The sequence below is a fragment of the Brachyhypopomus gauderio genome, unplaced genomic scaffold (genome assembly GCF_052324685.1).
Source record: "Brachyhypopomus gauderio isolate BG-103 unplaced genomic scaffold, BGAUD_0.2 sc117, whole genome shotgun sequence".
NCBI classification, from domain to species: Eukaryota; Metazoa; Chordata; class Actinopteri; order Gymnotiformes; family Hypopomidae; genus Brachyhypopomus; species Brachyhypopomus gauderio.
The window spans coordinates 349592-480038 of record NW_027506938.1 but is presented as its reverse complement, the minus strand read 5'-3'; the positions used below and the strand labels follow the sequence as shown (position 1 = coordinate 480038).

The 130447-nt window shown below is 45.3% G+C and overlaps 3 protein-coding genes, 1 long non-coding RNA gene and 2 pseudogenes across 4 annotated transcripts; 5 read left to right on the top strand and 1 right to left on the bottom strand.

The window, feature by feature from the left end:
- The first annotated feature begins 9004 nt into the window (after positions 1–9004).
- LOC143497945 (E3 ubiquitin-protein ligase TRIM39-like) lies at positions 9005–17922 on the top strand (annotated as a pseudogene).
- Positions 17923–25198: 7276 nt separating this feature from the next.
- Positions 25199–31000, top strand: LOC143497946 (E3 ubiquitin-protein ligase TRIM35-like). Its single transcript, XM_076993604.1, has 6 exons — positions 25199–25839; positions 26167–26262; positions 26373–26603; positions 26872–26894; positions 27217–27335; positions 30253–31000. Exons 1-6 carry the CDS (start codon positions 25435–25437, stop codon positions 30795–30797), a joined length of 1419 nt encoding a protein of 472 aa, XP_076849719.1. The 5' UTR covers positions 25199–25434; the 3' UTR covers positions 30798–31000.
- An 11571-nt stretch (positions 31001–42571) lies between these two features.
- LOC143497969 (uncharacterized) lies at positions 42572–55483 on the bottom strand. Its single transcript, XR_013125931.1, has 3 exons — positions 55405–55483; positions 43180–43326; positions 42572–42607 (listed from the first exon to the last, which is right to left on the bottom strand). It is a non-coding gene; the product is annotated as an uncharacterized LOC143497969 (long non-coding RNA).
- Positions 55484–74463: 18980 nt separating this feature from the next.
- On the top strand, positions 74464–81840 carry LOC143497963 (E3 ubiquitin-protein ligase TRIM35-like). Its single transcript, XM_076993616.1, has 5 exons — positions 74464–74868; positions 75371–75466; positions 75577–75821; positions 76844–76962; positions 81308–81840. The coding sequence occupies exons 1-5, from the start codon at positions 74464–74466 to the stop codon at positions 81838–81840; spliced, it is 1398 nt and encodes a 465-aa protein (XP_076849731.1).
- A 16244-nt stretch (positions 81841–98084) lies between these two features.
- On the top strand, positions 98085–107002 carry LOC143497950 (E3 ubiquitin-protein ligase TRIM39-like; annotated as a pseudogene).
- A 7276-nt stretch (positions 107003–114278) lies between these two features.
- On the top strand, positions 114279–128839 carry LOC143497951 (E3 ubiquitin-protein ligase TRIM35-like). Its single transcript, XM_076993607.1, has 6 exons — positions 114279–114919; positions 115248–115343; positions 115454–115684; positions 115951–115973; positions 116294–116412; positions 127249–128839. Exons 1-6 carry the CDS (start codon positions 114515–114517, stop codon positions 127785–127787), a joined length of 1413 nt encoding a protein of 470 aa, XP_076849722.1. The 5' UTR covers positions 114279–114514; the 3' UTR covers positions 127788–128839.
- The last annotated feature ends 1608 nt before the right edge of the window (positions 128840–130447 follow it).

The following is a 130447-nucleotide window of genomic DNA, read 5'->3' as shown; positions in this document are numbered from 1 at the left end:
AAAAGTAGGTTTTAAGATGTGTCAGTTAAAAGTCTGGCAGCAGCATTTTGAACTAACTGTAGACGTCTGAGGGAGGACTGGCTGACTCCAAAATAAAGTGCTGCTTCGAGACCACTGATTGGAGCGTGCTGCTGCATCCACACGGTGAGGACATTGAGGGAGTGACACACTGCATTACAGACAGTGATGGCTAAGTTACCTTGAAAAAGTAATCCGATTACTGATTACTGATTACTCCTTTTAAAAGTAACTTAGTTACGTTACTGATTACTTGATTTTAAAAGTAACTACGTTAGATTACAAGTTACTTTTGTAGTTACATTCAGCAGCAAAATAAATTTTTCCAATACTCACTTTATTGGAAGTGCATTTTTAACAGCAACAATGTATTGAAGCAGGTTCGGTAACCGAGGCAGAAACTGCTTAATCCAAAAATCCGAGGAGGGAAACTTAATTGATAACGCAACCCTGGCGCGCGTAGGCCCCGCCCCCAGTGTCACTTAAAGGGCAAGACTCGCCGTGAGGAGTAGTAGTCGCTACAGTATCTCCTGACATTACGTTTGTGTAGCTGCGCGGTATTATTTGTAAATTTATTTGTTAACGTAATACAAGCGAACTGTTCAGTCAGACAGCTATTTGGTGTGAAACAAAATACCATTACAATTTCAAGCAAACGTAGCCCTTAAAGTAGGCTACGTTATTCAAAATTCCAGCACTTTTCAAACGTGGAACACAATGCAACATTAAAATTCATCAGGTAAATGTTCCTTCCCCTGTTTTTGAGGGGTGTTTCTTTATACTACCACATATCATTATGGGAGGACGCTGCACAGAATGACGTGTAAAACGTGCTCGCGCTCTCACAGGGTCGCGCGCAGCGTGCGGAGTCGAGCGCTACGGTCAGACGCAAAAGTAGAACTGAGCCAAGAAGAAAATCAACCATATATATTTTTACTAGGGAAAATAAAAATAGTAACGCACAGTTATTTGGATAAGTAATTTTAATCTGATTACTGGCTGGAAATAGTAGCGCGTTATATTACTCGTTACCGCAAAAAGTGGTAAGATTAGAGTAACGCGTTACTGACATCACTGATTACGGACTACTTGAACTTCTGTATGGACGTAGCTGTTCCCACAAGGACTGGACGCTGCTTCCCAAATAACAAACCCTGGATCACCAGCAACATCAAGGACCTCCTCAATCAGAAGAAGAGGGCATTCAAAGATGGAAACTTGGTGGAGCTGAAGTACGTACAGGGGGAACTCAAGGTTCATCTTAAAGAGTCCTAGAGGATAAAGGCGGAGAGAAAGCTGCAGGACAACAACATGAAGGAGGTCTGGGGTGTGATGAGAACCATCACAGGGTGCAAGAACAATAGCAGCAACTCAGTAGATGGAGGTGTGGACAGAGCAAACCAGTTTAACAACTTCTACAACAGGTTTGACTGTCCTGCTCAAGGCATGTGCTGTCCAACTGGGGGAGCCGCTTCAACATGTTTTCAACCTTAGTCTACGCCTAGGGAAGGTTCCTGACACGTGGAAGACAACTTGCCTCATTCCAGTTCCCAAGAAGGCACACCCGAAGGAGCTGAATGACTACAGGCCAGTTGCTCTGACATCCCACGTGATGAAGACCATGGAGCGACTGCTGCTGCGTCACCTCAGACCTCAGGTCCACCATGATGAGGACCCACTGCAGTTTGGCTACCGGGAGAAGGTGGGGGTGGAGGACGCCATCCTCCATCTCCTGCACAGAGCTCACTCTCACCTGGACAAGGAGAGCGGTGCTGTGAGGGTTATGTTCTTTGACTTCTCCAGCACCTTCAGCACCATCCAGCCCCTACTGCTGAGAGACAAGCTGATGAAGATAGAGGTGGACATGTACCTGGTCACCTGGATTACTGACTACCTTACGTGGGGGGCACCAACATGTCAGGATCAGGGACTGCTCCTCTGATACAGTGACCAGCAACACAGGAGCACCACAGGGGACCATCCACTCTCCAGTCCTGTTCACCCTGTACACATCAGACTTCAAATACAACTCGGAGTCGTGCCACATGCAGACGTTCTCTGATGACACTGCAATTGTGGGGTGTGTGCGTAATGGACAGGAGACGGAGTACAGAAGCCTGATTGAGGACTTTGTGGTGTGGTGCAAAACAAACCATCTGCAGCGGCGTGGGATCTATCTGGTGGAGCAATCAAAGTTCAACTTATTTATTCCTTTACAAAGGCTTCTCCTCCCTGTACAACCTGCGTGTTTGAGGAAGGTACATACATGGATATAAAGTGTCATCATTATGAATGACTGTCATGTCTCCTTTATGCATACTGATCATGTCCATTGATTATTTCCAGTTACTGATCTGGGCCCGTATTTATCAAACTTCTTAGAGTGGAATTTTGGACTTAAGTGCTGAAAAATTCTTAGATTTGCTCCTACTCACAGAGTTAAGTGTAAATGCCAGTTATCAAAACTCTCAAGTATAAGAATCACTCTTACTCTCCCGAAAAGTTAAGACTGCTCCAGAGGACTCATAAGTCGTTAGGAGTTGCCACTAGGGGGCTGAGATGGCACTGAGAAGACAGAGACGCATGCGAACCTTCATTTTAGGTACACATTTCAATTTTATAGATATATAAATATGCACACAAATATGCACAATGCACAAATATGCACAATAATTAGGCATTAAGATAAGCATGGGTTAAAATTTTTTTTCTTTTTTTCGTGCAAGAGTGTAATATTCATGCTGCGATTTTCATACTTTAATTTTAAGCTTTGACTTCTGCCTTGTCAGTTATTGTATGTCATTTGGGAGTGAGTCCTCTGCCAGACTTCCTTCAGACGCTCACTTTTCCTCCGGCCATTCATGACTGGTGGTGTTTGGAAGCGCTGTCAGAGAGGGAGGGGCAGATGGAGAATCTGCGCTCGAGCCAGCAGGGTCGGGAGCATGAGCTTTAATACTGACAGATGCAATTATTTTATTAGCATCACAGTGTTTGTGTGCAAATCTAAATAAATTTTAAAAACATTGTCTTTGAGATATACTTTAGAATTTCATTAATGCAGGATCCATTCCACATATCACCACAGTGTCTTCCCCCATGATACGCTGCACCACCTCACAAACTGCGCTAAGAGGCTTGCCCGGTGGTCCTCCGCCTGAATGTGATTCAGTTAGAATGTATGCAGTATCCAAAATAAATCAGAGAAAACATATGAATAACAAAAGAAAGAAGGAAACAATTTTTTTATAAAGATTATTTATTAACTACGTAAATACGCTGTGTTATTTTACAAAAATCATGACTGCAACATTATTAAGTTAAATGTGAAGGTATTTCAACATTTTCTGAATTTTATCTTGACATTTCTCAGGAAATATTCTTGAACATGAAATCCGATCAGCTTTGCGGTACAGCCAGGTGTCGTAAATCAGCTCTGAGACTGACACTTACGAATTGCTCCTACACTTCGCTTAAAGTGAGACTGAGAGGCTTGATAACTAACTTTTAGTCTCAGCTTTTAACTAAGAATTATTTTAGACATAAGTCAATTCTTAGCAGCATTCTTAGGAGTAATTCTAAGAAGTTTGATAAATACGGGCCCTGTTCTGCTCCTCTCTGGTTGGTTCTGTTCCCACTGCTCCTGGTTTATTGAGGCTTTGGACTGGTTTCTTGATTCTTTACTTATTCCATTTGTACTGGTTTCGCCTGTTCTTGATATCTGCACTTGTTTTCGTATCAGTATAATGTCTTTGGATCTCCCATGTGTCACGGTCACAGCTCCGGACCCTTCCCTGTGGGCGTGTCGCTATGTTGTCTGCGTGTCATTATGTCCATGTTTGTAGTTCCGTGGGTGTGGGTCGTTTGTCAGCGTGTTCGTAGTCGCACCTGTGCCTTGTCTCGAGATCACGAGGGTATGTGTTCATCACCTATTTAATGTGCATTCACGCAATGTCTCGTGCTCGTCTTAGTCTAAAGTTTCATGCCTGAGTGAGAATTGTTTGTATGTGCTTGCCCTCCGCACGGAGCTTACGTGTTTGTGTTCACATTAAACATTTTATGTTGCACCGTTTGACGCTCGTGGTGCCTCCTCCTTCCAACATCACACCATGTTCATAAATGCCTCATTTTACATGCATCTTGTATCATGACGTGATGTGGGACTTTGCTTGTTCGGTTTCATTTGCTTTTATTTATAATTTGTTTAATCTGTACACAAATGAGACACTTTATATTATAAATGTAAATTATTAGAGTTATTGAAAGCCCCATGTAAACATCATGATTATTGTACATACACAATCTTTAGTTTGTTGTTTATAAAGACATTCTATAAAGAAATGCTTAGACTCATGTTTATCATCATTTTGAAAAATGTGAAACAATGCAGTATATTTTTTTAATGTGAAGTAGAAAAACAATGAAATACATGTTCAAGTTCAAACATGGTTATTAGTCATTATTGAAGGGTAAAGTATCTCCAAACCAGTTGAGAAGATGTAATGGAGAAGAAGGAACGTTTACTCAGGGAGCAAGATACTGGTCCCCTCACACACTGGTCCCCTCACACACTGTACACTGGATTTCTAGGTCTGATTGTGAAATACTGACATGTTAAACCACCTGTGTTTTCCTCACAGATGCTCCTGGTTACATGTCCTCTCAATATCACCACAGTCACTTTAGACACTAAACTGAAGGAAGAGACACAGAGAAAGAACCAAAATCAAACATATTAAATGTTCTTCTCACAGACCCAAGACTCTGTCACAGCCCAAATAATTTAGTCTCTATAACAAATGTATGAATACAGTCTTCACATCTGCCTTACACCATTTGTTTAATTTCAGGTCAAAGTCAAACCAGTTTGTGTGGTATATTAGTGTGTGACGGTGAGGAAGCAGCAGAAGGCTGGAGCAGCAAAGGGTTTAATGTCCATTAAATATAAAACATTACGGCAAGAAAACATAAAACATTACAGCCAGCAAACATAAAACAGCTCCCAACAGGCACAAATGAGGCACAAAATTAACTTGAGAAACACCTCCATGTACAGCATCTCTCTTATGTGCTCACACTGTCCGTCTTCAGGCCATGTCCAGGTGTGAGAGGAGATTATCAGAGAGTAATCGGACTCTGGGTGAGATTATCAGGGAGTAATCAGACTCTGGCTGAGATTACCAGGTAGTAATCAGACTCTGGATGGATTTCTTTTCCCCACACATCACAGCACTGAGCTGCTGCTCACTGATGGGCAGGTCCAAGAAGCGTGCTCTGGTGCGTTCACACACACACACACACACACACACACACACACACACAGAGCTCATGCCGAGTTCAAAAGCACACAGTCCAAACACATTTAACCAGCGAGTAACATTAAGCTACTACCTGCATGGAGCAACACAAGCTAATCGCTAGTCACATTTACCATTCAGAGCCGGAGTGCCTAATCGGAAGATTCGGGAGGATTCCCGATGGGCCGGCACATGTCAATCTCTAATTTGGGCTAATTGGGAGGGAAAAATAATTTTGGGCCGGATTTGGGCATGAAACTCCCGGGCTGAAAAAGGGCCCAGTCCGGCCCTGGTTGCAAACAAGTAAAACAGTCTGTTATTACTTGTAACGCGAGGGTGCGTGCGGAATGACGAGGCTCAGACTCCAGCTCGCACACTCAAGCGTCACTTTATTTGAGTGATGGCTTCAGCGCACACAGCGCACATACAACATAAACACGCACGGGCAACACTCAGACAAAGATGAGCACAGGACACTGCGCGAACGCACATTAAATAGGTGATTAACACATACCCTCGCGATCTCGAGACAAGGCACAGGTGCGACTACGAACACACTCACAAACAACCCACACCCATGGAACTACATACATGGACATAACGACACGCAGACAACGTAGCGGCACGCCCACAGGGAAGGGTCCGGGGCTGTCACTGTAACAGAACCCCCCACCAGGGGCTCGCTACTCCCGGAGCGTCCCGCGCAGCTGGAAAGCCCCGAACCAACACCAACGGGCAGGTCCGGAGCCGCCGGGACCACGAGCCTCCGAGCGCTGTCTCCCCCGATGGTGGGAACCGCCACAAACAGCCCTAGTACACCCTCCCTGGGAAGACAGGGGAGAAAACATTAAACAATGGCACAGCAACAAACACACACACAGGAACGTTAAACATAAAGGGCACAAGAGGGAACAGGGGGTTCGGGAGAAACCATGGGACAGACACAAACACAGGTACTGACAGACACGGGGACACGTTTATCATAGACAGGAGAGCATCCAAGGGAGAAAACGCCCCCTGGCCTGCAGGCGCTGCAGTGGGCGGTACTCCCTCCGCCCTCGGCGCAGATCCCCCGCACGCGGCGAACGCCCCAGCAGCCCTCTCGGTGGGCGCGCGTCCCGTCGCCGGGGAAGCTGTTGGAGGACGCGGCGCAGGGTACGCCTGCCACCTCTCCGTCTCCTCCCTTCGAACTCCCCCTAGGGGACCCCCGCCTCCTCTGAGCGGACGCTCCGCCGGCCGTGTCCCGTGTGTGGGTTCCTCCACCTCCATCTCCCGCTCAGAGCCGCCCGAACTCCAACTCATCGGCCGCTCCGGCGTGTCGGCCCGGGAGCAGTCCATCGGGCTGCCCTCGGGGTAGGGAAGAGGCACGCCTTCTTCAGCACGCCTCTTCTCCCTCACGGTCTCTCCGGAGTAGTCTGTCGGCGTTGGGCTTACTCTCTCAGAGTATGACGTGCCCTCGGAGTGGTCGGAGAGAGGAGGGCTTACGTCATGTTCCTCCTCCTCGCTGTGGCAAGCAGCGGGGGTGGAACACTCCGACGCAGGAGGGCTGACGTTGTCCTCCCCTTCACCGTAGTATAAGGTGGGGATGGAACACTCCGACGCAGGAGGGCTGATGTCGGCGGAGTACACCGACGGCGGGGGACTCACGTGCTCCCCGTAACACTCCGTGGGAGCAGAGGTTACTGACGGGGAGTAGCTGGCTCCACCGTCCGTCTCTTCTCCCGAGTCCTCACTCCCTAACTCTTCCTCGGGAGTGGTCACGCCCACCATCCCCGCATACACCACCAACGGGTCCTCCGGGGGGCGTGGAGATGACGTACTGTGAAACCCCTGTCTGCCAGCCGCCAGGGGAGAGGAGTCCCTCGTCGGGGAGCCAAATCCCAACCGCCAAGCTCGCTGGGCAGCCTGGCAGTAATGCTCCGTTTTCGACCCCTCCTTTGTCTCCCGTGCGTAACGCAGCAGGGACGCGCATACCGGGTCCCTCTCGAGCTCCTCCTCTGTTGCGGGAGCATCGTGGCGTCGCACAGGAGAAGAGGGGTGGTGGTGTCGGCTCGCCCTCTTCCCCTTCTTGGCACGGGACGAACGTCCTGGCTTCATCTCTGTTTCGGCTTGTCTTTCTGTAACGCGGGGGTGCGTGCGGAATGACGAGGCACAGACTCCAGCTCGCACAGTCAAGCGTCACTTTATTTGAGTGATGGCTTCAGCGCACACAGTGCACATACAACATAAACACGCACGGGTAACACTCAGATAAAGACGAGCACAGGACACTGCGCGAACGCACATTAAATAGACGGTCAACACAGACCCTCGTGATCTCGAGACAAGGCACAGGTGCGACTACGAACACACTCACAAACAACCCACACCCACGGAACTACATACATGGGCATAACGACACGCAGACAACGTAGCGACACGTCCACAGGGAAGGGTCCGGAGCTGTCACCGTAACATTACTCCATTACTCAATTACTCAATATTATCTTCACACAGCCTTCTTACAGTTCTCCACCGTTGATATACTCTGCATATACTTTGGTAAATGACACTAAGTCTCAGGCTCTATATCATAACACCACATCTTGTTCGTCTGGGGTGTTTTTTTCTCATCTACCCTAGATAGGATGCACGAGAAGTGGTCCATATAATCAAACAAAAAGAGGGTATCATAAACATATATAATCAATAAATACCCTCTCAATTACTAATACATGAACTTCAATAAATGAACTACTTTTTGAAAGAACTCATCACTGCTCAATTTTTTTTTATCTATGAGTACAATGAAAATTTAAATCTGGTAAAAATGACTGGTTTTATTATCCATAACGCTTTAACAGAAAAACTCAGGCCACACGGCAGAACTGACACGAACAGAAATGTAAACGAAGAAAATAGTAATGGAACGAGAATAATAGCGGAGCTTTTAACTAGCTTGTTCACAGAGCAGGTCTCTCCCACGGTGCGAGGCGAGGTAGCAGGCTGAATGCGCAGCACTGGACTGTGCGACCTGTGGGAATAAATACACCACCACCTGATTATGTGACAGGTGTCAGTACTCCGGTGATTGGGAAGGTAGGAGTGACCGAGACTGAGAGGGTGCGCTCCGTCTGGTTGTGGGTGTGTGTGTGAGGGGAGAGGGGAGTGTGTGTATGCGCCCTCTGGTGGCGTCCAGGCTGACCTACCGTGACAATTAACTACTTTTTTTTAAAAAACTTATCATTGCTTAACCTATAATTTTTTTTATGTGTTCAAAAAAAAATAAAATCATGATCTCATAATTATGTAAATATTTACTTCAAATGTTTTGCTGCACTCCTGTTTACTGAATAAATATTAAAACCAGAAGTTGAATTAGTGCATGTTTCCCTGATTCAGGTACTTGATAGTAAACTGGCGCCATCTGGTGGAGGAATCACACTTTTTCAACTCCTTTATTTCTTTACAAAGTCTCCTCCTCCTTGTACACACCTGCCTGTTTGAGGAAGTAAATCTGTGTGACACACTAGTCTTTATTAATTCTGCGTTCAGGTGAGTTATAAATATTATGAGAACCTCTTAACTCTGGTATTTACTTCTTTCTGTCTTATTTCTGAAAGGAGTCTAATCTCCCTCAGCTGGATAAAGGACTACAGTGACTGATTCTCTCCTGTGTTACTGTGATTATTACAGAAGATCTAAAAGTGAAAGTGAAGTTTGTACAGAAGGAGACATAACAGAGAGACAGCACAGCAGCTGTTGGAGGAAATGGCTGCTACAAACCCTCTGTCAGAAGAAGAGTTTTCATGTCCTGTGTGCTGTGACATCTTCAGGGATCCTGTTCTACTGTCATGTAGCCACAGTGTGTGTAAAACCTGTCTGCAGCAGTTCTGGGAAACCAAGGGATCTCAAGAATGTCCAGTTTGTAGGAGAAGATCTTCTAAACTCTCATCCTCCCCTTAATCGTGCACTAAAGAACCTGTGTGAGTCTTTTCTAGCGAGCAGGAGTCAGAGATCTTCAGCAGGGTCTGAGGTTCTCTGCAGTCTGCACAATGAGAAACTCAAGGTCTTCTGTCTGGAGGACCAACAGCCTGTGTGTTTGGTGTGTCAGATTTCAAAGAAACACAAAAACCATGAATGCTGTCCATTAGATGAAGCTGTGTCTGACTTTAAGGTATGAAATGTACACTATTGTTTTAACTGTAATGTTTTTCCAATATTTAAGATTATCTTGAAATATATGTTCGACAGTCTAGGTTAAATTTGTCAGCTGATGAGATTTCCGATATGTAAATCAGAGCGTCATTCCCAGTGAAACTTAATATAAATAAAATATTGATATACAACCTGCTACAAAATATCAAACATGTCCAAGGAATCATAGTAATCACACCATTGTGTTCAGTCATTATAATCACTGTAATCTCCAGCACATCTATACAGATACAGTGATGAGTCCTGTAAGACTCATACTGTACTCTACTAAACCCGTATTTTACAGGACAAACTCAAGACCTCACTGGAGTCTCTACAGCAGCATCTGAAGGTCTTAGAGGAACATAAACAAGTCTGTGAGAAAACAGCAGCACACATTAAGGTGAAAGGTCACTCTGTGTTCTGAATGGTGCTGTGATCACTGTCCACGTACACCATAATGAAACACACACATTTGGACAGTTTATATTTCCTCATCATCTCCCATTCCAGTATCAGGCCCAGCACACAGAGAGGCAGATAAAGGAGGAGTTTGAGAAGATCCACCAGTTTCTAAGAGATGAAGAAGCAGCAAGAATAGCTGCACTGAAGGAGGAAGAGGAGCAGAAGAGTCACATGATGAGGAGGAAGATTGAGGAGATGAGTGGAGAAATAGCATCTCTTTCAGATCAAATCAGAAACACAGAGAAGGAGATGGAAGTTGAGAACATCCCGTTCTTACTAGTAAGAATCACTCAATCTGTATGTTTCTCCCTCTCTCTCTCTCTCTCTCTCTCTCTCTCTCTCTCTCACACACACACACACACACACAAATGCATAAGTAAAATGTTTTGACAATTGTTTTAGTTTGTGTGTGTGTGTGTGTGTGTGTGTGTGTGTGTGTGTGTGTGTAAGGGTCTTTAGACACATTGATATTATTATCATATAAGGAAGATGCATGTTTGACCCTCATTTGAACAAAATGACAAAAATTTGATTTCATTTTCTGTGTTTGTCCCTCTGTTTCCTTCTCAGAACGTGTCGTCCACATTGAAACAGTAAGTGATTATTATTTCTGTTTGATATATTGTGTTACACATTGTGTTTGTTATTCTGATACATTCAGATCTTCAGTATGTGGTCTCTGTTATTTCAGAAACATGATATATGAAGACGGTATTTAAGAAAATAAAAATACATTGATACTGATTATGTAAATAAGTGGTTAGATACACTGATATGTTTAATGAAAGATAATAAAACAGCTTTATACATTTCCAGTGAAATATTTTTCACATGTTAACTTAAATGTTAAATAATTTTAATATGATATATGATATAATATTATGATAATACAGCTTTATACACTTCCAGAGTTCATCACACCCCAAAGGAACATGAGAAGGTGTCAGGAGCTCTGATCAATGTAGCAAAACATCTTTCCAACCTGAAGTTCAGAGTCTGGGAGAGAATGCAGAAGATTCTCCAGTACTGTGAGTTTTGGTGTTCTTTGATTAATTAGAGTAATTCTGTTCTCCTCACAATTAGAACTCTATAGAGAGAGAAACATTAACATTGTGTGTTTGGTACATGAACTATTCCAGTATTAAAGGCTGTATTAGTATAAACAGTGAGGGGGACGACCAGTTGACTGCTGGTCTGAGGAGAGACAGTCAGTCCATGAGGAGATCTACACCACCCTCTCTCCACCTCTACACACCACCCACTCTCCACCTTTACACACCACCCACTCTACACCTCTACACACCACCCACTCTCCCCTCTACACACCACACACTCTCCACCTCTACACACCACCCACTCTCTCCACCTCTACACACCACCCACTCTCCACCTCTACACCACCCACTCTCCACCTCTACACACCACCCACTCTCCACCTCTACACCACCCACTCTCCACCTCTACACACCACCCACTCTCCCCTCTACACCACACACTCTCCACCTCTACACCACCCACTCTCCCCTCTACACACCACCCACTCTCCACCTCTACACACCACCCACTCTACACCTCTACACACCACCCACTCTCCACCTCTACACACCACCCACTCTACACCTCTACACACCACCCACTCTCCACCTCTACACCACCCTCTCTCCCCTCTACACACCACCCACTCTCCCCTCTACACACCACCCACTCTCCACCTCTACAAACCACCCACTCTACACACCACCCACTCTCTTTCTACACACCACCCACTCTCCACCTATACACACCACCCACTCTCCCCTCTACACACCACCCACTCTCCACCTCTACACACCACCCACTCTCCCCCTCTACACACCACCCACTCTCCACCTCTACACCACCCACTCTTCCTGGGACATCACCACCTCCACCTGCTCCTCCATCCTGCCTCCTCCCCCATCCTGTATAAATGAAGATACTAGGGGTCTATAGGAAGTCCGGTACCCTGAGTCTGAGCCCCATGGATCTCCATCCTTGAGGGACCAAGCGTGTCAGCTGAGACTCTCCCATAACTTTGTGTCTGTCTGTGTCTTTTCCTGTCTGTATACCTGTGACTGTCTTTGTGTCTGTCCCTGTCATCATCTTTGTTTCTGTGTTTGTCCCTGTCACCATCATTTTGTCTGTGTCTGTCCCTGTCTGTCCCTGTCATCATCATTGCGCCTGTGTCTTTTTCTGTCTGTGACTATATCACTGTCTTTGTGTCTCTATCACCATCTTTGTGCCTGTCTGTCCCTCTCTGTGTCCTTGTAATTGTTTTTGTGTCTGTCTCTGTGTTGTCCTTAGTGTTGTTGCTCCTTCCCATCTGTGTCTTTCTGTCAGTCACTGTGTCTTAGTGATGGTAAAAGTGGGGCTTTTGGGAGATCGAATCAAATAAACCAATTGATTCGGAAAATGATTCAATCTTGTGAAACGTTTGAATCATCACACGCCACAGTGACATCTAGTGGTCAACCAGGGCCTAAACCCACAACTTCTTAACAGAAACAGAAGTAATGTGTCTTTTTTAATGAAAAATGACATGAAATATTCCCCCATAGCATGTGTCCCTAAATCAATTTTAGTTATGAAAACACATCATTTTGCAGAGAACAGGGTTGTTTTAATGATGTCACTAAGATGTATTTTTCATTATGATACACTTGGTCGTCAGTGAATTGATATAGCTGACATTATTAATTTTACATTGCAAGGTAGGGAAATGCTTGTGTAATCCTTTATTAAATATTGCAAGTAATTGTAACGTATCTCGCGCTGCGTAGCGAGGAGACGGACACAAATGCTGAGAGGAGCGAGATTTATTAAAGGGAATACCATACTCATCGTCAGAAAGCCAGGCAGGGTCGATCACAGGAGGGCAGTCCGAAAAACATGCAAACACGGGCATTACAAAACAGGGGAACACGAGTAACAGGCGAGGAATCAAAAGACAGGGACACAAAACGGTCGGGTACAACGCTGAACAAGAACTTAGTCAAACCAATCAAACAAAATACCAGACAAAGGACAAGGGAGACTCAGGGGCTTAAATACAAGGAATCTAACGAGGGGCAGGTGACGGTAATAACACGGGGCGTGGTAACAAACAAGGTAATCACAGAGACGAACGAGCGGGGCGGGGTAAACAGGTACGAAACACAGACATGAGGGAGTTTGGAGTGACAGCTAACGGAGGGGGGCACGGTCATACGTGACAGTACTCCCCCTCAAGGCGTGCCACTCCGGGGCACGCAAGGGCAGACAGGGCAGGGGACCACGGGACACAGGACCAGGGACCAGGGGCATGGCAGGGACTGGAGACAGGGGAGCAGAGACTGGCCAGGAGCCGGGTAGGGACTGGGCAGGACAGGGGACACAATGAGACCCGACAGGGCCAGGGCGAGGAATAGGGGCAGGGCCAGACGAGACAGGACCGAGAACAGACACGGGAGCGGGGCCAGGGGACAGGGCGGAGGCAAACACAGAGGCAAAGACACCATGAACAACGGAGACAGGCACTGGCACAAGGTGGGTGACAACTTGGGGAACAGACATGGGGACAGGGACAGAGATGACACCACAGGAAACAGACACAGGAACAGGAACATGGACACGAACAGACACAACCACGGGGACAGGGACCAAAACAAAACCAGGGATGGGACCAGGGAGCAAGGGGAACACGGGCAACGGAACATAGGAGGCACATAGCGGAGCAGGGGGAACACCAAGTCCATGCCCAACAGGGGGCAGCACAGTCCCAAGGGCAACAGGCGGGGTCCGCTGGCGTGCAGCGGGAACAGGCGGGGTCCGCTGGCGGGCAGCGGGGACAGGAGCCGGCAGGCGGGCAGCGGGGACAGGAGCCGGCAGGCGGGCAGCGGGAACAGGAGCCGGCAGGCAGGCAGCGGGAACAGCGGCCGGCGTGGACAACCTCCTCCGGGTCGCGGGTACAGGAACAGGCCCGGACCTGACGTCCTTGGGGGGCGGAACCACTGGACCTGACGTCCTTGGGGGGCGGAACCACCGGGCTGACGTCCTCGGGGGGCGGAGTCGCCGCACTGACGTCATCGGGGGGCGTGTCCGCCGTACTGACATCATCGGGGGGCATGTCCGCCGCACTGACGTCCTCGGGGGGCGGAGTCGCCGCACTGACGTCCTCAGGGGGCGGAGTCGCCGCACTGACGTCATCGGGGGGCGGAGTCGCCGCACTGACGTCATCGGGGGCGGAGTCGCCGCACTGACGTCATCGGGGGCGTGTCCGCCATACTGACATCATCGGGGGGCGGAGTCGCCGCACTGACGTCCTCGGGGGGCGGAGTCGCCGCACTGACGTCCTCGGGGGGGCGGAGTCGCCGCACTGACGTCCTCGGGGGGCGGAGTCGCCGCACTGACGTCATCGGGGAGCGTGTTCGCCATACTGACGTCTTCGGGGGGCGTGACCGCCATACTGATGTCACCGGGGGTCCGAGCCGGCCACTCCTGGGTTGAGTGGCCAGTACTCCCCCCCAAAAAATTCTTGGGGGGCCTTCGGGGAGCGGCTTCCGGGAGGACGACGATTTCATGCGCTGTGGCGGCAGGGCTCTGAACTGGGGGCGTGGTCTTCCTCCTTCCCCGGTCCGGTCTGCGTCTGGAAGAACATACAGACACAACTGCTTCTCGGTGGCTTTCCTGGTGACTCCGCCTCGTCGGAGGTATCGGGAGCTCACAACTACTTTTGAAAGCCAACCGAGAGCCAAGCCAACGCTCGTCTGCACATTCATTCCGTCTGCCCGACTCTCGCGCTACAGGCTGGAGTCGGGCAGACACATAGCGCTTACCAGGGAGCTCGTCGCCAAAGCCAGACGTTGGAACTGTCTTCGCTTTGTTCTTACAGCGACGAGACTCCCCTGTACCCACAGCGCAAGGGGATTTCCTGTCTCTGGTTCGTTCGTACTGCAATACCGGAGAGTCGAACCGGATTAATCCAGCCAACATCTCATTACAGTGTTCGAACTCACCAGAGTCTCGCTCTCTCGCTGTGTCCTTGGGAGGTCTGGTATTATGTAACGTTTCTCGCGCTGCGTAGCGAGGAGACGGACACAAATGCTGAGAGGAGCGAGATTTATTAAAGGGAATACCATACTCATCGTCAGAAAGCCAGGCAGGGTCGATCACAGGAGGGCAGTCCGAAAAACATGCAAACACGGGCATTACAAAACAGGGGAACACGAGTAACAGGCGAGGAATCAAAAGACAGGGACACAAAACGGTCGGGTACAACGCTGAACAAGAACTTAGTCAAACCAATCAAACAAAATACCAGACAAAGGACAAGGGAGACTCAGGGGCTTAAATACAAGGAATCTAACGAGGGGCAGGTGACGGTAATAACACGGGGCGTGGTAACAAACAAGGTAATCACAGAGACAAACGAGCGGGGCGGGGTAAACAGGTACGAAACACAGACACGAGGGAGTTTGGAGTGACAGCTAACGGAGGGGGGCACGGTCATACGTGACAGTAATCAGTTGTAATCACAACAGATTACAAGTAATCTGTAAAGATTCTGATATCAGACCAGCTGCTTGAACTTGAGTGCGGAATAAAACACACAAAAAGATTCTACACGTCTCAAAACTGCGTGAAATAAGGGAACCCGTTTTTGGAACAGTCACATGGCTTTTCACTTTTGATACAGACTTCGAAACAGTGTTTCGGGACACCATGATTCAAATGAATCGATACAGTTTGATTCCGCATTTCGAGTTTGACATCACTACTGTGTCTGTGTTGTTGTATGTTGCCCCCTGTTGTCCTGGGGAGGGTGTTGTAGGTGTGGCACGTCGGTGGACTCCTCCCTGGAGGATCTGCTCCTGGGGGGTCTGGACACTGTGGTCCTCGTCCTCTGGTCCTGTCCTTCAGTCTGGGGACAGTCTACTGGTGTTAGTCACTCTGGGAGTAGCACCCTTTAGTGGGGGAACTGTAACAGTATCCACCCACTAATGAGGACACACACACACTTAAGTACACAGACACTAATAATACACACATGCAGTGTGACAGTATAACAGTAGCACTACACTAGTTAAGAGTTTCATGTGATACTCACATAACAAATCCAAGATATGTAGACATGTATTAATGAATAAAACAGACACATGCAATGCTGCGGAGTGAGGAGGCAGACACAAACTCTGAGGAGAGCGAGATTTAAGGGAAATTCCAAACTCAGGGTTGAAGAGAAGGGCATTGGTCAGATCTTCGAGGGAGTCCAAACATGAAACATGTAGCGACATACTAAACACAAGGAGTACTCACAAAACCAGGCAGGGAAACAGAACATGCAGGAACAAACGCTAGAACAGACAAGAGAACAAACCGAGTAAACTCACAAGAATCACAAATCACAAATACCAGAAAAACAGAGATTGCAAACTTCACAAAGTAACGACACCCTGGAACTATAAATACACAGAACTAACAAGACACAGGTGGAAACACTAATGACATGGGTGTGACAGACAGAGGGAAACCATGGAAACAGACAAGCAGGGAATACAGACACAAGGAACATGGAACCGGAGTGACAGCTAGAAGAGGGGGGCGTAGCCCTACGTGACAACACAATTTCAAGCATCAAAACAACAAGCACACAAGTACTGCAGGGGTGTGTGGTGAACACACAACATCACCATCACTTCCTTTTATCAACCTACTGCAGCATTTCACTCAGAGTAAAGGGCCTGCAGTCTGTAGATGTGACCACATCACATAAACACATGAAGAACATGATGATTCATTCTGTTCTCTCTCCTCAGACCCTGTTACTCTGGACCCCAACACTGCACATCCACACCTCCACCTGTCTGATGATCTCACTACTGTAGAAGACAGACAACAGGACTCACTGCTTCCTGATAATCTAGAGAGATTTGATAAGTATGCGTGTGTCCTGGGCTCTGAGGGCTTTAACTCAGGGACACACTGCTGGGATGTTGATGTTGGAGACAGTGAAATATGGGCACTGGGTGTAATTAGAGAGTCTGAATGGAGAAAGGGAGGGAGGTTCTGGGCCTCAGTGTGGAGTTTGAACTACAGTAAATTCACTGGTAAATACTGGACATGCTGCCCAGGACGGAAACATCACTACCTCACACCTACAGAGAAGTTACAGAGGGTCAGAGTTCAGCTGGACTGGGACAGGGGGAAAGTGACATTCACTGATCTTCTAACCAGTTCACACCTGCACACTATAACACACACTTTTACTGACACTGTTTTCCCTTTTTTCTATAATTACAGTTCCTCTCCTATGAGGATCTTACCAGCAAAGATATCAGTAACAGCGAGTTAATGTTGCCTTAAATTAATAATTCAAACATAATAATGAACATTAGATTATTATTATATATATATATATATATGCATGTTTTTCCCCAAAAATATTGGAATAACCTTGATTATTGACTAGAAACTGTTGTATTTTATTTTTTAATTTTCCTTTGTCATTACATTTTTAAAACCTGAATCATAAGAAAGATTGAGTCCACTGTAGTTTTCCTGATCTCCTCCACTGTTGTATTGTCCCTGATTAAGTGTTTGATTTGTAAGTGTTTCCTGATCTCCTCCTCTGCTGTATTGTCCCTGATTAAGTGTTTGATCTGTAAGTGTTTTCTTGATCTCCTCCTCTGTTGTTAAATCCTCCTGCTGGACCATCTGATCTTCTCCATCTGCAGTCAATCAAATGTTTATTGATACTTTATTCTTCATAATAATCTCCCTTATGGAGATGAGGTGTGTAATTTTATACACTTTACACAAAAATAACCTGATTGCTACATGCTACAATGTGAAGCCTGAGTTTCCCAAAAGTGATAGAACTTACAGATTTACGAACAACTTTAAGAACAACATAACTTTAAGAGTGCTGTTTTTACGCCGATTTCCCAAAACCCTTCTTATCTTCCGTATGAACGAGTCCCTAAGTAGCGCTTTGTTGACTCCGCCCCCGCGTTTAACAGAACAGGCTCTGCCAGTCGAAAAGTGAACCACCGAATTACATACATTTCTGTATTATTAAGCCACAAAAGTTTCGTTATGTAACCAATAATCATAAAATCAAGCAACAAAAAAATAAGTGCACAATATGTATATTAAAAAAATCAAATAAAAATAGTTTTGCAATTGCTGTCCATCACATGCCAATCCTACCTATAGTCAATTAACCTTTCATGAATCAGTCAGCAATCATGGCAAACAGACCACACAAACCAAATTTTACTCAGGATGAACTAGCTCAAATTCTTGAAGAAATTGAACAAAACAAGAGCATACTATTCTCCAAAGCTCAGGGAAGCTCAACAAATAAATAAAAAAATCAGTAATGGAAGAAATTAGCTGGAAAAAAGTGCCTGCAGTGAATATAAGAGATCTGTGATGGACATACTCAACAAATGTCATGACTTCACTAGTCATGCAAAAAGAAAGGGAGTGGAACTTAGTAAAGAGAGGGCTAAGACTGGTGGAGGTCAATCATCTACAACAGCCCTCACACCAGAAGGTAAGATACTTTTCCATGTAACCATAGTGAATGTAAATGGAAGTTACTGATCTCTGATGTATAAAGAAAAAGCTAATCAAACTCATTCATTTATTATATCCACGGTTTTGTGGCAGTTTCATTAACATTAATATTTTTCTTCCAGACTCCAGTTCTACTCACACAGTGTATAGAAGGTGCACGGACAAGGATTTATTTCTATTTTATTGAATTCCTCCTTCCTTATTCCTCCCTCTAATTATTGTTGCATTTAATTAGTGGAGTCAAATAAAATACTTTGAAAAGCATAACTTTGAATGAATGCCTTGGAGTCTGTTAATTTCCTAAGAAACAACACACACAAAATGTAAAAAATGTATCCCATATTTTATTTTCAGTAAAACAGCCCTAATCATTTGCATTCGTGTTTCCAAGCCAGCCTGATAATGTCCTTCTCTCCCAATTCCTGGTAAAATTGCAGGAATGTGAACTTCTCATCTCTCATCATCATCCTCAATGTCCTCACCAGGAACGTGTATGCCAGCCTGCACTGTAATGTTATGAAGCATAGCACATACACTATTATGGCACACCTTTGTGCTGGTGAATACAGAAGCCCCCCTGATGACTTGTGAAGGCACAGAAAACTCATTTTCCAAATACCCAACGCTCGCTCCACAACACTGTGTGTTCTCCAGTATGCCATGTTGTAGTTCTCTTCAGCCTCTGTCTGGGGGTTCAAGACAGGAGTTAGTAAATAGGTGCAGAGTGGATAACCACTGTCACCCAGGACATATCCACCAGCAAATGCACCCTCAGTTGCCATCTGACACACTACTGAATTTGTCCAAATTAAAGAGTCACTTCAGGCCACTTGACACCATCACCACCATCACAACCACCACCATCACAACCATCATCACCACCACCAGTAGTTAGGGCTCAAGAGGCTGGGAGTGTATGTGGGGATGAGTGTGTGCGTAGATGAGTGTGTATGGGGATGAGTGTGTGTGGGAATGAGTGTGTGTATGGGGATGAGTGTGTGTGGGGATGAATGTGCCATCCACTACACCAACAATTCCAGGAATTGTTGCAATTGCATGAAAACATATTTTGGTTTCTTGCAATGCATCCCTTGTTTGTGGAAATGTAATGTATGTTGGTGCATGTTGCAGAAGAGCTTTAGTCACAGCACACACACATTTACACACAGCAGCTTTGCTTAGACTGTAGACATCACCAAGAGTGCTGCCATCCACCACTGGTATAAAAACAAAGTGCTGTCAGTAGCTGAATGCTGTGATTGAAGCAACATTTCTTCTGGTGCCTCTTGTTAACTCCTGTATGAGACCAAGGAGAGCCATGATCTCCTCCCTAGGCAGGCGGTATCTGTCACACAGTACATCATCACGAAGATCAAGTTGACCCACCCTTAGACGCAGAACTGAGTTAAGATGAGCTGCCTGTTCATGTTTATTACGGCGTCTTCTTTAACGATGTCTTTAGTTGAGAAACAATATTCTTTGTATAGCTGCCATGTTCACCACATAACCACCATTATCAGCATTCCTCTTGGTTACTTATATGTGTAAGTAATAATTGAATGAATTTGATTGGTTAAGAGTTAACAAGCTTAGTAGGCCAATTTGTAACCATTGCTCGAGGAACAATATATTATTTGAATTCTACTGTCACGATACGGTCCCCGACCCCTCCCTTTGGGCGTGTGTTTACGTTGTCTACGTCTCCTAGTCTGCGTCAGTGGATCTCCGTGGGTGTCGTTGTGTCTTGTGCTGATTCGTCTCACCTGTGGCTCGTCTCGTCATCACGTGGGGATTATGTGGTTTGTCAATTTAATGTGCGTTCGCGCAGTGTCCTGTGCTCGTCGTTGTCTGAGTCTGCACGTTTCTGTGTGAGTTACATGTCTCTCCGTGCGCTTCGAGGGCAATTCATGTGTAAAATAAAGAGTGACGTCTGCTTGCACAAAGGATTCCGTGTCTCATCCTTCACGCCGCGCCCTACGTTACATCTACAACTGTTCCACTGGAAAATTGCATATATTAATAAATACTATGTTGTACTTTAACCAATTTCAATAGTTTGTTTCATGAAAACAATTGACGCAAGTCCCTTTTCAAAAGTACATTTAACTGTTAATGGATTCGTGTTTGTACACACGTGTGTGCAGTTCGGAGCGTTTATAAAGGGATAATTACCAGCCTCTTTAGTTTTTCAGACAGAACTGCACTCGCTAAGAACAACTTAGCGAATTACAACAGGGCCAGACCACTCGTAGGTTCACAAACAATTTTAAGTATGACGTGGGTTACGTAGGCTTTTGGGAAACCAGTGTAAATTTAAGAATGTTCGTAAGTACGAGGTTACAAAGTACTTAGCATTAGGAATGTTACGGGAAACTCACCCCTGTTCAGTTAGAAAGCAACAGTGATTGTGAATCAATTTCACCTGCTGTTGTGCAAATGGAACTGACAACAGGTAGAAATGACAATTAGCAAGACCCCGCCCCCTATATAGGAGTGGTTCTTCAGGTGGAGACCACAGACCTTTTCTCTGTTCTCATCCTTTCTGGCTGATGTTTTGGTCACTTTTGCATTTTGTCAGTTCTCTCACCATAGAGGTAGCATGATGTGATGTCTACAACCCACAGAAGTTGCTCTGGTAGTGCAGCTCATCCAGGATGGCACGCCCAGTGTGCATCTTATTTATATCCTAAGGATATTAGAATATATTTAATCGTAGTATGGAGTGCAGCCAGGAATATCGAGTCTATTCCCAGGAACAATTGCTGAGCGTCTATCTCATGGGAGACGCGGGGGCATTGTACAAACAATCGGCGTTGGTGAGGCGGAAGTATCGGGGCTCGCTAACTAACAAAACCGACGAGCTGGCTAGTCTGGTGAAGAACCAGAAGGTCTACAGGGAGTGCAGTGTGCTGTTTCACAGGACAAGGACCCGAAGCTCAGCGGGAAGCGCAAAGGTGGGGGGCTCGCTCTCTTCATCAACACCAGGTGGTGCAACCCTGGCCATGTAAGCGTGAAGGAGGTTATCTGCTGTCGGGACATCGAACTGTTAGCGGTGAGCCTCCGACCATATTACATGCCGCGGGAGCTCTCACACGCCATCTTCGTGTGTGTGTACATTCCACCCCGGGCGGACGCGCATCGTGTAACATTAAGCTACTATCTGCATGTAGCAACACAAGCTAATCGCTAGTCACATTTACCATTCAGAGCCGGAGTGGCTAATCGGGAGATTCGGGAGGATTCCCGATGGGCCGGCACATGTCAATCTCTAGTTTGGGCTGATTGGGAGATAAAAATAATTTTGGGCCGGATTTGGGCATGAAACTCCCGGGCTGAAAAAGGACCCAGTCCGGCCCTGATTGCAAACAAGTAAAACAGTCTGTTATTACTTGTAACGCGGGGGTGCGGGCAGAATGACGAGGCTCAGACTCCAGCTCGCACACTCAAGCGTCACTCTATTTGAGTGATGGCTTCAGCGCACACAGCGCACATACAACATAAACACGCACGGGTAACACTCAAATATGAGCACAGGACACTGCGCGAACTCACATTAAATAGACAGTCAACACATACCCTCGTGATCTCGAGACAAGGCACAGGTGAAACTACGAACACACTCACAAACAACCCACACCCACGGAACTACATACATGGACATAACGACACGCAGACAACGTAGCGACACGTCCACAGGGAATGGTCCGGGGCTGTCACCGTAACATTACTCTATTACTCAATATTACCTTCACACAGCCTTCTTACAGTTCTCCACAGTTGATATACCCTGCATATACTTTGGTAAATGACACTAAGTCTCAGGCTCTATATCATAACACCACGTCTTGTTCCTCTGGGGTGTTTTTTTCTCATCTCTCCTAGATAGGATGCACGAGAAGTGGTCCATATAATCAAACAAAAAGAGGGTATCAAACATATATAATCAATAAATAACCTCTCAATTACTAATACATGAACTTCAATAAATGAACTACTTTTTGAAAGAACTCATCACTGCTCAATTTTTTATTTATTTATGAGTACAATGAAAATTTTAATCTGGTAAAATGACTGGTTTTATTATCCATAATGCTTTAACAGAAAAACTCAGGCCACACGGCAGAACTGACACGAACAGAAATGTAAACGAAGAAAATAGTAATGGAACGAGAATAATAGCGGAGCTTTTAACTAGCTTGTTCACAGAGCAGGGGCCTCATGTACAAAGACTTGTGTGGATTTCTTATTGGCGTACGTACAAATCCAGAAAATGGTGTACGCATAAAAAAATCCGGATGTATCAAACTGTGCGTACGCCGGAATCCACGCACATTTCTTTTGTACATCCCAATCAACGTGGAATTGAGCGCACACGGTGACACGCCCCCCTATAAATATGAAAATTTATTTAAATTTGCCCTGCACCGGAGAAGTTTGCTCTCTGGTCTATCACAAACCATGTCTAAACGGGGAAAAAAGAGGAACTTCACCGAATGTGAAAGTAGAGATGTTCCTGAATGAGGTAGAGGTGCGGAAAAAATGTTTGTTTGGCACGTTGTGGCATTACGGCAAAGCGCAAAAGGTCTGAGTGGGATAGCGTGTGTGAAGCTTTAAATGTTGTGGGGTCAGAATAATGCACACTGGCAGAATAATATAATGCACCTAAAAATATCAGTGATGCGCTCACTAGCATCAGCGACTCAATAAAAGACTTGGTTAAAATTTGGCTGCGCATTAATTTGTCCTGACTCTGGGTCCACTGGTTGCTCCACCACCTCTAACAATGGCACGGCATACCTGTGCGCAACATACCTGTGTGCAGGACCCCACATGCCAGCGCCACCGGCTTTTCAGCTGCCCAATCGCCCTCTCCACGACTGACCGGGTGTGAGAATGGAGAGAATTGTATCTCCGCTCCCGGTCAGTCTGTGGATTACAAAGGGTCATCAGCCACGTCTTGAGTGCGTAGCCGCTGTTTCCTAAGTAATTTAACAATTACCCATGTTTAAAATGAATTATTCTAAGCTGGAAATGTCAAATGCTTTTATTTAAATGCTTACATTTTGTTGCTTACCAAGTAGCCACCCGTCACACACTCTGATAGCTTGTAATCTTATCCCAACCATGCAGTTTGTAAGGATGTACTAATCATTGGGTTGACCCAGGCCAACGTGCCACTACATTAGTATGTTTTTACATCACAGATTATTTGCACGTTTATGGAATTAAAGTGCTTTTTATTTAGATAAGCAAATTCCTCATTAAATGGTGCCTTCATAGAAATGTATGTGCAGTCGATCGCTCCAAATATATTAGGGTTGCATTATCGCTGCAAATTGCACTTTAATGTCTGCCTGGTCAACCGCTCCTTAATGGGAACTTTATATAACTAGCTGACATGCAGATGATCCCATCCAAAACAGCTGGCATGGCCCGGCTCAAAGATGACTGGGACATCCCCGACCGGTCTGTCAGTTCTCTTTGAAACGAGCCAGGCACCAGGAAGCCGAGCGTTGTCGCTGGCAATGCTCAACTCCTCGCGTTTCTCTCTCCAAAACTGGACCCAACTCAACACAAGAGGACAGTTCTTGGAAATCTGAAACGGCTTATAAGCCAGTCATCATCATGGGCTAAAGAATCATAATGGTCACGGAAAACGCGCTCTCGGCGAATTCGGCCTTTAGCGATATCTTCCAGTAATACCAATGCTGCCATACCCAAGAACTCCAGCGCAACATTTAATGCATGTTTATATAATCTAGGCTAAGTGGAAACACGTTGAATGATTATTTCAGTAAGGCAGTGAAATTGTCTGATTAATTTACTGTTTAATTTTCTGATTAATTTACTTTATTTTACCCAGTAAGGGCTTACTACAAAGTGTGCGTGAAGGATATCTTAATAGTTGTAATTTCAATGCATCACCTCTAAGTGTCGCTAATTGACGAAAACACATTAGAAACATGCGTACGCTAGAGGTGAAGGTGTCGTAGGTTTACGCACTTTCTCACGTTCAAATCACATTTCGTACATCTGACCGTTTGCGTGAAACATAGCGTACACAATGTTTTTGTGCGTACGCACCGTTCGTACATGAGGCCCCAGGTCTCTCCCACGGTGCGAGGCGAGGTAGCAGGCTGAATGCGCAGCACTGGACAGTGCGACCTGTGGGAATAAATACACCACCACCTGATTATGTGACAGGTGTCAGTACTCCGGTGATTGGGAAGGTAGGAGTGACCGAGACTGAGAGGGTGCGCTCCGTCTGGTTGTGGGTGTGTGTGTGAGGGGAGAGGGGAGTGTGTGTATGCGCCCTCTGGTGGCGTCCAGGCTGACCTACCGTGACAATTAACTACTTTTTTTTAAAGAACTTATCATTGCTTAACCTATAATTTTTTTTTTATGTGTTCAAAAAAATTTAAATCATGATCTCATAATTATGTAAATATTTACTTCAAATGTTTTGCTGCACTCCTGTTTAATGAATAAATATTAAAACCAGAAGTTGAATTAGTGCATGTTTCCCTGATTCAGGTACTTGATAGTAAACTGGCTCCATCTGGTGGAGAAATCACACTTTTTCAACTCCTTTATTTCTTTACAAAAGCTCCTCCTCCCTGTACACACCTTTGAGCTTTGAGGAAGTAAACCTGAGTGACACACTAGTCTTTATTAATTCTGTGTTAAGGTGAGTTATAAATATAATGAGAACATCTTAACTCTGGTATTTACTTCTTTCAGCCTTATTTCTGAAAGGAGTCTAAACTCCCTCAGCTGGATAAAGGACTACAGTGACTGATTCTCTCCTGTGCTACTGTGATTATTACAGAAGATCTAAAAGTGAAAGTGAAGTTTGTACAGAAGGAGACATTACAGAGAAACAGCACAGCAGCTGTTGGAGGAAATGGCTGCTACAAACACTCTGTCAGAAGAAGAGTTTTCATGTCCTGTGTGCTGTGACATCTTCAGGGATCCTGTTGTACTGTCATGTAGCCACAGTGTGTGTAAAACCTGTCTGCAGCAGTTCTGGGAAACCAAGGGATCTCAAGAATGTCCAGTTTGTAGGAAAAGATCTTCAAGAGGCGAACCTCCCTGTAATCTTGTCCTAAAGAACTTGTGTGAGGCTTTTCTAGCGAGCAGGAGTCAGAGATCTTCAGCAGGGTCTGAGGTTCTCTGCAGTCTGCACAATGAGAAACTCAAAGTCTTCTGTCTGGAGGACCGGCAGCCTGTGTGTTTGGTGTGTCAGATTTCAAAGAAACACAAAAACCATGAATGCTGTCCATTAGATGAAGCTGTGTCTGACTTTAAGGTATGAAATGTACACTAATGTTTTAACTGTAATGTTTTTCCAATATTTAAGATTATCTTGAAATATATGTTCGACAGTCTAGGTTAAATTTGTCAGCTGATGAGATTTCCGACATGTAAATCAGAGCGTCATTCCCAGTGAAACTTAATATAAATACAATATTGATATACAACCTGCTACAAAATATCAAACATATCCAAGGCATCATAGTAATCATGCCATTGTGTTCAGTCATTATAATCTCTGTAATCTCCAGCACATCTATACAGATACAGTGATGAGTCCTGTAAGACTCACACTGTCCTCTACTAAACCCGTATTTTACAGAACAAACTCAAGACCTCACTGGAGCCTCTACAGCAGCATCTGAAGGTCTTAGAGGAACATAAACAAGTCTGTGAGAAAACAGCAGCACACATTAAGGTGAAAGGTCACTCTAAGTTATGAATGCTGCTTTGATCACTGTCCACGTACACCATAATGAAACACACATATTTAGACAGTTTATATTTCCTCATCATCTCCCATTCCAGTATCAGGCCCAGCACACAGAGAGGCAGATAAAGGAGGAGTTTGAGAAGATCCACCAGTTTCTAAGAGATGAAGAAGCAGCAAGAATAGCTGCACTGAAGGAGGAAGAGGAGCAGAAGAGTCACATGATGAGGAGGAAGATTGAAGAGATGAGTGGAGAAATAGCATCTCTTTCAGATCAAATCAGAAACACAGAGAAGGAGATGGAAGCTGAGAACATCCCGTTCTTACTAGTAAGAATCACTCAGTCTGTCTCTCTCTCTATCTCTCTCACACACACACACACACACACACACACAAATGCATAAGTGAAATGTTTTGACATTTGTTTTAGTTTGTGTGTGTGCATGCGTGTGTGTGCGTGTGCGTGTGTGTGCGTGCAAGGGTCTTTAGACACATTGATGTTATCATATAAGGAAGATGCATGTTTGACCCTCATATAAACAAAATGACTAAAATTTGATTTCAATTTCTGTGTTTGTTCCTCTGTTTTCTTCTCAGAACGTGTCGTCCACTCTGAAACAGTAAATGATTATTATTTCTGTTTGATATATTATGTTATACATTGTGTTTGTGAAATTGTTCTCATACATTAAAATCTTCAGTATGTGGTCTCTGTTATTTCAGAAACATGATATATGAAGATGGTATTTAAGAAAATATGAATACATTGATACTGATTATGTGCAAAACGTGGTTAGATACACTGATATGTATAATGAAAGATAATAATACAACTTTGTACATTTCATGTGAAATTTTTTTCACGTGTTAATTTAAATGTTAAATAATTTGAATATGATATATGATAAAATATTATGATAATACAGCTTTATACACTTCCAGAGTTCATCACACCCCAAAACAACACGAGAAGGTGTCAGGAGCTCTGATCAATGTAGCAAAACATCTTTCCAACCTGAAGTTCAGAGTCTGGGAGAGAATGCAGAAGATTCTCCAGTACTGTGAGTTTTGGTGTTCTTTGATTAATTAGAGTAATTCTGTTCTCCTCACAATTAGAACTCTATAGAGAGAGAAACATTAACATTGTGTGTTTGGTAAATGAACTATTCCAGTATTAAAGGCTGTATTAGTATAAACAGTGAGGGGGACGACCAGTTGACTGCTGGTCTGAGGAGAGACAGTCAGTCCATGAGGAGATCTACACCACCCACTCTCCACCTCTACACCACCCACTCTCCACCTCTACACACCACCCACTCTCCACCTCTACACACCACCCACTCTCCACCTCTACACACCACCCACTCTCCACCTCTACACCACCCACTCTCCCCCTCTACACACCACCCACTCTCCACCTCTACACACCACCCACTCTCCCCCTCTACACACCACCCACTCTCCACCTCTACACACCACCCACTCTCCACCTCTACACCACCCACTCTCCACCTCTACACACCACCCACTCTCCACCTCTACACACCACCCACTCTCCACCTCTACACACCACCCACTCACCACCTCTACACCACCCACTCTCCACCTCTACACCACCCACTCTCCACCTCTACACACCACCCACTCTCCACCTCTACACCACCCACTCTCACCCTCTACACATCCACCCACTCTCCACCTCTACACACCACCCACTCTCCCCCTCTACACACCACCCACTCTCCACCTCTACACACCACCCACTCTCCACCTCTACACACCACCCACTCACCACCTCTACACCACCCACTCTCCACCTCTACACCACCCACTCTCCACCTCTACACACCACCCACTCTCCACCTCTACACATCATCTACTCTTCACCTCTACACACCACCCACTCTCCACCTCTACACACCACCCACTCTCCACCTCTACACACCACCCACTCTCCACCTCTACACCACCCACTCTCCACCTCTACACACCACCCACTCTCCCCTCTACACACCACCCACTCTCCACCTCTACACACCACCCACTCTCCACCTCTACACCACCCACTCTCCACCTCTACACACCACCCACTCTCCACCTCTACACCACCCACTCTCCACCTTTACACACCACCCACTCTCCACCTCTACACCACCCACTCTCCACCTCTACACACCACCCACTCTCCACCTCTACACCACCCACTCTCCCCTCTACACACCACCCACTCTCCACCCCTACACACCACCCACTCTCCACCTCTACACATCACCCTCTCTTCACCTCTACACACCACCCACTCTCCACCTCTACACACCATCCACTCTCCCCTCTACACACCACCCACTCTCCACCTCTACACATCATCCACTCTCCCCTCTACACCACCCACTCTCCACCTCTACACACCACCCACTCTCCCCTCTACACACCACCCACTCTCCACCTCTACACACCACCCACTCTCCACCTCTACACCACCCACTCTCCACCTTTACACACCACCCACTCTCCACCTCTACACCACCCACTCTCCACCTCTACACACCACCCACTCTCCACCTCTACACACCACCCACTCTCCACCTCTACACCACCCACTCTCCACCTTTACACACCACCCACTCTCCACCTCTACACCACCCACTCTCCCCCTCTACACACCACCCACTCTACACACCACCCACTCTCCCCTTCTACACACCACCCACTCTCCACCTCTACACCACCCACTCTCCCCTTCTACACACCACCCACACTCCACCTCTACACACCACCCACTCTCCCCGTCTACACACCACCCACTCTACACACCACCCACTCTCCCCTTCTACACACCACCCATTCTCCACCTCTACACACCACCCACACCCCATCACTCTGAGTCTGACCCTATAGGGCTGTATGAAGTGGGACGTGGGTCCTTGAGACTCCAGGCTAAGGGGCTTCCCACAATCCTCCATCAATCCTCCATCCTATTAAGAGGAGTCGTAGTGTTCAGAGGAGTGTGGTTGTGAAGTTCCTAGCAGTGCTGAGTCAGAGATGGAGGTGGAGGAGGTTCTACATCCACACTGTTCCAGGACCAGAACACACCACTCCAAACACCCAGACACATCTCCACCTCCCCACAGCCCAGAGTCCAGCTGAGCCCAAGCAGACACCCCCTGCTCCAGCCTCTGTGGGTCGGCGCCCCCCCAGGGATCAACAGGTTCCCTGCATGTCAGCCAGGACCCTCCCTTGTCTGTTTGTCTGTCCCTGTCGGTGTGTATCCCTGTCACCATCTTAGTGTCTGTCCCTGTCCCTGTCTGTGTCCCTGACACCATGTTTGTGTCAGTACCTGAGTTTTCCTTGGTGTTGTTGTCTCCACATCACTGTGTCTGTCTTTCTGTGTCACTGTGTCTGTCCTTGTTGTTGTGTGTGTCGCCCCCTGTTGTCCTGGGGAGGGTGTTGTAGTTGTGGCACGTCGGTGGACTCCTCCCTGGAGGATCTGCTCCTGGAGGGTCTGGACACTGTGGTCCTCGTCCTCTGGTCCCATCCTTCAGTCTGGGGACAGTCCACTGGTGTTAGTCACTCTGGGAGTAGTGCCCTTTAGTGGGGGAACTGTAACAGTATCCACCCACTAATGAGGACACACACACACACTTCAGTACACAGACACTAATAATACACACATGCAGTGTGACACTCAGTGTAACAGTAACACTGCACTAGTTAAGTGTCACATGTGATACTCAAATAATGCATCCAAGATATGTAGAAATATATTAATGAATAAAATAGACACAATTTCAAGTGTCAAAACAACAAGCACACAAGTACTGCAGGGGTGTATGGTGAACACACAACATCACCATCACTTCCCTCTTATCAACCTACTGCAGCATTTCACTCAGAGTAAAGGGCCTGCAGTCTGTAGATGTGACCTCATCACATAAACACATGAAGAACATGATGATTCATTCTGTTCTCTCTCCTCAGACCCTGTTACTCTGGACCCCATCACTGCCAATCCATGCCTCCACCTGTCTGATGATCTCACTACTGTAGAACTGAGACCACAGAAATCACTGCTTCCTGATAATCCAGAGAGATTTGATAAGTATGCATGTGTCCTGGGCTCTGAGGGCTTTAACTCAGGGACACACTGCTGGGATGTTGATGTTGGAGAGTGTGATGCCTGGATACTGGGTGTAATTAGAGAGTCTGTATGTAGAAAGGGAGAGAGGTTCTGGGATTCAGTGTGGCGTCTGGGCTACAGTAAAATGGCTGGTAAATACTGGACACACTGCCCAGGACAGACAGATCACTTCCTCACACCTACAGATAAAGTGCAGAGGGTCAGAGTTCAGCTGGACTGGGACAGGGGGAAAGTGACATTCACTGATCTTCTAACCAGTTCACACCTGTGCACTATAACACACACTTTTACTGACACTGTTTTCCCTTTATTCTATAATAACAGTTCCTCTCCTGTGAGGATCTTACCAGCAAAGATATCAGTAACAGTGGAACAGCAAAATTAATGTTGCCTTGAATTAATCTGCATACATGTAATAATGAACATTATATTTATAAATATATATTTTGACTATATCTTAGAAAATTCAATACATGTTTTTCCTCAAAATATTAGAATCATGACCTTGATTATTAATTATTGACTTAGAAAATATAATTTTTTTAATGAGTCCACTGAATGTGAATGTATTACATGTGAGAAATATGGATCTGATGTCCTGACTGGAAATTTACCATAATGATACTATAATAAATAATGTTCAGCAGTCCAAGTGTATAAGGGTGATGATCATTCTGCTGTATTGTCCCTGATTAAGTGTTTGATCTGTGTTTTCCTGATCTCTGTCACGTTACAGCCCCTGACTCCTCCCCTTTGGGCGTGTATTTATGTCGTCTACGTCTAGTCGTCTGCGTCTGTGGATCTTCGTGGGTGTGGATGTGTCGGAATGTGTTCATTCGTCTCACCTGTGGCTCGTCTCGTGATCACTCTGGGCTTATGTGGTTTGTCTATTTAATGTGCGCTCGCGCAGTGTCCCGTGCTTGTCTTTGTCTAAGTCATACACGATAATGTGTGTATAGTTGTGTGTGCGCTATCCGCGCTAAAACTTATATGTTAATAAACGTGGCGTTCATCAAGCAAGGATTCTGTGCCTCGTCCTTCGCCCTCCACCGAGCATCACAGAAAGACGAGCCGACCAATTGAATGCCAGGATACACGACCCGTGCCAAGAAGGGGAAGAGGCCCAGCAGGCACCACCATGCCTCTTCCCCTGCACAGCACCGCGAAGCCCCAGTGACCAGCGAGGAGATGCAGCAGGACCCGTTGTGCGCGCACCAGCTGCGTCAGGCTCGGGACACCAAGGTGGCTTCGATGGCGAAGCCGCGGTGAGGATGTGGAAGGAGCGACACGGCTCTCCCTCTAGAGACTGCTCGCCTCTGGCGGTTGGCTCCCTAGAGCTCTGCTCAGCAGAGAAGACCCCCGAGAGCGAGTTTGAGGGAGTAGAGTCGGAGGAGGACTCCGAAAAGGAGGAAAGCCCTCCTCCGTCCGTATACTCGGCCCCCACCGAGTATTATGGTGAGGACGAAGAAGAAGAATGCCCTCCTCCGTCCGAGTACTCGGATGGTGAGCCGTACACGGAGGACGAGAACGGTGAGCCGTGCACAGAGGAGGAAGACAGTGACCCGTGAACGGAGGAGGAGGACTTGAGTCCGCCCCCCTCGGAGTTCTCCGGGGAAACCGTGAGGGGGAAGAGAGGGTGCAAGGAGGAAGTCTGTCCCTATCCCTCTGAGGGGAGCACTATGGACTGGTCCCGTGGCGAATCCCCGGAGGAGCCAATGATCTGGCGTTCAGGCGGGGAAGAAGAGGAAATGGAGGAAGAGAGCACCACTCAGGAGGCCAGATCAGGGGAGCACCAGGGGGAGGTGGAGTTTCATGTTGGGGTCCTTGGCGAGGGGCCGTCCTGCGTCGCGCCCCACGGGGGCTGCCAGAAAGACTGGTCGCGTGCCCGTTGAGAGGGCTTTATGATTTACTCCTGGTACCATGTAACGCAGAGGTGGGGACTCGAGTCACATGACTTGGACTCGAGTCAGACTTGAGTCATTAATATTAAGACTTTTGACTTGACTTGAAAAAATATTCAGAGACTTAGACTTGACTTGGACTTTTACACCAATAACTTGGGACTTGAATTGGACTTGAACCTGTTTACTTGCAAAGACTTGATTTTTTTTTACACCAAATCTAAATTTTAAAACGCATATTAATATTTATAAAGTGCGCCCCATTAATTTCATTTCCGTCCTTCTGACGCAGACCAGTCCTCTGCTTTTCCATACTCTGTACGTGTGTGTGCATGAGCTGCAGCACAACCAATCAAATGGGGGGTTGGCGAACGTAAATTTTTACCGGGCGGGGTGTAAAATGGACACAAATTAAGTATTATATCGCGATCGATCGATCGCCAGGGGTTGGTGCCAGAGCGAACTAGTAACTCATTGAATCATAGATGTGGATCAGAGGTAAATAAACTAGATTTTTTTCCGTCGTGAGAAATCGGACGTGTGGCGTGAGAGCGTGTGAAGACGGTCAAATGCGTGTGTCTCACGCTCAATGCGTGAGAGTTGGCAACCCTGGGTTCCGTATCTGAACTCGGGGAAGAGAGCCTCTCTCTGTCACCATCATAATATCCAGTTCTATCTCAGCATGGATTGTGTATTTGAAGACATCTACGTCGAGAAAAAAATATATTGACAAAAGTGGAGCGAGTTTTCAGCTATGGGGACATCATTCATCGTGCACAAATGACATAGGCTACAGACTTTTGGCCAGGAAATGCAATGCAGAATAGTTTACTGAAATGTCTAAAGTTGCAGATTCCTGTTAATTGTTCAGTTCTTATATTTGTTTGTCTTGTGTCACTCACACATGTTCTCCAAGAAACCAGATAAGAGAAGAGAGGGAAAATGCTGTTATGGTTCTTTGTATTGTACTGTGAAAATATCAGCACTTTTTATTTGAACATGGAGTTCTACTTATGACTTTTTCACAGAATATTTATTTCTGGAAAATTGTAGTTTAAAGTATGAATATTTTTGCAGCTAAGTTTAACAAATTGAACTGTGCAATAAAGAGGTGTAATTTTAATTTTTTTTAATACTTCGTGTTTTCAGTTGCACATGTTTTATCAAGATTTGAGGAGAATACAGATTTAAAAAAGAACGCATGTCTGTTATTTACATTTAAAATATACCTGCAACATTGGTAAAAAAAAAAAAAGAAAAGACTCGAAAGGACTTGAAATTCCAAGTTTCAGACTTGGGACTTGACTTGACTATTGCCTGTCTTGACTCGAGACTTGACTTGACTTGAGTGTCTTTGCTTGAGACTTGACTCGGGACTTGAGGTATAAAGACTTGGACTTACTTGAGACTTGCAAAACACTGACTTGGTCCCACCTCTGATGTAACGTTATTGTATTCGTTCTTAATACAATAGATAGACACTTTAAGAAACTTGTCTTGTTTTATTTCCCACTCGCTCAACGTGTGTTCTTCCTACTCCCTCTATTCATGTTCTGCTTAACTATCGTTATCTCACTAGTGACATCTAGTGTTACAATTAAATTACATCATTAACTGAATATCATTATAGTGGGGTCAGTGTGATCCCAGTGTGTCCTCATGTCCAGCACACTTTAACTCCTCTCAGTCTGTCAGGCAGAGGACTTTGTTTCTCCTCTTTCTATGCTCCCTCTCTTCTTTCTTTTTCTTTCTTTCTCATTCCTCTCAAGCTGAACATTACTGTTTTTCTCAGCACATTTTTCTCTGATTCCTTCAGCTTTTCGTCCTTCTGTCTCTTCTTTTTTGTCTTCATCCTTTTCTCCCTTTTTATTTGATGTTGTTCCTCCTTGAACTCTTCCACCATTTCTGTATTCATGCTCCCATACAGGTCCTCTTCTCTCCTTCTCTCTCTTTCTCTCCTTTCTCTCCTTCTCTCACTTTCTGTCCATCTCCTCTTCATCTGTAGCTTCTTTTCCCATTCAGGTCTTTTCTTTCGTTTTCTGACCTTCCTTGGATGGATTTACATGTGGCCTTCTCTCTACTGAACACATCATCTTAAAGTTTTCATACTTTGTCTCTTTTTCCTTAATATTTTCCTTCAATCCATCAATCATTGTTTCTTTTTCTTTCTCACCACGCATCTCCAAATATATTTGATGCCAATCATCTTCGTGTTTCTTCAAAAAAAAATTTTTCTTGTTCTGTTTGATCCTCTCTATGCCTGCATCTCTCTCACTCTCTACATCTCTCTCTCTCCATCTCTCAGTCTATACATCTCCTTCAGTGTGTTCCTTCAGTGTAATCTCTCTGGTCATCACATCCTCCATCTCTATCTTCTCTTCTTTTTCTTGCATTATGAATCTCTCCAAATAGGTCACTCTGTCCTTTATTTTCTGGAGATCTCGTTCCATTTCATTCTTCTCCCAGGTCAGGTCCACCTTTCTCTCTTCCTCTGTTCTCCTAAGTGAGAGTGATAATTCTCTTTCTGTTGTGGAGTGTATCTTCCTCTCAGTGTGACACTGTGCAGACGTCTCCATCACTCTTTTTAGTGAGGGCTCCTTCACTTGACCGTTCCATTCTTCTCCACTGCAAAGCTCTGCTATCATTGTTTACAAATGGTGTAATATCATTTCAATGGAGTCTAAGGACCTCCTGGTGTTAAGATCTAGTGTTTCTGTTCCTGACCTACTGAGGATTGGCGCCTCTTGGGTTCTGTCAAGGGACAGATATTGAAGTAATGTCAGTGTGACAGAGATTATTGATTAGATCATGTTTAGTTATTATAAGAGATCATTATGAACTTTATGATTTAGTACATATCATTTGATTAGACAATAATGAAGTGTGTTTCAGTGTAACCATGTACTTGTGTTTAGTTCATATTATGCATGTGTGCTATACTGTGACCCAGGTCAGGGAGAGTGCAGAGGGTAAGAGCACTCTGTTAACTGGTAGTCACTAGTCACTAGTTAGCTTTCTCTGTGTTCAACTGATACATCAGTTTCTTCCGCTAACTCTAGGGAAGTCCATATTAGGAGATACACACATGTGAGACAAAGTAGCCTGCTGGACACCTATGTTTTGGAACATGCTGTGCTTAAGATAACCTGCTGTTAGAACTGCTGAATTGTGTTTAAGATTGTATATGTTACACTTCTGAAAATGATGGGCCAATTCATCCCAGGTGCAACATATTTATTTTGTCTGCACTGAGAACAGAGAACAGAGAAAACAGCAGGTTTCCACTCGGTGCGTTCGCTACTGACTGGCCGACTACTTCTGTCGGTCAGAGCGGCAGTTAGACAAGACATGTATTGTAAATGCAAATAATAAAACAGTATTATTTTAACAATTTGCATTATCATCAATTCAATCAATAATCATCAATTACATTAATGTCTCTGCACTTTTACAGTTTTATGTCTACAAACATCGCTATCATGAACTCACTAAATAACCAGAATGTAGTTTACTGTATAAACCAGTATCAGTATAAACTCTTATCCCGGTTTACCGTGTCCTTAACCGCCATCTTAAATCAGTTTTAACCTCTTTTAGTACTCTTATGAATTGCATCTTTAAATGAACTCCGTTTTAATTAAATGAACAACAAGTATTTTACATCCCTCCAGTAAACAGAAAATATATATAGTGCAGTTTTAAACTAAACACAGCTATATCGTTAGCACGGATGCTAATCCCGGCCAACTAATTTAACTAGTTCAGGTAAACGACCATGTGCGCTCCACAGCCTAGCATTAGCCTGTCCGATCATACCATTAGCTTTAGCTTACAGACATAAACCCGCTCTGCAGCCTGTTACCACAACTGCCTCGGACCAAGAGTCCACCATTTACACTGCACAAGAATCATCTCATATTCGCTCTCATTTTATATCATTTAGCCTACCACCCAGCTTACCTGCACAACAGAGAAAACGGCAGGTTACCACTCGGTGCGTTCGCTACTGACTGGCCGACTACTTCTGTCGGTCAGAGCGGCAGTTAGTGGTGAATATGGTACCGAGCGCCCTCTACTGGTGAAATATATTAAACTGTTAAATTACAGAAAAGAATGACCTTAGACATCAAAATTAAATGGGGGGCTACTATATCCATGTATATTACTATTCAATAGTGCCACATACATAAGCAAGGGCACTGCCCCCTTGTTCTCAGAGTTGTCATGCTTGAATGAGACTCTCATGTCTGTCTCTGTCTTGTGTTTGTCTTCCCTTACCAAAAAAAGTATACTTAAAAGGTTATTTTTTATAGTAAACTTAAGTATATTTCCCAAGTACAGTGGTACCTCGAGATACGAGTTTAATCCGTTCCAGACCCATGCTCGTATCCCGAACTGCTCGGTTCTGGAAGCAATTTAACAATGTAAAGTATTGTAATTGGTTCCGGTCCTTTAAAAAGTCACAAAACTAGCGTAAACTTTCCACTACTAGAGCCTTTCTTTGGAGCCATAATGCAAAAAAAACGTTTGTAGTATTGAAATACTGTACTGTATACACCGTACGTACTGTTACTCGTTGCAAAGCACACGTGCGAATGGCTGTGATGACCGGGTACAGGAGTCGACCTTACCAACACCTCAAGAATTAAAAAACGCTGTTGGCTGCTAGAACGCGCTAAATGACGTCATCTCCGCACATACAGGTATGTTTGTGTTTTTGAACCTAAGGTTGTGGGGGAGGGAAAGAAAGAAAAGCGTTTGAGTGTGTCTTTGAGCTGATTAATGATTTCTTTTTTTCCATATAGTACTGTACTGCCACCTAGTGGTTCATGCTCGCATCTCGAGCGTGCACTCGGGTGTCGAACAGAAATTTTGCTCATCTCGGTGCTCGTATCTTGGATCGCTCGTATATAGAGCAGCTCGTATCTCGAGGTACCACTGTATACTTTATGTAGTAAGTATACTAATACCAATGTACTAATGGTATACTGGTAAGTTTACTAATTCAATACTTCTTGGGACTAAATTGGCCCACTTTTTAGTTTATAAAAGTATACTTTTAAGTATACTTTAGGTGAGAGAGTAGTAAACTTTGAGTGCACAACTAGTTTATATCCAAGTTTTATTTTGTACTACAACTATACTAAAAGTAAACTTACAGGTCTACTGTTAGTTTACTAGTTATATACTTCTAGTCTAGTTTTTAGTTTATGAAAGTACACTGTTAAGTATACTTTAAGTGTAAGAATAGTAAACTTTGAGTACACAACTACTTTACATTTAGGTTTTATTTTGTACTGTTAATATACTAAAAGTAAGCTTATTTGTATACTGCTAGTTTACTAAGAGTATTCTTAAAAGTGTACTTTCATACACTTAAAAGTGGGATATAAGTATATAACTAGTAAACTAACAGTATACAAATAAGCTTACTTTTTGTGACGCCGGGGGCGTCGGGACAGAGGCAGCCAGAGACGGGGGTTGGACAGAAGGATGTTTATTATCAATGGCAACCAAACCAGTAAAGCTCTTAGCGCACACACTGCAAGTGATGCAAGGTGAAGCTCGTAGCGCACAAAGGTAGGGAACGCAGTGATGGACTCGCTGGGACCAGAGACGCTCATGTAGCGGCAATGTGCAGCACTGGACCAGACGACCTGCGGGCTTAAGAAGAGCAAAGTAAATAAGAAACAGGTGTTCAGTATGCTGATGATTGCTACTGTGGGAGTGGTTGTGTGCTCGGGGGTGTGTGCTGGGATCGGCTGCTGGCCGGGATGCGCGCCCTCTGGTGGCGACCCGGCCCCCTCACCGTGACACTTTTGAACTTAACATAATAATTATAGTTTACTACTTATATGTTTTAAGTATACAATTATTTCAATTTAGTTTCAATTTTTTACACTTTAAATATACCTTTAACTGTACTGTAAGTAGACTTACCAGTGGATTACATACACTGTGCACATCAAAGCCCTGCAAATTGTGCATGTACCAAACATTGCTGTGTATTAGTTGAGGTACTTGCGACATCTAGCAGGCCATTGTGTAAAGATTCACAAATAAATGTACAGTGTACTTTTACACATGAGGTGAGGAAGACTGGAAATGTCAGTGCTATATGGCCAGACATGATAACAATGAAATGTGTTGTTGTTGAAACAGTTGACAAATTGTACATTACACCTTTGCCAAATCGCCATGAACGGGACTAAAAGAGCAGTCATGAGTTTAATCAAAAATTGAGTGTTGTAGCCACTGTATTACTTTAAAATACTTACTGCTGTTTGGCTTAATGTTTTGTGATGAGCTTACAAAAATATGTTTTATATACGTGTGTGCATGTGTATAATGTTATGTATTATAATATGAATCAAGCTTGTTAAAATCCTCTCAAACCTTGGAAAACTACTGTCAATAGAATTAGCCAATTGTTTATCTGTTTCTGTACTGGTTAATAACTCTGTGTACATAAAGATCTGATTCACTTCCGCCCATGTACTATTTACTCTAAGCTATTCCACCCCAAACTACAAGTCAAGTATACTTCTGTATAAGGCAAGAATACTTAATTATACTTTTCTTAAGTATATATTGATCAAAGGTTTAAGTACAAGTAAAGGCCACATATACTTAAACTATTCTGTATACTTGTCAGTATAAGTCAAGTATACTTAAGTATAACTGTGTTAAGTACATCACTGATAAGTGCATAAAGAGTAAACGAAAAGCATACTTGCTTATTTTTAGTTTAAAAGAAGTATACTAATAGCACACTTGAATAAACTTCTTTTTCATAAGGGTAGTTTGATTCTTGGTGGTTTATTTTTCCAATAAAATTTGATGATTATTGAGTCGAGTTAATTAAACCAGGAAGTTGTCGAAGTTGTCGGGTGAGTGGGTATCATGGAAAAAAGGTAATTGACCTTGGGGAGGATAGACATTTTAACTGTAGCTATTCGACCAATAAGAGATAATGGAAGATTCATCCATCGATGGAGATTGTCTGTTATGGTTTTGAGTAGTGGGGTGTAATTGAGAGTAAATAACTCAGTTTGGAGGAAATGTTAACACCCAGATAAGTGATATGAGATGTGCAGACGGGGATTAGGGGTGGGTTAGTTGTCAAATTGATTGAGTAGTCAGATATATTAGAAAAGTTTTCTATGAGGTGAATAGTTTCATTGAGTGAGCTGTGGGGCTTCTGTAAAAATAGTTAAATATCATCTGCATACAGAGAGATTTTATGATGAGTATTGTTTGTTTGGATACCGATTATTGAATTATTTTGCCGTATGGCTGCTGCAAGTTGTCACATCACACAACCAACCGGACTCTAATACCCAGAATTCCTCACTCTCCCCAGCCAGAAAAGCCATAATAAGATCATCATCACCGGATTATTGATTTCACCTGCATGTCTGTTATTTAAGCCCATTTCCCTTTCTGTTTGTTGCGAAGTATTGCCTCATTATTATGTGTGCTTACCAAGCGTTTCCACAGCTACAATTCTGGTTCCGACCTCTGCTTCAGTCCTGGTTTTTCGTCCCTAGCCTGCTCCCACGGATTTGGTTACCTGATTACACCTGCCATTTACTCCTGCCTGCTCCCGGAGTTCTCTGTCTTCAGCCCTTCTCTACATTTCTGTGTTCCGATTAAAGACCCTTTGATCTGCACGCGTCTCTCCGACTCTGTATCGTTACACAAGTGGCTCTATAAAGATAGTAAATAGATATGGAGAGAGTGGGCATCCTTGTCTACATCCCCTGTGTAATGTGAATCTTTGTGATATTAATCCATTAGTACACTGTAAAAAAAACATTTTTTTAACAGATATTTACTGTAAATAAATACAGTATTTTTGTCTTTTTCATAATAAGAGAATATACCTGTAAAATACAGGAAAATGACTTTTTTAAGAAAACACCTTTAAATATACGGTCAAAGTCTGTAAATTTAAATTACAAGAATTTCTTGTTTTATAACATGATTGTATATTTTTTTAAGGGTCTTGAGTGTTAATTTAGTAGTTATCAGTGTAAAAATGCAGTTTTCAGTGTAAAAACACAGAACAATGCCTTTTGTAACTTCACAGTAATTTTCCATTTTTAAACAGTAAATTCATGGCATATTAAAATTCCATGTTATCAAAGAAATTATATTGAACCAAAAACAACAGCCTAACATCTACATTTGACCAAAGCTGGAATTATAGTGAATTAAGATTTGAAGTAAAATATTATGTAAAATTTCCCATTTCCAATTCTCTAAATATACATTAATAACTCTGCTACCAAACCAGCTGTAAATTGAATTACATACACAAAGTACATACAGCCTTTTATTTGAAATGACATGTAAAGCAACAAGTTTAGAATGCAATACTGCTCTACTCTGCTCAAACAAGTGAATAATATAAAATATTTGATCCCTCAATCCTCAATCCTGGGCAATCAAGGGCTTTTTCTGAGGAGGCGCAAAGATATAAGGCATTAGGAGATTTTTTTCAGAAAGGCCCATAAGATAACCTGTTAAAACTTTGCAATATATAGCAATAAGTTTGCGGAGGGGGGTCAGAGAAATATTGTGTGTGTGTGTGTGTGAGAGAGAGAGAGAGAGAGAGGAGATCGATCTATCCATCCATTCATCCATCAGAAAACAGGGGTGATTTTCCCGAAACGTTCTACTTCTTAACCTCGTACGTTTCATACGAGGTTACGAAGTACTTAGCACTACGAACGTTTCAACCCACCCAGATCAGCAAACAGTTCTGTGTGGTGATTGGACAGAATCGTGGGTGCCTGGTCTGTTCAGCCAATGAATGCCGAGAATCACTAGTTTGAATTTGAGCGCCAGGTGCCTGGAGACATTACGTTCCGTTATTCACGGAATCGCAGGTAAAGGCAAGACCGACTGAATCACCGAAGCACAGAAGCACCAGTTCACGCCAAGTGTCAGTGTTCAATATCAACTGAAGGTACGTCTTAGTTTTATTTTTTTTTTCAAAAATCGCTGCTTTGCCGGGAGTGTTTAATTATTTTATTATGAGTAGCATTCTGACGACAAGTTGTTGTCTGACACGTTGTGTTATAGTAGTTTTGGTTTCAAACGTGTTTTAGCCAGTTTATTTTAATCTGTTCATGGCGTTTTTTATCACATTATTTAATGGTTGTTTATTTTCAAAACGCCCAATCTTAACGTCTTCACTCATGTTTCGTCCTGGAATTACAAGAGGCTCGTTAACGTAATACAGGAGAACTGTTTAGTCAGACAGTTGTGAAACGAAGTAGTTTCAATTTCAAGCATTTTCAAGTACTTTAGCCTAAATTCCAGCACTTTTCAAACCTGAAACACAAAGCAACATTAAAATTGGTCAGGTAAATGTTCCTTCCCGTTTTTGAGGGGTGTTTCTTTATAACTACCACATATCATCCCAGTCAACATGTCCATGCGGGCCCCACATGGGTTTGAAATGGGCTGGCACATGGGCCCTTTTTGGGCAACCCAGCTGGGGCCCACAAAGATTTGTCCATCGGCTCCACATGGGCCCCATGTGTGTTAGCCCATGTGGGCCAATATTGGGGTCAATGTGGGCCTCAGGTGGGCTCCGTATGAGCATTGATTCACTGGCCCTACATGGGCCCCATGTGTGTTAGCCCATGTGGGCCAATATTGGGGTCAATGTGGGCCTCAGGTGGGCCCCGTATGAGCAATGATTCGCTGGCCCTACATGGGCCCCTTGTTTGTGTGGGATAATGATGGGGCCAGTGTGGGCAACAAGTAGGGCCCTTATGGTTAACTGCAGACACCCGCTTCAGCCCCATTAGGGGCCCATGGGCAAATCTTTATAGGCCCCATATGGGTTATGCAAAGGGGGCCCAAATATCAGCCCATCACTCACTAGAATGTCAGCTTGCATCACACATTTGGAGCACAATTACTATAATGCTAACTTGTGTCATCCAATGTGGGTCCCTATGGAGTCATGGAGGGCTTCAGGTGAGGTCTCTGCTGTACATACCTAATGCAATATTCAGTTGCTTTTCTTACTTTGCAAAACTGTTGTATAAGAGCACAGCACTAAAGACTGTATTATCATAAGTAATTTCAATCAGAGATGAGCTGTTTATAATAATACTTACATTTAAATGACGACAAATGCTTGATCAATCCTAATAAAAATGTTTTATTGAAAACGACAACTCATTAACAATTTTAACCATAAATGTCCATAAAACATATGTTTAGAGTCTTTAGAATTCTTTACTGTGTGTTGCTGAGTTGTGTAGTTTCACATCTTGTAGAGAGAGAGAGAGAGAAGAGGGGAGGGAGAGACAGACAACAGTATTAATTAAAGCACACAACAGTAACACTGCAGATTATCTAAACCACTTTTAGCAATGATAAACATCCTTCTCTGTGAATCTAAAACATGGTAAAGCATAAAAATCCTGTTTGTACTATTGAATTAGCACACTAGGCCTGTTTAATGGGCATGCATTTTCTGCACCACCTGGGTCCTGACCATAATACACTGTACAGAACTCTATGAAGGCTCTTGCCAGCTTCTAGTTTGCACAGTATAATAAAATCCTGACCAGTACTCCTTCAAATATACTATACAATTCACTAATTTGAGCTGCTGCAGTTACTCAAAATTTCCAAAGACACTGATGTCTAACACTTTAATCACCTCTTGGGGGAGATTTTACAAAGGCCAAGTGATGTGTTTACAAGTTAGGTGTACATAAAACATTTAAAAACTCCAATATAGGAGCTGTCAGGGTTTTGGAAAGTAAAAAAGACTGATTTTCACATGCCTTCATAGTCACATTATCACAAACGTGTAACTCACTTTTGATTACTTACATCTGTTCTGCGTTCCTTTTTTGAAAGTCTCTCTGCGCTCTCAGTGCACGGTTTCCATCATGGTCACGAGCATTGGTAAACCACTTTGAGACAGCTCTCTCAACATCTTTAGTTAATTCTGAAGATAAGCATTTTGTTTTAGGGCACCTACAAAACAAAATTTAAAATTCAGATAGAATAAACTGAGGCAAAAACAACCACCACATGTTACTTTACAGAGCACCAAAACGAGAAAACCGCTATCTAACTTGGACCCATTACAAGAATGATTAGTAGCTGTTTATCCGTAAGACAATACTCTTTACTGCTATACACAAGATTGTCTATGGTAGGTTAGGACTACGATCATTTGTTTTTCCCCCTCATACTGGGATTAATACTACACAGCTCTACCTTAGAAATGCAGTCATTTGTACAGTGGTACCTCGAGATACGAGTTTAATCCGTTCCAGACCCGTGCTCGTATCTCAAACTGCTCGGTTCTGGAAGCAATTTAACAATGTAAAATATTGTAATTGGTTCCGGTCCTTAAAAAAGTCACAAAACTAGCGTAAATGTGGAAAAAAAGACATGTACTCCGGCCGAACAGATGAGCGAGTTCGGCTACACGAGTGCCTTTCTCATGCAGGTGAATAATCTCCTGCTTAGTTTCTATAGTTATCATTCTCTTCTCACTGGACTTTCCACTACTAGAGCCTTTTTTGGAGTGTTGGAAAAAAGAAAATTAAAGGCTAATAACTTGATGTGTCAATTTAGTGTTTTTCAGGAAGACTGTGGGAAAGCAGGAGTAAGGAGGCCTCAGTGGCCTTGAGGAGAACAGAAGGGGCCTATTCAGTGCAGGATGTGTAGCAATCAGTTTTTAGATAACCAGGCACACAGGCTGGGAGAAGAGGAGCAGGTGAATTTCCATGGAGAGCAGCCAGGATTGGGGAGTTATCGAAACTTAACAATTCGAAACTTATGGACAGAGAGTATGAAAGAAAGGACATCGCCCAGCACGAGAGGCTTTTCGCTTGGACACTGCTGAGATCCACTTGGGTTAGGTAGATTCCTAGGCAACTAGCACCAGTGCACTGAAGAGTTTGTACCACGAATACTTCTATTATATTGCATTAATTATATTCTATATAAATCATTTTAAAAGAACTTTTGTTGTCAAGACTTTGCTTGGACCACTCAGTCAAAAACCAGTCGGTTCATCGGGGCGGTGTTGGGGCCCGTCTGGGTCGGAGAAGAAAATTCCCAACAAATTGGTAGCAGAGGATGGTTTTTGGCTGGAGTCGAATTCTGCAATTAGGACAAGAGAGGAGGTCAATCCGTCCGTGAGGTGACTGAACTAAACCGCGCGGTCTGAAAAAAGGTAAGGAGCCATTCTCTCCTATTGGCTGATGTTACTACGTCATAGGCTAAATTAAAGTTCAGTCACTAAATGGTCGAGGCGAAATACTCTCTGTAAATTTAGTATTGAAATTGTATACGTGTTACAAACTCGATATATAGACAGGAGGATTGCCCTACGACTCAAAGTCGTGAGGAGGACACCCTGTAACTGCAGTAAACGGTTAAAGAGTAGGCAGCCCATCGGTTCTAAAAAAGAACGGTGGAGGACGCGCTCAGAGAAAGTAGGCAGCCCACGTTCTAAAAAGAACCTTGGTTCTAAAAGAGAACGGTGGAGGACGTGCCCAGAGAAAGAGCAGGTAGCCCACGTTCTTAAAAAGAACTTTGGTTCTAAAAAAAGAACGGTGGAGGACGCGCTCAGGTGACGAGTAGGTAGCCCACGTTCAAAAAAAAGGGGAACTATTGTTCTAAATAAAAAAAAAAGAGAACGGTGGAGGACGCGCTCGGTCACGGTTAAATGAATGAGTAGGTAGCCTGGGATTTCAAGAATAATAGATTATTTAAAGAAATCCCGGAGGACGCGCTCAGCCGGTTTTGGGGGGCCCCCGTGTGTTTTGTTGAAATTGCGTGCGTGATTGGTGAAACTACAGCTGTATCTGTGTATGCGTGTTTGCAAAATTGCGGTGTTGGGTTGGTTTTCATGTACCGTGTGGTTTTATGTTGAATAAAGACCTGTATAAATTGTTTGAGCATACGTGCTATAATAAAACTTGAGAGCCTTTCATTGGGGGACTTACAAACCCACGCCCATAAATCCATGAGCCTCTTATGTGAGGACATTTGAACCCCTGAGTAAATTGCATGAGCCCCCAAGAAAGACGTTCATCATTGTGTACACAAGCACAAGAGAAACATTTCATAAGAGGTTAAAGTGTAAAACAAAAATTATTATATATTTTTTCATGCATGAAATTATAATTTGGTTTATGACGCTCCGTAAACGTACGATTTAAGTGCTGGAAGTGAAACTCGCGCGAGCTGTGTTGAGCTGAAGTTGTTTGGAGTGTGGAGATATTAACTTGTGTCTGTCTGCCCTTGGGGTGCGCGCTGGCGAGTTAAAGCGCTTGCGAACACGACGATAAAGTGATAAAGTTTACTGAATTAATTCGGGGGTATTAAAGTGCTAGTGAGTACAACGAAAAAGTTTTAAAATTTACTGAATCGAAGCAAAAGTAATTTGGAAGTAGTTTAAAAATCAGAGTTATATCATGGATAATATTAAGGGTTTGGAGGATTATTTGGTTGATACTATGGAGAAACGTGCTGTGCCGAAAATGAGGTCTGACACAGTGATGTATGTGAAAAAATGTTTTGAGAAGATGCGATCCGAAGGGTTGTGGCCAGACCCGGACGATCGCGGTGTGTCTCAGGTTGATTGGGAGCAGATCGAGAAGCATTGGGTCACACGGGTTAATAAAGAGAAAAAAAGATTAGAGGCTAGCGGAGCCCTAACTAAGCAAAAGCGCAAAAACCAGCTGGAAGAAGCTGAAACTTATTTGTCGTATGTGAGAACATTTCGAAAAATTTGTCAAAATATTAATGATAAAGAACGAGTTGAAACCAAAAAGACAGAACTCCCTGTGCCCCCTCCCTATGCAGAAAAAGCGTGTGAACCCGGTGCTCCTCAATGTCCGCGTGCAGCGCTGATGGCGCCTGTGTCTGTGAGTGAAATGAGTGACGTTGGTGTGGACGGGGCTTCTGCACGTCCAAAATCAGTGAGAGAGCGTGAATGTGATGAGGGGAGACAAGTGGTAATGGAGGTTGTCAGTGATGTGGCTATGGATAAAATAGAGAGTAGACTAGCGAGGCTCGAAGACCGTGATCGCGAGAAAGCTGGAGAAACAGAGATAAATAATGCATTGCAAAGAATTGAACAGCGAATGGATGAGAGTTTGAGTCTGAGTGCCCCCACCCGGTTCGAACAGACGTTGAACAGAGCAGAGAAAGTGGTCTGTGACGTGGAGAAAGCCATCAGGCAGGAAGAGGCTAAGTTGGAAAAAGAGCGTGCGAGACAGCAAAAGAAATGCGCTGCGGATGATAAAAGGAGAAATAGAGGTGCACCTGACAGAAGAGATACATTGATTGTGACTGGTGAAAATTTAGAATGGGAAGTGGAGAATGACGAGGGGGTGGCGAGCAGACGAGTGAAAACTCCCTCCTCAGAGGAGAGCGAGGTGGTAGATGAATGTATAAACCTGACTGAATCCGAGCAATGGGTGAGAGTGCCCGCCTACTATGACAGGCACGGTGTAGTCACGCGATCAAAAGCCAAGAACACGTCGACCCCTGGTGGTCATTATCCGATAATGGCAGTACCAGGGAGCAGTTACGCACACACATACGCTCCGTGGACACACAGAGATTTGCACACTATGATAGATAAATTACCCAATCCTAAAAAGGGCGTTCAGTATTTCTTGTCTAACAGTGCCCAATTAATTTGTTAGGTAGAGATTTGTTGTGTCAATTTTCAGCTATTATTGAATGCACACCGAGTGAAGGTAAATTAGCTGTCTCTGTCACCAACCACGATGAGCGCCTCAGAATACTTAATCAACAAGCAGCAGACGGCCCAGCTCACATTTACTGGGCCACATTACAACATCCTGAGGAACAAGCAACTGCTAAAAATTTGCTTTACACGTTTAATTTATGGAAACCATGGTTCCTGTCACTTCAGAGTATGACCCCACCAATAGACAGCACACACTGCACTTTTAATTACATCAGAGGGGAGGATGGGGTTTATGGACAGCTGTGGAATAACATTGAAGGTCAATTACAAAATATAATTTGTGAATCAATGATTGTTGGACCTGAAGGTGTGGCTGCACTAGTTGTGTTAACAGGAGAACAGATGACGTACTGGAGAAACCCGGACCAGCAGGATTCACTACCACATGTCTCGCTGTTGGTCTCGGCTGGACACGAACCTCGTGAGCTGGGCCCCATGCTGGCCACTGCCATGAAGGAACAGTTTCGCCCAACCTGTCTGCCAGGGGTAGAGGGTACGTCGGATGGTAAGTACTGGAGAGTCGCATGTGACACCAGTGACTTGGCGTACTTCTGTAACCAGCCCCTGACAGCCACACACGGCAGAGCACTGTTGGATCACCCCCAGGCCAAAGAACAACTAGAGACGGTCCCAGCCAACTTGTGGACCACGACAAAGGTAGATGTAGGATGTGCATCACACCACATGGCTCCTATTAGGTTAAAGCCAGGAGAAACAGTCGTTCATCAGCCACAGTACCGAATCAAGCCAGAAGCCATGGCAGGTATTACAGACACCATTGCAGATTTGATCAAAGTTGGAGTTCTGAAACCCACGACGTCACCGTGGAACACGCCCATACTACCTGTTAAAAAACCTGGAAAAGATGAGTATCGTATGGTGCATGATTTGAGGCGCATTAATGATGTCACTGTAACTGAGAACATACCAGTACCTGACCCCTATCGATCTTTGCAGAACCTGACGACTGAACACTGCACCTTTTCATGCATAGATTTAGCTAATGCTTTCTTTTCTATACCAATTGATGAGAATGTGAAAGACATTTTTGCGTTTACCTTTAAAGGTCAACAGTACACATACAACAGGCTACCTCAAGGCTACAAAGACTCACCAGGCATCTTTAATCAATGTCTGTTGAAAGATCTGTCTAGATTAACTGACAATGATTTGATTGACCCTAACACCGTACTAATGCAGTTCGTGGACGATTTGTTAATAGCTAGTACTTCACCTGATAAGTGCCTTAGAGACAACATAACCATTCTAACATTGTTAGCTGAATTAGGTTACAAAGTGAACAAGTCAAAACTCCAGGTGGCCAGGCCGATGGTCACCTTTCTGGGGAGAAACATCTCACACAAAGGTCACACCCTGACTCCAAATCAGAGACAGTCAATACTGTCATTTCCAAAGCCCACTACAGTGTCCCAAATGATGTCATTTTTAGGCCTGACAGGCTACTGCCGCAACTACATACCTAACTACAGTGATTTAGCTCACAGCCTCAGAAAACTCGCAGTGTCAAAAGATCTGAGTAACGGGAAGGTGGAGCTTGACTGGACGGTTGAGGCAGAGAGGGATTTTATAACTCTAAAACAAGCACTTGCTAGCGCTACTGAATTAGCAGCACCAGACTACACACAACCTTTTCATTTAAACGTTTCTGTAAGAGACAATCATGTTCATGCTTGTCTCTTTCAGAAGGGGGAGAGTGAAGGAAGGAACATTTTATTTTTTCACAGTTCCAAATTAGATCAACCAGTGATAGGAACAGGACCATGCACAACATACATGGCAGGACTCACCACAGCGATAGAGAAGACAGCACACTTGGTAATGTGTCACCCACTAATAGTCAGCACCAATCACGGAGTAATGGCGTTCATAAACTCACAAGCCTTTTCTTTGTCGAGAGCACGACAGAACAAGATAAAAGCCATACTCACACAGCCACACATCACGTACAACACTGCGTCAAAACTTGTGAATCTGACTGATAACATTGAAGTAGCCGAAGATGCGACACCACATGACTGCGCTGACGCCACAGAAAGATACATTCAGCTCAGACCAGAACTGCACAAGGTCAGAATTACTAAACCAGGAGCATGGGAACTCTGTTCAGATGGGAGTTGTTGGAGACAAGGTAACGAACTGAAGGCCTCTTACGCTGTGGTACAAGCATGTGGGGAAGAGTGGGAGGAGGTGGAATCAGGAGTGGTTCCACAACCAGCTTCAGCTCAGCTGGCAGAAATGGTCGCACTCACTAGAGCACTGGAACACGCGTCAGGTCAGATTGTGAACATTTACACAGATTCAGCATACGTGCACGGGGTCATCCACCATGAACTAGTCAGGTGGATGGATAATGGGTACACTAACGCCACAGGACAGCCAATCAAACATTTGAGAGCAGTACATGAGTTGAGTGAAGCTATCATGTTGCCCAAAGAAGTGGCTGTGATAAAGGTAAGAGGACATCAGGGTAATGACAGTTTTGTTTCTAGAGGTAATGAAGCTGCTGACAGAGCAGCCAAAGCTGCTGGAGGGTACAACCCACAGAGCTTGTTGTTGCTGGAAACTCATAACATGCCTGAGTTGACAGAGAGCCACCTGGCACAGATCCAAGAACAGGCCACGGTCTATGAGAAGCAATTGTGGATAGACCGGGGAGCTGCAGTCACTAAAGGAGGAGTCCAGAAGGGAGAGTAGTTTTGCCCTTAGAGAAGATGAAATTGATACTATGCGAAGCACATGGGCCTACTCACTCCGGAGTGTCGGCCATGGTGACCAAATTAGAATGTTTATGGTGGCATCCATACCTCAGAGACCATGTGAAGCAATACGTGAGCGAATGTGATATCTGTCAGTCATACAATGTAAAGAAACCATACCGGGTGAGAATTGGAGGATACCCAGTGCCCGCGGGGCCATTTGAGGAGATTGTGATCGATTACACAGACATGGGGCCAGACAACAGGGTAAGGGGGTACAGGTACCTGTTGGTCATGGTAGACAGATTCACCAAATGGGTAGAAGCTATACCCACCAAAAAGGAAGATTCAAAATCAGTCATAAAATGGTTGCAAAATGAGTTGATTCCCAGGTACGGCCTACCAAAAGTGATTAGGAGTGACAATGGGTCCCACTTTGATAACAAACACTTGGCAGAAGTAGAACAAAAGCTGGGCCTAACCCACAAGTTTGGCACTGTCTACCACCCACAGTCACAGGGGTTGGTGGAAAGAGCCAACCAGACCATTAAGACTAAACTGGCCAAAGTGTGCGCAGCAGGAGACATGGACTGGGTTCAGGCGCTGCCACTAGTGTTGATGTCCATGAGAGCGACCCCCACGGGAGAATACAATCTCTCACCACACCAGCTCATGACAGGACGACCCATGCCAGGGTGCCCTCGACCGAGGATTGAGGGACCAGCTTTAGAAATCCAGGAACAGGAGATGTCAGAGTACATGAGAGAATTAACCAAGTTGCTTTGTGAAATCAATAAGTCTGTTCAACAGGAAAAAGGAAAAGAAGACCTGGAATCACCCAAGGTGAAGGTGAAGCCAGGGGATTGGGTAAGGATCAAAGTGCACAAGAGGAAGTGGAACGAGCCACGGTGGACAGGCCCGTGGGAGGTCGAAGGTGCCAACGAGCACTCAGTGAAAGTGAGGAAAGACAAAGGTAAGACTTGGTACCACATTTCACACTGTGTTGCAGCAAAAGAACCAACAAGAACCACAGGAGAGATCAAGACACACCTGGAGGAGACAGGAGAAGCCCCAGGGAAGGAGTTAGTGGTGAGTACCGACCCCAGTGTAGCTTTTTACAGAGAATACATCACAGCCGAGGACTGGTGGGAGGAAGGTGAAGGAGACCTGTTGGAGACTGACTGTGAGGCTATAGCACACTGTGTGAGCGCGGACCTGAACCTGGGAGCTGGAGTGGCTCTGCAGATCAGACAAGCGTTTGGCACTACAGGTATAGCCAAGGTGCCCATAGGCAAGTGTGCCACACAAACCACACAGACACACATCATATTCCATTTAGTGACCAAAAGATACTACAGGGAGAAGCCAGAATTAGGAGATCTGATTTCAAGCATACAACACCTGGCCACATTGTTAGTATCATTGAACATTAACACTCTAGCCATACCGAAGCTGGGTTGTGGACTAGACGGATTAGACTGGAGGACTGTGAAACCGATCATTAAAACTTTACTTAAACCAACCGGTACCAAGGTGGTGGTGCACCATCTTCCATCCTAGGATGGAACTGTGGGAAATAAGAGACATGTTGTCGGGACGTGTCGGACGTCCAGATGAGGCTCAGTACCAACAATATGTTAGAGTAGGGAGATTAACTTTGAGAACATGGACTTGGCTATGGGGGGGAACATTTCTAGCCGCGGTGATAATAGGAGCGGTGGTGATATTTAGTGTAGGGAATCAGAAACAATCCAATAACGTGAACGTAACTTTGTGTCGGTGGGACGACAATCACACTGCCTGCAAAGAGGTGAGGCCCGATGAGATCCACAGCCCTAACCCGCTAGTAAACGCGACCAAACCAGAGAAAATAGACTTTAAAGTAAGAAAACCAAGAGGAGCTGGAACCAGGCCAGTAGGACAGTCCAAGGACCGGTGTGTACGGACATACGGAGGTGTGGAATTGAGTTATAGAGATGGTACAGCCTCGAGCTGGACTTTTGACTTATGTGAGGTAGTGGACTGCGGGGGAGCCAATGCCTCATACAGAGGATGTGATTTGTACATATGTTGGACCAATCAAGTTAATGCGGGCTGTCATGGAAGGGGGAGTTTCTATAGTGCAGACTGGTGTCCTGGTTGGGGGTCAGTGATAAAGTACTCGGGGAGATGGAAACCGACATTAGGAGATAAGAAGGGTAACCCGTCCACGACCTCTTTGAGCAAATGGTGGGTCGATGTGTCGTTTCAGCGAGACTATCACGTGTCCCAAAATCCAGTAACTTTTTCTGTCAAATGGAATGGGCAGATATGGGGTAATAACAGACCGTTGTACTTCACCCTGGGGGTGGAACAATCAGGACGTGACATATGGGGAATAATTAAACTCAGCTATTTAGCCAAACCCAAGCCACTCAGCCCAGCAAAACCTGAGGCAAAAATAAAAGAGGTGGAGGATTCAGCAGACAAGTTCACTCTAACCACAGATTTCACTAAATTATCGTCCCAGCAGTTAATAGAATTAGCAACCGGTTACAGCGGCTCGAATTTGTGGTTGTCATGGCTAGAACAAAACAGTAGAGAAAATGGGTTAGAAGGTTGTGTGGCCTGTGCAGCGGCCCGACCCGCGTTAATGACCTCACCAGCCCCACTGAATCCTGAAACAGATCCAGTAGGATATCAGTGTATGTTGAATTTAACTAAGGTGAAAAGTATTACGACCTCAAATTGTTCCAGCCTGGACAGTATTTTTCCATATGTCAAAAATTTGGAAGGAGGTAACGCTCCTTTCGTGCCAGTAAAACTTAAAGGACAGTACCAATGTTTTAACTTGACAGAGAAAGACGCAATCATGAGTGTGGGAGAAATAGAACCTGACTGGTGTAACGCCACAACGAAGGTCCCGGGGATAGGGAGAGTAGCCCGGGCAGGGATCTGGTGGTACTGCGGAGGACACACTCTGTTGGCATTAATACCAGGAAGAGCTAAAGCAATCTGTGCTATGGTAAGACTAATCACACCAATAACAATGATAGGGCTGAGGGAAATCACACCGCAGCCTGCTATAGCCCAAGGGAGAAAGAAGCGTGATGCCTTTGATTTGTCCATAGGGTCACCAACATACATTGACTCCATAGGAGTGCCTCGGGGGGTTCCCAATGAATACAAGCTAGTTGATCAAATAGCTACGGGCTTTGAGAACATTCCAATTATATCAGCCTTGTTTCCAGTAACACCGAACAAGAATGTAGATAGGATCAACTTTGTCCATTACAATGTGCTGAGATTAACCAACCTAACGAGAGACGCAATAGAGGGGCTGAGCGAACAACTGAGAGCTACCTCACTGATGGCCGTACAAAACAGAATGGCTCTAGATATGCTCCTGGCGGAAAAAGGGGGTGTATGTTTCATGTTTGGCGACAACTGTTGTACCTTCATTCCCAATAACACCGCACCGGACGGGTCGGTGACCAGAGCTCTGGACGGACTGAAGGCTTTATCTAAGGAGATGCAGGAGGCCTCAGGTATCAGTAACCCCATGGAGGAGTGGTTCACGAAGGTGTTTGGGAAATGGAAGGCACTAATTATGTCCTTGTTTATGTCAGTAGCAGTGTTTATTGCAATTGTTGTTATTTGTGGATGTTGTTGTATACCATGTATCAGATCTCTCACCCAAAGGTTGATCACAGCCGCGATTGAGAAGGGGGATGCAAAGAACCCACCACCATACACTATGCCACTGATGGCGGAGGATGATGATGACATATCATCTGAAGAAGACGATTCTGTGTGAAAAACTTGTTGTTTTTGATTAATTATGCTTGCTTTGTAGGTATTGGCAGCGTCAGTGACTGATGAAGAATGAAGACGCACCACACATTAGAGCACAACCAACAACACATGAAAGCTGATTCACTAGCTTAAAAGTAATATGCATGACACATGGGCACATTAATAGAACGGGTCGAGGTGATCTCCCACCAGGCGGGACCTGGGTCTCGGGGACAACGTCAAGTCACGAGACCGTGGGAGATGAAGGGGGGCATCTCCGAATAGTCTGAAAGGTCTCGGCCCACGACTGGGGAGTGATCCAGAACCCACAAATCACATAAAAGAACACATAGACGTTGTACTAACTGACATAGTCACACTATGAATGTATACACATTTAGGGATTTTTATGATTGTCTTTCTTTTAATAAGTGCACTGGGCTAGATAGATTTTAGTATTAGACTAGAGTTAGACCAATGTTTTGGTCTAAAAGGGGGAATGTTGGAAAAAAGAAAATTAAAGGCTAATAACTTGATGTGTCAATTTAGTGTTTTTCAGGAAGACTGTGGGAAAGCAGGAGTAAGGAGGCCTCAGTGGCCTTGAGGAGAACAGAAGGGGCCTATTCAGTGCAGGATGTGTAGCAAGCAGTTTTTAGATAACCAGGCACACAGGCTGGGAGAAGAGGAGCAGGTGAATTTCCATGGAGAGCAGCCAAGATTGGGGAGTTATCGAAACTTAACAATTCGAAACTTATGGACAGAGAGTATGAAAGAAAGGACATCGCCCAGCACGAGAGGCTTTTCGCTTGGACACTGCTGAGATCCACTTGGGTTAGGTAGATTCCTAGGCAACTAGCACCAGTGCACTGAAGAGTTTGTACCACGAATACTTCTATTATATTGCATTAATTATATTCTATATAAATCATTTTAAAAGAACTTTTGTTGTCAAGACTTTGCTTGGACCACTCAGTCAAAAACCAGTCGGTTCATCGGGGCGGTGTTGGGGCCCGTCTGGGTCGGAGAAGAAAATTCCCAACAGGAGCCATAATGCAAAACAAACGTTTGTAGTATTGAAATACTGTACTGTATACACCGTACGTAGTGTTACTCGTTGCAAAGCACACGTGCGAATGGCTGTGATGACCGGTTCATGCTCGTATCTCGAACGTGCACTCGGGTGTCGAACAGAAATTTTGCTCGTCTCGGTGCTCGTATCTTGGATCGCTCGTATCTTGGATCGCTCGTATCTTGAGGTACCACTGTATTTGGTATATTTAATGCCAGGACACGACTTACTATTAACTGTAAAGGTTTATCACTTAATTAATAACTAACAGGACAATTATCTTTTCTACCAAAACGTTAAGCAAACATTCTCTAAACATAACTAGCTAGCTAGTTAACCAAGGTGACCACTTAGTTCTAGTGTTTGCTAAGATAGGTTAACTCACTATCTTAGGTTAGCTAGCCTAGCAACATCGAAATTTGCACTTATGTCTTAGCTGATCTAGGAAAATTAATTAACTAAATCTAGGTGGGTTACGTCGAAAATGTGTAAACATAGACATTTAAACACTATATTTCCCCCCACAGATTATTCCTCTTAGCCATAACAAATGAACGGCTTGCGTTCTACCTTTCAACGCTAACGGTTGTTTTAGCTATCAAGCTAGCAAATTAACATAGCTAGGTTTGAATTAAATATAACGTCAGGCATTATATCCTCAGATATTTTTCTTTCTTTCTTTCATTGTATATTTGTTCTTTTACACATTGATAACCAAATTAGAGAAACCGGATAAAAAGTTAATTTCTTACCTCAGTGAATGATATCTCCAACGGATATAAAAATTCACTTTCAGTCAGGCCAGGCGGGAGACCGTTTAGTCTTTCGTTGGGGGCGGACGCGCACGAGAGGAGGCGAGGCAATGGTTTATTCCATACATCTGAAGCAGGTTCATTAACTTTGTTAATATTTTGAATGAATTTAGTTATTATAACTGCTTCACAAATTAAACTATATCAACATGCAATTTATTTGTTTGTGTGCCAGAGAAATATCCAGTTCTACCATCATTTGCTTGAGCTGAGGTATAAAATCGTGTACTATGTAAAAATGTCTGTTTTGTAAATGGTATTTAAAAGTCCGTTTTTAAAATATTAGGCTGTTTTAAAAATCAGGCCACGTGGGTCCCAACTATAACCCAACTAAGCCCATTTATCTAACTAAGCTTTATCTAAGCCCATGCCCAGATAAAACCCATACTGCCCAGTTAAATCCCATGTGGGGCCCATGTGGACATGTTGGCTGGGATTACGGACAACATTGCAAAGAATGTGACGCGAGTTGTGCGGAGTCGCGCTACGGTCAGTCCCGAAAGTATAAACATAGTTAAAATGAGCACAGCCAGGCCAAGTGTTTAATCAACTTTAAATAAATACTTCTAATGTCTTTTTTTAGGTTGTACAGACAAACAGCATTTTACAGAGTATACCTAACTTTTTGAAAAAACTGCAAGTTTTTGTGCTTTTATGTTGGCTATGTTGCTTTTGTGATGCTGAGCTCTAGCTATAAAAAGTTTGTGCTATTACCAGAAAAGAGAGCTTTTGTTTGTATTTTATTAATTTATTTAGGAGGGTACTCCTCTTCCTCCTCCCCCTCCCCAACATAGTCCACAGTGGGAGCAGAGTAGATGGAGGGAGGGTAATCCTCCTCCTCCTCTGACTCCTCCTCAGAGTCCCCTCCCCCGAATTTGCTCTCTGGGGTGGACTCCGTACAGGCATGAAAATGGGTCAGGGGTTAAAAAGGTGAGAAGACCGGGGGGCGGGGCATGTGACGTCATGGGGATACGGCGACGGGGCGTTGACATGTGACGTCATGGGTATACGGCGACGGGGGCGGTGTGGCTGCTGGTGTACGGGGATACAGCACAGGTGATGCCAAATATTACGGAGCCCTTAAGGTGACATCATGTAAAAAATATAATAACGCGTGGCCACGACTTACTAACACGTGCGAACGAGATAATTAACGCGTGCGAACAAGATAATTAAGTATTACTTTATATAAAGCCAGGTTTACCTTCCTTGGGCAGTCAGTTCGCGAACATCCCTGGGATCTGCTTGCTTTGCTGTGAAAAAATAAACTTTGTTGCCGCGTGTGAAAGGCAACATTAGTATCTCGTTCCCACGCGTTATTATTTTTTTTACATGATGTCACCTTACGGGCTCCATAAAATATAGTAAAATCCATTAAAAAAATTTTTTTGACTGTCTTGTCAATGGATTCAATGTATGAAGCCAGATCCTTAAACGCGAGAGGCCGCTTTCGCCATTCCAGATGGCTCAGTCAAAACCATTACGTCTTAATGAACCAATAAATAGATCAGCAGTGAAAATGAGTGTAAAAATATCAGGGTTCACGTGTTTTTATTTTCTAACATGGGCTAAAGCACAGGGTAGACTCAAACGACAAGCGTTTACAACTTCATCTTCAACCTTTTCAGCCCTGGCGCGAATGTTATCCTCACACGTCCCTGGATTCACCAGTTAGTTACTACAGACACTAGAAAAAAAAATCTCGTTTCTTATTTTATGTCACCGTTAACTACACGGGGTTGACGCGAATAGAGTTCTATCTATCTACCTATTTATCACAAGAGCTTGTGGCTCTGACAGTATTCAACGCTGTAGCGAACGGCAGTAACTTTGTTTTACCGCAAAATATGAAAACGATTGAAACCATTAATAACCCAATTAAATCCACTGGGAAATGTACGATCTGGTAAATGTAGTGGTAAATGTACGATCTGGTAAATGTAGTGGTAAATGTACGATCTAGTAAATGTAGTAGTAAATGTACGATCTGGTAAATGTAGTGGTAAATGTTCGCTCTTCTGACTTGTCCGCGGTGTAGCACTAGGTCCTGCTTCTCGTCCCGCTTAGCAGTAAATGAATAACATGAATGAAGAACGTTCGTATGATTGAAACGCTATTTGGCCTCTATGATGGTTCTGGGCGGAAACTGCTGGCCACTGTGTCATTGAAATTGCCGATTTCGGAAGTACTCTGTTTGCTTATTAAGTCAATGTGATAATTAAAATATATGCATATAATCTCCCGACCCCCCCCCCCCCAAAAAAACAAAAACAAAAAACTCATCGGATCTACACATTTCACGTATGTCACCCTTTTCAACTTCAAAACGGCGAATTTCGCCGAAAGGTGACAGATTTTCATGCCTGTCCGTAGCACCGAAGACGCAGGAGTCCACCCTCAGAGGCGAAAGGGCGCGTGCTGGAGGGGGGCGTCGCTGGCGCTCACGCCAAATCCGCACCACCCCTTCGCGGAGCTCCTTCGCCAACTCGGGGTCCTGCATCCTCCGAGCCGCGGCCAGCTGGAACACGCAGACGGGATCCTGCTCCAGCTTTTCCTGCGTCGGTGGGTCCTTCTCTTCTCCAAGCTCGCCCTCTGGTGGCGATGCCTGGTAGAACTCCGGGACGCTCACTCTTATGGGCGAGCTTTCCCGGGAAGGTGCGGGGTGCAGCTCTCGCCACACTCGGACCGCAGTCCGGTGGTACTCCTCTTTCAGCTCGGGAATAGTGGTCTCCCGAGCCGCGCAGAGCAGGTAGGAGCATTCGGGGTCCTCCATGAGCTGCGTCCGAGTCGGCGGAGCTTTGCGGCGTGGGGGAGAAGAAGAAGAGTGGTGATGCCGATTACTGGGCTTTCTTGCCTTTCTTCTGCTTGCCCTTGTAGCCTGGCATTTTGTTGGTGTCTCGGACAGCTCGTCGTTCTGTGACGCTCGGGGCTGGACGAAGGACGAGACACGGGAATCCTTGTCTACTGACGTCACGGTACTTTATTTACGAATAAAGTGCACGAAGAACATGGACTCAATCACAACGACGTGTAAACCATAGACAACGACGAGCACAGGACACATTAAATATACAAACCACATTAGCCCCATGTGATTACGAGACTATTCACAGGTGAGACACATTATTCACACGACCTAGCCATCACCACAGAGTTCCACTGACGCAGACAAGGCACGTGGACTACGAATACACACGCCCAAACGGGAGGGGCCGGGGTCCTCAACGTGACAATTACTAAATGTTGAGAGAACACAGCCTTGCACAAAATGTTTGCACTATTATTACTTGTACACGTTTTATCTAATTTTAGATTTCATCTATTGTTGAATAAACCTGCAAAATATTTGGAATTATTCTGGATTCATTACACAGTAAAAAACAAAACAAATTAACATGCTGCTGTTCAGAGAGACATTACATTTCTGTATTTGAATCTTAATTTATTGTGTTTCACATCGATATCAGGATATCCAACAATGTTAAAGTGTTGAAATGTAAATTAATTAGACCGGCAGCCTCCTTAAAAATAATGCAAACCAAATCCGTGGTTAGGGTTTTGTCGTGTGATTAATAAGTCTCACCTGTGAATCGTCTTGTGATCATGTGGGGCTAATGTGGTTTGTCTATTTAATGTGTCCTGTGCTCGTCGTTGTCTAAGTCTACACGTTGTGAGTGTATGCTGAGTGTTCTACGTGCGCTATTGCGCTATATCTGTGTTTTTCGTGCGCGTTAAGCGCTAAAATAAAAGTGACGTCTGTCAAGCCAGGGGGATCCGTGTCTCATCCTTCGCTACGACCCCACCGTCACACAGTTCAGTTGTCATGATTGTTGAAGTTCAACTGTCAAAATAAAGAGATTGAAAGTATGTATTATGGCTGAGCTTTTATTATTGCTTTTATTGTTTTGGTTAATGTTTTTACATTGTTTTAAATGTTTAATTTATGTAAGTACACCATTCTTTTATCTGCTGAAATAAAAGGTAATTGTAAAATGTTCATGTAAGCTGGAATTTAATGATCAAAATAACCACAAAAATATTTATGTTTACAGAAATGTATTGTAATATTGGTAGTTTTAACAGAAACCTAAGATGTTAATACATCCCAAGCACTGTAAATTAATAGGAAAGAGTAGCATATTTATTGGACCATTGGATGTTAAATTAAACACAACTTTTGAAACTACTTTTATATAGGATTAAAAATATATAATTTTACATTATATTTGTGTATTTAAAAAGCAGAATCCAATTATTTTAATGTTGAAATCTCATTGATAAACAGTACATTGTAAGAGTTTGTGCGTTGATCAACCAACATTTAACAGTTATCCACTGTAAGTTTATAGGATATGAACATATATTCACAGATTACCTCTGTACTTTGACAAGTTCATTTGTAGATCGTTTAAATAATACCATGAAGTAACCTAATTATGCTGTTATTTTAACATTCTAGCTGTGTTTTCTTACAACGAAAATTTGTAATTTTACTCAAATTTGGCTGTGAAATTACAAAGAATAAATACAGGGAAGTAATTCATTGTTGAATTATGTGTGGTATTTTACTGTAATTTTACAGTAACTGTTTGGCAACTTTTGCTGCCGGACATGTTACCGTTTTTTTACGACTTTTTTCATTACAGTGTAGTTACAGTAGCTATTGGTGAAGTGTAAAGAATTTTAACCCAGTCAATGAATAATTCTCCAAATCCAAATTTCTGTAAAGTGGATATGAGGAAGGACCAATTTACTTTGTCTAACGCTTTTTTGGCGTCTAAGCTGATGATGATTGTTTCTAGTTGTTGTTGTATTGAATAGTCTATTCGATTGATAAGTATTATTTGATGAATAATACATTCATGTATTATTTGATGAATTATTTGATTTGATTTGATGAATGTCTGTCTTTTATGAATCCGGTTTGATCAGGGTGAATTATGGATGGGATAATTTTGTCAAGTCTGTGTGCAAGGGTTTTTGTAATAATTTTAAGATCGACATTTAGGAGAGCTATAGGTCGGTAGCTAGATGATAGAGTTGGGTCTTTATTCGGTTTCAGAATGAGTGAGATTGAAGCACTGTTCGTGTGGTCCGGGATTATTGAGCATTGTTTTAGACTAATCTCTGAAATAAAGGGCTGAGTATGGTCCAAAAATGTTTATAGAACACAGCAGGGAAGCCATCTGGCCCAGGTGACTTATAATTGGGCATGATCATGAGGGATGTTAAAAGTTCTTTTTCTGATATTGGTATTTCAAGTGAATTCATTTGGGCTTGGTTAAGTTGTGGCAAGTGGATATTATCTAGAAAGGAGTGTATATGTTCTTGTTTGTTTTATATTTTTAATTATATTTTTTTATTGGAATAATACAATATAAAAAAATTACAGCAATGAAAATGCAGTTTACATATTCCACTTTTTTTTCCCCCAAACAAAATAAAGGAAACACCCCCCCACACACACTCACCCACCCCGACCTCATTCCCAACTCGACTCACCATGACCAACCACTATATAATTAATTAAGCAATGTAGACAAATCAATAAGGAAAAGAGCACAGCTTCAATTGGGTAGAACCTTTAAATTAGTAAAATATGATATAAAAGGTTGCCACTCGTTAAAAAATTTGGCTGTACAACCTCTTAAAGTAAATTTAATTTTGTTTGTTTTCTTTTGTTGATGAATATAAATTTGTATAAAAGGTTCTGAAGATATTGTTTATATGTTCTGGAGATTGGGTTGGCCTCCCTGTTGAGTTTTTTATGGAGGCTATTGTAAACCATTCTTTATTTTGTTTGATTTTATTAGCTAGATATTTACCTGAATTGTTATTATGGTGAAACTGTTCTTGACGAAGTTGTTGGACTTTAAACTATGTTTTTTTATTAATAATTTCATTTAATTCCATTTAATATTTTCTTATTTTGTTTTCAAATTCGTCTTGAGGTTTGTTTGCATGTAATGTTTCAAGTTGTTTTATTTTATGTTCTAGTTCTGTTTCATGTTTGGCTTCTTTTTTCTTTTTATAAGAGGAATATGAAATTGTTACACCTTAGTACAGCTTTTCCTGCTTGCCAGAGAATTGATGGGGATGAATTTGGAGAGTTATTTATTTCCAGAAAGGATGCCCACTCTCTTTTAATAAGGGTATTAAACTGAGAATTATTGAGTGGGGAAGTGTTGAAACGCCATCTGTTCATAGGGTTTGGTTTGTCAAGGAGTAGTGTAAAAGTGACTGGGGCATGATCGCTGATGATAATAGGATGTATTTGTGTGTTTGTAATGTTGGGTAGAAGTGAATTACTAATAAGAAAATAATCAATGCGGCTGTAAGATTTGTGAACTGGTGAGTAAAATGTGACTTCTCTTGCTGATGGGTGTGGTAATCGCCAGCCATCGCCAAGACCAAAATCATCCATGAATTGGTTTACAGTAATTGTTGACTGCGAGATGCGCTTGTTATTGTTGGTGTTACTGTCAACAGATGGGTTGATAACAGAGTTGAAGTCTCCTCCTATAATAATAGGTAGGCCAAAAGTTGTGGTTAAGGTAGTAAAGATGGTATGGAAGAAATCAGGATTATCTATATTGGGTCCATATAAGTTGCATATTGTTAGAGGCTGATTGTTAATTGTTATGTTAATAATAATAAAACGACCTTCAGTGTCTGCAATGGTTGTATTATGAGTGAATGAGAGATTTTTATTATTAATATGGAGACTCCTCTTTGTTTATGTCAGGAACAGCACGTGACCACCCGAATTAGTCCATACACCTGCTGCTCGTTAACTCCTATACTCCATACACCTTTTATTAATATGGAGACTCCTCTTTGTTTATGTCAGGAACAGCACGTGACCACCCGAATTAGTTCATACACCTGCTGCTCGTTAACTCCAGAGTTTTTTTTAAAGCTATTGAAATTCTTAGATTAAAACTAACCACAACGAGGTAAGAGGAAGAAATACCCACGTTAGAGTTGTAGGTTGTTCTTTAGGATGCACTTTGCGTAAAACAACTTGTTTGGTGGTCTTATGGTGGACTATTTAAAAGCCACTATGTGGCTTTGTAATATTATTGCTGGAATTAATATTGTCCATATGACAATAAACGCCGTCATATACACTACGTGCCATGTATAGATTCATATACAGTATACACACACACACACACACATATATATATATATATATATATATATATATATATATAGTGGGCCAGTCTGTCAGGAACTCCCGGGCCACTTTTTCTCCCCAGTCCGCCCCTGGGAGTGCCTACAATCTATTTCGCATCCGTGAGGGGGACGAGTGGAAAACCGCTTTCGTCACAGCACGAGGTCACTATGAGTATCTTGTGATGCCGTATGGATTAGCCAACAGCCCATCTGTCTTCCAGGCGTTTATGGATGAGATATTCCGAGACATGATAGGGCAGTTCGTTATTGTTTACATTGACGATATTCTTGTATATTCCTCGTCAGCTGCAGACCATGTCCGGCACATCGCCGCGGTACTGGCACGCTTACGGCAGCATCACCTCTACGCCAAGGCAGAAAAGTGCGAGTTTCACCGGACTTCCATGAATTTCCTGGGGTGTACTCTGTCTCCTGGGGGAATCTCCATGAACATGGACAAGGTATCAGCCGTCACGCAGTGGCCTGTGCCCCCAAACTAGGAAGGAGTTGCAGCGGTTCCTGGGTTTTCATCAGAGGCTTTGGTTCCGTGGCCACTCCACTGACTAATCTCCTTCGGGGTGGGCAGCATCTGCGTCCCAACTGGACAGCTGATGCAGATCAGGCATTTTCGCTGCTCAAGGGAGCGTTCACCTCAGCACCCATCCTACACCTCCCTGATCCCCTGGTTCTTTTCGTGGTTGAGGTTGACGCCTCCGAGGTGGGAGTGGGAGCTATCCTCTCTCAGCGTCAAGGAAACCCCCCTAAATCGGTCCCTTGTGGATTTTACTCCAAAAAGCTGCAACCTGCAGAGCGGAATTATGATGTAGGAAATCGTGAACTCCTGGCAGTAAAACTCACCCTAGAACAGTGGAGACACTGGTTAGAGGGGGCAGAACATCCCTTCATCGTTTACACGGACCACAAGAATTTAGAGTACCTTTAGGAAGCCATGTGACTCAATCCTCGCCAGGCCCGGTGGGCATTGTTCTTTTCCCGTTTCCGATTTTCTGTTCGAAAAACACAAATGCTGATGCCCTCTCTCGCATTTATGATAAAGATCCCGCTGACAAAGAACCGGAGTACATATTGCCACGCACCTGTTTCCTGGCCGCCGTTCGGTGGAGCCTACAAGGTGAAATAGAGGAGGCACTACGCACTGACCCGAGCCCTGACGATTGCCCAGCAGGGAAACAATACATCTCAGTGTCATTGAGGAGTCGTCTCTTACAGCTAGCACACAATACTGCAGGTACTGGTCACCCAGGAATTACACTCACAGTGCATTTGCTGTCATGGCTGTATTGGTGGGCATCTCTGAAGGAGGATGTTCGGGATTACATTCTAGCCTGTATTGTCTGTGTGAAGAGTCGCACCCCTCGTACTCTCCCTGTGGGGAAACTGCAACCGCTCTCTATTCCTCGTCGACCCTGGACACACACCGCGATGGACTTCATAACTGACCTGCCGAGGTCCGAGGGTAATACTGTCATCTTAGTGGTAGCCGATTCTCTAAGATGTGTCGCTTGTGTCGCTTGCTTCCGTTCCCGAAGTTACCTACTGCCATGGAAACCGCCCAAGCAGTTTTTTCTTTCATTTTCCAGGTCTTCGGGTTGCCTAAGGATATAGTGTCTGATCGAGGCGTTCAATTCACATCGCAGCTGTGGAAAAAATTCTGCAAATTGCTCGGAGTCGCCGTTAGTCTTACCTCCGCCTACCATCCTCAGTCTAACGGTGAGGTGGAACAAGTTAATCAGGAGATAGGGAGGTTCCTAAGACAGTATTGCGTTTCTCAGACAAGCTGGAGTAAATACTTACCCTGGGCGTAATATGCCCAAAATTCGTTATTGCATTCATCCACCAAAATGACTCCCTTCCAATGTGTGTATGGGTATCAACCGGCTTTCTTCCCCTGGGACAATAGTTCGTCAAACATTCCGGCGTTGGACGACTGGTTCCGGAACAGTGCACAGATTTGGGAGCGTGCCCTGCGAGTGCTACACACTCGGAGACTCCACGCTGACCGTCGCCAACTTCCCTCTCTAGTCTACCATCCTGGTCAGTGGGTATGGTTTTCCACGCGTGACTTAAACCTGCGGCGGTACTGTAAGAAGCTGAGCCCTAAATACATTGGGCCCTTCAAGGTCTTGCGTCGAGTCAACACCGTATCATATGAATTACAGCTGCCCCCTCAGTATCATGTGCATCCTGTCTTTCATGTCTCTATGCTTAAGCCAGTGTTTTACAGCCCCATGTCCACTACATCATCGCTTGCCAGACCGCCTGAACCGCTGGAGCTCGACGGGTGCCCCGCCTACCTCATCCAAGATATTCTGGAGTCCCGTCGGCGTCGGGGTGGGCTTCAGTACCTCATTGAGTGGGAAGGTTATGGACCCAAGGAGAGGGCCTGGGTCCCCGCGCGGGACGTGTTTCACGCTGCCCATCCGAACTTCCATGCTCCCCGTCGCCATGGTCGCCCCCCGTCTAATCGTTCGGTTGCGGCTAGTGCCGCTCGTCGGAGGGGAGGTACTGTCAAGAACAGCACGTGACCACCCGAATTAATCCATACACCTGCTGCTCGTTAACTCCCATATCCACGTATACTTAAGCTTCCCCCTCTCACTGCCGGGTTGCTAAGTATTGTCGTCATGTCACTTACCAAGCGTTCTACCTCCGTGATTGATCTCCTGTGTTTTGACCTCTGCTCTCGTCCCACACCTCGTTCCCAGCCTAACCCTTGTAACCTGTCAGCCCTCTGTCTACCCGGCGTGACCCTGGACCGTCCTGACCTCCACTACAGCACCCATACACCACACACTCTGCGGAGTTATTCATCTGTACGAGTACTCCTTACTTCACTTCACACTGCATTCCACAATTGGATCCGTGTCTTCCTGGTTGGATCGTTACAGTTTACTATTGTATGTAGCTGAAAATGCTTGGTGAAAATGTTTAAAGTGTAGTGTGTTTTTGTCAGATGGGGATAAATGAGTTTCTTGCAATAAGCAAATGTCTGCTAGTTTGGAAATGTGGTTTAATATTTTTGTTTTGTTTTTGTGAGCCAACTTCCCGGATGTTCCAAGATAGGAATTTTAATGTAGGCATCAGTGTTATTGTTAATGTAAGTTCTGTTAAGTTCTGTGTGTGAATAGGTGACAATAAAACAGGTGGTGAACATATAAGGGGAAGCATAACATTAAAAAAACAGAAAAGGGAGGTGAGACATTTTGAGGTGGGGGATCATAGGGTACATGTGCTGAGACTTCTTGGAGACAACTGCGTAGACTTATTCAATATTTTTTGTTGTGTAATAAGGGTAACCCTCGGGTTTGTTTAGAGTTCACTGGCTTGTGTGTTTATGTTGGTGTGTATGAGTGTATGGCTGCTGTGGTGTGATGATTGAGTGAGAGAGTTAGTAGAGCCAGTGGGTAGTGTCCTTGTTCCTGTATAGTTGTCCATTAATGTATAGTTTGTCTACTATAATGACTGCTTTATGTCATTGTTGAATCTTTTGGGAATTGGTCATTCAATCCGAAGTTAGTTCCTTTGAGCTCCTTTCCTTGTCGCTGTAGCTGTATTTTTTTGTTTAAAATGTTCGAACTTTGCTACTATCGGGTGGGGGCGCTTGTTCGTGGTGTTGTCTGATTTAAGTCCTATGCGGTGTACACGGGCAAAGGTGATATTTTGAATGGTGGTAGTCGGTATTTTGAGTTCAGTTTTAATGAATTGTTTGACTAATTGTTTTGCATCTTCTGAGGGTTGTTCTGGAATGCCGGAAAAAATGAGATTGTCTCTCATGCTGCATGTCTGCAGGTCCAGAATGGTTTCCTTCATGGTTTTGCTGTCTGTAGTTATAATAGCAAGTTCTGTTGTGAGTGTAGAGACTGAGTTTTTGAGTGTATTATTTTCTTTCGTCAAAGTTTCGATCTGGTGTTAACTAAGTTCAAAACTTTGGCGAAGAGCAGGAAATTCATTGTGTAGAAGTTCAACAATAGAGATCTGGGTGTCCATGGCGGTAAGTTTGATATCAATAGAGCTAAGTATAACTCCGAGGTTCGCACAGCATGGCGAGTCTGATTGTATGTCAGAGTTCATGTTGGTTGTGATACCTGGGCTTGGAGAATCCGAGACTCGTGGTTGTTTTTTCTCGTGGCCGGCGACCGGAGTTGAATCCGCGTTGTTATCCGCGTTGTTATCCGTATTGTCCATTGTACACAGCTGAGTGTAATATCCGTCAGTGAAGCTTTCTAACTGGTCCAGGGTGTTGCTTTGTAGTCCGGTTATTGTCAGGTAGATGAATAGGTTATATTGTGGTGGTAGTAGCGATAGAGAAAAGTACTAGTTTCCGAGGTATCAAGAGTTGTTTGTAATCTAGCAGCAGATCGCCGCCATTTTGCTTCACGCAGAGTCTCACGAGAAAGTCAGCCCCTCATGAGAAAGTCAGCCATTACCACCCAGCACCTTTATCTGCCTCTCTGTGTGCTGGGCCTGATACTGGAATGGGAGATGATGAGGAAATATAAACTGTCCAAATGTGTGTGTTTCATTATGGTGTACGTAGACAGTGATCACAGCACCATTCATTCACCATTCAGAAAGGTCAGAGTGACCTTTCACCTTAATGTGTGCTGCTGTTTTCTCACAGACTTGTTTATCTTCCTCTAAGACCTTCAGATGCTGCTGTAGAGACTCCAGTGAGGTCTTGAGTTTGTTCTGTAAAATACGGGTTTAGTAGGGGACTGTATGAGTCTTACAGGATTCATAACTGTATCTGTATAGATGTGCTGGAGATTACAGAGATTATAATGACTGAACACAATGTCGTGATTAATATGATTCCTTTTCATCCTTTAATATCAAATGGAGATGTTTGATATTTTGTAGCCGGTTGTATATCAATATTTTATTTATATTAAGTTTCACTGTGAATGAAGGTCTGATTTAGTTGTCGGAAATCTCATCTGACAAATTTAACCTAGACTGTCGAACATATATGTCAAGATAATCTTAAACATTGGAAAAACATTACAGTTAAAACATTAGTATATATTTCATACCTTAAAGTCACACAGAGCTTCATCTACTGGACAGCAGTCGTGAGTTTTATGTGCCTTTGAAATCTGACACACCAAACACACAGGCTGTTGGTCCTCCAGACAGAAGATTTTGAGTTTCTCATTGTGCAGACTGCAGAGCACCTCAGACCCTGCTGAAGATCCCTGACTCCTGCTCTTTAGAAAAGACTCACACAGGTTCTTTAGTGCAAGATTAAGGAGAGGGTTGGAATTTAAGGATCTTGTTCTACAAACTGGACATTCTCGAGATCCCTTGGTTTCCCAGAACTGCTGCAGACATCTTTTACACATACTGTGGCTACATGACAGTAGAACTGGATCCCTGAAGATGTCACAGCGCACAGGACATGAAAACTCTTCTTCTGACAGATGGTTTGTAGCAGCCATTTCCTCCAACAGCTGTTGTGTTGTTTCTCTGTAATGTCTCCTTCTGTACAAACTTCTATTTCACTTTTAGATCTTCTGTAATAAACACAGTAGCCAAGGACAATAACATTTCTTATTTTTCCCCATACACAAAAGCTACATTTGCTTTAGTGAAAACTACAAATTTAAAAGACCATGTTTATTGTAAGGCCTTTTTAAAACATGCACCAACATTACTGTAAGCACTGTATGTTTTTTATGCACTAAAAAAATACAACAAATTAAATAAACATATTTTTTTTGGGCTGCACATTATATCAGTTTAGCATCAATAATGTAATGTTTTTTCAGTGTACCAGGAGCAGTGGAGACAATTTAATAATAGGTGATAACCCTGCACATTGGCCAGAAAAGTTGACAGACTCTGAGCGTTGTTCAATTGTACAGAAAGGACCAGTGCAAATACAAGGAAAATTTCCACAGAACAAACAGGGCAGGCGATTTACAAACACGTACTACTATTTGAACATGAAGAATGGCGAAAAAATCCAAAGGTCCTGGCTTGTGTACAGCAAGACGAAAGACTGCGCAGTTTGCTTTTGTTGTCGGCTGTTTGGCGATTGCAACAAGCAGCGGCTCAGCTCCGATGGCACAAACAACTGAAAAAATGTATCAACCTTCCTAAAAGATCACGAGAAGTCTGGCGATCATCTTGCGAATATGGACTTTGTTTGTTTTACATAAACAAAGTCAGCAAGCTATTGCAGAGCCCCAGTGTGTCTGTGGAGGTGATGAGGAGAGAGGTCCTTGCAGTGATAGCGTTTCTGAAAGATTATCGGGAGGATGGATTCAACTCTGCTAAAACAGATGCCAGGGAGACTGCAGAGAAGATTGATTTGGAGATGGCCAGAGATGCGCCAGAGCAAGAAAAAAAAGCAGTTTGAGTATGAGGGGAGAGAGGAGACAGTGTGTACTGCAGAAGATCATTTCAGAAGGGAGTTTTTCCTGCATATGGTGGACACAACCCTGGTCACAGTCAGGGAGAGATTTTCACACATGGAGGGTGTTTTTGAGCTATATGGTTTCCTGTACTCCATTGAGCAGATGCAAAATGTCATGCAGGTAAAGGAATTAGATTAATGTTGCCACAGGCTCGAGAGGAAAATGAATGATGTTGATGCAGAGGACCTAAAGCAGGAAATAATTCATGCAGTCAAAGCATTCTCCCCACACGTCTCTTCGCCTTTCCAGATGCTGGATTATGTGTACAGAGAAAACATCCGTGACACCCAAATTTCAGTATAGCACTGAGACTACTGCTCAGTCTCCCTGTGACTAAGGCATCAGGCGAAAGAAGTTTTTCATCACTAAAATGACTCAAGACTTACCTGAGGTCCACCATGTCTCAACACTGCCTGTCTGCCCTTGCTGTTATCTTTATTGAACATGACATCACAAAAACACTGGACATGGACTCTGATCACAAGATTTGTTACACAAAGTGTTATTCCTGTCCACACACAAAATCTTTTTATCAGTCCTGTTTAAATGTCAATGGTGGATTCATAGACTTGTTGTATCCATTTTGTATTCTAGTTCTGTTAAGCGTAACATCATTTTGTATCCCTGGCAGTGGGTATATTATTTGATTTCACATGTACTTGTTTCATTAAAACATGGCTCTGAATAATAAACATATCATTTTTGCAAATGCTGGAGTTGTAACGTGGCTCGCGCCACGGAGCGAGGAGACGGACACAATCGCTGAGAAGAGCGAGATTTATTAAAGGAGTTACCATCATCGTCGTCGCTTAGCCAGGCAGGGTCAATAACAGGAGGGCAGTCCGTAAAACAGGCAAACACGGGCATTACGAAGACAGGGGACACGAGTAACAGGCAGGAAACACTAACACAGGTACAACGAAACAGCAAAGAACAGTCAAAACCACAGATCAAAATACCAGACAAAGGACAAGGGAGACTCAGGGGCTTATATACAAGGGACAAAAAACGAGGGACAGGTGTGAACGATAATACAGGGGCGTGGTAACAAACGAGGAATCGCGAAGACAAACGAGCTGGGCGGGATAAACAGGTAGGGAACACAGACATGAGGGAACCCAGAGTGACAGCTACGAGAGGGGGCGTTGCCCTACGTGACAGGAGTTTACTGTGGAGAGTTGAGACCATTGTTAGTGGCAGTGCACTATTGGTTTATTGCCATTCTTTAATCTCAGTTTAAAGCAAGGGTATTGGGATGGTTATTTGGTTTATGTGCGTGTTTCAAAAATGAGGGCCCCTTGTTTATATTTTGCCTAGGGCCCCAAAATGGCTAGATCCACCACTGCTCACACTGTCCTTCTTCAGTCCATGTCCAGGTGTGAGAGGAGATTATCAGGGTGTAATCAGACTCTGGATGAGATTATCAGGGAGTAATCAGACTCTGGAATGGATTATCAGGGTGTAATCAGACTCTGGATGAGATTATCAGGGAGTAATCAGACTCTGGAATGGATTATCAGGGAGTAATCAGACTCTGGATGAGATTATCAGGGAGTAATCAGACTCTGGATGGATGGTGAGTGAAAGATGAAAAGGATTTTTCCCACACATCACAGCACCGAGTTGCTGCTCACACACATACACACAGACACACACACACACACAATAAGCTCATGCCGAGTTCAAAAGCACACAGTCCAAATACATTTAACCATCGAGTCACATTAAGCTACTAACTGCATGTAGCAACACAAGCTAATCACTAGTCATGTTTACCATTCATAGTTGCAAACAAGTAAAAAGTCCATTATTACTCCTTCCCAATCACCGGAGTACTGACACCTGTCACTTAATCAGGTGGTGGTGTATTTATTCCCACAGGTCGCGCTGTCCAGTGCTGCGCATTTAGCCTGCTACCTCGCCTCGCACCGTGGGAGAAGAGACCTGCTAGTTGTTATAATCACCTTCGTACTCCGTTGTTGTTATTTAAACCGCCTTGATTGCTCTTTTTTCTGTTCGTGTTTCTACTGCCGTGGTGCCTGAGTATTTAAGGTCACCTTTGTCTCCTGCTGCTTCTGTCCCAGCGTCACAATAACACCACGTCTTGTTCCTCTGGGGTGTTTTTTTCTCATCTTTCCTAGAGATAGGATGCATGAGAAGTGGTCCATATAATCAAACAAAAAGAGGTTATCATGAACATATATAATCAATAAATAACCTCACAATTACTAATACATGAACTTCAATAAATGAACTAATTTTTCCTAATGAACTTATCATTGCTTAACCTACATTTTTTTATTTATGAGTACAATGAAAATTAAAATCATGATTGCATAATTATGTAAATATTTACTTCAAATGTTTTGCTGCACTCCTATTTACAGTTTTATGACTGCTAACGTGTTTGTCCAATCTGTAGTCACATTTTCAAAACTCTAAACACAGTGAACACAACATCAGTCTTCAGTGTTTATACAATTAGTACAATTCATGTTGTTTTTGCACAAAATGCAGTCATTTTACATGTTTCTATAATGCTTACATTATCTATACACACAAGATTATCCAATAACAAAATTCTGTATCATTTTTGCCTTATTTACAATTGCTTGCACACAGCATGTCAAAAATGAGAACCTAAAGTTCAAAACCTTAAATATTGTATAAAATGCAAAGTTCTGCAAAAACAAAGGCAGCTGAAAAGCTATTACTGTAATACACATTTTTTGCACATATAGATCAATGAAATAAAATGAAGTACAGTAATGGACCGGGTCAGAGAGGAACAAATATAACAATTTGTCCTGCAATCTCAAGTTCTGGTTTGGTCCTTCACAAATGCCAGATTGGTCCCTATAACAGTGACCTCCTTCTTTCGTTTTTGAATGAACTCTACCAACAACTGGTTCCAGAAGCAGAAAGGGAACAGGTGGGAGGAAACACGAGGACATTTGTGATGGGACAGTGTAGCATTCTCTCATTCTCATGTCATCACAAACTGGTTTATAGACCATCCAAGAGTGATGTCCCTTTTCCTCCCGCCCTACTCGCCTTTCCTCAACACCACTAAGGAACATTTTTCAGTCTGGAGGTGGAAGGTGTATGATCCCGGCCAAGGAAGGGCCAGCATCCCAGCAAGCGACGCCATGCCTCTTCTCATGCCCAGCACCGCGATGTCGTCGTAACCCCCGAGCTGATGGAGCAGGACCCGCTGTGTGCGTCCCTGCTGCGTCAGGCTTGGGAGATCCCCGTCCCAGAGATGGCGGAGAAGCTCCGCCAGGAGGCGGTACGGATGTGGAGAGAGTGACACCCCTCTCCTTCCCGCACCCTCTCGCCTCTTAGGGCAGGCGCCTGCATGATCGGCGCCACCACGTCAACCCCGGAGGGCGAGTTTGGGGAGGAGGACTCGGAGAAAGAGGATTACCTCCCCCCTGCCCAGGTGCCCCTCTTCCACCGTAGAAGACGGTGGGGAGGAAGAGGAGGATGAGGATTACCCTCCGTCGGTGTGCTCCGCGCCCACCGTGGACTACGGTGGGGGTGAAGAGGATGAAGATGACTACCCTCCATCAGAGTGCTCCGCGCCCGCCGCAGACTATGGTAGGGAGGAGGAGGAGGAGGAGGGCTCCTACACCGAGGAGGAAGAGGAGAGCCCTCCCCCCTCGGAGCTATCTGCCAGGACTGTGAAGGGGAGGTGGACACCACAGGTGGGCCCATCCTCCAATCGCTCCGGAGGAGGCGAGATGGACTACTCCTGGGGTGGCAGCCCGAAGCAGCCCATGAGCTGGAGCCAGGGCAGTGAGGCGATGTAGACCAAGGGAGAAGACCACACTGCCGGCTCCAGGGGGCGGTCGCGAGGAAGGGGGAATGCCCTACAGCCCAACAAGGAGAGAGACCAGCCGCGCTGCACCAGGCGCGTCCGCCAGCCGCGTCTGCCAGCCGCGCTGCCCCCAGCGGAGGGTTTGCAGCGAGGGCAGGAGGAGGACCGCCCACCGCAGCACCAGCAGCCCCCGGTCTCTCTCCCCTCATCGCTCTCCTCCTGGCGCGTAGCTTGGCACCTGTTTCATGTTTGTCTGTCCCAGTGTTTGTGAGTCTTCCCGTATGTGTGCCAAACCCCTTTTTCCCTTTTGTGCCTCTATGTTTTAATGTGCCAGTCTGTGTGTTGGTGTCCGTCCCGTTAAATGTGTCTAACGTCTTTTCCCCGGTCTGCCCAGGGAGGGTGTTCTAGGCGGTTCGTGGCGGACGCTTGGCCGAGGGTGGTCATCTCTCAGACGCAGGACTGAGCGAGTCGGATCCACCCATTGTCGTGGGTTCGGGGCACTCGGTCCTGTTGGCACCCCGGGACGGGTAGTGCCCTTGGTGGGGGCGTCTGTCACGTTGAGGACCCCGGCCCCTCCCTTTTGGGCGTGTGTCTACGTCGTCTTCGTCTACTCGTCTGCATCTGTGGATCTCCGTGGGTGTGGTTGTGTCTTGTGATAATCTGTCTCACCTGTGGCTCGTCTCGTAATCACGCGGGGCTTATGTGGTTTGTCTATATAATGTGCGCTCGCGCAGTGTCCTGTGCTCATCGTTGTCAAAGTCTACACGTTGCCGTGTACGTTATCTGTTCTATGTGCGCTATATGCGCTATTTGTGTATTATAAAAGTGACGTCCTGTCGCAAAGCCGAGGATTGCGTCTCATCATTTGCCGCTCAGCCAAACGTCACAGCATGTTTCCTTGATTCAGGTACTTGATATATCCTGTTCAAAAGTGCATTTTCTTGACTAAATACCAACTCAGCATTTCAGAACGCAAACAAAGTTTTCTCTTTATACACCACTTTGTTAAAACACACCAAACCTGGTTCAGTATCCAATCATTCTTTCAAACACTATCAGAGTTTCTCTATTCAAGATGAACATAGTCAATCACTGCACAACCACTATCAAAAAACTAACATTTGATACAAAAACAGTATTACATGTAATATTTTACTCTCTTCCAGCAAACAAGACATTTTACAGTAACATCTGTTTTCTTAGTCAGTTCATTTTTACTGGCACCATCTGGTCGAGAAATCACACTTTTTCAAGTCCTATTTCTCCTCCTCCCTGTACACACCTGCCTGTTTGAGGAAGTAAATCTGGGAGTGACGCACTAGTCTTTATTAATTCTGCGTTCAGGTGAGTTATAAATATTATGAGAACCTCTTAAATCTGGTATTTACTTCTTTCTGCCTTATTTCTGAAAGGAGTCTAAACTCCCTCAGCTGGATAAAGGACTATAGTGACTGATTCTCTCCTGTGCTACTGTGTTTATTACAGAAGATCTAAAAGTGAAAGTGAAGTTTTTACAGAAGGAGACATTACAAAGAAACAGCACAGCAGCTGTTGGAGGAAATGGCTGCTACAAACCCTCTGTCAGAAGAAGAGTTTTCATGTCCTGTGTGCTGTGACATCTTCAGGGATCCTGTCATACTGTCATGTACCCACAGTGTGTGTAAAACCTGTCTGCAGCAGTTCTGGGAAACCAACGGATCTCAAGAATGTCCAGTTTGTAGGAGAAGATCTTCAAGAGATAATCCTCCTCTTAATCGTGCACTAAAGAACCTGTGTGAGGCTTTTCTAGAGAGCAGGAGTCAAAGATCTTCAGCAGGGTCTGAGGTTCTCTGCAGTCTGCACAATGAGAAACTCAAACTCTTCTGTCTGGAGGACCAACAGCCTGTGTGTTTGGTATGTCAGACTTCAAAGGCACATAAAACTCACGACTGCTGTCCAGTAGATGAAGCTGTGTGTGACTTTAAGGTATGAAATGTACACTACTGTTTTAACTGTAATGTTTTTCCAATGTAAAAAAAAATGTAAATGCGGTGGGCAGCCCTAGCCCGGCGCCTGGGGAGCAGTTGGGGTTAGGTGCCTTGCTCAAGGGCACCTCAGTCATGGCCTCAGGTCTGGGAATCAAAGCCAAAAGTCAAAAGACCAGTTCCCTACCACCAGGCCATGACTGCCAATGTTTAAGATTGAAATATATGTTAGACAGTCTCAGTTAAATTTGTCAGATATTGAGATTTCCGACATCTAAATCAGACCGTCATTCCCAGTGAAACTTAAACTTGTATATTGATATACAACCTGCTACAATTTATCAAACATCTCCATTTCATAGTAAAAGGATGAAAAGGAATCATAGTAATCATGCCATTGTGTTCAGTCGTTATAATCTCTGTAATCTCCAGCACATCTATACAGATACTGTGATGAGTCCTGTAAGACTCACACAGTCCTCTACTAAACCCGTATTTTACAGAACAAATTCAAGACCTCACTGAAGTCTCTACAGCAGCATCTGAAGGTCTTGGAGGAAGATAAACAAGTCTATGAGAAAACAGCAGCACACATTAAGGTGAAAGGTCACTCTGAGTTCTGAATGGTGCTGTGATCACTGTCCACGTACACCATAATGAAACACACACATTTGGACAGTTTATATTTCCTCTTCATCTCCCATTCCAGTATCAGGCCCAGCACACAGAGAGGCAGATAAAGGAGGAGTTTGAGAAGATCCACCAGTTTCTAAGAGATGAAGAAGCAGCAAGAATAGCTGCACTGAAGGAGGAAGAGGAGCAGAAGAGTCACATGATGAGGAGGAAGATTGAGGAGATGAGTGGAGAAATAGCATCTCTTTCAGATCAAATCAGAAACACAGAGAAGGAGATGGAAGCTGAGAACATCCCGTTCTTACTAGTAAGAATCACTCAGTCTCTCTCTCTTACACACACACAAACACACACACACACACACATGCACACACACACGAGTAATACGCATAAGTAAAAGCTTTTGACATTTGTTTTGTGTGTGTGTGTGTGTGTGTGTAAGGGTCTTTAGACACATTGATTTTATTATCATATAAGGAAAAAGCATATTTGACCCTCATAAAGAAAATATCAATTGTATTTCAATTTCTGTGTACAATTGTCAATTTGTTTCCTTCTCAGAACATGTCGTCCACATTGAAACAGTAAGTAATTATTTCTGTTTGATCTCCATATGTTTACACATTGTGATTGTTCTGATACATTCAGATATTCAGTATATGGTCTTTGTTATTCCAGAAATATGATATATGAAGAAGGTATTTAGGAATAAAAAACATTGATATTGACTGTATCATGACAATCACACACAGTGAAATAAAACACAGCCACACAAACACAGTGAAATAAAACACAGCCACACACACACACACAGCAATGACAATCACACGCAGTGAAATAAAACACAGCCACACACACACACACAGCAATGACAATCACACACAGTGAAATAAAACACAGCCACACACACACAGCAATAGTCAGAGCAAGATAAACACTTAAGGTGCAAAGTCCCTGACTTGGCAGTCAAAGGGCAGCAACAGAAGAAAATACTCGCAGGTTCACTCCCCTACACTCAAGGAATGCACAGAGATGACTGGCAGAACCAGTGGGCTGAAGTAGGAAGTGAGGAGATGACAGACAGGTGTCAGTGATAATGGAGTATGTGGGTGAATTAGAAAAGGGGAGGGGCTATGTAGAGGAATGTGTGGAATGTGAAGTGGGCGGCTCCCCTGTGGGTCTGACCCCGCCTACTGAGACACTGACCATGTGCAGACATTTTGAATACATATTGATGGATTTTATGAAAGATTTCACGTTACTTCTAATGTTAAATACTTTGAATAAGATAAATAATGATCTATTATATATTTTAATAATATAATAACTTTCTACATTTCCAGAGTTCATCACACCCCAAAGGAACATGAGAAGGTGTCAGGAGCTCTGATCAATGTAGCAAAACATCTTTCCAACCTGAAGTTCAGAGTCTGGGAGAGAATGCAGAAGATTCTCCAGTACTGTGAGTTTTGGTGTTCTTTGATTAATTAGAGTAATTCTGTTCTCCTCACAATTAGAACTCTATAGAGAGAGAAACATTAACATTGTGTGTTTGGTAAATGAACTATTCCAGTATTAAAGGCTGTATTAGTATAAACAGTGAGGGGGACGACCAGTTGACTGCTGGTCTGAGGAGAGACAGTCAGTCCATGAGGAGATCTACACCACCCACTCTCCACCTCTACACCACCCACTCTCCCCCTCTACACACCACCCACTCTCCCCCTCTACACACCACCCACTCCCCCCTCTACACACCACCCACTCCCACCTCTACACACCACCCACTCTCCACCTCTACACACCACCCACTCTCCACCTCTACACCACCCACTCTCCACCTCTACACCACCCACTCTCCACCTCTACACACCACCCACTCTCCCCTCTACACACCACCCACTCTCCCCTCTACACACCACCCACTCTCCACCTCTACACACCACCCACTCTCCACCTCTACACACCACCCACTCTCCACCTCTACACCACCCACTCTCCACCTCTACACACCACCCACTCTCCCCTCTACACACCACCCACTCTCCACCTCTACACACCACCCACTCTCTCCCTCTACACACCACCCACTCTCCCCTCTACACACCACCCACTCTCCACCTCTACACACCACCCACTCTCTCCACCTCTACACACCACCCACTCTCTCCACCTCTACACACCACCCACTCTCCACCTCTACACACCACCCACTCTCCACCTCTACACACCACCCACTCTCCACCTCTACACACCACCCACTCTCCCCTCTACACACCACCCACTCTCCCCTCTACACACCACCCACTCTCCACCTCTACACACCACCCACTCTCCACCTCTACACACCACCCACTCTCCACCTCTACACACCACCCACTCTCCACCTCTACACCACCCACTCTCCACCTCTACACACCACCCACTCTCTCCCTCTACACACCACCCACTCTCCACCTCTACACACCACCCACTCTCTCCCTCTACACACCACCCACTCTCCCCTCTACACACCACCCACTCTCCACCTCTACACACCACCCACTCTCTCCACCTCTACACACCACCCACTCTCTCCACCTCTACACACCACCCACTCTCCACCTCTACACACCACCCACTCTCCACCTCTACACACCACCCACTCTCCACCTCTACACCACCCACTCTCCCCCTCTACACACCACCCACTCTCCCCCTCTACACACCACCCACTCTCCACCTCTACACACCACCCACTCTCCCCTTCTACACACCACCCACTTTCCACCTCTACACACCACCCACTCTCCACCTCTACACACCACCCACTCTCCACCTCTACACACCACCCACTCTCCCACCTCTACACACCACCCACTCTCCACTCTACACACCACCCACTCTCCACTCTACACACCACCCACTCTCCACCTCTACACACCACCCACTCTCCCCTCTACACCACCCACTCTCCACCTCTACACACCACCCACTCTCCCCCTCTACACCACCCACTCTCCCCTCTACACACCACCCACTCTCCACCTCTACACACCACCCACTCTCACCTCTACACACCACCCACTCTGCCCTCTACACCACCCACTCTCCACCTCTACACACCACCCACTCTCCCCCTCTACACACCACCCACTCTCCCCCTCTACACAACACCCACTCTCCACCTCTACACACCACCCACTCTCCACCTCTACACACCACCCACTCTCCACCTCTACACATCACCCACTCTCCACCTCTACACACCACCCACTCTCCACCTCTACACACCACCCACTCTCCACCTCTACATCACCCACACTCCACCTCTACACCACCCACTCTTCACCTCTACACCACCCAAGCCTCCATCCTATTAAGAGGAGTCGTAGTGTTCAGAGGAGTGTGGTTGTGAAGTTGGAGATCCTAGCAGTGCTGAGTCACAGATGGAGGTGGAGGAGGTTCTACATCCACACTGTTCCAGGAACAGGACACACCACTCCAAACACCCAGACACAACTCCACCTCCCCACAGCCCAGAGTCCAGCTGAGCCCAAGCAGACACCCCCTGCTCCAGCCTCTATGGGTCGGCGCGCCCCCAGGGACCAGCAGGTTCCCTGCATGTCAGCCAGGACCCTCCCTTGTCTGTTTGTCTGTCCCTGTCGGTCTGTATCCCTGTCACCATCTTAGTGTCTGTCCATGTCCCTGTCTGTGTCCCTGACACCATCTTAGTGTCTGTCCCTGTCCCTGTCTGTGTCCCTGACACCATGTTTGTGTCAGTACCTGAGTTTTCCTTGGTGTTGTTGTCTCCGCATCACGGTGTCTGTCTTTGTCTGTCTTTCTGTGTCACTGTTTCTGTCCTTGTTGTTGTGTGTGTCGCCCCCTGTTGTCCTGGTGAGGGTGTTGTAGTTGTGGCACGTCCAGGCATGAAAATCTGTCACCTTTCGGCGAAATTCGTCGTTTTGAAGTCGAAAAGGGTGACCTACGTGAATCGTGTAGATCCGAGGAGTTTTTTTTTTGGGGGAGGGGTCGGGGGTCGGGAGTTTATATGTATATATTTTAATTATCATATTGACTTAATAAGCAAACAGAGCACTTCCGAAATCGGCAATTCCAGCAGTTTCCGCCCAGAACCTTCATGGAGGCCAAATAGCGTTCAATCATACGAACGTTCATGTTATTCATTTACTGCTAAGCAGGACGAGAAGTAGGACCTAGTGCTACACCGCGGACAAGTCAGAAGAGCGTACATTTACCACTACATTTACCAGATCGTACATTTCCCAGTGGATTTAATTGGGTTATTAATGGTTTCAATCGTTTGCATATTTTGCGGTAAAACAAAGTTACTGCCGTTCGCTACAGCGTTGAACACTGTCAGAAAAAGCCACAAGCTCTTGTGATAAATAGGTAGATGGGCATACTAAGTTCGCGTCAACCCCGTGTAGTTAACGGCGACATAAAATGAGAAACAAGATTTTTTTTCTAGTGTGTCTGTAGTTGTAACTGGTGAATCCAGGGACGTGTGAGGATAACATTCGCGCCAGGGCTGAAAAGGTTGAAGATGAAGTTGTAAACGCTTGTCGTTTGAGTCTACCCTGTGCTTTAGCCCATGTTAGAAAATAAAAACACGTGAACCGTGGTATTTTTACACTCATTTTCGCCGTATTTATTGGTTCATTAAGACGTAATGGTTTTGACTAAGCCATCCGGAATGGCGAAAACAGCTTCTCGCATTTACGGATCTGGCTCGTATATTGAATCCACTGACAAGACAGTCAAAACATTTTTTTAATGGATTTTACTATATTTTACGGAGCCCGTAAGGTGACATCATGTAAAAAATAATAACGCGTGGCCACGACTTATTAACGCGTGGGAACGAGATACTAATGTCGCCTTTCACACGCGGCAACAAAGTTTATTTTTCCCAGGGATGTTCGCGAACTGACTGCCCAATGAAGGTAAACCTGGCTTTATATAAAGTAATACTTAATTATCTTGTTCGCATGCGTTAATTATCTCGTTTGCACGCGTTAGTAAGTCGTGGCCACGCGTTATTATATTTTTTACATGATGTCACCTTACGGGCTCCGTAATATTTGGCATCACCTGTCGCTGTATGCCCGTACACCAGCAGCCTCCCCCCCCCCCACCCCCCCCCCCCCCCCCCCCCCGTCGCCGTATCCCCATGACGTCACATGTCAATGCCCCCCACGTCAACGCCCCGTCGCCGTATCCCCATGACGTCACATGCCCTGCCCCCCGGTCTTCTCACCTTTTTAACCCCTGACCCATTTTCATGCCTGCACGTCGGTGGACTCCTCCCTGGAGGATCTGCTCCTGGGGGTCTGGACACTGTGGTCCTCGTCCTCTGGTCCCGTCCTTCAGTCTGGGGACAGTCCACTGGTGTTAGTCACTCTGGGAGTAGCGCCCTTTAGTGGGGGAATTGTAACGGTATCCACCCACTAATGAGGACACACACACACTTCAGTACACACACACTAATAATACACACATGCAGTGTGACACTCAGTGTAACAGTAACACTGCACTAGTTAAGTGTCACATGTGATACTCAAATAATGAATCCAAGACATGTAGAAATATATTAATGAATAAAACAGACACAATTTCAAGTGTCAAAACAACAAGCACACAAGTACTGCAGGGGTGTGTGGTGAACACACAACATCACCATCACTTCCCTCATATCAACCTACTGCAGCATTTCACTCAGAGTAAAGGGCCTGCAGTCTGTAGATGTGACCTCATCACATAAACACATGAAGAACATGATGATTCATTCTGTTCTCTCTCCTCAGACCCTGTTACTCTGGACCCCAACACTGCACATCCACACCTCCACCTGTCTGATGATCTCACTACTGTAGAACGCAGACCACAGGACTCACTGCTTCCTGATAATCCAGAGAGATTTGATGTGTGGGCGTGTGTCCTGGGCTCTGAGGGCTTTAACTCAGGGACACACTGCTGGGATGTTGATGTTGGAGACAGTGAACACTGGATACTGGGTGTAATTAGAGAGTCTGAATGGAGAAAGGGAAGAGGGGTGTCAGTGTGGAATCTGCTGAACCTAATGGGCAAATACTGGACACACTGCCCAGGACTACAAGGTTACTACATCACACATAGAGAGAAAGTGCAGAGGGTCAGAGTTCAGCTGGACTGGGACAGGGGGAAAGTGACATTCACTGATCTTCTAACCAGTTCACACCTGCACACTATAACACACACTTTTACTGACACTGTTTTCCCTTTATTCTGTAATTACAGTTCCTCTCCTATGAGGATCTTACCAGCAAAGATATCAGTAACAGTGGAACAGCAAAGTTAATGTTGCCTTGAATTAATCTGCATACATGTAATAATGAACATTAGATTATACACTGTAAAAACAACTTACCCCTAACCCCCCTCACGCTCAACAACTTACACTCGCCGCGACCCCTCAATTATTTTTTTAGGACTACACCACTGATTGACCCCGACTACCCCACCTCCACCTGCATCCCCTGTGTAACCTACCCCACCTCCACCTGCATCTCCTGTTTAACCTACCCCACCTCCACCTGCATCTCCTGTGTAACCTACCCCACCTCCACCTGTATCCCCTGTGTAACCTACCCCACCTCCACCTGCATCCCCTGTGTAACCTACCCCACCTCCACCTGCTCAACAACTCTCAATGGCTGAGTTTCAGTTATCCAGACCCTCAATTTCTGTGCCAATCATGTTACCCACTGAACAAGGTAACATACTTTGCCATGTAACCATAGTGAATGAAAATGGAAGTTACTGATCTCTGATGTATAAAGAAAAAGCTTATCAAACTCATTCATTTATTTAAATCCTCCTTCCTTATTCCTCCCTCCCTAATTATTGTAGCATTTAATTAGTGGAGTCAAATTAAACACATTGAAAAGCATAACTTGTACCCAATTAATTCCTTGGAGTCTGTTCATTTCCTAAGAAACAACACACTCAAACATGGGTCACAAAACCCATATCCCAAAAACTGTATCCCATATTTTATTTTCAGTAAAACAGTCCTAATCATTTGCATCCTTCTCTCCCAATTCCTGGTAAGATTGCAGGAATGTGAACTTCTCCTCACTCATCATCATCTTCCTCAATGTCCTCACCAGGAACGTGTATGCCAGACTGCACTGCAATGTTATGAAGCATAGCCCATAGCACATACACTATTATGACACAGCTTTGTGCTGGTGAATACAGAATCCCCCCGATGACTTTTGAAGGCACTGAAAACTCATTTTCCAAATGCCCAACGCTCGCTCCACAACACTGCGTGTTCTCCGGTGTGCCATGTTGTAGTTCTCTTCAGTCTCTGTCTGGGGGTTCAAGACAGGAGTTAGTAAATAGGTGTGGAGTGGATAACCACTGTCACCCAGGACGTGTCCACCAGCAAACGCACCCTCAGTTGCCATCTGACACACTACTGAATTTGACCAAATGAAAGAGTCACTTCAGGTCACTTGGCACCATCACCACCATCACAACCATCACCACCACCACCACCATCATCACCAACACCACCATATCACCATCACCAACACCACCATCACCATCACCATCACCACCATCACAACCACCGGCATCACCAACACCACCATCACCACCACCACCACCAATAGTTAGGGCTCAAGAGGCTGGGAGTGTATGTGGGGATGAGTGTGTGTGGAGATGAGTGTGTATGGGGATGAGTGTGTGTGGGAATGAGTGTGTGGGGAGATGAGTGTGTGTGGGGATGAGTGTGTGTGGGAATGAGTGTGTGGGGAGATGAGTGTGTGTATGGGGATGAGTGTGTGTGGGGATGAGTGTGTGTGGGGATGAATGTGTATGGGGATGAGTGTGTGTGGGAATGAGTGTGTGGGGAGATGAGTGTGTGTATGGGGATGAGTGTGTGTGGGGATGAGTGTGTGTGGGGATGAATGTGTATGGGGATGAGTGTGTGTGGGAATGAGTGTGTGGGGAGATGAGTGTGTGTGGGAATGAGTGTGTGTATGGGGATGAGTGTGTGTGGGGATGAGTGTGTGTGGGGATGAATGTGCCATCATTGGCAACAATGTGCCGTCTGAGGCAACATTTCTTCTGGTGCCTCTTGTTAACTCCTCTTGTATGAGACCAAGGAGAGCCATGATCTCCTCCCTAGGCAGGCGGTATCTGTCACACAGTACATCATCACGAAGATCAAGTTGACCCACCCTTAGACGCAGAACTGAGTTAAGACGAGCTGCCTGTTAATGATGATTACAGCGTCTTCTTTAACGATGTCTTTAGTTGAGAACCAATATTCTTTGTATAGCTGCCATGTTCACCACATAACCACCATTATCAGCATTCCTCTTGGTTACTTATGTGTAAGTAATTAATGAATGAATTTGATTTGGTTAAGAGTTAACAAGCTTAGTAGGCCAATTTGTAACCATTGCTTGGGGAACAATATATTATTTGAATTCTACAACTGTTCTACTGGAAAATTGCATATATTAATAAATACTATGTTGTACTTTAACCAATTTCAATAGTTTGTTTCATGAAAACAATAATTTCAATTTAGTATGTATATTTATGCGCAGTATTGAACTAAAGACCTTGGGTCTAATTTATTGGACGCAATTACATTTTCAAAAGTACATTTAACTTAATGGATTCGTGTTTGTACACACGTGTGTGCAATTCGGAGCATTTATAAAGGGATAATTAGCAGCCTCTTTCGTTTTTCAGACAGAACTGCACTCGCTAAGAACAACTTAACGAGTTACAACAGGGCCAGACCACTCGTAGGTTCACAAACAAGTTTAAATATGATGTGGGTTACGAAAGCTTTTGGGAAACCAGTGTAAATTTAAGAATGTTCGTAAGTACGAGGTTACAAAGTACTTTAAGAACATTACGGGAATCTCACCCCTGTTCAGTTAGAATGCAACAATGATTGTGAATCAATTTCACCTGCTGTTGTGCAAATGGAACAGACAACAGGTAGAAATGATAATTAGCAAGACCCCCCCTATATAGGAGTGGTTCTTCAGGTGGTGACCACAGACCTTTTCTCTGTGGTATGTTTTGGTCACTTTGGTATTTTGTCAGTTCTCTCACCATAGAGGTATCATAATGCGGTGTCTACAACCCACAGAAGTTGCCCAGGTAGTGCAGCTCATCCAGGATGGCACATCAATACGAGTTGTGGCAAGAAGGTTTGCTGTGTCTGTCAGCACAGTGTCTAGAGCATGGAGCAGATACCAGGAGACATGGAGGGGGCCGTAGGAGGGCAACAACCCAGCAGCAGGACCACTACCTCCTCCTTTGTGTAAGGAGGAACAGGAGGAGCACTGCCAGAGCCCTGCAAAATGACCTCCAGCAGGCCACCAATATCCATGTTTCTGCTCAAACTGTCTGAAACAGACTCCATGAGGGTGGTATGAGGGCCTGACGTCCACAAGTGGAGCTTGTGCTTACAGCCCAACACCGTGCAGGGTGATTGGCATTTGCCAGAGAACACCAAGATTGGCAGATTCACCATTGGCACCCTGTGCTCTTCACAGATGAGAGCAGCTTCACACAGAGCACATGACAGAGTCTGGAGACACAGTGGAGAATGCGCTGCTGTCTGCAACACCCTCCAGCATGACCGGATTGGCAGTGGGTCAGTAATGGTGTGGGGAGGCATTTCTTTGGAGGGCCTCACAGACCTCCCTGAAAATTAAAATCATGTTCTCATAATTATGTAAATATCTACTTTAAAATGTTTCGCTGTGCTCCTATTTAATGAATAAATACCATATAAGCGGATGTTTCCCTGCTTTTTCCATTAGCTCCGTCTTTGTGTTTTTTCTCGAGTTTCTTTAAACTTTATTTATTGTCTCTAGGCTTTTACGCACGCCCAGTGTGCATTTTATTTATATCCTAAGGATATTAGAATATATTTAATCGTAGTATGGAGTGCAGCGAGGAATATCGAGTCTATTCCCAGGAACAATTGCTGAGCGTCTGTCTCATGGGAGACGCGGGGGCATTGTACAAATAATACAGGGGGAGCTGAGGTGGAAGTATCAGGGCTCGCTAACTAACAACACCGATGAGCTGGCTAGTCTGGTGAAGAACCAGAAGGTCTACAGGGAGTGCAGTGTGCTGTTTCACCGAGACAGGGACCCGAAGCTCACCGGCGCACGGCAGCACGCTCGCACGCAAACGCGGATTCACATATCACGTTAGCATAGCTTAGCTATAGCCTAATACACTTACATTAAACACTACAATTCTAAATCAGTATAATACACTTACCGACATCTGATTATTTTATCTCGTTTCTGTTTTCTCGTCTCTTTTTTCTCCCTCTGTTTTCTCCCCCTGTTTCTTTCTTTCTCCCTCTGTTTTGTCTCCCCTGTTTTTTCATGGCTACCGCGGAGGAACGGGCTCTCGTCAAGCTCGGCTCGGAGCTGGACAAGCTGGGTCGGCAGATCCAGCGTCTTCTGGAGAAGCAAGCGGAGCTCACCCAGGAGAAGACCAGGCTCGAGGCCGCCCGCGACGCTGCCTACTCGGCCGTCTCCACTCCCTCGTCACGACGGCTCAGCGCGACCGCCATCTTGACCCGGGCACCAGGCTGGGAGCGCCAGCGTGGACGCGGAAGGCAGCCGGCGTCGTCACCCCTACCTCAGCCGGACTTCTCCTCTGCGAATCCGTTCGAGGTGCTCAGCTCCAGGTCCTCCGCCTCGCCCTCACCCCTGCGTCCGACACCACCCTCACCAGCGCCGGCACCGAAGAAGAATAAGGGCGGTATCCTTGTTATCGGCGACTCGATAACACGACACGTGAAGATTCACCTGCCAGGCGCTAAAAGAACCCCCACTGTGTCATGTTTTCCAGGCGCTCGTGTCCTGGACGTGGCCAGGCGGCTTCCCTCGGCGCTGAAGCAGCGAGACGACTTCGGCACCGTCGTCCTTCACGTGGGGGCTGTCGACACCTTCGCCCGGCGCAGCGAGATCCTGAAGGAGCACTACCGATCGCTTCTGGACACCGCGCGGAAGAAGACGTCGGCCAGGCTTGTTGTCTCCGGTCCGCTTCCAACGTTCCGGCGAGGGTGCGAGTCATACAGTCGTCTTTTCTGTCTCCACAGCTGGCTCCGGGACACCTGTAGCAGCGCCGGCGTGGACTACGTCGACAACTGGGAGAGTTTCCGAGAGCGTCCATCACTCTACCGCCGAGATGGACTTCACCCCAGTCGCCTAGGCTCGGCAGTCCTCTCCAGGAACATCGAGGACGTGCTACGTCGGGCCTGACCAGCCACAACAAACCACGCAAATCAGCTAAGTAGAACTTACTTCCCTAACTACCAAACCATTGAGACTGTGTCTGTTAGCCGTGGCAGGTATAAGAATAACAGGGCGATATGTTTTAAAAATCTAATTAAAATTAAATTAAATAATCAACATGAAGTGAGCAGCAATATTAAGCTAAGGCTAGGACTTTTAAACATTAGATCACTTGCATCAAAAGCTGTGATAGTAAACGAAATAATCTCAGATAACAGACTAAATGCACTCTGTTTAACAGAAACATGGGCTAGAGTAGGCGAATATGTAAGTTTTAATGAAGCAGCTCCTCCTGGATACAGTTATGTTCATCAGCCCCGTATCACAGGGCGTGGAGGTGGAGTAGCCACAATATATGACACAGACATAGGTTTTACTGTAAAACCAACCACCTCTATTAACTCATTCGAGGCTTTGATAGGTGAAATAGGCAATAATCGTATAGGCAATAAAACAAAGCTTAAATTAGTGACCATCTATCGACCGCCGGGTCCCTACTCAGAATTTCTTCAGGAATTTGCTGAGTTTCTTTCGGAACTAGTCTTAACCATCGAGAGATTTGTAATTGTGGGTGATTTCAACATTCATTATGAAAATGAATCAGACCCACTGAAAATTGCGTTCGACTCCATACTAGATTCAGTAGGTATAGCCCAAAATGTGACAGGGCCTACCCACCGCTGTAAACACACCTTAGACTTAATACTTACTTACGGATTAAACATAGAACATCTGGCAGTCATCCCCCAAAATGACGCCATTTCAGATCATTTCTTACTAATATATGAAATGACTTTATACAATGTACATCAGATGCGCCATACAAAAACCACGCGCACTATTACATCCGACACTGCAGCAACATTTATAAACTTACTGCCAGAGCTACCGAACACTATGCCACTGCAGCCCAATGAATTGGAACAGGCAACACAACAGTTTTATTCCACACTCAGCAATACCTTAGACAGTGTAGCTCCAATTAAAACAAAATTAATTAGGGAGAAAAAGCTATCACCATGGTATGACGAACACACTCGTCTTCTAAAACAGGCAGCTCGAGCAGCGGAGCGAAAATGGAAATCCACCTCACTAGAAGTGTTTAGAATCACATGGAAAGACGCCATAGTCAAATATAAACATGCCCTAATAAAAGCTAGAGCCGCATACTATTCGACACTAATAGAAAACAACAAGAATAACCCTAGATTTCTCTTCGCGACGGTATCTAAACTAACAAGAAATACCAACGACACTAGTTCTAACACAGCACTTACACACACTAGCGATGAATTTTTAAACTTTTTCAATAATAAAATAGATAATATCCGACTACAGAGTCATAATACATCGCAGCCTAACCTCCAATCCAACCCCAGTAGTTCAGCTATTAGTAACTATGCATCCAAAAATATTACTGAGCTAAATATCTTCAATCCTATATCGCAAAAATAGCTCACAACATTGATTAATTCGTCTAAGCCTACATCATGTATATTTGACCCAGTTCCAACCCGTCTATTTAAAGACCTACTCCCAGCCACTGCAGGGCCCTTACTTAATATGATTAACTCCTCCCTTAACCTAGGTTACATGCCCAAACAATTAAAATGCGCCGTAATTAGACCCTTGATTAAAAAACAGAATCTCGATCCGCAGATTTTAGCCAACTATAGACCCATTTCTAATCTCCCATTTATCTCTAAAATTTTAGAAAAAGCAGTTTCCAATCAGTTAAACCACTATCTCCAATCAAATAGTATCCATGAAAAGTTCCAATCAGGATTTAGACCAAACCACAGCACTGAAACAGCTTTACTCAGGGTAGTGAATGATCTACTAATATCGGCTGATAATGGGCTCGTCTCGTTCCTTATACTGTTGGATCTTAGTGCAGCTTTTGATACTGTAGACCACAACATTTTGCTGGATAGACTAGAAAACACAGTAGGTATTAAAGGAGTCGCACTCTCCTGGTTTAGATCATATTTAACTGACCGCTTCCAATGTGTAAGTGTTAATAATAAAACCTCTAAATCTGTGCAGGTTAAATATGGTGTCCCACAAGGGACAGTCCTAGGACCACTTCTATTCACACTGTACATGTTACCCTTAGGCGAAATTATGCATAAGCATGACATCAGTTTCCATTCCTACGCAGACGACACTCAGCTATATTTATCGGCAAAACCCGATGATTTAGGCGCAAACAGTAAGATTGAGAAATGTGTAGAAGAGATAAAACATTGGATGGCATGTAACTTTCTAGCACTAAATGCCGATAAAACAGAATTGATAATAGTTGGGTCTAGGGCTGCGAGAGACAAGATACATAATGCAGCATTGAATCTACATTCTGTTAATATAACCCCCAGCGCAGAGGTAAAGAACTTGGGCGTCACAATAGACCCAGATCTCTCGTTCGATACACATATTAATAATATAACTAGGGTAGCGTTCTTTCACTTGCGCAACATTGCCAAAATTAGAAACATTAAATATTAGTGATGCAGAAAAACTAATCCATGCATTCATATCCTCTCGTTTAGATTATTGCAACAGTCTCCTAGCTGGATGTTCTGGTAAATCGATAAACAAACTCCAGCTGGTTCAGAACGCAGCAGCACGAGTTTTAACAAAAACTAAAAAGTTTGATCACATTAGTCCCGTACTATCGTCATTACACTGGCTGCCAATTAGATTCCGTATTGACTATAAAATACTTTTATTAACATATAAAACGCTGCATGGCTTAGCTCCAGACTATCTTAGTGAACTTATTGAACAATATAACCCAGCGCGTTCACTTCGCTCGCAGGACGCAGGGTTATTAACTGTTCCTAGGATCAAAAAGATCACAGCAGGTGGAAGAGCCTTTTCTTTTAAAGCTCCACAATTGTGGAATAATCTTCCTGCCTCTATTCGGGACTCAGACACAGTCTCAATGTTTAAAACTCGATTAAAGACTCATCTGTTTAGTTTGGCCTTTGATTAATCTGTTACATATTTACTACATCTCGTATCTTTTCTCCGAGGTTCACCTGGAGAGTAACATTGCAGTCGGAGCCTACAATACCAGCATCGCTGCTCCGACACGGAATGAAAGCCTGGCGTTCATCAACAGACATTTACAGTGACAATATCATAACCCAGAACTTTCATTTTTACCTTTACTTAGTCTGATTGTGTGATTTGTGTGTGACTTGTGTATTTGTCTGTATTTTGTGTAATCTGTGTGTTAACGGGCCGCCCAATGGAGGATGGGTTCCCTTTTGAGTCTTGGTTCTCCCGAGGTTTCTTCCTATTCCCCACTATCTTAGGGAGTTTTTCCTCGCCACTGTCGCCCTTGGCTTGCTCATTAGGGTTCTGGACCCGTAGTATTGTTAACCTTTTAAATCCTGTAAGGCGCTTTGTGACAACATGTGTTGTGAAAAGCGCTATACAAATAAACTTTGATTGATTGATTGATTGATTGAAGCGCAAAGGTGGGGGGCTTGCGCTTTTCCTCAACACCAGGTGGTGCAACCCTGGCCATGTAAGCGTGAAGGAGGTCTGGGGTGCGATGAAAACCATCACAGGGTGCAAGAACAATAGCAGCAGCTCAGTGGATGGAGGTGTGGACAGAGCAAACCAGTTTAACAACTTCTACAACAGGTTTGACTGTCCTGCTCACGGCGTGTGCTGTCCAACTGGGTTTGCTGCTCCAACATGTCTTCAACCTGAGTCTACGCTTAAGGAAGGTTCCTGACACGTGGAAGACAACTTGCCTCATTCTAGTTCCCAAGAAGGCACACCTGAAGGAGCTGAATGACTACAGGCCAGTTGCTCTGACATCCCACGTGATGAAGACCATGGAGCGACTGCTGCTGCGTCACCTCAGACCTCAGGTCCACCATGATGAGGACCCACTGCAGTTTGCCTACCGGGAGAAGGTGGGGGTGGAGGACTGCACATCCTGCACAGAGCTCACTCTCACCTGGACAAGGGGAGCGGTGCTGTGAGGGTTATGTTCTTTGACTTCTCCAGCACCTTCAACACCATCCAGCCCCTACTGCTGAGGGACAAGCTGATGGAGATGGAGGTGGACATGCACCTGGTCACCTGGATTACTGACTACCTTATGGGGAGACCACAACACGTCAGGATCAGGGACTGCTCCTCTGATACAGTGATCAGCAACACAGGAGCACCACAGGGGACCATCCACTCTCCAGACCTGTTCACAAAGTGTCATCATTATGAATGACTGTCATGTCTCATTTATGCATACTGATCATGTCCATTGATTATTTCCAGTTACTGATCTGTTCTGCTCCTCTCTGGTTGGTTCTGTTCCCACTGCTCCTGGTTTATTGAGGCTTTGGACTGGTTTCTTGATTCTTTACTTATCCCATTTGTACTGGTTTTGCCTGTTCTTGATATCTGCACTTGTTTTCGTATCAGTATAATATCTTTGGATCTCTGTAACGTACTGATCAGGCAGACAAGGATCCAAGTGCGGACAATAGCCGCTTTTATTGAAACAGCAATTACGGAGTGATCAAACAGGCGAGTAACTCTGTTCAGGGGGTGTAGTGCAGGAGTGATGTGATCGTAGTCAGGACAGTCCAGGGTCATGCCGATGAGACAGAAGCCAGGAGGTACAAAGGGACTAGGCAGGGGACGAGGTCTAGGAGGAGAGCAGAGGTCGGTACACGGGAGAGCAGTAACACTGAGAAAACGCTTGGTATGTGGCATGGCAACAATACTTCGCAACCCGGAAGAGAGAGGAGGAAGCTTAAATAGTAGCAAAGGGGAGGGGCGATGAGCGACAGGTGAACCGCATCACACGGGTATCATGTGCTGTTCCTGACAATCTCCCATGTGTCACGGTCACAGCTCCGGACCCTTCCCTGTGGGCGTGTCGCTACGTTGTCTGCGTGTCGTTATGTCCATGTTTGTAGTTCCATGGGTATGGGTCGTTTGTGAGCGTGTTCGTAGTCGCACCGGTTTCATTTGCTTTTATTTAGAATTTGTTTAATCTGTACACAAATGAGACACTTTATATTATAAATGTAAATTATTAGAGTTATTGAAAAACATGGCAGTAAACACCATGATTATTATACATACACAATCTTTAGTTTGTTGTTTATAAAGACATTCTATAAAGAAATGCTTAGACTCATGTTTATCATCATTTTGAAAAATGTGAAACAATGCAGTATATTTTTAAAATGTGAAGTAAAAAAACAATGAAATACATGTTCATGTTCAAACATGGTTATTAGTCATTATTGAAGGGTAAAGTATCTCCAAACCAGTTGAGAAGATGTAATGGAGAAGAAGGAACGTTTACTCAGGTAGCAAGATACTGGTCTCCTCTCACCGGTCTCCTCACACACTGTACACTGGATTTCTAGGTCTGATTGTGAAATACTGACATGTTAAACCACCTGTGTTTTCCTCACAGATGCTCCTGCTTACACGTCCTCTCAATATCACCACAGTCACTTTAGACATTAACTGAAGGAAGAGACACAGAGAAAGAACCAAAATCAAACATGTTAAATGTTCTTCTCACAGACCCAAGACTCTGTCACAGCCCAACTAATTTAGTCTCTATAACAAACGTATAAATACAGTCTTCACATCTGCCTTACACCATTTGTTTAATTTCAGGTCAAAGTCAAACCAGTTTGTGTAGTATATTCGTGTGTGACGGTGAGGAAGCAGCAGAAGGCTGGAGCAGCAAAGGGTTTAATGTCCATTACTACAAACATAAAACATTACGGCAAGAAAACATAAAACATTACGGCAAGAAAACAAAACAGCTCCCAACAGGCACAAATGAGGCACAAAATTAACTTGAGAAACACCTCCATGTACAGCATCTCTTATGTGCTCACACTGTCCTTCTTCAGGCCATGTCCAGGTGTGAGAGGAGATTATCAGAGAGTAATCGGACTCTGGGTGAGATTATCAGAGAGTAATCGGACTCTGGGTGTGATTATCAGGGAGTAATCAGACTCTGGCTGAGATTACCAGGTAGTAATCAGACTCTGGATGGATTTCTTTTCCCCACACATCACAGCACTGAGCTGCTGCTCACTGATGGGTGGGTCCAAGAAACGTGTTCTGGTGCTTTCACACACACACACACACACACACACACACACACACACACACACACACACTGAGCTCATGCCGAGTTCAAAAGCACACAGTCCAAACACATTTAACCATCGAGTAACATTAAGCTACTACCTGCATGTAGCAACACAAGCTAATCGCTAGTCACATTTACCATTCAGAGCCGGAGTGGCTAATCGGGAGATTCGGGGGAATTCCCGATGGGCCGGCACATGTCAATCTCCAGACATGTAAACAAGTCACTAAGTTGCAAGTAACAAGTAAGTCTCAAGTCTTCACAATCAAGTCTCGAGTCAAGTCCCAAGTCAATACAATCAAGTCTCGAGTCAAGTCCCAAGTCTTAAACTTCAAGTCCTAGTCAAGTCACCAGATGTAATTTCAATATTTAACACAATTGATGCAGTTGATTAGTAGTATATTCAGTTAGTCAGACTAACTAACGTTAGGCGTTTGAGTGTTTCGGTTCGCTTGAGTGAGATGTCGTCGCAATTGTCGTCGTCACCTACCGCCTCCCCCTCTCGCCTCAGTGACTTTCGTTCTTCCCCCCCGGTATCCGCTTTCAAATTATCGTTGGTGCGGACCGCTCACACAAGTCAAGTTGCTCATGTGGACCCTTGTAAAAGTTAATTCACGACCCTTGAGTTATCACATCCCAGCTAACTAGCTAACCGTTATAGCATTATGTTAAATATACATAGCAGAGACTTACTTTTGTTTGTGCAGCCTCAAATGTCGAACAAAGTTTGAAGTGGCTGCATCTCCATTTCTTATCCTGACTCCACATGTCTTGCATGTCGCAGTTCTTATTTTATTCACAACACCATAATCTTTATAATTGAACAGGATAATTTTTGTGAGCATGTTGCTTGTCCTCTCCGCACAAATTAACGCTGCTGCCCCCCCCCCCCCCCCCCCCCCCCCCTCCCCTGATCGGCTGCAGAACTTCACCTGTAGGTTACGGATAAACTGAGCTGAGCAGTTCACATTTTACAGCACCATTTAATACAAAATGATCCAGTTATGTGATTCTATATTACTTATTTATTATGTTAAAATTAGGGTGACCAGACGTCCTCTTTTTCCCGGACATGCCCTACTTTTGAGACCTAAAAAAATGTCCGGGGGGAATTTCAAAATCGTCCGGGATTTTGCGAAGGAAGTGTGGGTAGATGACATTAAAAATTAGTGTATGAATGACAGGCTATCGTCCATCTGCAGCACTGACAGTTGTATTTTGATTGACATACATGGTAGCCAATCCGACGTCTAGGGTTTGACGACACCCCCCCCCCCCCCCCCCCCCCCCCTGTCAACAATCGAATCGACACACACGCCGCTAAATAATTAATTTGTAAAAGGTGTCCTCCTTTTCAGAAACCCAAATCTGGTCATCCTAGTTAAAATAAGGATTTCAAGTCTTTTCAAGTCTTAATGCTCAAGTCTGATTCCAAGTCCAAGTCAGTAAAGGTAAGTCTAAGTCAAGTCGTAAGTCTTCAGTGATGTTGTCGAGTCAAGTCACAAGTCATCAGTTTAGTGACTCGAGTCGGACTCGAGTCCAAGTCATGTGACTCGAGTCCACACGTCTGTCAATCTCTAATTTGGGCTGATTGGGAGGGAAAAATAATTTTGGGCCGGATTTGGTCATGATACACCCGGGCTGAAAAAGGGCCCAGTCCGGCCCTGGTTGCAAACAAGTAAAACAGTCTGTTATTACTTGTAACGCGGGGGTGCGGGCAGAATGACGAGGCACAGAATCCGGCTCGCACACTCAAGCGTCACTTTATTTGAGTGATGGCTTCAGCGCACACAGCGCACATACAACATAAACACGCACGGGTAACACTCAGATAAAGACGAGCACAGGACACTGTGCGAACGCACATTAAATAGACGGTCAACACATACCCTCGTGATCTCGAGACAAGGCACAGGTGAGACTACGAACAAACTCACTGACAACCCACACCCACGGAACTACATACATGGACATAACGACATGCAGACAACGTAACGGCATGCCCACAGGGAAGGGTCCGGGGCTGTCACCATAACAGAACCCCCCACCAGGGGCTCGCTACTCCCGGAGCGTCCCGTGCAGCTGGAAAGCCCCGAACCTGCACCGACGGGCAGGTCCGGAGCCGCCGGGACCACGAGCCTCCGAGTGCCGTCTCCCCCGATGGTGGGAACCGCCACAAACAGCCCTAGTACACCCTCCCTGGGAAGACAGGGGAGAAAACATTAAACAATGGCACAGCAACAAACACACACATGGGAACGTTAAACATAAAGGGCACAAGAGGGAACAGGGGGTTCGGGAGAAACACTGGGACAGACACAAACACAGGTACTGACAGACACGGGGACACGTTTATCATAGACAGGAGAGCAGCCAAGGGAGAAAACGCCTCCTGGCCTGCAGGCGCTGCAGTGGGCGGTACTCCCTCCGCCCTCGGCGCGGATCCCCCGCACGCGGCGGACGCCCCAGCAGCCCTCTCGGTGGGCGCGCGTCCCGTCGCCGGGGAAGCTGTTGGAGGACGCGGCGCAGGGTACGCCTGCCACCTCTCCGTCTCCTCCCTTCGAACTCCCCCTAGGGGACCCCCGCCTCCTCTGAGCGGACGCTCCGCCGGCCGTGTCCCGTGTGTGGGTTCCTCCACCTCCATCTCCCGCTCAGAGCCGCCCGAACTCCAACTCATCGGCCGCTCCGGCGTGTCGGCCCGGGAGCAGTCCATCGGGCTGCCCTCGGGGTAGGGAAGAGGCACGCCTTCTTCAGCACGCCTCTTCTCCCTCACGGTCTCTCCGGAGTAGTCTGTCAGCGTTGGGCTTACTCTCTCCAAGTATGACGCGCCCTCGGAGTGGTCGGACGGAGGAGGACTTATGTCATGTTCCTCCTCCTCGCTGTGGCAAGCAGCGGGGGTGGAACACTCCGACGCAGGAGGGCTGACGTTGTCCTCCCCTTCACCGTAGTATAAGGTGGGGATGGAACACTCCGACGCAGGAGGGCTGATGTCGTCTTCCCCCTCACCGTAGTATACGGTGGGGGCGGAGTACACCGACGGCGGGGGACTCACGTCCTCCCCGTAACACTCCGTGGGAGCAGAGGTTACTGACAAGGAGTAGCTGGCTCCACCGTCCGTCTCTTCTCCCGAGTCCTCACTCCCGAACTCTTCCTCGGGAGTGGTCACGCCCACCATCCCCGCATACACCACCAACGGGTCCTCCGGGGGGCGTGGCGACGATGTTCTGGGAAACCCCTGTCTGCCAGCCACCAGGGGAGAGGAGTCCCTCGTCGGGGAGCCAAATCCCAACCGCCAAGCTCGCTGGGCAGCCTGGTGGTAATGCTCCGCTTTCGACTCCTCCTTTGTCTCCCGTGCGTAACGCAGCAGGGACGCGCATACCGGGTCCCTCTCGAGCTCCTCCTCTGTCGCGGGAGCATCGTGGCGTCGCACAGGGGAAGAGGGGTGGTGGTGTCGGCTCGCCCTCTTCCCCTTCTAGGCACGGGACGAACGTCCTGGCTTCATCTCTGTTTCGGCTCGTCTTTCTGTAACGCGGGGGTGCGTGCGGAATGACGAGGCACAGACTCCAGCTCGCACACTCAAGCGTCACTTTATTTGAGTGATGGCTTCAGCGCACACAGCGCACATACAACATAAACACGCACGGGTAACACTCAGATAAAGACGAGCACAGGACACTGCGCGAACGCACATTAAATAGACGGTCAACACATACCCTCGTGATCTCGAGACAAGGCACAGGTGCGACTACGAACACACTCACAAACAACCCACACCCACGGAACTACATACATGGGCATAACGACACGCAGACAACGTAGCGACACGTCCACAGGGAAGGGTCCGGAGCTGTCACCGTAACATTACTCCATTACTCAATTACTCAATATTATCTTCACACAGCCTTCTTACAGTTCTCCACCGTTGATATACTCTGCATATACTTTGGTAAATGACACTAAGTCTCAGGCTCTATATCATAACACCACATCTTGTTCGTCTGGGGTGTTTTTTTCTCATCTACCCTAGATAGGATGCACGAGAAGTGGTCCATATAATCAAACAAAAAGAGGGTATCATAAACATATATAATCAATAAATACCCTCTCAATTACTAATACATGAACTTCAATAAATGAACTACTTTTTGAAAGAACTCATCACTGCTCAATTTTTTTTTATCTATGAGTACAATGAAAATTTAAATCTGGTAAAAATGACTGGTTTTATTATCCATAACGCTTTAACAGAAAAACTCAGGCCACACGGCAGAACTGACACGAACAGAAATGTAAACGAAGAAAATAGTAATGGAACGAGAATAATAGCGGAGCTTTTAACTAGCTTGTTCACAGAGCAGGTCTCTCCCACGGTGCGAGGCGAGGTAGCAGGCTGAATGCGCAGCACTGGACTGTGCGACCTGTGGGAATAAATACACCACCACCTGATTATGTGACAGGTGTCAGTACTCCGGTGATTGGGAAGGTAGGAGTGACCGAGACTGAGAGGGTGCGCTCCGTCTGGTTGTGGGTGTGTGTGTGAGGGGAGAGGGGAGTGTGTGTATGCGCCCTCTGGTGGCGTCCAGGCTGACCTACCGTGACAATTAACTACTTTTTTTTAAAAAACTTATCATTGCTTAACCTATAATTTTTTTTATGTGTTCAAAAAAAAATAAAATCATGATCTCATAATTATGTAAATATTTACTTCAAATGTTTTGCTGCACTCCTGTTTACTGAATAAATATTAAAACCAGAAGTTGAATTAGTGCATGTTTCCCTGATTCAGGTACTTGATAGTAAACTGGCGCCATCTGGTGGAGGAATCACACTTTTTCAACTCCTTTATTTCTTTACAAAGTCTCCTCCTCCTTGTACACACCTGCCTGTTTGAGGAAGTAAATCTGTGTGACACACTAGTCTTTATTAATTCTGCGTTCAGGTGAGTTATAAATATTATGAGAACCTCTTAACTCTGGTATTTACTTCTTTCTGTCTTATTTCTGAAAGGAGTCTAATCTCCCTCAGCTGGATAAAGGACTACAGTGACTGATTCTCTCCTGTGTTACTGTGATTATTACAGAAGATCTAAAAGTGAAAGTGAAGTTTGTACAGAAGGAGACATAACAGAGAGACAGCACAGCAGCTGTTGGAGGAAATGGCTGCTACAAACCCTCTGTCAGAAGAAGAGTTTTCATGTCCTGTGTGCTGTGACATCTTCAGGGATCCTGTTCTACTGTCATGTAGCCACAGTGTGTGTAAAACCTGTCTGCAGCAGTTCTGGGAAACCAAGGGATCTCAAGAATGTCCAGTTTGTAGGAGAAGATCTTCTAAACTCTCATCCTCCCCTTAATCGTGCACTAAAGAACCTGTGTGAGTCTTTTCTAGCGAGCAGGAGTCAGAGATCTTCAGCAGGGTCTGAGGTTCTCTGCAGTCTGCACAATGAGAAACTCAAGGTCTTCTGTCTGGAGGACCAACAGCCTGTGTGTTTGGTGTGTCAGATTTCAAAGAAACACAAAAACCATGAATGCTGTCCATTAGATGAAGCTGTGTCTGACTTTAAGGTATGAAATGTACACTATTGTTTTAACTGTAATGTTTTTCCAATATTTAAGATTATCTTGAAATATATGTTCGACAGTCTAGGTTAAATTTGTCAGCTGATGAGATTTCCGATATGTAAATCAGAGCGTCATTCCCAGTGAAACTTAATATAAATAAAATATTGATATACAACCTGCTACAAAATATCAAACATGTCCAAGGAATCATAGTAATCACACCATTGTGTTCAGTCATTATAATCACTGTAATCTCCAGCACATCTATACAGATACAGTGATGAGTCCTGTAAGACTCATACTGTACTCTACTAAACCCGTATTTTACAGGACAAACTCAAGACCTCACTGGAGTCTCTACAGCAGCATCTGAAGGTCTTAGAGGAACATAAACAAGTCTGTGAGAAAACAGCAGCACACATTAAGGTGAAAGGTCACTCTGTGTTCTGAATGGTGCTGTGATCACTGTCCACGTACACCATAATGAAACACACACATTTGGACAGTTTATATTTCCTCATCATCTCCCATTCCAGTATCAGGCCCAGCACACAGAGAGGCAGATAAAGGAGGAGTTTGAGAAGATCCACCAGTTTCTAAGAGATGAAGAAGCAGCAAGAATAGCTGCACTGAAGGAGGAAGAGGAGCAGAAGAGTCACATGATGAGGAGGAAGATTGAGGAGATGAGTGGAGAAATAGCATCTCTTTCAGATCAAATCAGAAACACAGAGAAGGAGATGGAAGTTGAGAACATCCCGTTCTTACTAGTAAGAATCACTCAATCTGTATGTTTCTCCCTCTCTCTCTCTCTCTCTCTCTCTCTCTCTCTCTCTCACACACACACACACACACACAAATGCATAAGTAAAATGTTTTGACAATTGTTTTAGTTTGTGTGTGTGTGTGTGTGTGTGTGTGTGTGTGTGTGTGTGTGTAAGGGTCTTTAGACACATTGATATTATTATCATATAAGGAAGATGCATGTTTGACCCTCATTTGAACAAAATGACAAAAATTTGATTTCATTTTCTGTGTTTGTCCCTCTGTTTCCTTCTCAGAACGTGTCGTCCACATTGAAACAGTAAGTGATTATTATTTCTGTTTGATATATTGTGTTACACATTGTGTTTGTTATTCTGATACATTCAGATCTTCAGTATGTGGTCTCTGTTATTTCAGAAACATGATATATGAAGACGGTATTTAAGAAAATAAAAATACATTGATACTGATTATGTAAATAAGTGGTTAGATACACTGATATGTTTAATGAAAGATAATAAAACAGCTTTATACATTTCCAGTGAAATATTTTTCACATGTTAACTTAAATGTTAAATAATTTTAATATGATATATGATATAATATTATGATAATACAGCTTTATACACTTCCAGAGTTCATCACACCCCAAAGGAACATGAGAAGGTGTCAGGAGCTCTGATCAATGTAGCAAAACATCTTTCCAACCTGAAGTTCAGAGTCTGGGAGAGAATGCAGAAGATTCTCCAGTACTGTGAGTTTTGGTGTTCTTTGATTAATTAGAGTAATTCTGTTCTCCTCACAATTAGAACTCTATAGAGAGAGAAACATTAACATTGTGTGTTTGGTACATGAACTATTCCAGTATTAAAGGCTGTATTAGTATAAACAGTGAGGGGGACGACCAGTTGACTGCTGGTCTGAGGAGAGACAGTCAGTCCATGAGGAGATCTACACCACCCTCTCTCCACCTCTACACACCACCCACTCTCCACCTTTACACACCACCCACTCTACACCTCTACACACCACCCACTCTCCCCTCTACACACCACACACTCTCCACCTCTACACACCACCCACTCTCTCCACCTCTACACACCACCCACTCTCCACCTCTACACCACCCACTCTCCACCTCTACACACCACCCACTCTCCACCTCTACACCACCCACTCTCCACCTCTACACACCACCCACTCTCCCCTCTACACCACACACTCTCCACCTCTACACCACCCACTCTCCCCTCTACACACCACCCACTCTCCACCTCTACACACCACCCACTCTACACCTCTACACACCACCCACTCTCCACCTCTACACACCACCCACTCTACACCTCTACACACCACCCACTCTCCACCTCTACACCACCCTCTCTCCCCTCTACACACCACCCACTCTCCCCTCTACACACCACCCACTCTCCACCTCTACAAACCACCCACTCTACACACCACCCACTCTCTTTCTACACACCACCCACTCTCCACCTATACACACCACCCACTCTCCCCTCTACACACCACCCACTCTCCACCTCTACACACCACCCACTCTCCCCCTCTACACACCACCCACTCTCCACCTCTACACCACCCACTCTTCCTGGGACATCACCACCTCCACCTGCTCCTCCATCCTGCCTCCTCCCCCATCCTGTATAAATGAAGATACTAGGGGTCTATAGGAAGTCCGGTACCCTGAGTCTGAGCCCCATGGATCTCCATCCTTGAGGGACCAAGCGTGTCAGCTGAGACTCTCCCATAACTTTGTGTCTGTCTGTGTCTTTTCCTGTCTGTATACCTGTGACTGTCTTTGTGTCTGTCCCTGTCATCATCTTTGTTTCTGTGTTTGTCCCTGTCACCATCATTTTGTCTGTGTCTGTCCCTGTCTGTCCCTGTCATCATCATTGCGCCTGTGTCTTTTTCTGTCTGTGACTATATCACTGTCTTTGTGTCTCTATCACCATCTTTGTGCCTGTCTGTCCCTCTCTGTGTCCTTGTAATTGTTTTTGTGTCTGTCTCTGTGTTGTCCTTAGTGTTGTTGCTCCTTCCCATCTGTGTCTTTCTGTCAGTCACTGTGTCTTAGTGATGGTAAAAGTGGGGCTTTTGGGAGATCGAATCAAATAAACCAATTGATTCGGAAAATGATTCAATCTTGTGAAACGTTTGAATCATCACACGCCACAGTGACATCTAGTGGTCAACCAGGGCCTAAACCCACAACTTCTTAACAGAAACAGAAGTAATGTGTCTTTTTTAATGAAAAATGACATGAAATATTCCCCCATAGCATGTGTCCCTAAATCAATTTTAGTTATGAAAACACATCATTTTGCAGAGAACAGGGTTGTTTTAATGATGTCACTAAGATGTATTTTTCATTATGATACACTTGGTCGTCAGTGAATTGATATAGCTGACATTATTAATTTTACATTGCAAGGTAGGGAAATGCTTGTGTAATCCTTTATTAAATATTGCAAGTAATTGTAACGTATCTCGCGCTGCGTAGCGAGGAGACGGACACAAATGCTGAGAGGAGCGAGATTTATTAAAGGGAATACCATACTCATCGTCAGAAAGCCAGGCAGGGTCGATCACAGGAGGGCAGTCCGAAAAACATGCAAACACGGGCATTACAAAACAGGGGAACACGAGTAACAGGCGAGGAATCAAAAGACAGGGACACAAAACGGTCGGGTACAACGCTGAACAAGAACTTAGTCAAACCAATCAAACAAAATACCAGACAAAGGACAAGGGAGACTCAGGGGCTTAAATACAAGGAATCTAACGAGGGGCAGGTGACGGTAATAACACGGGGCGTGGTAACAAACAAGGTAATCACAGAGACGAACGAGCGGGGCGGGGTAAACAGGTACGAAACACAGACATGAGGGAGTTTGGAGTGACAGCTAACGGAGGGGGGCACGGTCATACGTGACAGTACTCCCCCTCAAGGCGTGCCACTCCGGGGCACGCAAGGGCAGACAGGGCAGGGGACCACGGGACACAGGACCAGGGACCAGGGGCATGGCAGGGACTGGAGACAGGGGAGCAGAGACTGGCCAGGAGCCGGGTAGGGACTGGGCAGGACAGGGGACACAATGAGACCCGACAGGGCCAGGGCGAGGAATAGGGGCAGGGCCAGACGAGACAGGACCGAGAACAGACACGGGAGCGGGGCCAGGGGACAGGGCGGAGGCAAACACAGAGGCAAAGACACCATGAACAACGGAGACAGGCACTGGCACAAGGTGGGTGACAACTTGGGGAACAGACATGGGGACAGGGACAGAGATGACACCACAGGAAACAGACACAGGAACAGGAACATGGACACGAACAGACACAACCACGGGGACAGGGACCAAAACAAAACCAGGGATGGGACCAGGGAGCAAGGGGAACACGGGCAACGGAACATAGGAGGCACATAGCGGAGCAGGGGGAACACCAAGTCCATGCCCAACAGGGGGCAGCACAGTCCCAAGGGCAACAGGCGGGGTCCGCTGGCGTGCAGCGGGAACAGGCGGGGTCCGCTGGCGGGCAGCGGGGACAGGAGCCGGCAGGCGGGCAGCGGGGACAGGAGCCGGCAGGCGGGCAGCGGGAACAGGAGCCGGCAGGCAGGCAGCGGGAACAGCGGCCGGCGTGGACAACCTCCTCCGGGTCGCGGGTACAGGAACAGGCCCGGACCTGACGTCCTTGGGGGGCGGAACCACTGGACCTGACGTCCTTGGGGGGCGGAACCACCGGGCTGACGTCCTCGGGGGGCGGAGTCGCCGCACTGACGTCATCGGGGGGCGTGTCCGCCGTACTGACATCATCGGGGGGCATGTCCGCCGCACTGACGTCCTCGGGGGGCGGAGTCGCCGCACTGACGTCCTCAGGGGGCGGAGTCGCCGCACTGACGTCATCGGGGGGCGGAGTCGCCGCACTGACGTCATCGGGGGCGGAGTCGCCGCACTGACGTCATCGGGGGCGTGTCCGCCATACTGACATCATCGGGGGGCGGAGTCGCCGCACTGACGTCCTCGGGGGGCGGAGTCGCCGCACTGACGTCCTCGGGGGGGCGGAGTCGCCGCACTGACGTCCTCGGGGGGCGGAGTCGCCGCACTGACGTCATCGGGGAGCGTGTTCGCCATACTGACGTCTTCGGGGGGCGTGACCGCCATACTGATGTCACCGGGGGTCCGAGCCGGCCACTCCTGGGTTGAGTGGCCAGTACTCCCCCCCAAAAAATTCTTGGGGGGCCTTCGGGGAGCGGCTTCCGGGAGGACGACGATTTCATGCGCTGTGGCGGCAGGGCTCTGAACTGGGGGCGTGGTCTTCCTCCTTCCCCGGTCCGGTCTGCGTCTGGAAGAACATACAGACACAACTGCTTCTCGGTGGCTTTCCTGGTGACTCCGCCTCGTCGGAGGTATCGGGAGCTCACAACTACTTTTGAAAGCCAACCGAGAGCCAAGCCAACGCTCGTCTGCACATTCATTCCGTCTGCCCGACTCTCGCGCTACAGGCTGGAGTCGGGCAGACACATAGCGCTTACCAGGGAGCTCGTCGCCAAAGCCAGACGTTGGAACTGTCTTCGCTTTGTTCTTACAGCGACGAGACTCCCCTGTACCCACAGCGCAAGGGGATTTCCTGTCTCTGGTTCGTTCGTACTGCAATACCGGAGAGTCGAACCGGATTAATCCAGCCAACATCTCATTACAGTGTTCGAACTCACCAGAGTCTCGCTCTCTCGCTGTGTCCTTGGGAGGTCTGGTATTATGTAACGTTTCTCGCGCTGCGTAGCGAGGAGACGGACACAAATGCTGAGAGGAGCGAGATTTATTAAAGGGAATACCATACTCATCGTCAGAAAGCCAGGCAGGGTCGATCACAGGAGGGCAGTCCGAAAAACATGCAAACACGGGCATTACAAAACAGGGGAACACGAGTAACAGGCGAGGAATCAAAAGACAGGGACACAAAACGGTCGGGTACAACGCTGAACAAGAACTTAGTCAAACCAATCAAACAAAATACCAGACAAAGGACAAGGGAGACTCAGGGGCTTAAATACAAGGAATCTAACGAGGGGCAGGTGACGGTAATAACACGGGGCGTGGTAACAAACAAGGTAATCACAGAGACAAACGAGCGGGGCGGGGTAAACAGGTACGAAACACAGACACGAGGGAGTTTGGAGTGACAGCTAACGGAGGGGGGCACGGTCATACGTGACAGTAATCAGTTGTAATCACAACAGATTACAAGTAATCTGTAAAGATTCTGATATCAGACCAGCTGCTTGAACTTGAGTGCGGAATAAAACACACAAAAAGATTCTACACGTCTCAAAACTGCGTGAAATAAGGGAACCCGTTTTTGGAACAGTCACATGGCTTTTCACTTTTGATACAGACTTCGAAACAGTGTTTCGGGACACCATGATTCAAATGAATCGATACAGTTTGATTCCGCATTTCGAGTTTGACATCACTACTGTGTCTGTGTTGTTGTATGTTGCCCCCTGTTGTCCTGGGGAGGGTGTTGTAGGTGTGGCACGTCGGTGGACTCCTCCCTGGAGGATCTGCTCCTGGGGGGTCTGGACACTGTGGTCCTCGTCCTCTGGTCCTGTCCTTCAGTCTGGGGACAGTCTACTGGTGTTAGTCACTCTGGGAGTAGCACCCTTTAGTGGGGGAACTGTAACAGTATCCACCCACTAATGAGGACACACACACACTTAAGTACACAGACACTAATAATACACACATGCAGTGTGACAGTATAACAGTAGCACTACACTAGTTAAGAGTTTCATGTGATACTCACATAACAAATCCAAGATATGTAGACATGTATTAATGAATAAAACAGACACATGCAATGCTGCGGAGTGAGGAGGCAGACACAAACTCTGAGGAGAGCGAGATTTAAGGGAAATTCCAAACTCAGGGTTGAAGAGAAGGGCATTGGTCAGATCTTCGAGGGAGTCCAAACATGAAACATGTAGCGACATACTAAACACAAGGAGTACTCACAAAACCAGGCAGGGAAACAGAACATGCAGGAACAAACGCTAGAACAGACAAGAGAACAAACCGAGTAAACTCACAAGAATCACAAATCACAAATACCAGAAAAACAGAGATTGCAAACTTCACAAAGTAACGACACCCTGGAACTATAAATACACAGAACTAACAAGACACAGGTGGAAACACTAATGACATGGGTGTGACAGACAGAGGGAAACCATGGAAACAGACAAGCAGGGAATACAGACACAAGGAACATGGAACCGGAGTGACAGCTAGAAGAGGGGGGCGTAGCCCTACGTGACAACACAATTTCAAGCATCAAAACAACAAGCACACAAGTACTGCAGGGGTGTGTGGTGAACACACAACATCACCATCACTTCCTTTTATCAACCTACTGCAGCATTTCACTCAGAGTAAAGGGCCTGCAGTCTGTAGATGTGACCACATCACATAAACACATGAAGAACATGATGATTCATTCTGTTCTCTCTCCTCAGACCCTGTTACTCTGGACCCCAACACTGCACATCCACACCTCCACCTGTCTGATGATCTCACTACTGTAGAAGACAGACAACAGGACTCACTGCTTCCTGATAATCTAGAGAGATTTGATAAGTATGCGTGTGTCCTGGGCTCTGAGGGCTTTAACTCAGGGACACACTGCTGGGATGTTGATGTTGGAGACAGTGAAATATGGGCACTGGGTGTAATTAGAGAGTCTGAATGGAGAAAGGGAGGGAGGTTCTGGGCCTCAGTGTGGAGTTTGAACTACAGTAAATTCACTGGTAAATACTGGACATGCTGCCCAGGACGGAAACATCACTACCTCACACCTACAGAGAAGTTACAGAGGGTCAGAGTTCAGCTGGACTGGGACAGGGGGAAAGTGACATTCACTGATCTTCTAACCAGTTCACACCTGCACACTATAACACACACTTTTACTGACACTGTTTTCCCTTTTTTCTATAATTACAGTTCCTCTCCTATGAGGATCTTACCAGCAAAGATATCAGTAACAGCGAGTTAATGTTGCCTTAAATTAATAATTCAAACATAATAATGAACATTAGATTATTATTATATATATATATATATATGCATGTTTTTCCCCAAAAATATTGGAATAACCTTGATTATTGACTAGAAACTGTTGTATTTTATTTTTTAATTTTCCTTTGTCATTACATTTTTAAAACCTGAATCATAAGAAAGATTGAGTCCACTGTAGTTTTCCTGATCTCCTCCACTGTTGTATTGTCCCTGATTAAGTGTTTGATTTGTAAGTGTTTCCTGATCTCCTCCTCTGCTGTATTGTCCCTGATTAAGTGTTTGATCTGTAAGTGTTTTCTTGATCTCCTCCTCTGTTGTTAAATCCTCCTGCTGGACCATCTGATCTTCTCCATCTGCAGTCAATCAAATGTTTATTGATACTTTATTCTTCATAATAATCTCCCTTATGGAGATGAGGTGTGTAATTTTATACACTTTACACAAAAATAACCTGATTGCTACATGCTACAATGTGAAGCCTGAGTTTCCCAAAAGTGATAGAACTTACAGATTTACGAACAACTTTAAGAACAACATAACTTTAAGAGTGCTGTTTTTACGCCGATTTCCCAAAACCCTTCTTATCTTCCGTATGAACGAGTCCCTAAGTAGCGCTTTGTTGACTCCGCCCCCGCGTTTAACAGAACAGGCTCTGCCAGTCGAAAAGTGAACCACCGAATTACATACATTTCTGTATTATTAAGCCACAAAAGTTTCGTTATGTAACCAATAATCATAAAATCAAGCAACAAAAAAATAAGTGCACAATATGTATATTAAAAAAATCAAATAAAAATAGTTTTGCAATTGCTGTCCATCACATGCCAATCCTACCTATAGTCAATTAACCTTTCATGAATCAGTCAGCAATCATGGCAAACAGACCACACAAACCAAATTTTACTCAGGATGAACTAGCTCAAATTCTTGAAGAAATTGAACAAAACAAGAGCATACTATTCTCCAAAGCTCAGGGAAGCTCAACAAATAAATAAAAAAATCAGTAATGGAAGAAATTAGCTGGAAAAAAGTGCCTGCAGTGAATATAAGAGATCTGTGATGGACATACTCAACAAATGTCATGACTTCACTAGTCATGCAAAAAGAAAGGGAGTGGAACTTAGTAAAGAGAGGGCTAAGACTGGTGGAGGTCAATCATCTACAACAGCCCTCACACCAGAAGGTAAGATACTTTTCCATGTAACCATAGTGAATGTAAATGGAAGTTACTGATCTCTGATGTATAAAGAAAAAGCTAATCAAACTCATTCATTTATTATATCCACGGTTTTGTGGCAGTTTCATTAACATTAATATTTTTCTTCCAGACTCCAGTTCTACTCACACAGTGTATAGAAGGTGCACGGACAAGGATTTATTTCTATTTTATTGAATTCCTCCTTCCTTATTCCTCCCTCTAATTATTGTTGCATTTAATTAGTGGAGTCAAATAAAATACTTTGAAAAGCATAACTTTGAATGAATGCCTTGGAGTCTGTTAATTTCCTAAGAAACAACACACACAAAATGTAAAAAATGTATCCCATATTTTATTTTCAGTAAAACAGCCCTAATCATTTGCATTCGTGTTTCCAAGCCAGCCTGATAATGTCCTTCTCTCCCAATTCCTGGTAAAATTGCAGGAATGTGAACTTCTCATCTCTCATCATCATCCTCAATGTCCTCACCAGGAACGTGTATGCCAGCCTGCACTGTAATGTTATGAAGCATAGCACATACACTATTATGGCACACCTTTGTGCTGGTGAATACAGAAGCCCCCCTGATGACTTGTGAAGGCACAGAAAACTCATTTTCCAAATACCCAACGCTCGCTCCACAACACTGTGTGTTCTCCAGTATGCCATGTTGTAGTTCTCTTCAGCCTCTGTCTGGGGGTTCAAGACAGGAGTTAGTAAATAGGTGCAGAGTGGATAACCACTGTCACCCAGGACATATCCACCAGCAAATGCACCCTCAGTTGCCATCTGACACACTACTGAATTTGTCCAAATTAAAGAGTCACTTCAGGCCACTTGACACCATCACCACCATCACAACCACCACCATCACAACCATCATCACCACCACCAGTAGTTAGGGCTCAAGAGGCTGGGAGTGTATGTGGGGATGAGTGTGTGCGTAGATGAGTGTGTATGGGGATGAGTGTGTGTGGGAATGAGTGTGTGTATGGGGATGAGTGTGTGTGGGGATGAATGTGCCATCCACTACACCAACAATTCCAGGAATTGTTGCAATTGCATGAAAACATATTTTGGTTTCTTGCAATGCATCCCTTGTTTGTGGAAATGTAATGTATGTTGGTGCATGTTGCAGAAGAGCTTTAGTCACAGCACACACACATTTACACACAGCAGCTTTGCTTAGACTGTAGACATCACCAAGAGTGCTGCCATCCACCACTGGTATAAAAACAAAGTGCTGTCAGTAGCTGAATGCTGTGATTGAAGCAACATTTCTTCTGGTGCCTCTTGTTAACTCCTGTATGAGACCAAGGAGAGCCATGATCTCCTCCCTAGGCAGGCGGTATCTGTCACACAGTACATCATCACGAAGATCAAGTTGACCCACCCTTAGACGCAGAACTGAGTTAAGATGAGCTGCCTGTTCATGTTTATTACGGCGTCTTCTTTAACGATGTCTTTAGTTGAGAAACAATATTCTTTGTATAGCTGCCATGTTCACCACATAACCACCATTATCAGCATTCCTCTTGGTTACTTATATGTGTAAGTAATAATTGAATGAATTTGATTGGTTAAGAGTTAACAAGCTTAGTAGGCCAATTTGTAACCATTGCTCGAGGAACAATATATTATTTGAATTCTACTGTCACGATACGGTCCCCGACCCCTCCCTTTGGGCGTGTGTTTACGTTGTCTACGTCTCCTAGTCTGCGTCAGTGGATCTCCGTGGGTGTCGTTGTGTCTTGTGCTGATTCGTCTCACCTGTGGCTCGTCTCGTCATCACGTGGGGATTATGTGGTTTGTCAATTTAATGTGCGTTCGCGCAGTGTCCTGTGCTCGTCGTTGTCTGAGTCTGCACGTTTCTGTGTGAGTTACATGTCTCTCCGTGCGCTTCGAGGGCAATTCATGTGTAAAATAAAGAGTGACGTCTGCTTGCACAAAGGATTCCGTGTCTCATCCTTCACGCCGCGCCCTACGTTACATCTACAACTGTTCCACTGGAAAATTGCATATATTAATAAATACTATGTTGTACTTTAACCAATTTCAATAGTTTGTTTCATGAAAACAATTGACGCAAGTCCCTTTTCAAAAGTACATTTAACTGTTAATGGATTCGTGTTTGTACACACGTGTGTGCAGTTCGGAGCGTTTATAAAGGGATAATTACCAGCCTCTTTAGTTTTTCAGACAGAACTGCACTCGCTAAGAACAACTTAGCGAATTACAACAGGGCCAGACCACTCGTAGGTTCACAAACAATTTTAAGTATGACGTGGGTTACGTAGGCTTTTGGGAAACCAGTGTAAATTTAAGAATGTTCGTAAGTACGAGGTTACAAAGTACTTAGCATTAGGAATGTTACGGGAAACTCACCCCTGTTCAGTTAGAAAGCAACAGTGATTGTGAATCAATTTCACCTGCTGTTGTGCAAATGGAACTGACAACAGGTAGAAATGACAATTAGCAAGACCCCGCCCCCTATATAGGAGTGGTTCTTCAGGTGGAGACCACAGACCTTTTCTCTGTTCTCATCCTTTCTGGCTGATGTTTTGGTCACTTTTGCATTTTGTCAGTTCTCTCACCATAGAGGTAGCATGATGTGATGTCTACAACCCACAGAAGTTGCTCTGGTAGTGCAGCTCATCCAGGATGGCACGCCCAGTGTGCATCTTATTTATATCCTAAGGATATTAGAATATATTTAATCGTAGTATGGAGTGCAGCCAGGAATATCGAGTCTATTCCCAGGAACAATTGCTGAGCGTCTATCTCATGGGAGACGCGGGGGCATTGTACAAACAATCGGCGTTGGTGAGGCGGAAGTATCGGGGCTCGCTAACTAACAAAACCGACGAGCTGGCTAGTCTGGTGAAGAACCAGAAGGTCTACAGGGAGTGCAGTGTGCTGTTTCACAGGACAAGGACCCGAAGCTCAGCGGGAAGCGCAAAGGTGGGGGGCTCGCTCTCTTCATCAACACCAGGTGGTGCAACCCTGGCCATGTAAGCGTGAAGGAGGTTATCTGCTGTCGGGACATCGAACTGTTAGCGGTGAGCCTCCGACCATATTACATGCCGCGGGAGCTCTCACACGCCATCTTCGTGTGTGTGTACATTCCACCCCGGGCGGACGCGCATCGTGTAACATTAAGCTACTATCTGCATGTAGCAACACAAGCTAATCGCTAGTCACATTTACCATTCAGAGCCGGAGTGGCTAATCGGGAGATTCGGGAGGATTCCCGATGGGCCGGCACATGTCAATCTCTAGTTTGGGCTGATTGGGAGATAAAAATAATTTTGGGCCGGATTTGGGCATGAAACTCCCGGGCTGAAAAAGGACCCAGTCCGGCCCTGATTGCAAACAAGTAAAACAGTCTGTTATTACTTGTAACGCGGGGGTGCGGGCAGAATGACGAGGCTCAGACTCCAGCTCGCACACTCAAGCGTCACTCTATTTGAGTGATGGCTTCAGCGCACACAGCGCACATACAACATAAACACGCACGGGTAACACTCAAATATGAGCACAGGACACTGCGCGAACTCACATTAAATAGACAGTCAACACATACCCTCGTGATCTCGAGACAAGGCACAGGTGAAACTACGAACACACTCACAAACAACCCACACCCACGGAACTACATACATGGACATAACGACACGCAGACAACGTAGCGACACGTCCACAGGGAATGGTCCGGGGCTGTCACCGTAACATTACTCTATTACTCAATATTACCTTCACACAGCCTTCTTACAGTTCTCCACAGTTGATATACCCTGCATATACTTTGGTAAATGACACTAAGTCTCAGGCTCTATATCATAACACCACGTCTTGTTCCTCTGGGGTGTTTTTTTCTCATCTCTCCTAGATAGGATGCACGAGAAGTGGTCCATATAATCAAACAAAAAGAGGGTATCAAACATATATAATCAATAAATAACCTCTCAATTACTAATACATGAACTTCAATAAATGAACTACTTTTTGAAAGAACTCATCACTGCTCAATTTTTTATTTATTTATGAGTACAATGAAAATTTTAATCTGGTAAAATGACTGGTTTTATTATCCATAATGCTTTAACAGAAAAACTCAGGCCACACGGCAGAACTGACACGAACAGAAATGTAAACGAAGAAAATAGTAATGGAACGAGAATAATAGCGGAGCTTTTAACTAGCTTGTTCACAGAGCAGGGGCCTCATGTACAAAGACTTGTGTGGATTTCTTATTGGCGTACGTACAAATCCAGAAAATGGTGTACGCATAAAAAAATCCGGATGTATCAAACTGTGCGTACGCCGGAATCCACGCACATTTCTTTTGTACATCCCAATCAACGTGGAATTGAGCGCACACGGTGACACGCCCCCCTATAAATATGAAAATTTATTTAAATTTGCCCTGCACCGGAGAAGTTTGCTCTCTGGTCTATCACAAACCATGTCTAAACGGGGAAAAAAGAGGAACTTCACCGAATGTGAAAGTAGAGATGTTCCTGAATGAGGTAGAGGTGCGGAAAAAATGTTTGTTTGGCACGTTGTGGCATTACGGCAAAGCGCAAAAGGTCTGAGTGGGATAGCGTGTGTGAAGCTTTAAATGTTGTGGGGTCAGAATAATGCACACTGGCAGAATAATATAATGCACCTAAAAATATCAGTGATGCGCTCACTAGCATCAGCGACTCAATAAAAGACTTGGTTAAAATTTGGCTGCGCATTAATTTGTCCTGACTCTGGGTCCACTGGTTGCTCCACCACCTCTAACAATGGCACGGCATACCTGTGCGCAACATACCTGTGTGCAGGACCCCACATGCCAGCGCCACCGGCTTTTCAGCTGCCCAATCGCCCTCTCCACGACTGACCGGGTGTGAGAATGGAGAGAATTGTATCTCCGCTCCCGGTCAGTCTGTGGATTACAAAGGGTCATCAGCCACGTCTTGAGTGCGTAGCCGCTGTTTCCTAAGTAATTTAACAATTACCCATGTTTAAAATGAATTATTCTAAGCTGGAAATGTCAAATGCTTTTATTTAAATGCTTACATTTTGTTGCTTACCAAGTAGCCACCCGTCACACACTCTGATAGCTTGTAATCTTATCCCAACCATGCAGTTTGTAAGGATGTACTAATCATTGGGTTGACCCAGGCCAACGTGCCACTACATTAGTATGTTTTTACATCACAGATTATTTGCACGTTTATGGAATTAAAGTGCTTTTTATTTAGATAAGCAAATTCCTCATTAAATGGTGCCTTCATAGAAATGTATGTGCAGTCGATCGCTCCAAATATATTAGGGTTGCATTATCGCTGCAAATTGCACTTTAATGTCTGCCTGGTCAACCGCTCCTTAATGGGAACTTTATATAACTAGCTGACATGCAGATGATCCCATCCAAAACAGCTGGCATGGCCCGGCTCAAAGATGACTGGGACATCCCCGACCGGTCTGTCAGTTCTCTTTGAAACGAGCCAGGCACCAGGAAGCCGAGCGTTGTCGCTGGCAATGCTCAACTCCTCGCGTTTCTCTCTCCAAAACTGGACCCAACTCAACACAAGAGGACAGTTCTTGGAAATCTGAAACGGCTTATAAGCCAGTCATCATCATGGGCTAAAGAATCATAATGGTCACGGAAAACGCGCTCTCGGCGAATTCGGCCTTTAGCGATATCTTCCAGTAATACCAATGCTGCCATACCCAAGAACTCCAGCGCAACATTTAATGCATGTTTATATAATCTAGGCTAAGTGGAAACACGTTGAATGATTATTTCAGTAAGGCAGTGAAATTGTCTGATTAATTTACTGTTTAATTTTCTGATTAATTTACTTTATTTTACCCAGTAAGGGCTTACTACAAAGTGTGCGTGAAGGATATCTTAATAGTTGTAATTTCAATGCATCACCTCTAAGTGTCGCTAATTGACGAAAACACATTAGAAACATGCGTACGCTAGAGGTGAAGGTGTCGTAGGTTTACGCACTTTCTCACGTTCAAATCACATTTCGTACATCTGACCGTTTGCGTGAAACATAGCGTACACAATGTTTTTGTGCGTACGCACCGTTCGTACATGAGGCCCCAGGTCTCTCCCACGGTGCGAGGCGAGGTAGCAGGCTGAATGCGCAGCACTGGACAGTGCGACCTGTGGGAATAAATACACCACCACCTGATTATGTGACAGGTGTCAGTACTCCGGTGATTGGGAAGGTAGGAGTGACCGAGACTGAGAGGGTGCGCTCCGTCTGGTTGTGGGTGTGTGTGTGAGGGGAGAGGGGAGTGTGTGTATGCGCCCTCTGGTGGCGTCCAGGCTGACCTACCGTGACAATTAACTACTTTTTTTTAAAGAACTTATCATTGCTTAACCTATAATTTTTTTTTTATGTGTTCAAAAAAATTTAAATCATGATCTCATAATTATGTAAATATTTACTTCAAATGTTTTGCTGCACTCCTGTTTAATGAATAAATATTAAAACCAGAAGTTGAATTAGTGCATGTTTCCCTGATTCAGGTACTTGATAGTAAACTGGCTCCATCTGGTGGAGAAATCACACTTTTTCAACTCCTTTATTTCTTTACAAAAGCTCCTCCTCCCTGTACACACCTTTGAGCTTTGAGGAAGTAAACCTGAGTGACACACTAGTCTTTATTAATTCTGTGTTAAGGTGAGTTATAAATATAATGAGAACATCTTAACTCTGGTATTTACTTCTTTCAGCCTTATTTCTGAAAGGAGTCTAAACTCCCTCAGCTGGATAAAGGACTACAGTGACTGATTCTCTCCTGTGCTACTGTGATTATTACAGAAGATCTAAAAGTGAAAGTGAAGTTTGTACAGAAGGAGACATTACAGAGAAACAGCACAGCAGCTGTTGGAGGAAATGGCTGCTACAAACACTCTGTCAGAAGAAGAGTTTTCATGTCCTGTGTGCTGTGACATCTTCAGGGATCCTGTTGTACTGTCATGTAGCCACAGTGTGTGTAAAACCTGTCTGCAGCAGTTCTGGGAAACCAAGGGATCTCAAGAATGTCCAGTTTGTAGGAAAAGATCTTCAAGAGGCGAACCTCCCTGTAATCTTGTCCTAAAGAACTTGTGTGAGGCTTTTCTAGCGAGCAGGAGTCAGAGATCTTCAGCAGGGTCTGAGGTTCTCTGCAGTCTGCACAATGAGAAACTCAAAGTCTTCTGTCTGGAGGACCGGCAGCCTGTGTGTTTGGTGTGTCAGATTTCAAAGAAACACAAAAACCATGAATGCTGTCCATTAGATGAAGCTGTGTCTGACTTTAAGGTATGAAATGTACACTAATGTTTTTTACTGTAATGTTTTTCCAATATTTAAGATTATCTTGAAATATATGTTCGACAGTCTAGGTTAAATTTGTCAGCTGATGAGATTTCCGACATGTAAATCAGAGCGTCATTCCCAGTGAAACTTAATATAAATACAATATTGATATACAACCTGCTACAAAATATCAAACATATCCAAGGCATCATAGTAATCATGCCATTGTGTTCAGTCATTATAATCTCTGTAATCTCCAGCACATCTATACAGATACAGTGATGAGTCCTGTAAGACTCACACTGTCCTCTACTAAACCCGTATTTTACAGAACAAACTCAAGACCTCACTGGAGCCTCTACAGCAGCATCTGAAGGTCTTAGAGGAACATAAACAAGTCTGTGAGAAAACAGCAGCACACATTAAGGTGAAAGGTCACTCTAAGTTATGAATGCTGCTTTGATCACTGTCCACGTACACCATAATGAAACACACATATTTAGACAGTTTATATTTCCTCATCATCTCCCATTCCAGTATCAGGCCCAGCACACAGAGAGGCAGATAAAGGAGGAGTTTGAGAAGATCCACCAGTTTCTAAGAGATGAAGAAGCAGCAAGAATAGCTGCACTGAAGGAGGAAGAGGAGCAGAAGAGTCACATGATGAGGAGGAAGATTGAAGAGATGAGTGGAGAAATAGCATCTCTTTCAGATCAAATCAGAAACACAGAGAAGGAGATGGAAGCTGAGAACATCCCGTTCTTACTAGTAAGAATCACTCAGTCTGTCTCTCTCTCTATCTCTCTCACACACACACACACACACACACACACACACAAATGCATAAGTGAAATGTTTTGACATTTGTTTTAGTTTGTGTGTGTGCATGCGTGTGTGTGCGTGTGTGTGCGTGCAAGGGTCTTTAGACACATTGATGTTATCATATAAGGAAGATGCATGTTTGACCCTCATATAAACAAAATGACTAAAATTTGATTTCAATTTCTGTGTTTGTTCCTCTGTTTTCTTCTCAGAACGTGTCGTCCACTCTGAAACAGTAAATGATTATTATTTCTGTTTGATATATTGTTATACATTGTGTTTGTGAAATTGTTCTCATACATTAAAATCTTCAGTATGTGGTCTCTGTTATTTCAGAAACATGATATATGAAGATGGTATTTAAGAAAATATGAATACATTGATACTGATTATGTGCAAAACGTGGTTAGATACACTGATATGTATAATGAAAGATAATAATACAACTTTGTACATTTCATGTGAAATTTTTTTCACGTGTTAATTTAAATGTTAAATAATTTGAATATGATATATGATAAAATATTATGATAATACAGCTTTATACACTTCCAGAGTTCATCACACCCCAAAACAACACGAGAAGGTGTCAGGAGCTCTGATCAATGTAGCAAAACATCTTTCCAACCTGAAGTTCAGAGTCTGGGAGAGAATGCAGAAGATTCTCCAGTACTGTGAGTTTTAGTGTTCTTTGATTAATTAGAGTAATTCTGTTCTCCTCACAATTAGAACTCTATAGAGAGAGAAACATTAACATTGTGTGTTTGGTAAATGAACTATTCCAGTATTAAAGGCTGTATTAGTATAAACAGTGAGGGGGACGACCAGTTGACTGCTGGTCTGAGGAGAGACAGTCAGTCCATGAGGAGATCTACACCACCCACTCTCCACCTCTACACCACCCACTCTCCACCTCTACACACCACCCACTCTCCACCTCTACACACCACCCACTCTCCACCTCTACACACCACCCACTCTCCACCTCTACACCACCCACTCTCCCCCTCTACACACCACCCACTCTCCACCTCTACACACCACCCACTCTCCCCCTCTACACACCACCCACTCTCCACCTCTACACACCACCCACTCTCCACCTCTACACCACCCACTCTCCACCTCTACACACCACCCACTCTCCACCTCTACACACCACCCACTCTCCACCTCTACACACCACCCACTCACCACCTCTACACCACCCACTCTCCACCTCTACACCACCCACTCTCCACCTCTACACACCACCCACTCTCCACCTCTACACCACCCACTCTCACCCTCTACACATCCACCCACTCTCCACCTCTACACACCACCCACTCTCCCCCTCTACACACCACCCACTCTCCACCTCTACACACCACCCACTCTCCACCTCTACACACCACCCACTCACCACCTCTACACCACCCACTCTCCACCTCTACACCACCCACTCTCCACCTCTACACACCACCCACTCTCCACCTCTACACATCATCTACTCTTCACCTCTACACACCACCCACTCTCCACCTCTACACACCACCCACTCTCCACCTCTACACACCACCCACTCTCCACCTCTACACCACCCACTCTCCACCTCTACACACCACCCACTCTCCCCTCTACACACCACCCACTCTCCACCTCTACACACCACCCACTCTCCACCTCTACACCACCCACTCTCCACCTCTACACACCACCCACTCTCCACCTCTACACCACCCACTCTCCACCTTTACACACCACCCACTCTCCACCTCTACACCACCCACTCTCCACCTCTACACACCACCCACTCTCCACCTCTACACCACCCACTCTCCCCTCTACACACCACCCACTCTCCACCCCTACACACCACCCACTCTCCACCTCTACACATCACCCTCTCTTCACCTCTACACACCACCCACTCTCCACCTCTACACACCATCCACTCTCCCCTCTACACACCACCCACTCTCCACCTCTACACATCATCCACTCTCCCCTCTACATCACCCACTCTCCACCTCTACACACCACCCACTCTCCCCTCTACACACCACCCACTCTCCACCTCTACACACCACCCACTCTCCACCTCTACACCACCCACTCTCCACCTTTACACACCACCCACTCTCCACCTCTACACCACCCACTCTCCACCTCTACACACCACCCACTCTCCACCTCTACACACCACCCACTCTCCACCTCTACACCACCCACTCTCCACCTTTACACACCACCCACTCTCCACCTCTACACCACCCACTCTCCCCCTCTACACACCACCCACTCTACACACCACCCACTCTCCCCTTCTACACACCACCCACTCTCCACCTCTACACCACCCACTCTCCCCTTCTACACACCACCCACACTCCACCTCTACACACCACCCACTCTCCCCGTCTACACACCACCCACTCTACACACCACCCACTCTCCCCTTCTACACACCACCCATTCTCCACCTCTACACACCACCCACACCCCATCACTCTGAGTCTGACCCTATAGGGCTGTATGAAGTGGGACGTGGGTCCTTGAGACTCCAGGCTAAGGGGCTTCCCACAATCCTCCATCAATCCTCCATCCTATTAAGAGGAGTCGTAGTGTTCAGAGGAGTGTGGTTGTGAAGTTCCTAGCAGTGCTGAGTCAGAGATGGAGGTGGAGGAGGTTCTACATCCACACTGTTCCAGGACCAGAACACACCACTCCAAACACCCAGACACATCTCCACCTCCCCACAGCCCAGAGTCCAGCTGAGCCCAAGCAGACACCCCCTGCTCCAGCCTCTATGGGTCGGCGCCCCCCCAGGGACCAGCAGGTTCCCTGCATGTCAGCCAGGACCCTCCCTTGTCTGTTTGTCTGTCCCTGTCGGTGTGTATCCCTGTCACCATCTTAGTGTCTGTCCCTGTCCCTGTCTGTGTCCCTGACACCATGTTTGTGTCAGTACCTGAGTTTTCCTTGGTGTTGTTGTCTCCGCATCACTGTGTCTGTCTTTCTGTGTCACTGTGTCTGTCCTTGTTGTTGTGTGTGTCGCCCCTTGTTGTCCTGGTGAGGGTGTTGTAGTTGTGGCACGTCCAGGCATGAAAATCTGTCACCTTTCGGCGAAATTCGCCGTTTTGAAGTCGAAAAGGGTGACCTACGTGAATCGTGTAGATCCGAGGAGTTTTTTTTTTTGGGGGGGGGGGGGGGGGTCGGGGGTCGGGAGTTTATATGTATATATTTTAATTATCATATTGACTTAATAAGCAAACAGAGCACTTCCGAAATCGGCAATTCCAGCAGTTTCCGCCCAGAACCTTCATGGAGGCCAAATAGCGTTCAATCATACGAACGTTCATGTTATTCATTTACTGCTAAGCAGGACGAGAAGTAGGACCTAGTGCTACACCGCGGACAAGTCAGAAGAGCGTACATTTACCACTACATTTACCAGATCGTACATTTCCCAGTGGATTTAATTGGGTTATTAATGGTTTCAATCGTTTGCATATTTTGCGGTAAAACAAAGTTACTGCCGTTCGCTACAGCGTTGAACACTGTCAGAAAAAGCCTCAAGCTCTTGTGATAAATAGGTAGATGGGCATACTAAGTTCGCGTCAACCCCGTGTAGTTAACGGCGACATAAAATGAGAAACAAGATTTTTTTTCTAGTGTGTCTGTAGTTGTAACTGGTGAATCCAGGGACGTGTGAGGATAACATTCGCGCCAGGGCTGAAAAGGTTGAAGATGAAGTTGTAAACGCTTGTCGTTTGAGTCTACCCTGTGCTTTAGCCCATGTTAGAAAATAAAAACACGTGAACCGTGGTATTTTTACACTCATTTTCGCCGTATTTATTGGTTCATTAAGACGTAAGGGTTTTGACTAAGCCATCCGGAATGGCGAAAACAGCTTCTCGCATTTACGGATCTGGCTCGTATATTGAATCCACTGACAAGACAGTCAAAAAAAAATTTTAATGGATTTTACTATATTTTACGGAGCCCGTAAGGTGACATCATGTAAAAAATAATAACGCGTGGCCACGACTTATTAACGCGTGGGAACGAGATACTAATGTCGCCTTTCACACGCGGCAACAAAGTTTATTTTTCCCAGGGATGTTCGCGAACTGACTGCCCAATGAAGGTAAACCTGGCTTTATATAAAGTGTAAGAGCAATAATGGTATGATGTAACCTGTTCTATATGTTCATACATTTGTAGAGTGCCTTGTAGCCTCTAGAGGGGAGTTAGAGTGACGTTGAAGTGGGAGGAGTTAGAGAGAGAGGGTTGGACAAGTGTGTGAGCGGGAGAGAGAGGACGGAGACCCGGACTAGCCGGTAGCCACTACTACTAGCCTCCCAGTTGTTCTTGATTAAAGTGAGATACGTTGAAATCCATTCTGCAGTCCCCCTGTTATATTTCCCCACTTATCTCGCTACCGAAATCGCCACCTGGATTGACCCACAGCCCGAGAACCGGTAAGAGTACTGGTCCCGTAAAAGTACGTTTTACACTGGTAGCAGCGGTGGTTGGCGATTTTTTTTTTTTCTTTTCTCTCACTACTCGCCTTCTTCGCTAACAAAACAGCGCTATTTTTCATTTTTGGGGAGACTTGGATTGCGTTGTATTAACTCGCACTTTTAGTCGACTGGTTGAGTTTTGCTACGTGCCGCTTGTTTTGTGCTTTCCTGGACGTGAAATGGCGGACGAAGAGCAACCTGCTCCCTCCCTGCAGCCTCTTGCAGCGCCAGTCTCAGCCGAGACAGTTCACGCACGTGTTCCGTTCCGTATTGAACTGCCTGCTCCCTTTACCGGTGAATCCCTAGAGCCATTCAGTTCGTGGATTCAGCGTTTCGAAGTAGCATTGGAAGTTTCAACTGCTCATTTGGAGAAAGCGAAATTACTAGCTGCGAGACTTAGTGGTCCTGCATTCGCATACTGGCTAAGTTTGCCTGAACAGGTGAAGTTTGATTATGATCAAGCTAAAGCGAAGTTGAATGCGGTTTTTGGACAGACACAATTTTTGGCCACCTTTCAGACACACTTAAATGCTCGCCCTCGCAAACCACAGGAGCCCCTAGAAGTATATGCTGCGGACCTAAAAAACTTAGTGGCGGATGCTTTTCCATGCTACGGCCCAGAGGCACAGAACTGTGAGGTGTTCCGGCGTTTTGTGACTGGGTTAGATCCCTCATTACAACTTAAGATCCACGAGCATGGTGCAGTTACTTTGGAAGCTGCACTGAAAGTGGCGACTCAGTGTGAACGAGCACAGTTAGCTCTGTCAGTAGCAGCACACACACCTGTGATGCCAGTGACTGTAACTCCACAACCTGGTGCCATGTCACCCTCTGCAGTAGCTGAATTAACAGCTGCTATTGCTGACCTCAGAACGGAACTGCACGCCTTGACACAAACGCATCTGCAACACTCAGAGAAGAGATTTGACCACCTCGCGCACCATGTCCAACGTGGCCTACCAGGCTGTGCTCGTGCTGCATACCCTTCAGGCTATATGGCTGCACACGCATGCACAAGCGGATGCCATCGAGACCGGGGCGACCTTCAACAGCATGACTGTGTTGACTGTTGTGCCACATCATCACGTCATTACAATAGAGGGCGTCGACCTTACACTGATGGATCCCCACCTCCTCGACACAGACCACGTTCATCCAGCTGGACTCTCCAGGATGATGACCAGCGCGTTTCTACCCATGATACCAACTCGGCTGCCCCTGGACGACCTCGCCAGTCTCCATCTGACCGTCAAGATGCGTATAACCGGCAACCTGTGAGGGATGACGGCTCCCCTCCCAGGTTTCGCCGTGACAGGTACTCTGGTCGCTCTCTGTCACCTGGAAGCCATTCACACTCATCTCCTTACTACTCACACACGCCACGGAGCTCTAGGCCCCGGTATGCCCGTTCTCCATCACCTGCCTCACCATACATGTACACACGGCCCTCCACCCCCCCCTCTCCACCCCCAGCATCACATGACAGGCCACACCGCCCGCATCATTATTCCCCCTCACGGCGTGTTCACTTTTCCACACCACATACGTCTGACAATTCGTCCCGTGCCGATGGTCAGGGAAACTACTAGAAGCTGGCATTGCGGACCAAATGTCAGCTTATTGTACCCCAAAGGTCCCTTCTCATGTTGTACAGTCTGATATAGATACATCTCCAACTCCCTACATTTCAATTTCACTTTTTGGCTCTGAACAGCACGCACTTATTGACACGGGCTCTGGCCTTTCCTTGATTACTGATGAGTGCCGCAAAGTGATACCTGCTCTGGCTTCCCAACCTGTTACGAAGTCCTTTATCCTAGCCTCCTCAGTCACAGGTCATTTGTTAGACGTACTAGGTTGCCTTACTGCCCCTGTGCGCATTGGTGATATAACCCTTTCCCATGTGTTTCACATTGTACGATCCTCTAGTCACCCAGTGATTCTAGGTTGGGACTTTCTGACACAACACAATGTGACCCTATCAATTTCTCATGCACATATACAACTCGAAGACACCACTGTGCCTTTTGTCTCCATGCAACACCTGGTCCCAGTACAATGTGCTGCTGTCACTGCCTCCCCTGTCACAATTCCCCCTTTGGCGGAGATGGTAATACCTGTCTCTGTTAATGGATGTATGGCCACGATACCTGGTCCTACCTCGTATGTAGGTATTGTCGAGCCACAGCCTCCTCCAGCCTCATCCTTAGCAGTCGCTAGGACACTGACCACGATCCGTGATGGACAGGGATTGGTTAGGGTAGTAAATCCCACATCAGACCCCATTTCGCTAACTGGAGGATGCCCCCTGGGCCAAGTTTTTTCGGTCTCAGGCCGCTTTCATGATGAATACACACTGGTGTCAGCTGTTAATACATGTGACACAGCTAGTGCTCCGGCACCCATTATTGACCTGTCGGACACGTGCCTCTCTCCGGATGAAATACCACACCTCAAGGGCATGTTGAGCGATTTTGCTGACATTTTCAGTTCGCATCCTTATGATTACGGCCGGACAGACCTGGTCCACCATTGCATTGATACGGGTGCAGAAAAACCGATTAAGTTACGACCCTACCGCACATCTCCAGCCACGCAAGTTTTGCTGAAAACGGAGATAGACAAGCTCTTGGAGCATGGTATTATTGAAGAGTCACATAGTCCATGGTCAGCACCAGTGGTGCTTGTCCGAAAAAAAGATGGCACCCATCGTTTTTGCGTAGACTATCGTAGACTTAACGCACTGACAGTCAAGGACTCACACCCACTTCCTCGTGTCGATGACACGTTAGACAGGCTAGCTGGTGCCCAAATATTCAGCACCATTGATCTTACTGCTGGTTACTGGCAAATTCCACTCCATCCACGAGACAAGGAGAAAACTGCATTCTCCACGGGTTCTGGCTTGTTCCACTTCAGGATGATGCCGATGGGCATTTCAAACGCCCCGCCGAGTTTCCAGCGTTTGATGGAACTGGTTCTCCGTGGCCTTCACTGGGACATCTGTTTGATCTACCTCGACGACATTATTGTGTATAGCACAGATTTTTCCCAGCATCTTCAGCATTTGAAGGAGGTTTTCCAGCGCTTTCGCGCCGCCGGTCTTAAATTGAAGCCTTCCAAGTGCCACCTAGCTCGCTCATCCGTCACATTCTTAGGCCATCACATTTCCAGTGCTGGGATCCAGCCTGATCCGGCTAACATCGAAAAGGTTTCTACATGGCCTGTGCCCCAATCAGCCACTGAGGTGAGAGCCTTCTTAGGCCTCTGCTCTTACTATAGGCGATTTATTAGGCAGTTTTCTCATATTGCCGAACCACTTCATCGCCTTACACACAAAGGCGTGGTCTTTGAATGGTCTTCTACCACCAATGATGCTTTCGAGACCCTGAAACAAGCTCTAACGTCACCGCCTGTCTTGGCCTTCCCCAACTTATCAGCTCCTTTCCTGCTGTACACGGACGCATCTTCACACGCTATCGGCAGTGTGCTGTCTCAAAGGGTAAATGGTAAAGAGCATGCTGTTGCTTTTGCTAGTCATACCCTCTCCGCTTCAGAAAGAAAGTGGTCAACATTTGACCGTGAGCTGTATGCCATTGTTTGGTCTGTTCGTCATTTTCGCCATTACTTGGCATTCCATCCATTCACTATCATCACGGACCACAAGCCATTAGTGGGTCTCAAGAAGCTCCCTCTTGATCTGGACCACACTGGTAGGCGTGCACGTTGGGCAGTTGAACTGGACCTTCACGACTGGACTATAGTGCACCGTGATGGTGCTAAACATCTCAATGCAGATGCCATGTCCCGTCGCCCGCCTGAATACCCAGTCGAATCCCCCAAGCCCCTGATGGTTTCAATAGCAACGCAGACAGTCCCAGGCTGTGTTACACAGACGTTGGCTCAGGGTTCGGACGGCCATTCTGAGATCCCAGCCTCACCATACACATCGACAAACCTGGTTCATATCCAGACAGATTGGGATCTGTCCACAAAACAGCGGAGCGACCCTGACATAGCTACAGTCCTAGACTGGTTAGACCATGGCCGGCGTCCACCACTGTGGAAGCTTCGGAAAACATCTCCATTCCTGCATAAAATGTGGTCTCAGTTCCCTCGCCTCATGGTACAAGATGGTCTCTTATGCAGGCGTACACACCACCCATCGTCTCGGTCTGCCATCCAGCAGGTGGTCATACCTCACTCCCTAGTTCCCCAGGTATTACACTATTCACATGGCCACCCTGCAGCGGGACATTATGGGCCAGCTAAAACACTTGATAGAGCTTTACGCTCCTTCTACTGGCCTTACATGTCCTCAGACATTCACCAGCACTGTCGTCAGTGTGCTGCTTGCCAGGCCCGATGCTCTCCTGTCCCTCGTCCTCAGGCCCCACTTGTGTCAATTTCACCAGGTAGACCCCTGGAGATAGTGGCTGCTGACATCACGGAACTGCCCATGTCAGCCAAGGGAAACCGTTATGTACTGGTCCTGATGGATCTGTACACTAAATTTGTTAACCTTTACCCTTTGAGGACTCAAACAGCTGTTTCGGTGGCTCAGTGCATTTTTGAACAATTCATTCCTCAGCATGGCGTCCCTGAGTCTCTTCACTCAGATCAGGGCCGGCAATTTGAGTCAGATCTTATTAAGCACCTCTGTACTCTCATGGGAATACAGAAACTGCGGACTTCACCTTACCACGCGCAATGTGATGGGGCCGTTGAACGATACAATCGTACCCTCAAAGATGAGCTCTCTAAATACCTATTTGACCTAGGATGTGAGTGGGATGATCATCTCCCTCAAGTTGCACTGGCCTACAATACTACGGTTCACACCAGTACGAAATTCACACCTTTCTACCTAGCCCATGGACGCGAAGCGCGTGTTCCTGTAGACACCTTGCTTACTACATCTGAGTCGTCATCGTCCAGAACGTCGGTAACACCAGGTGCATACGCTGCTTCCTTACGGGCTAGGCTTAGGGATGCGTACAAATCAGCCACCGCTTTCAGGAACCAAGCTCAAGAACGGCAGCGGAAATACTATGACCGTCGTTTGAAATACAACCCGTACAGACCAGGCGATCTAGTATTAGTCGATGACCCAGCCAATCGCAATAACAAACTCGCTCCGCGCTGGATTGGCCCCTTTGAGGTTTTGGATACTGTGGCTCCAGAGGATCAGTCCTTACCTGTTGACTTCCGGGTTCGCGATTTGTCCCGCCCTTTGAGCAAACCCAAAGTGCTGCACTACAACCGGCTCAAACCGTTTTTCTCTAGCTCACACGATGCGAAGGTTCGAATTCCACAGCCTAGGTCTGGTATTTCATCCGGCCCCTTATACTGTCCTATATGGCCTGATGTACCTTCAGCTGCCCCGCCCCCAACTCTGTCTGCAGGCCCCGAAAATTTGTCACACCTTGCCAGTCAGGGTACTAGTGCACAGGACTCATCCCCTGCCCACTTGCCATGCACTCCCCGCTCGCCTGTTCCTTCTGCTACCCCTCAACACACTCACTCGGTTCCTGTCCCTCCTGAGCAACCCCCTGCCACTCACAGCCCACATGGCACACTCACTCCCTCCCCAAACCTAGCCATGCACACTAGTGGCCCCCTTCGCCGCCGGCGCAGAACTCCGGCGCACCTCAAAGACTATGAACTGTACTGATTGTACATCAGTTCACACACTGGATTGTTCCTGCTGACATCCTGCAGCAGTGGGACTCATTTTGTTCAGAATGTACTTTGTATTGCTCTGTGTTTTGTTTATATGGACGTATGCTGTTGGTATTGTTATTTTTTTTTCTTTCTTTTTTTTTTCTTGCTCTTACCATTTGTTTTCTCAACACTTTCAGTGCAGAAATGTGGACATTTCTTGTTAGGAAAGGGAGTATATGTAAGAGCAATAATGGTATGATGTAACCTGTTCTATATGTTCATACATTTGTAGAGTGCCTTGTAGCCTCTAGAGGGGAGTTAGAGTGACGTTGAAGTGGGAGGAGTTAGAGAGAGAGGGTTGGACAAGTGTGTGAGCGGGAGAGAGAGGACGGAGACCCGGACTAGCCGGTAGCCACTACTACTAGCCTCCCAGTTGTTCTTGATTAAAGTGAGATACGTTGAAATCCATTCTGCAGTCCCCCTGTTATATTTCCCCACTTATCTCGCTACCGAAATCGCCACCTGGATTGACCCACAGCCCGAGAACCGGTAAGAGTACTGGTCCCGTAAAAGTACGTTTTACAAAAGTAATACTTAATTATCTTGTTCGCATGCGTTAGCAAGTCGTGGCCACGCGTTATTATATTTTTTACATGATGTCACCTTACGGGCTCCGTAATATTTGGCATCACCTGTCGCTGTATGCCCGTACACCAGCAGCCACCCCCCCCCCCCCCCCCCCCCCCGTCGCCGTATCCCCATGACGTCACATGCCCTGCCCCCCGGTCTTCTCACCTTTTTAACCCCTGACCCATTTTCATGCCTGCACGTCGGTGGACTCCTCCCTGGAGGATCTGCTCCTGGGGGGTCTGGACACTGTGGTCCTCGTCCTCTGGTCCCGTCCTTCAGTCTGGGGACAGTCCACTGGTGTTAGTCACTCTGGGAGTAGCACCCTTTAGTGGGGGAATTGTAACGGTATCCACCCACTAATGAGGACACACACACACTTCAGTACACACACACTAATAATACACACATGCAGTGTGACACTCAGTGTAACAGTAACACTGCACTAGTTAAGTGTCACATGTGATACTCAAATAATGAATACAAGATATGTAGAAATATATTAATGAATAAAAGACACAATTTCAAGTGTCAAAACAACAAGCACACAAGTACTGCAGGGGTGTGTGGTGAACACACAACATCACCATCACTTCCCTCTTATCAACCTACTGCAGCATTTCACTCAGAGTAAAGGGCCTGCAGTCTGTAGATGTGACCTCATCACATAAACACATGAAGAACATGATGATTCATTCTGTTCTCTCTCCTCAGACCCTGTTACTCTGGACCCCAACACTGCACATCCACGCCTCCACCTGTCTGATGATCTCACTACTGTAGAACACAGACTACAGAAATCACTGCTTCCTGATAATCCAGAGAGATTTGATGAGTGTGCGTGTGTCCTGGGCTCTGAGGGCTTTAACTCAGGGACACACTGCTGGGATGTTGATGTTGGAGACAGTCATTCATGGGCACTGGGTGTAATTAGAGAGTCTGAATGGAGAAAGGGAGGGAGGTTCTGGAGTTCAGTGTGGGGTCTGCTGAACATAATGGGCAAATACTGGACACGCTGCCCAGGACAGACAGGTCACCTCCTCACACCTACAGAGAAAGTGCAGAGGGTCAGAGTTCAGCTGGACTGGGACAGGGGGAAAGTGACATTCACTGATCTTCTAACCAGTTCACACCTGCACACTATAACACACACTTTTACTGACACTGTTTTCCCTTTATTCTATAATTACAGTTCCTCTCCTATGAGGATCTTACCAGCAAAGATATCAGTAACAGTGGAACAGCAAAGTTAATGTTGCCTTGAATTATTCTGCATACATGTTATAATGAACATTAGATTATACACTGTAAAAAATGATTTTTTGACTTTATAAATATAATTAAGTTTTTTAAGTTAATTAAGTTTTTTATTATCTAAAAGAATAATCTAGTATTGTGAGACGGACAGATAGTCGGACAGACCGACTTCCGTACTGGACGCTGCACTCAGTGCGCTCACTCTTCCTCTCTCTACAGAGCTACGAGAACCTTCTGCTTTAGAGGCATTTCTCCCAGTCAAATCAGAACCAACACAATCACTGATACTGATACACAGTCACACAAACATGGAGCGCTGGCTAAAACGCAAATCTCCATCATCTCAAATTGAACCCAGGGGTGTAGTGGGGCGGGGACGCGGGGGGGACATTCGCCCCGTCAACAACTTACCCCTAACCCCCCTCACGCTCAACAACTTACACTCGCCGCGACCCCTCAATTATTTTTTTAGGACTACACCACTGTAGATTGACCCCGACTACCCCACCTCCACCTGTATCCCCTGTTTAACCTACCCCACCTCCACCTACATCCCCTGTTTAACCTACCCCACCTCCACCTGCATCTCCTGTGTAACCTACCCCACCTCCACCTGCATCCCCTGTGTAACCTACCCCACCTCCACCTGCTCAACAACTCTCAATGGCCGAGTTTCAGTTATCCAGACCCTCAATTTCTGTGCCAATCATGTTACCCACTGAACAAGGTAACATACTTTGCCATGTAACCATAGTGAATGAAAATGGAAGTTACTGATCTCTGATGTATAAAGAAAAAGCTAATCAAACTCATTCATTTATTTAAATCCTCCTTCCTTATTCCTCCCTCCCTAATTATTGTAGCATTTAATTAGTGGAGTCAAATTAAACACATTGAAAAGCATAACTTGTACCCAATGAATTCCTTGGAGTCTGTTCATTTCCTAAGAAACAACACACACAAACACGGGTCACAAAACCCATATCCCAAAAACTGTATCCCGTATTTTATTTTCAGTAAAACAGCCCTAATCATTTACATTCGTGTTTCCAAGCCAGCCTGATAATGTCCTTCTCTCCCCATTCCTGGTAAGATTACAGGAATGTGAACTTCTCCTCTCTCATCATCATCTTCCTCAATGTCCTCACCAGGAACGTGTATGCCAGACTGCACTGTAATGTTATAAATCATAGCCCATACACTATTATGGCACAGCTTTGTGCTGGTGAATACAGAAGCCCCCCTGATGACTTGTGAAGGCACTGATTTTCCAAATGCCCAACGCTCGCTCCACAACACTGTGTGTTCTCCGGTGTGCCATGTTGTAGTTCTCTTCAGTCTCTGTCTGGGGGTTCAAGACAGGAGTAAGTAAATGTGAGTGGAGTGGATAACCACTGTCACCCAGCACATGTCCACCAGCAAACGCACCCTCAGTTGCCATCTGACACACTACTGAATTTGTCCAAATTAAAGAGTCACTTCAGGCCTCTTGGCACCATCAACACCATCACCTCCACCACCACCATCATCACCAACACCACCATCACCAACACCACCATCACCATCACCACCATCACAACCACCAGCATCACCAACACCACCATCACCACCACCAGTAGTTAGGGCTCAAGAGGCTGGGAGTGTATGTGGGGGTGAGTGTGTGTGTAGATTAGTGTGTGTGGGGATGAGTGTGTGTGGGGATGAGTGTGTGTGGGGATGGGTCAATCAATCAATCAAATTTTATTTATATAGCGCTTTTTACAACAGTTGTTGTCACAAAGCAGCTTTACAAGTGCCGAGTCCTAGCCCCCAGTGAGCAAGCCAAAGGCGACAGTGGCAAGGAAAAACTCCCTAGTTTTTGCATGAGGAAGAAACCTTGAGAGGAACCAAGACTCAGGGGGGGAACCCATCCTCCTCTGGCCGACACCGGTCACCATGACAACAACAACAATATAGACAGAATGTAGACAGAATGTAAAAGATGCAATAATGTCAATTTAGACCGAAAAATATGTAATAATGTCCATCATGGTGTAGGCATCCGGTTAGGCAGGAGGTGGCCGGCCAGGATGGATCACTTGTCTCTCCTCATCTCATTATTCCTCAAGCAGGCGGGCAGCCATGTGGAGAAATGAAACAGGGAAAATTAGCTCTGTATGAGGACATATACAGGACAGGTAAAATTATAAACATTTCTGGAGTGTGGCAGCAACTCCGGCACTAAGTTAAATTATTACAGCCTAGCTAAAAAAAGGCAGAACCAGAAGGTAACATAGGCTTGGGGGCATTCTGAGACAATGGCATCCATCCACTGCACTGTCAACAAACTTGAGTGACCACGAGCAGTGACAGGATGACAGCACCAGTACCCCAGTCTACCATAAAACCCTTCGTCTATGAACCCCTGGATCTGTACCTTTATCTAAGGGGGATATTAATTATCAAACGCTAGACTAAATAAGTGGGTTTTCAACCTAGATTTAAAGATTGTGACTGTGTCAGAGTCCCGGACACATTTAGGAAGATTATTCCAAAGCTGGGGGGCCTTATAAGAAAAGGCTCTTCCCCCTGCTGTTACCTTGTTAATTTGTGGAACTAATAACAGACCAGCACCCTGTGATCTTAGTTGACGTGGGGGTTCATAGTAGGAAATAAG

Excerpts from the sequence above, each read along its gene's own strand:
- LOC143497946 (XM_076993604.1), top strand. The coding sequence starts at position 25,435 with ATGGCTGCTACAAACACTCTGTCAGAAGAAGAGTTTTCATGTCCTGTG. Across the intron at positions 25,840-26,166 it reads AAGCTGTGTCTGACTTTAAG|AACAAACTCAAGACCTCACT; the intron begins GTATGAAATGTA and ends CGTATTTTACAG. Across the intron at positions 26,604-26,871 it reads AGAACATCCCGTTCTTACTA|AACGTGTCGTCCACTCTGAA; the intron begins GTAAGAATCACT and ends TTTTCTTCTCAG.
- LOC143497951 (XM_076993607.1), top strand. The coding sequence starts at position 114,515 with ATGGCTGCTACAAACACTCTGTCAGAAGAAGAGTTTTCATGTCCTGTG. Across the intron at positions 115,344-115,453 it reads AAACAGCAGCACACATTAAG|TATCAGGCCCAGCACACAGA; the intron begins GTGAAAGGTCAC and ends CTCCCATTCCAG. Across the intron at positions 116,413-127,248 it reads GCAGAAGATTCTCCAGTACT|ACCCTGTTACTCTGGACCCC; the intron begins GTGAGTTTTAGT and ends CTCTCTCCTCAG.
- LOC143497963 (XM_076993616.1), top strand. The coding sequence starts at position 74,464 with ATGGCTGCTACAAACCCTCTGTCAGAAGAAGAGTTTTCATGTCCTGTG. Across the intron at positions 74,869-75,370 it reads AAGCTGTGTGTGACTTTAAG|AACAAATTCAAGACCTCACT; the intron begins GTATGAAATGTA and ends CGTATTTTACAG. Across the intron at positions 75,822-76,843 it reads TTACTAGTAAGAATCACTCA|AGTTCATCACACCCCAAAGG; the intron begins GTCTCTCTCTCT and ends CTACATTTCCAG.